The sequence below is a fragment of the Sander vitreus genome, chromosome 5 (assembly GCF_031162955.1).
Source record: "Sander vitreus isolate 19-12246 chromosome 5, sanVit1, whole genome shotgun sequence".
Lineage (NCBI taxonomy): Eukaryota > Metazoa > Chordata > Actinopteri > Perciformes > Percidae > Sander > Sander vitreus.
The window spans coordinates 26,336,112-26,451,177 of NC_135859.1; the positions used below are offsets into that span (position 1 = coordinate 26,336,112).

Sequence of the window (115,066 nt, forward strand, 5' to 3'; positions counted from 1 at the left end):
AGCATTTACAGCAGGTAACATTACACAGGTAGAGCACAAACCCAGCCCCCTGTATTTGCATCTCTATTCACATGCCGGGATTCTGTACGCTCCACACAGCTGAGCCGAGATGTGTGTGCGTTAAAACACGCAGTACCTGACTGGGAACGATACAAAGAGGATTAACAATGGCCGCTGGTGCAGATCAACTCACGCTAGTGAGTAAAAAGTCAATACTTATCAATGCACTCACCTGTATAGACTGGCATAAACGTGTAGAAAGCGATATTTCAATCTGCTCTGTCTGCTCAGTCCACTCTTGTCCACCACGCAGTTTTACGCGAACACAGCTCTACTCTGCAAATAGCGAATTTTTACGAACAGGCTAAAACAAAAGCTGTCTGTTTGTAGTCTAACTTATAAATCTTAGTTTGCTGGGAATTTTGAAATTTGGACAAATTCTTATAAATTTAACTGCTGGCTGAACGAGCCATACTCTCCGCTGGAGCGGTAAACCTATGGATGTATTATAAGACCAAAACAGATGCATGTGGCTACTTAATATGCACGTGAATGACGCGTTCGTTACGTTCGCGTTCTTCATTGTTGATGATGATGCTGGTTGTATTATTTTGCAACAGCATCGTTTCATAGCCTGCTTATCAGTCCATTCATCATTCACCATTACCTGATAACAGCCATTTCTTTCTGCAAGCATTTTCCACCAATCAGGATGCTGCATACTACAACCAATCACAATAATAATTCCCTAATCACAGACTTTAACCATCACTCCTCAGTGAACTGCCTCCTAGTCTGAGATCTTTTTCTAGTTAAAGAGCTAGTTATCATTATGGAGTTTCCATGTTTTTTAGGAGTTTGCTCACACTAATACATGTAAAAATAAATAAATATAGCATTAATTCAGTGAGAAAGTGAAAATTTCAAACAAGAATAGGCGTATTAGGTATAAATTCATTTTATTTTCTTTATTTGTAAGTCCGGCCCCCGGAGTGTCTGCTTAGAAACATTCTGGCCCGTAGTTGATGACCCCTGTAAATGTAGTTGATGACCCCTGATTTAGACCAACACGACAACCAGGTGGCACAACATTTCTATTCAGTCAGTTACTCCGCCTTTCTCTTCACCTTTCCCTTTCTGCCATGGCACCTCTGGAAGCAGAATGTGCAGGTCTTGATGAAGAGAAGTAAGATGAACAGAACGATGGCGAGGAGGAAGGCCAGGACATCCAAGCTGTGATACTGGTACCAGGTGAGCTCATGGGCCTGAACTCTCAGGTGCTTGGCCCCTTTGTTTCTCATGGTGTACTCAATCCAGAATACTGCCTCATCTCGAGCACTCATTGGTCTGTCGTGGTGGATACTGGACAGCTGCATTACATTTTCCTTGTACCTATGAATGTGGACATACAGGGGTGAACATGTAGTCTGGCTATAACCAGACCAAGCTCAATCTTTTAAGATTGAACATTGTGCTGCGTTCCAGGCAACCCATAACTCGTGTTTTCACAACCTTCTACCCGTGAAAGTGCCCTGGAATGGCAGTCAAACCCGTAACTTACTTACTACTACTACTTACTACTATCTGGTACTACTAGTACCAGATCGTTGTATTCCCAGTTACAGTTTTTGACGTCACACACATAAACAACAATGGCGACCCCTGTTATATTACCCCTGTTATGCTATACAGACACCAGTGATTAACAGTGAGAAATAGAAATGAATATACATAAATAGGCAACATAAAGTAATTCTACACATTGTAAAACAATACACATACGATTGTGTACTACTACAGGTTATGTTTATTAAATGAAGCCCAAAATATGTCGCAGACTAGAAATTGCTAGTATCAGCTAGCGCTTGCTAACGTAAACGTTAGGTAGCCGCTAGCTAATACATAGGTTAGTGGTGACTTTGCCTGGAACGCTACCAAGTCGTGAGTCGTGACTTGAAGTCGTAACTTACGGGCTAAAAATTGTGTCTGGAACGCTTAGTCTGGGGAGTCTGCGCTGTATTTTCTCTGCACAAGAGGCGTGATCAACAGGCATAGTTCAAATGACTCTGTACGCAATTGGATAGTCCTTCAACCAATCCAGACCAACGATCTGGGTGACGTAGCAGCGACAGCGGCATCAACGGGTTGCTGCCATGGAGTGCTCGGGAGTGCTGCACTTCGGTGGCCAGCTTGTTGAATGTTGTCACTGCCTGATGTGAGTCGAGTGCAGATGTGAGTCGCGCATGCTCATATTTAAACGGTTTACGGCATAACGTGTCATACTGAAATTTGTGAAATCCATAAACAAATAAACTTTTCTCTTTACATACAATAACAGAAGATGGAAATCATTTCAAAAACGTTTTTGCTATCTATGATTGTTTGATTGCTAACTTTAGCTCAAAACGCCATTCAAGTGACAGCCTTTGTTGTGTCTGATTGCTAACTTGTAGCCAGCATTGAACGAATCAGTCAGGCACAAGATCTGACCATAATTACACTTGTGCTTTCCATAAACTGTCGTTGCTTTGGCCTTTTATTTCAGTTGCAACCCTGGCAGTGGTAAGCAATCATGAGAGCAAATAAAAAATATAAAAACATAATTCAAACCGATGTGCGCATTGGCAACACACGGCTCAACAAGCCGACAAATAGCCTTTATGTAATTCCCTCCGCTGAAAATCTGTCTTTCATAAAGATACCCATCAGGGAATGTTAACGGGGTTGTCAGTCTCTAAATGTTTTAACTTTTCTGAGCGCACCTCTCTCTCTCTCTTTCCCTGTCTCTCCAATTATTAATTGGACTGACAAACTGCATTAGACCATGGCTCTTTTATGGCATGTCGTCAATCTTGCTTCTGTATTATTAATGTGAGCTCTCCAAAATGGTAAGAAAATTAATTTTCACCCATCTGTCCATCTATTTCCTGCTGTTTATCATGGTGTAGGGTCGCTACCCCGGGTGCAAAACCTCCAGGTTGCAGGAGGCATCCTGATCAGATGTTCCAAACCACCTCAACTGGCTTCTTTTGACACAGCAGCTCCAGTGTGAGCTCTATATCTCAAAGGGTGAACCCAGCCACCCTGTGGAGGAAACTAATTTTGGCTGCTTGTACCTATCTCACCATCTAAAGCTCATAACCAAAGGTGAGGGTTGGAATGTAAAATCAACTGGTAAATTGAAAGCTCAGCTCTCTTGACCATGATGGTCTGGTACAACGCCTCTCACTTGTGAACAATACCCCAAAACACTTGAACTCCTTCACTTGGGGCAATAACTCATTTCCAAGGGGAGCAATTCACTGTTTTCTGCCCTCAGACTTGGAGGTGCTGACTCTCTCTCACTCCTGACCGCTTTACACTCGGCTGGAAACTGCCTCAGTGTGCGCTATAGGTCACGGTCTGGTGGAGCCAACAGAACCATATCATCTGCAAAGAGCAGAGAAGAAATTCTGAGGCCCCCAAACCAGACACTCTCCTCCCCCCGGCTGTGCCCTAAGATTCTATCCATACAGATCATGAACAGAATCAGTGACGAGAGACAACCCTGTCAGACGCCAACATCACTGAAATTGTTTTTGACTCCCAACTGAGAATACAGACACAGCTTTAACTCCCAGGGGCACACAAACCCCTCCACTACAATAAGCTGACGATTCTTGAAGGGGAAATAATTTTTTAATACCCTAAAATGGACCAAATGCATATAAGTAAAATAACTTACGATTTCTCACTGATGACAGCATTGATTGCATCTCTAAGATTCTCAGTCTTCATGAAGTTGAAGTCCACCATAATTCCAGCTCCCTTAGCCTTAATATGGACCATGTTGTCTGGCTGGTCAGCAAACATGGGGATGCCCACCATGGGAACACCGTGGTAGATGGCCTCATAAATCCCATTTGTGCCACCATGGGTGATGAAAGCTCTGGTCTTGGGGTGACCTGTTTACCAAACAACATGAAACTTACATTATCATAATTTCACCAAATTAAGCAAGCTGTTCATCTGCACATCTTTTTACTACAGTATGATGTGACAATTATAAATGTAATGAAACTGAATATTGGCAAAAGGTTGTGTGTGGAAGCAGGCTAGTTCAGATCACCCAGAGTTTTTAGAAAACTACAGAAAGTGACAACACAAGCCCCTACCTCAAGGATTTGTGCTGAAATGCGATGAATGTCAAACTCATGGTGGCGCTAGAGGAAAGTCATTAGAATACTTTGTCTGGAAACCATGGATGTGAAATACCAGCTTGTAATCGGTGTTAATATTGTGTAATGGTTGAAGTGCATCTTTTAGCTAAAAAACTAACTTCATCAAATATTCTGTTTTCTCTTCTACTCTCTGTCCTTTAAGGATTGTGTACTGTCACACACAGTTGTGGTGGATACCCTATACCTTAAAAAGTCAAAGTAATGACGTTTTCTGTTCAAGGATTTTATGAAAGCTTAACTTGCCCAGTAGGTCATTCTGAGGGATCCAGTCGTATATTCTGGTGTTGGCACCCAGAGTTGCTGGTTTTTCGCCACTGTATCTCCACAGCACCTATAAACAGCAAAAACACTTTTAGACTTAGAAACAAAGTTTTACTTGTATGTCATAATTAGGGTTGCAAAATCCCGGGAATTTTCAAAGTTGGAAACATTCCATGGGAATTAACGGGAATATATGGGAATTAATGGGAATAAACGAGAATTAATGGGAATAAACTGGATATGTTTAATATTGCTTGTTATAATACTGTTAGTCTATAACAGGGAAGTTAAATATTGAAAAAAACATCTTGCAGCATAATCTTAGTTAAAACAACCAGATTTAATGCAACTTCAGTTGAGTGTCCTCCCTATATTTGTCAATGACATGCATGCACGCAGTAATCAGCATAGGCTACTACATACTTGCCAACATTTAGTTTTTAAAATACAGGATTTTTTTTTTCTTTCTTTGTTTTTTTTTGTTTGTTTTGGGGTGTTAATCGTATAGCCCACTTTTTCTTGATAGGCTGGAAACAATAGACAGCGCTGATGGTTAGCTTAGCATGCATATACGGTAACCATAACCATAGTAAATCAAAGGCAGCATGCTAGCTACCTTCATATGTTAAGCTAAAGGTCAATGGTTTGGGCTACTACTTAGCCTACTGCAGGGAGGCCACACCCACTGCACTATTAAAGTTCTGCTGACGAATAACTCAACATTTGTATTCACTGTATATGCCTGTCTGCTTATTACAGAACAAAATGTTTATATTTATGTTTGTATAAGATGGAGTTTGTATGAATTTCCCAACATTTCCCAATTATTCCCATAATTTCCATTAATTCCCATGAAAGTTTCCAAATTGGAATGTTTCCAAAGTTCCCCAGCTTAACTTTTCCATGGAACGTTTCCAGAAAATGTCCGCCCCTTTGCAACCCTAGTCATAATATACTGTATAGCAACTCTGTGTTGTTCCAATGAAAGTAGCTAGCGCTAGCTCCAAAAGACGCTAAGTCAGCAGATGACATCACACATAACTAGAAATAAACAATAAATACAAAACATATGTACAATATGACTGTTTAAACAACAAGAGAAAAAGGCTGAATGGTTGAGGGATGTGGAAAAGATCAGGATACACAGTATAGTTTGTGCAATGGTATATTGTCCAGTATGTACGATAATCGTCGGGGGGGGCGACTGCAGATGGGAAGAGTTTTTGTGACATGAGGTTTTGGTCCTGGTGGACCGCAGCCTCCTGCCAGAATGGAGTGTTTCAAAAAGTTTGTGTTCAGGGTGGGAGGATCGGCTACAATCTTCCCTGCCCGCTACAGAGTCCTGAGAACCCTGACTGTCTGAATAAGTCGCTAAATTTGTTGCTCGTTGCTTTTTAGATATAAAGCCATGTGACAACAATGCAACACTGACATTGAAATTGCATTTAGGGTTCATTCCAGGTCATTCCAGTTGGCACATAAAGATTGTGCTCTCACCTTTTGTGGGATCTGAGCGAGGGCTAAGGCTATCATGTTTCCCTTCTCTGTGGTGATATTCTTGATGAATGATCCCAAAGTAAAGACCACAATGCCAGCGTCTCCAGAAGTCTGCACAAACTCCTCCATATTCTGCAATAGGAGTGACATTATCTCAATGCAAACCAACCAGCATTTTCTTTTCTTTCCTCAGCATTTTAATTGCTTATTTTCTTCATTGTTTAGGTCAGGACTACTGTGAAGGTGGTGTAGTGAAATACTAACAGTCCTGTGATAGTGGAGACAGCCCTACCTCTGGTAAAGGTTTAGCAGGTCTGCAGTGGATCCCACCAACATATTTGAAGTTAGGGAGGAAAGGACGAGGGAATTCAAAATCCCAGTAGGTTCGTATCAACCAGATGTCTACTCTACCCATCATCTCACAGGCACTGGTGGGTGTTCCTGTCTCAATACAAAATTATAAATATTTATTATCTTATTTTCATTCTTAAAAATATGAAATTGTTGACTAGTGATTTGATATAAAAGCATTGCAATGAATCAAAAGCAATGAAATCATCATTGGACTCTATGTGTTGGTATCCTGTAGCTGGGTTGCTTACCTTTGACTTCGGAGTAATATTTATCTACTTCTTTCCAAATACCATCAACAATCACAATGTCCTGCAGTGCGTAGAAGAGAAAGTTCCACACTCTCTCTGAGAAGTCCATTTTGTCAGTCAGTTTGCTCATAGCGCCAGGGACAAAGGAAGGTGGAGCGGGTAGCTGACCACAGTGTCTCTCCCAGTTATTGGCTAGGGAAAAGCGCAGGGTGAAGACCAGGGGGATGCCCAAAATCTCTGCTAATAAGTCACTGCCAGGGTAGATTGGGTCAGCCAGGAGAAGGTCATATTTTCCCTCCTTCAGCTTCTTCATGATGGTTTCTGATTTTAGCACACCGTCCAAATACTTCAAAGAATACTGCAGGTTGACCTTCATCAGATCCATGTATCTTATGTATAACTGCAAGTAGCTCATATGATTCATTTCATACATGGAGAAGCGAATGAAGTCATTTAGGAAGTCCTCCATGTTCTCTTTTGTGACAGTGACATTGAAGGGTTCATAGCCAAAGCGAGAAGGCTCATTGGTATCCATGAAGAGCGATGTGCTTGGCACCAGAACTGTCCCCTGGTGTCCCCTGTCGATCAGCGTCTCCAGCACAGGCTTCATGTTAATCCAGTGGCTGCCTTCAGTGTACCAGACCAAAATGTTCCCTCCATTTGCTCCCCATGTCACGCAAAGTAGCTGCAGGACACAAACAGAGAGATGCTGCCCCAACTTCATGGTGTCCGTTTGTCAAGTTGAAAGCATGCTGTGGTCGGATCCTTTTTCAAAGGTGCTCTTAAAAAAAATCATTAACTAATGAAGCTGAACTCTGGCTCATAACTCCTCTTTGTGCCGCATGGAGCATTATGTAACGGACCCACCTAAAGCAAATGGTTGGAGGTAAAGGGCAATAGCTGTAAAGTTGACAGTCAGTATTTCAAAACATGAATGATCTGTAACCTGTACCACAAGCACCCAAACAAAAAGTAAAAACAGACATCAGATCCCAAGGTTCTAGTTGTTAGCAGTGAAGAGATGGAGTGAAATAACACAGATAACTATTTCAGCTAAATATGCATTGACACACTCACATAATCTAAGGAAGTTGCATGTTGGTGCCTGTGCAAGAATTTGGCTGTGTAGAAGTGCACCATCATTGTCTTTGGCAGATTTAATTTCTCCAGCTGCTGCAGGAAGTGCATCCTCTGTTGTGCTTTCTTGGTGAGGGAGGTGATGTTCAGCTCCCACTTGAGGTCTTGGGAGATGATAGTTCCCAGGAAGCGGAAAGACTCCACAATGTTAATTGTGGAGCCACAGAGGGTGATGGGGGCAGGTGGGGCTGAGTTCCTCCTGAAGTCCACAACCATCTCCACTGTCTTTAGAGCAGTGAGCTCTAGGTTGTTTTGATTGCACCAGGTCACCAGGTGGTCAGCCTCCCACCTGTAGGCGGACTCATCTGCATCAGAGATGAGTCCGTTGAGGGAGGTTGGGTCCGCAAACTTCAGAAGCTTGACAGACTGGTGACTGGAGGTGCAACTGTTGGTGTACAGGGAGAAGAGCAGAGGGGAAAGAACACAGCCCTGAGGGGATCCGGTGCTGATGGTCTGTGAGTCAGAGACGTGTTCCCCCAGCTTCACATGCTGCTTCCTGTCAGACAGGAAGTCAGTGATCCACCTACAGTGAGGTGTTGAAAATGTCTGTGAACACTGGAGACAGCTGATCAGCGCAGTGCTTTAAGCTGGATTGGGATACAGCATCCGGTCCAGCAGCTTTGCGGGGGTTCTGTCTCCTGAATAGTTTGTTGACGTCTCTCTCATTGATGGAAAAAGTCGTTTCAGAGGTGAGGGGGGGGGGGGGGTGGAGGTGGAGGGGTGGACCTTTAATGTGGGCATTGGTGGGGGGGCCCAGGCCCATGCTGAGGTGCGGGAGGTGGAGGTGATGCACAGTGGCTGTAGCTGTAGGGAGGTGTTGTGGGGGATGGTTTTAGGACTGTCTTTTTGTTTTTCAAAGCGACAGTAGAACTTATTCAGGTCGTTGGCTAGGCGTCAGTCGTTGAAGGAGAAGTGGGGGGCTTTGGGCTTGTAGCTGGTGATCTGTTTGAGCCCTCTCCAGACAGACACAGAGTAGTTAGTTGAGAACTGGTACTGGAGTTTCTCTGAGTACAGTAGTTTAGCCGCTCACACTGCCTTCCTCAACGTGTACTTCGCCTCTTTAAGTCTGTCTTTGTCCCCGCTCCTGAATGCCTCTTCTTTATCTAGCCTTAGCCTTCTGAATTTGGCTGTGAACCAGGGTTTGTCATTGTTGTAACTCACCCTGGTGCGTGATGGAGCACAAACTGGCTGGCAGTTTAAGTTTCTGCCTGTACACGGGGATCAGGTGGACCATGACGTGGTCAGAGAGTCCCAGTGCAGCATGGGGGACTGCGTGATAAGCATCCCTGACTGTGGTGTAACAGTGATCCAGAATGTTCTCCTCTGGTCGGGCATTTAATATGCTGTCTGTATTTAGGGAGTTCATGAGTGAGGTTTCCTTTATTAAAGTCACCAAGGACAATAACTAAGGAGTCCGGGTTGGTCCGCTCCACACACAGTATCTGGTCGGCGAGCATGCAGTTTATGATGAAATATTCCAGGTCAAGAGAACAGTGCTGCTGGGTCACTGTCACATCGTTGCACCATCCGCTGTTGATGTAGAAAAAGATTCCTCCACCTTTAGTTTTGCCGGAGAGATCCGTGTCTCTGTCTGCTCTGAAGAGCTGGAAGCCTGCCAGCTGCAGAGTCCGGTATTAATCCACAAAGCCACGTCTCCTTGAAGCACAAAACAGCAGATGAAGAAAAGTCCCTGTTTCTCACCAACAGCAGTTGTAATTCCTCCAGTTTGTTGGGCAGTGAACGCACGTTAGAGAGGAATATTCCCGGTAACGGTGTGCGTAATTCTCGCTGGCGGAGACGCACAAGCGCACGGGCCCGTTTCTTTCTCCTCCGGCGCCTCGCTGCGTGAGCAAAGGTGAGCACACCTTTGACCAGAATGTCCAAAATTTCCAGTGAAGGGAGAAGAAAAGTGACAATACAAGTGAAAATGTGCTATGTATGTTTTAATTTTATACTGTAGTTTTTTGCCTAATGCCAATATATGAGGAAAAGGCCATCCAGTACATGAGGCCATGGCTCCTTTAAGGCTTGTCATCAATTTTGCTGTATTATTAATGTGAGCTCTCCAAAAATCTTTTTTCAATACCTTTTTTATTACCCTAAAACAGACCAAGTGCAGATGTAAAGTAAAATAAAGTGAAGTAAAACGACTTACGATTGTTCATTGATAACAGCATTAACTGCATCTCTAAGATCCTCCGTCTTCATGAAGTTGAAGGCTACAGTAACTGCAGATCCCTTAGCCTTAATATGGACCATGTTTTGGGGTGACCAGATAGTTTACCAAAAATCATGAAACGTACATTATTTTATCCAATCAAAACATATTTTCACTTCTGTATGATGTGACTACATCTATATACTGAACATTGGCAAAGGCTTGTGAGTGAATTTTTGGAAAAACATATTTTTGACTTTGTGTCAGGGTACAATGTCGGACTCAAATGCACGACTTGGAGTAACAGGTAAGTTTGTTCATTTGTTCGATAAACAAATGCAGGCAACAGTACAAAATCGGCAGGCAGTAGACATGGTCAGGAGTACAAACAAAAGGTCTGGTAACACTGGAAACATACACTGGGAAATAACGCTGGAAAGTGAGACATAAGAGGTACTACAACAATCTGGCAGTGAAACAAGGGGGTATAAATAACGGGGGATGGGAATGACAGCTACACACAGTTGAATCATTAGGGCGGGGACAGGTAATCACAAACGGCGGGAAACAAACAAAGACGGGAAGACAAGTGACCAGGGGTCTGTTTCACAAAACCAGGATAAGGGATTAAGCTGGGATTTCCTCGTTATCCTGGATGAATTTAGCCTTGACTCGGTTTCACGAAAGTGGAGGCACATAAATCACCATGGAGATTTATTCTGTGCAGCTAGCCTGCTCCCGACCAGGCTAACAGCCAGGATTTATTTAATCCTGGAGCCTTTTCTGATCACCCAGCAGTGGTTTTACCCTATTGTTATCAGCATGGATTAATTAACATCAGGTGCATATTGCTGTTCATTTAAGTACTGTTATTATTTAAAGTTGTGACCATTATTTTTTTAAATAATTATTCATGTGACAGTCATTGTTAGTTATATTGCTGTATGAAGACTGCTGTTCATATTGTTGTTAGAAGTTTGATGAATATATTATGACAGTTGTTGAGATAAGTAGAAAAGGCTGATAAAATTTCAAATGTGTTTTAAATGAAGTCTGTTACTAAGGGCAATACATACAATGCTGTACATTTCTATAGTTGACCAATGCACCTTGAATTATTTTAGTTGATTCATTTTTTTTTTATTCTTTAACAATAAGGATCATGTTTGTTCAGCTTCCATGTGCATTGTATTTGGCATTCTTAGCACACAATTTGTGTTGTCCAGTAAACTGGGACTATAATTTGGGAGGACTGTACAATTTAAAGAACATATCCTAATTGTACAATCCTCTCAAATTATAGTCTTAGTTTACTGGACCAAACTATCTAGTGATGTAGGCTACTGTACATTCATGTAACAACAGGGAGAGGACACCTCAATGGTTTTTGACCTTATATTTTGCTGGGGGGGAAATAACTGATGAGCAAGAGAGCAAGGCATATAATATGTAGAGAAGGAAAGTCATCCTCTATAAAAGATAAAAAATAAAAGAAACGCGAGAAAAAGCGTGGCAGATAATAGGCTAGCGGATAGACTGAATGATAGTCTAAAAATATACATTTATGAACTACTGCTCTTAACTGAAACCATTCAATGAGTCACTTGTCATTTGCAAAAACTAACAGTTGTACACTTTGCATTAAAAGCGAGCAGTGGAAGTTAATATGACTTAGGACATTTATATGTTAGCCCATGAGAGAGAGGGAGGAACAGAGTGGGCCGTGTTTCTTTTCTTTTTATACAAATAATGTGTTTCCACGTCATCATGCTTCAACAAGAAGCTGCTGCTCACTCTGTATAAAGTATGTACAATGCGTATTCTCCATTTTGGCATCAGTAAATCTGTGATCGACCTCGCGGTCTTTTGAGGAAAGCCGTGGACGTGCATCTATCTGAATTACTTCAGCCTGGCTCGACCTAGTCGCTCCTCCTCAGCCTGGCTTGGCCTTCGTGAAATGCACCAAGCCAGGATGCACAGATTAGACTAGGTCAAGCCCAAGGGGGTAAGCTTTGCTTCAGAGCTCGAATCTCCTATGGCGCCATTTTGATGCTACAAAGCGATCACCCGACGTTAGCATAACATTGACTGCCATTCATTTTGACGTCACTTTGACAGCGAATAACTTTACATCTGAAGCGTTTAAAGACTTTATTTGTTCATTGTTTATTTCTAAAGAAACATGACAATGTATAAAAGGCTCCATTACCTTGTACCTCACGTTATGGTTCTGTAGTATACGTTTTTGTAAAAATAGGCTAACGATTGTGTCATAACCACGCGACTTACTAGTCGCATAGTAGAGGAATTACCGTATAGTACAGGAGAAGCTCACAGGCAGTTTGGACTTACATTAGCTGTTTAAGTTTAATTACTAATGTTAACTAGCATTTTAGTTAGCAATAATTAGCCTGTGTCCATGTTATCTCCTTACATATACCTACGCTCTCCGTCTCTGCAAGATTGGGAATGATTGAGATTTCTCTTGGCACAGCTACCAGAAGCAATCGCTAACATTTGGTCGTGACGTCGGCTTAGCATCGCTAACGTTTGCCTTAGCTAACTCCTTCACCACCAATGAGCTGGAAAATCAAACTTTTCCCAAACCCCTTGGGGAGGAGGGCCACAACATCACGGCCACCAACAAAACTCAGCAAAGATTGTTCTTGCTTGGGCTTTAACTTCTGGATATTCAGCAGCATTGCCACAACGGACGAATGGCTTTGCTCGCATCTTTCTCCGCCGCCATTACGGAACTACAACTCAAACTCATCATCGTTCTCAGCCATTCCCTCTGTTCGCTGATTGGACCGCCAAAGATTTGGTCGGAGAAAACCCAAGAATATACCGCAAACCCAGACGGTGTACTGAAGGAAAATGAAAATTGAGCGGAAGAGGGCGGAGCCAGGCTAGGGGTCATCTATCTCAGTAATAAATTCAGGAGTCTGTGAGTGAGTCAGCTAGCTTTTTGAATCCGGCTATGGTGACTTGCATGTGCAATGACGTCACACCCAGCACACTGCCAGATTTTTGAGCGCTGTTTAGCGTGACATTCAAGGTGACAAAGACGTTCACGTAATACAGTAGGCTAAATAAATCAAATTAGCCGTCAAAGCTAATGTGCGCTAACTACTGAAGCCGAGTGTAATAAAACAAAAACTAGGAGGCTCCTCAGGCTAATCTGAGCCAGCATGAACTAAGACAGCTAACACACCTTTATTAACTACCATAGTAACAATGGCAGCGCATAACGCTATAGCTTCATTTCTGCTGGGTCTACCCTTCACAATAAAAGCCCAACGCTAACGACATTACCACATACCACAGGTCTAGCAATCGAACAGGCATGTTTTTAATGGGAACGGGTAGAGATGCACCAATTACAATTTTCTAGGCCGATTCAGATTTTTTATTGAGTTTGACCTGCCGATACTGATTTTAGCCTTTTCCGATTTAATTTTTTCTAACCACTTTACAGCACGCACAAATATTTATTTTCTATCTTTTCTTTAATAGAACATTGTACATTTTGCATTTGACCCAAGCCCCCAGGGACAGCGCCATGTCTTAAAGCAACCATGGGCTTAGCGGCCAACGGTGGAACTGCACCCCTCTGGCACAGAAAGACTTTTCCCATAGACTTTGCATGGCGAAAGAAACTTCTATATTTCAGCGGATCATTTTTTTTGGGGTACATCAACTTACCAGCCTGAACACTTAAAGGGTCCTTGTTTAAAACGTCACATTTTTAACATTTTTAACTTTCACTAGTAGCCGAATCCTGAGTTATTAAACTAGGCATGATGAACGTGCATTATGAACGCGAGCAGACCCGCGGGACTGCGCCCGTGCACTCGACCATGTCGCCCTGCACTGCACATGCTCATATTACGGTTCTCCCGAGGTCCTGTAGCTGTAATAATGGATATAGCTAATGGTTGTAATACACCATGTGTTCTATTAATACATCCATGGTATTATCGTTATGATACATCCGAGGGATGTATGGATGTATGTATGCTGTAAAGCCTGTAACAACAGTTGTAACGACAGTTTGGGAAACGCTAATGACGTCGTCATTAGCGTGTCCCAAACTGCCGGGGCTATCGGCTAGTAGCTAACATCAGCGGTAGCTAGCATGCCTTGCCTTGCCTACAAGTGGCTTTTTTTCATATACCTCTCTCTCATTCCTCCCCCCCCCCCCCCCCTGTCCAGATGGATTCACATTCTATTTAGTCAGTTACTCCGCCTTTCTCTTCGCCTTTCCCTTTCTGCCACGGCACCTCTGGAAGCAGAATGTGCAGGTCTTGATGAAGAGAAGTAAGATGAACAGAACGATGGCGAGGAGGAAGGCCAGGACATCCAAGCTGTGATACTGGTACCAGGTGAGCTCATGGGCCTGAACTCTCAGGTGCTTGGCCCCTTTGTTTCTCATGGTGTACTCAATCCAGAATACTGCCTCATCTCGAGCACTCATTGGTCTGTCGTGGTGGATACTGGACAGCTGCATTACATTGTCCTTGTACCTATGAATGTGGACATACAGGGGTGAACATGGGAATTAATGCATTTAATTTATTTTTATTAATTATTAATTAATTATACTTCACTTTCTGAATGGGTTTAAAAGGAAAAAAGGGTTTAATATTTTCTTCAGAAGAGGTAATTATCTTCACTTGAGTTTCTGCGCGCGAAAGTTGCCAGTTTCTGAACATTGCCATACTGAGAAATACAGAGAGAGTTTTGTGAAGCCGATAGTCTTAATTAGCTTTGTATCAACTTATTTGGTAATGGCTTACGACTTCTCACTGATGACAGCATTGATTGCATCTCTAAGATCCTCAGTCTTCATGAAGTTGAAGTCCACTATAATTCCAGCTCCCTTAGCCTTAATATGGACCATGTTGTCTGGCTGGTCAGCAAACATGGGGATGCCCACCATGGGAACACCGTGGTAGATGGCCTCATAAATCCCATTTGTGCCACCATGGGTGATGAAAGCTCTGGTCTTGGGGTGACCTGTTTACCAAACAACATGAAACTTACATTATCATAATTTCTCCAAATTAAGCAAGCTGTTCATCTGCACATCTTTTTACTACAGTATGATGTGACAATTATAAATGTAATGAAACTGAATATTGGCAAAGGGTTGTGTGTGGAAGCAGGCTAGTTCAGATCACCCAGAGTTTTTAGAAAACTACAGAAAGTGACAACACAAGCCCCTACCTCAAGGATTTGTGCTGAAATGCGATGAATGTCAAACTCATGGTGGCGCTAGAGGAAAGTCATTAGAATACTTTGTCTGGAAACCATGGATGTGAAATACCAGCTTGTAATCGGTGTTAATATTGTGTAATGGTTGAAGTGCATCTTTTAGCTAAAAAACTAACTTCATCAAATATTCTGTTTTCTCTTCTACTCTCTGTCCTTTAAGGATTGTGTACTGTCACACACAAAACTAAATATTGTGGTGGATACCCTATACCTTAAAAAGTAAAAATAATGACGTTTACTGTTGAAGGCTTTTATGGAAGTTAAACTTGCCCAGTAGGTCATTCTGAGGGATCCAGTCGTATATTCTGGTGTTGGCACCCAGAGTTGCTGGTTTTTCTCCACTGTATCTCCACAGCACCTATAAACAGCAAAAACACTTTTAGACTTAGAAACACAGTTTTAATTGTATGTGGTAACATACTGTATAGCAACTCTGTGTTTTTCCAATGAAAGTAGCTAGCGCTAGCTCCAAAAGACGCTAAGTCAGCAGATGACATCACACATAACTAGAAATAAACAATAAATACAAAAACATATGTACAATATGACTGTTTAAACAATAAGAGAAAAAGGCTGAATGGTTGAGGGATGTGGAAAAGATCAAGATACACAGTATAGTTTGTGCAATGGTATATTGTCCAGTATGTACGATAATCGAAGGGGGGGGGGGCGACTGCAGATGGGAAGAGTTTTTGTGACATGAGGTTTTGGTCCTGATGGACCGCAGCCTCCTGCCAGAATGGAGTGTTTCAAAAAGTTTGTGTTCAGGGTGGGAGGATCGGCTACAATCTTCCCTGCCCGCTACAGAATCCTGAGAACCCTGACTGTCTGAATAAGTCGCTAAATTTGTTGCTCGTTGCTTTTTAGATATAAAGCCATGTGACAACAATGCAACACTGCCATTGAAATTGCATTTAGGGTTCATTCCAGGTCATTCCAGTTGGCACATAAAGATTGTGCTCTCACCTTTTGTGGGATCTGAGCGAGGGCTGAGGCTATCATGTTTCCCTTCTCTGTGGTGATATTCTTGATGAATGATCCCAAAGTAAAGACCACAATGCCAGCGTCTCCAGAAGTCTGCACAAACTCCTCCATATCCTGCAATAGGAGTGACATTATCTCAATGCAAACCAACCAGAATTTTCTTTTCTTTCCTCAGCATTTTAATTGCTTATTTTCTTCATTGTATAGGTCAGGACTACTGTGAAGGTGGTGTAGTGAAATACTAACAGTCCTGTGATAGTGGAGACAGCCCTACCTCTGGTAAAGGTTTAGCAGGTCTGCAGTGGATCCCACCAACATATTTGAAGTTAGGGAGGAAAGGACGAGGGAATTCAAAATCCCAGTAGGTTCGTATCAACCAGATGTCTGCTCTACCCATCATCTCACAGGCACTGGTGGGTGTTCCTGTCTCAATACAAAATTATAAATATTTATTATCTTATTTTCATTCTTAAAAATATGAAATTGTTGACTAGTGATTTGATATAAAAGCATTGCAATGAATCAAAAGCAATGAAATCATCATTGGACTCTATGTGTTGGTATCCTGTAGCTGGGTTGCTTACCTTTGACTTCGGAGTAATATTTATCTACTTCTTTCCAAATAACATCATCAATCACGATGTCCTGCAGTGCGTAGAAGAGAAAGTTCCACACTCTCTCTGAGAAGTCCATTTTGTCAGTCAGTTTGCTCATAGCGCCAGGGACAAAGGAAGGTGGAGCGGGTAGCTGACCACAGTGTCTCTCCCAGTTATTGGCTAGGGAAAAGCGCAGGGTGAAGACCAGGGGGATGCCCAAAATATCTGCTATTAAGTCACTGCCAGGGTAGATTGGGTCAGCCAGGAGAAGGTCATATTTTCCCTCCTTCAGCTTCTTCATGATGGTTTCTGATTTTAGCACACCGTCCAAATACTTCAAAGAATACTGCAGGTCGACCTTCATCAGATCCATGTATCTTATGTATAACTGCAAGTAGCTCATATGATTCATTTCATACATGGAGAAGCGAAGGTACTCCTCAAAAACCTCCTCTATTCTCTCTATTGTGACAGATACGTTGAAGGGTTCGTAGCCAAAGCGAGAAGGCTCACTGGTATCCATGAAGAGCGATGTGCTTGGCACCAGAACCGTCACCTGGTGTCCCCTGTCGATCAGCGTCTCCAGCACAGGCTTCATGTTAATCCAGTGGCTGCCTTCAGTGTACCAGACCAAAATGTTCCCTCCATTTGCTCCCCATGTCACGCAAAGTAGCTGTAGGACACAAACAGAGAGATGCTGCCTCAACTTCATGGTGCCTGTTTGTCAAGTCGAAAGCATGCTGTGGCCGGATCCTTTTTCAAAGGTGCTCTTAAAAAAATAATCATTAACTAATGAAGCTGAACTCTGGCTCATAACTCCTCTTTGTGCCGCATGGAGCATTATGTAATGGACCCACCTAAAGCAAATGGTTGGAGGTAAAGGGCAATAGCTGTAAAGTTGACAGTCAGTATTTCAAAACATGAATGATCTGTAACCTGTACCACAAGCACCCAAACAAAAAGTAAAAACAGACTTCAGAACCCCACGTTCTAGTTGTTAGCAGTGAAGAGATGGAGTGAAATAACAGACCGATAACTATTTCAGCTAAATATGCATTGACACACTCACATAATCTAAGGAAGTTGCATGTTGGTGCCTGTGCAAGAATTTGAAGGACTATATTTTGACTCATTAAAGGCTGGTTGAAAGCAACTACCCTTTCTACCTGCGGCCCTTTGCTGCATGTCATTTCCCCTTTCTCTCCCCTTTCATTTCTTCAGATGTCCTATATAAATAAAGGCCTAAAATGCCCAAAAAATAATCTTTAAAAAAATGTAAAAGACAATTTAATGCTAATCTCATATTATATCACTAGAGGGCACACTCAACCTGTGCTGTACTTGGAATCAGGATTTCTTTTCTCAGCACATTTCACTCTGATGATGTGCTTACTCTGTTTTGTTGGTTAAAGCCATCAGAAGGATCTGCTGTCGATGTAGAGCTACGCACGCTGTGAACCAAACAGGCAAACACATCCATACGGAGGAGTGTAATTACGTGCGAACTCCTTAATAAGACATGGGCTCCCCTGAAAACGTGATTTGTGACATTTTGGGGGAGGTCTCTAAAAATATTAACAGTACAATTTCAGTTTTGTGTAATGTGATCATCGTGGATTATTATGTGTACAATTGCAAAAATATTCATGCATGACGGCGATTTAATGTAATTCATTTCAATAAAGACAACTATACATGCTATTCTTGTCATGATCATCAAGGCGTGGCGGCGCAAATTCAACTCACGTTTAGTACATGTTAACTCAAAGATTCGTAGAAAAAATATAAACGTTGGAGGCCATTAATCGGCGCGCAGAGTCCTTGAAATCTATTCTGCAGTTAGCATCATGTAGCCATGGCAAAAAGAAAACAAGGCAGTTTAATTAGGCTAATTTTGGTTTTACTGCAATGAAGTTAATAGCATTGCAGAGTTTTGTTTGCAGAGTAAAATTGAAGTCCAAACGGAACCTGTTAGAGGCATGGTCACGAACTACTGTAAAACCTAAGTGTTACTCCTCCAAGAGGCCTCAGGCAAAACTGTAACTACAGTCTGCACACACTGTGGACACACAGCACTTTGTTCAAATGCTAACACGCTGGCAAACGGTTAAGGATGGAAGCTTGGGGTGCGTCGCTTAGGCCTAATTGAACGGAGGAATTATGGTATTCTTCGGTAGCCTGACTAACTTTAACCGTTGTTCATGTGAAATCTCAAAGACAGCCTGATGCTTTGTTTATAGACTATTTGTGGGTGGCTGTTTGCTGTTTGACCTATCCATTCCTGTCGATAAAGTATAATAGGGTAAATCCTGTATAGTGCATACACTTGTAGCTGTTACGTATCGTTATCTTAAGTCATTGTAAGTCGCACCCCACCGTGAAAAAAAAAGTGGGCTCCCCCAAAGGCCACGGTATAGTTCGAACACTGAATTACAGTATATGGAAGGAGAAAGGTGATACCCAAGTTTTATTTTTGTGTTAACTATACTGCTTACACCATCAGATCAGTGGACATTTTTCAACTGTGCCATGTGGACTGGAGACCCGCTTCAGTTGCTGCGAGGGAGTCATGGGAGCACCTGGATGTCAGGTGTTTAAGGTAGGAAAAGACAATGTGGTGGTGATCAGTTAAACGAAAAATCTTCTTCACGTAGAGCACCAAATCCCAACCAAACTCCAACTCATTTGTGGAAGAATCGTTTAATTAAAAACGTAAAATTAAAACTGGAGATATATGACCAGAGAAATTTTAAGTAGCACCGAAGTAAAAGTAACATGGATTTATTGAAGACAACGTAACTTTGTTTAATTGACAGGCGTGCGTACGTGTGTGTTGCCCAATTGTTAAGTTATTCAAGTTAGTGCACACCTGTCAGCAATTGACGTAATTACAGGTGCACACAAAGGAGCTAACAAAGAATGTTCACATATTGGAATGCCAATATATGACATATGTAGAGGTTAACAATGTTTTTTTCTTCAGTTTTTCAGGCTAGGCTCACTGAACCTAAGTTTATGGTGACAAAGCCAGTGAAACAAATAGTACAAAACATTACATTGTTTGGAGTTTCACAAGAATACTGGACACTGTAAAGTGATTTTTGTCCTAATTTGTTGTTCAAAGTAGTGACAATTACTGCTCCCAAGCCACAACTTCCAATCCAGGGCATTGTGGTTAGATTACATGATTTAGTCCAACAGGACAACCAGTGAACAACAAGGTTTTTTTTTTTTTCACCCATCCTTTTTGTGTCCAACTACATTTCTATTTGGTCAGTTACTCTGCCTTTCTCTTTGTCTTTCCCTTTCTGCCACAGCACATCCAGAAGCAGAATGTGCAGGTCTTGATGAAGAGAAGTAAGATGAACAGAACGATGGTGAGGAGGAAGGCCAGGACATCCAGGCTGTGATACTGGTACCAGGTGAGCTCATGGGCCTGAACCCTCAGGTGCTTGGCCCCTTTGTTTCTCATGGTGTACTCAATCCAGAATACTGCCTCATCTCGAGCACTCACTGGTCTGTCGTGGTGGATACTGGACAGCCGCATGGCATTCTCCTTGTACCTTTGAATGTGGACATACAGGTGAAAATGTGCTATGTATGTTTTATTTTTATACTGTATTTTTTTTGCGTTACCGAAAATGGGGATAAGAAATGTGGATTTTCTTAGTTTCATGTATAGTATTTTAAAACTTAAAATACATGAATGCCAATATATGAGAGGAAAAGGCCATCCAGTACATTAGGCCATGGCTCCTTTAAGGCATGTCGTCAATCTTGCTTCTGTATTATTAATGTGAGCTCTCCAAAAATCTTTTTTCAATACCTTTTTTATTACCCTAAAACAGTGCAGATAAGTAAAACGACTTACGATTTTTTGTTGATGACAGAATTAACTGCATCTCTAAGATCCTCCGTCTTCATGGAGTTGAAGGCTACAGTAACTGCAGATCCCTTAGCCTTAATATGGACCATGTTGTCTGGCTGGTCAGCAAACATGGGGATGCCCACCATGGGAACACCGTGGTAGATGGCCTCATAAATCCCATTTGTGCCACCATGGGTGATGAAAGCTCTGGTTTTGGGGTGACCTGATAGTTCAAAAATCATGAAACATACATTATTTTCCCAAATTAAAACATATTTTCACTTCTGTATGATGTGACTACTATACATCTATATACTGAACAAAGGCTTGTGAGTGAATCAGATTTTTTTTTTTTTTTTTTTAAACAGAAGGAAGTGAAAATAATACACACAAGCAAACAAAACAACCCTTGATTTTTAAGTGTGCTGTTGATGGACACTATTGTCCTGCAAAGTAAATGAAGAAAATGCCCACAGCCTAAAAACTAATTGGATGTAGGTGAAACGGGTCCAGGCATTCTTCAGAAAACTAAAAATAACAATTATATTTTTGGAAAAACATATTTTTGACTTTAAGTTGGCGTCGTTTATTTAGAAAGATTTGGTAAGTTGATTTTTCTTTTAGTGTATTAACTTCAAAAACACAATTCTACAAAGATAAATGCTGTACATAATGTATTGATTAGTATGTAGTATGGAATTGTGGCACAGCTTTATTGTGTGGACCGGCTTGCATAGTTAACTTTTCACTGGATAAATACCAGTTTACAATTATGCATATTATGAATGGTCGGAAAATCCATTGTCTCTGAATTGACTTTACCGAAACATTCTTACTGTGTTTTCTCACCTACTGTATGTCCCTTTTAAGATTTTGTACTGGCAAACGAAATGATGAAAAAAATGTGGGGGCCACTCTCTTTTCTTTAAGGTAAAAGTCATGAGGATTACTGTAAAAGGCTTGTATAAAAGCTTTACTTACCCAGTAGGTCATTCTGAGGGATCCAGTCGTATATTCTGGTGTTGGCACCCAGAGTCGCTGGCTTTTCTCCACTGTATTTCCACAGCACCTATAAACAATAAAATCACTGCTAAGTCTAGGTCATAATATACTGCATGGCAGTACATTTAATAATACATGCTAAAATAACAAGGAAAAGCAGTACTTTAGTACTTTTTAATTGGAAAATGATTGATCTTTGGTGATTTAACTTGTGGTTTTATCACCACATCACATTATCAATCCCATGTGATTTGGTACCATCATTTTATTTTTTGAAAAAAACCCTTCCACCCCTCCCATCCATATTGTTTAAACTTTTTATTGTGTCCTATCTGTATTCAACCAGACAAAAACCATGTCGCAAATATGCAATATATAACTTTATCATTTACTGCAAATCAAGAATTGCTTCTGACCTCCTACCTTATCATAAGCTTAATAACTTGTTTCATTAAATGTCAACGTGGATGTGGTATGTAAATCAATTCGAGACTTGCTTCAGATGGGTAATCGATCAGCGGGGTGATAAAACAAAAACTAGGAGGCTCCTCAGAGCCAGCGTGAATTAAGACAGCTAACACACCTTTATTAACTACCATGTTAACAATGGCAGCGCATAACACTATAGCTTCATTTCTGCTGGGTCTACCCTTCACAATAAAAGCCCAACTTAAATTTGCTTAGAGCAACTATTATGTAAGAGGAAACTTACTTAAATTAGCTTACACTGTGGCTGGGTTAGCTCAGTGGGTAGACCAGGCGCGCACATACTTGGAGGTTTATCCCTCGACGCAGAGGTCCAGGGTTCAAATCCGACCTGTGACCATTTCATTTGGCCCGTAAAGATTGTCCTCTGACCTTTTGTGGGATCTGAGCGAGGGCCGAGGCGATAATGTTTCCCTTCTCTGTGGTGATGTTCTTGAGCATTGATCCCAAAGTAAAGACCACAATGCCAGCGTCTCCAGAAGTCTGCACAAACTCCTCCATATTCTGCAAGAAGAGGAACATTATCTCAATGCAAACCAGCATTTTCTTTTCCCGCATTTAATGGATAATTCTCTTCAATGTTTAAGTTAGGAAAACTGTGGAGGTGTAATCAGAGACTAATAACCATGTGAAAGGGGAGACAGCCCTACCTCTGGTAAAGGTTTAGCAGGTCTACAGTGGATCCCACCAACAAATTTGAAGTTAGGTAGGAAAGGACGAGGGAATTCAAAATCCCAGTAGGATCGCATCAACCAGATGTCTGCTGTACCCATCATCTTGCAGGCACTGGTGGGTGTTCCTATCACAGTACAAAGTTTCACTAATCTTAATACACAGCTTAATACAGTAGCTTATTTTCCCATACCCAGTGATGTGCAGTGTTGAATTTGGTGCAATTCGGACATGCAAAACCTTCAATATTAATAAACTGTGAACTAGGCTGTGTGCAGCTATGGGGGCGGGGCTTCAGGGCTTAGTCAAGCATGTTGTCCGCAGCTGGCTACCAACAATTAGTTTATATGCCTATTTGAAAATGTTTACCTGTGATTAGTTCACATCTGTGTAATAAAAGCAGGACAGTTGAGTGTCTGTTATCTAAACTGCTAACATCAGTTGAACAGTGTTTTTCATGAGATAATAGATATCGGATAAAATCTTTGACTAAAATGACAATATTAATGGTTTTTGCGAGACTAGCTTAACTAAAATATTCACTATAATATAATGATTTGGTGGCCACAGGCAAACAGCGTCTTGCTTTGCATTTCACCCTCTCTCTAACTGGGAATGTTGGTATTGGCAATGGTAGAAGCAGTACTTAAAATGTTGTTTTTTCTAAAGTAAAACTAATCAACTATATTTACTGCACAGTACGTTCGACTGTCATTAGAAAAGGCACGTTTTGAGAATGCACTGCACTAGTTGCACTGCACTAGTTGCACTTCAAATATCAAAGTGTTGACAAGGGTGATTGGATATAAAAGCATTCCAATAAAGCCAATGTGTTCAACTCACCTTTGAATTCTGAGTAATATTTATTGAGTTTGGTCCAAAAGAAACATTCTTGCACGATGTCTTGCACTGCGTAGACGAGAAAGTTCCACACTCTCTGTGAGAAGTCCATTTTGTCAGTCAGCTTGCTTATTGCGCCAGGGACAAAGGAAGATGGCTGGGGTAGCTGACCACAGTGTCTCTCCCAGTTATTGGCTACGGAGTAGCGTAGGGTGAAGACCAGGGGGATGCCCAAAATCTCTGCTAATAAGTCACTGCCAGGGTAGATTGGGTCAGCCAGTAGAAGGTCATATTTTCCCTCATTCAGCTTTTTCATGATGGTTTCTGATTTCAGCACACCGTCCAAATACTTAAAAGCATACTGCACCTGGACCCTTAAAACATCTATGTATCTGATGTACATCTGCAAGTAGCTCATATGATCCATCTCATAAATGAAGAAGTGAATGAAGTCATTCAGGAAGTCCTGCAGGTTCTCTTTTGTGACAGTGACATTGAAAGGTTCATAGCCAAAGCGAGAAGGCTCACTGGTATCCATGAAGAGCGATGTGCTTGGCACCAGAACCGTCACCTGGTGTCCCCTGTCGATCAGCGTCTCCAGCACAGGCTTCATGTTAATCCAGTGGCTGCCTTCAGTGTACCAGACCAAAATGTTCCCTCCATTTGCTCCCCATGTCACGCAAAGTAGCTGTAGGACACAAACAGAGAGCTGCTGCCTCAACTTCATGGTGCCTGTTTGTCAAGTCGAAAGCATGCTGTGGACGGATCCTTTTTCAAAGGTGCTCTTAAAAAAATAATCATTAACTAATGAAGCTGAACTCTGGCTCATAACTCCTCCTTGTGCCGTGTGGAACATTATATTACAAACAGGATTGAACAGGTAGTAGCTGTAACGATAGCACTCAGTATTTAAAAAACAAATAAGTCTCTAACCTGTACCAGAAATCTACCAACAGAAAGTAACAACAGACTTCAGAATCCCACATTCTAGTTGTTAGCTGTGGAGAGATGGAGTGAAATAACACAGAGGAATAATAATTTTAGCTACGTGGGCTTGAACAGACTGCAGTCATTTGAGGATGCATGCGCAATAATTTTTCTGCATACCACTGAACTGTAGGAATGTTAAACAAGTGAGTTTCTTGAAAATGATTTGGTGTCAAATGAGTAGGGAACGCCTTAGGGTGATTGAATGCCCAATATTGTTGCAAAGTGAGTAACTGGGGGTGCAACTTAAAGTTGCAGTTGTGGTGGAAGCGCTAAAGCTCATGCCTTGGTTGGGTAAGTTTTGTTGTAGCTTTGGTCTCCGTTGTATTGTGCGCCTTGGAAAAACGTGGTTGGCTATTGAGCCTTTTTGTTTGGAGGGACCTTGTGGGTGCTACATTTGGTTGAGCACGTGTAATTCCAGATCAGTGTGCTTTGGGTGGCTGTAATTCTGAAAAGGCAAGGCATTTAAAAGGATTATGTTTTTATCTAGCTGCAGATCACTAGACATTTGATCACTGGTACTAATTGTGTTAAACATTAAGAGTTTTCTGGGTCAGGGGGTGTAATGCTGGGTGTACATACTGTACTGACCAAAAGCATCTTAGTAATACAGTAAAATAACTCACTGTTGCTTTCTTTGGCTTATCCTCCTCTTACTGTTTATTCTCCCTCTTAATTTGCTCCTAGGAGCCAAGGTTGCGGAGGTGATACTAGGTGACTGGTTGGAGTGGAGAGGTTGCTAAGGTTAAATGACATTTTGAAGAGCAAACGTTGGCAACATTTTAAAGTATGTTGGCTCAGGTAGTGTTCCTCTGGTCTATACCAAGGTTATAATCGTTAACGAAAACAAACGAAATAACGAAAACTAGGTGGGAAAAAACATTGTCGTTAACTGAAATAAAAATAAAAACGAGGCATTACAAAAAAAAGATAACTAAATCTGTAATGTCGGTTTGCAAAACTAACTAAAATAAAATTATAGAGTAAATGTCCTTAGTTTTCGTCTTTGTCAACGTCTTTCATAAAGCAAATAACGTTATATCTTTCAGAGTTGACATTTCCGACCATAGACCTGTTTTATACAGCCTGTGCTGTAGACATGTATAGTTTCCGACTGGAACCCCAGAAATTCTGACATTCCATGTCAAATTGAACACATCTAGTCCGTGCCCCTCGCCTGGCATCATGGCGGTACTGAAAGTCAGAAGAAAGCGGCAGAGACCTATTTGATTATGACTGTGTCAGATAAAAGCAAGTGCCTTGCAGTGGAAGGTGGTAAAATGTGGACCATTTATTACAGGGAAAAAATGCCACGAATTTGAAAGTACATTTGAGAAGCGCACACAAGGAGGCTAACCTAGCTTACCTTAACAAGGTAAAGGAGAAAGCAAAGCCCCCTTTCCCCGAAACAGAAGCTAACCCCCGGTGTGCCAGGTTAGCTGGTGATCATGTTAACTGGTGATATTTGCATAAAATCAGTGACTATTCAACAAGGCCCTGCCTACCTTGTAATAGCGTTCTGCTCTGCGTCTGCCCCTCTGGTGCCAGAGGTTCACATTTTCACGAAGTGTTTGCAAGTGAAACAAAATAATGGATATCGCTGAAAACATCACCAGTTTATGTGTAATACATGTCCATTTTAAGCATTATCCACACAAATACGACACATACTGTATGAACGGAAAAAAATAAAATGAAACGACGCGCTAGTTTGACTTTTCGGCCCAGGCGCTGCACTCGCAGCAGGCTTGCTGGGTGGCCCGCATCCCGCCAGTAGGTGGCGCCCGGGAGCAAACACTGAGGCAGGCGGGCGCTCTTCCTCGGTCCGTGATTTCACCGATTGTACTAAATCCACCACGTTTTTAGCATCATTTTGTACATTTTTCACATTTGCACACTTTTGCAGCCCCGGGGCCGCTCAAGAGGATTCGCGGCCGAGAGATCTAGCTGGGATTCGAACCTTGGATGTCATGGACGAAATAGTTGATGGACTAGCTTCTACATCATCTATACCACTACACTACACTGCAATGATGTGATTTCTATCTATATATTGGACTTTTATTGGACTTTTAGTCTAAGTTAACACAGGTTAACATATGAGAGAAATATACGCCCATGTTAACTGGTGATATCACAATTTAACATGGGCAAATGCAAGGCTTGAAACAGTAAAGGTTCATCTTTGCCTCACATAACAAAACCTAACTGATGTACAACAAACTGGCATGATCCCACTTAACACTTTATTCCGTTTTGGGGGTAAAAATTAAACACGTCAGTCATGCGAAAACGTGATCATTTATCGTTGTTATTGTGGGCCATCTCACACGAAGAATGTGTAGGCCTATCTCAGCACAAACAGTCTCTTTCAATCTGTGCCACAAGTCAACTGATTATAGTGTTATTATAGTATATTATAGTGTTATTGTTAATTTCATTAGACCCATATTGGGGTATGTCTGTGTCAACCCAGAATGGCAAATTTTTGTCTTATGGTAGCCTATACACTGTTGTGATGACCATATTGCCATTGAATGTTTTCTCTCGGGCGACTTAGTGTTCTCTTAATCTTGGTTAAGTTATGAATTGAGTTGCAGCAAAAGTCTAGTGATTTGAAGTGAAGAACATATGAAGCTTATTTTCTCAGTTTGACTTTTATTTATCCCAAGCATAATTTGCTGGCCTACTTTGACAACACAAAATGGTCATTATGGTAGGCTATATGATTACAAAACTTTACTGAGAGAGTTTGATAACGTTCAGATGTTGCTGTTTCTGCTGAAATTTGTATGGATAATGCTTAAACGGACATGTATTACACATAAACTGGTGATGTTTTCAGCGATATCCATTATTTTGTCTCACTTGCAAACACTTCGTGAAAATGTGAACCTCTTGCACCAGAGGGGCAGACGCAGAGCAGAACGCTATTAAAAAGTAGGCAGGGCCTTGTTGAATAGTCACTGATTTTATGCAAATATCACCAGTTAACATGATCACCAGCTAACCTGGCACACTTGTACTGGTACAGGGTGTGGATGTATGGGCACAGGGCCAGGCAGCATGACAGAGACAACAGCAGGACAGAGAACACTATAGGAGGGCTTTCACTGGCGACCCGATAGCTGCTGGTTAGGAAATACGCAGGATCACCAAAAGCGGGAGAAAGCGTGGGTTAATATGTGGATTGATACTGGGATGTCTACACAACTGTGTGACTCGATGGACTTCAAAAAGTTCGCTACTTTACTTGAACCAAAGTTCAAAACACCTGTTCATGTATGTCTTCTTTAGTCTGTTGGCTATTTATGTTTTTTCCTGGAACATGTCACTTACACATTTTGCACTTACTGTGGCATCTTGTGTAGACTGTTTACATATTTGTGCTCATCATATGTACATTGTATGTACTGGTGTTATTGTTGAATACATTGTGAATACATATTTCTAAAATTGTATGATGTTTTTGTTGAGTTATTATTACACAATACTTTTTCTGAACACTAAAACTAATAAAAACTAAGCATTTTAAAAAATAAACTAAACTAGCAAACCCACTTTAAAAACTAAACTGAATTTGAAAACAAAAAGTCAAAACAAAATAAAAATAAAAACTAATGAAAAATGCTAAACTATAATAACCTTGGTCTATACGGAGAACAACCCAAAAACGTTTTTTGAACTCTTTGCATGGCCCAAACCAGAGGTTGATGCCATGGATTGTTTTTGCCCATCAGGGCAGATACTTTTTCAAGAGCATATGGCTCTTAAATGTTGTGTTGTACCACTGTTTAATCTCTCTAGTCTTCTTTCTTGTTACTCTTAAATGCTTCTCAGGCGCTGGAGTTGCAGGATGGAAATAGGCTGGCTGGGGGGGAGACTCTCTTTAAACATCAGCATGTTAACAGTGTCATTGTAAACATGTTGGCATCCTGATTGCCAACAGAGTTATCACTGTGGCTACAGTAAGTACAGCTTCACAGCATGGCTGTAGAGATGTATTCAGCAGTAGAATGAGGCAGCTGATTTCAAAAACCAGCTGGGACCAGAGGGGTCAGTTCGGTGTGAATATTCGGGAGGCGGGGGTTGTTGACCATGCCTTTAGGAATCGGTGGCATTGAGGCTGTGTTGTTCTTGGGAAATGTCACCTCAGACTGTTTGGGCGTCTAAATCTTAACTCTGGGTACTTTGGTCCCCTCATTAACATTGTAGATTCCTTTTGACGCTGGATTCAGGAGCGTCTGGAAAAACAAAAAGCATTTGAATATTGAATTCAATGGCCTGTTGAGGGAGTCAGTGGCCATTCAGAGTGTGTAAGTGTATACTGTTTCTCCCTCAGACCTCCCCTGGTGGTACAGAGAGCGTGTGAGAGAAACGAATGATAGGTATACCAGGGTGTTGCATACAATTGCAAAATCATTGACCCAAAAATTTTGAATACAAGGGCAAAATGCACATTCTATGCCCTTCCTATGTACATTCCTACTGCTTCCTCCCGTCCTCCTTCCTCATTCTGTCTTTCCACCACAGGGTAAGGGTTACAGGGTATTGCTTTTTGAAGTAGATATTTGCATAATCAGATTAGGATGCGTGATTGTCAGTGGGCTCCCCCATCAGAGGGTGCTCCAGAGGAGAGAGTGTGCTGTCCAGCCCAACAATGGATGACACCCCTCCTCTCTTACCCTCCAACCAGCCTGCACCTGCATCCCACCCACCCATCAAGGCTGCAGGTTGGCCGTGGCGGCAGTCCACGCTTGGTGTTGCAGCCATGGAGGAGTGAGAGAGAGCGAGAGGAAAAGGGAGGAAGGAGGAGGGGGTTTGAGTGCATGACGGGAGTGGGAGGGCAGGGGTTGAGCTGAGATATTTAAACATGCAGAGTGTGAATTGGCTTTAAGGGGATAAAGAGCTCAGGGCCTATCGGTTGGCACCCAACTCCAGAAATTCTTTTTCATGGGCGCCTCAGCCGGGAGAGCGAGGGGCTGCCTGCACTGATCTGGCCCATTGTGATAACAGATTCAGACAGTGTGCTAGACGCTGATAAGGAAATGTGCTCTCAATAGACGATTACCCACATACTTGGGAGAGAATAGTCAATCAGGCAAATATACTTGGTGAAGGGAATGAGAAGCGTACAGATTTGTTATTATTTTCAATGCAGGGTTTCATAATCCTGCTAGAAAGTTGAGGTCAGAGTAATGCTCATACTGTGATTGGGCGATTTCTATAAATAAAGTGTATCAGCAAAATGCATTTCACAGCCTGACAGCATATGGGGAAAAGCTGTCACGTCTTCCTATCCAGTTTCAAATGATGACTGAATAATTGAACATTATGGAGTCTGAAATATACCAAAATATTCAACCTACAAAGAACTAAACATTTTTTTTAAATATTGCACCTTGTATAATTAAGATGTCTAGCTATTAATACCCACAGTAGTTTTATTTGGTGTTATTTCAGTTCACCATGAAATTGCTCAATTCTCTGTGAAATTGCAAAAGAGGTAAATACCTCCAAAATTTGTGCTGTGGGAGAGGCAGACTGTCGCTGTACAGTTGTTTTCCCTCACCCAGTACAATACGATTTATTTAGTATTTTTGCAGGATTACAAAGAATCACCTGTCAGTTCCCACAGGCCTCCAGTCAGTGTGTCCAGCTGCCCTCTGCTCCGTTTACACACCATTAGCCAGAGTTTAACAGCCAGAGTGGAAGCGCCCAAACCCAACTCAGTGTTTACTCTTCAGCTCAGTTAGTTACAGCCTTTTGCCTGAAAATGGGGCACATTTTCTACAGTCACAATAGGCGATTAGGCATGTAAATGTCTGACCTCGGTTTAAATGACATACAAGGAGACGGGTGCAAACAAAACTGCTGATATCGGAACTGGAGCTGAAACACGTCATCCATTAATCAGTTTGTCAAATGACAGAAAACTATTTTAATAATCAATTTGGCGCTTAAGTAATTAATAAGCAAAAATTACAAATGTTTTCTGCTAGCAGCTGCTTTTCTTTGTTTTATATCATTTTAAGCTGAATATCCAAGCCATTTGAAGACGTTACTTTGAAGTCTGGGAAATTATAATGGGGATTTTTCACTATTTTCTGAAATGTTATAGACGTACCAATTCATTGATTAATTAAAAAAACAAAAAAACGATAGACTTATCAATAATCAAAATAACTAAAGTTGCAGCCCTAATTTCATCTGTTATTTTTTTGATAGTTTGATGCTGTTTCCCATATAAACCATTCATTTGATTGCACAGTAAAAATTTTTACATTGATTTGTTGGGTATAGGAGTTTACATAGACAATTGGAATCTAACAGGAATGACTTGTTGGCTTCTGACATTTCTGCAGTCTCCTTTCAAGTAACTCCTATCTTTACACTTAATAGTTAGGACTTCAATGTTGTCAAATACCGCGTGTAGCAACAAAGTGGCCTTTTCCTTAAAACTCCATCTGCACGTTGGTCAACTGGACAGTGTTTGACTCCAGAATGACCTCCGACTCCTGGGGTCACAAGTTAAGCTGCCACTTTTAGCACTCCTCTCAGAGACCTCTGGTCAGTGGACAGAGAGCAGAGGTCAGCGTTGTGTCCACACGCTCATCACAGGACTTGTGGACAAATGTTTCTGGGCTTATTGAGCACCAACAAAGAGGCAGCAGCTTCACTCTTTAACTTCAGAACAGTTGTCTTACACAGTGTGAAATGATTTCATCAGAGGATTCTAACAGTGTGTCCTTATTCCACACTACATACTAATTGTATACAGTATATGCCAATTATCTGTATACTATGTATTTGCAGTTAGTATAGAAAAGAAATCAACATACTAAACCGTTTTATACTAACAGGAAATGGTACACTATTGGTACCTATGCAACAAGAATATTTTTCCAGGATTTAATGTTTGTTATTAGGTGTTATTTGTATTTCCCTCCAATTCCTTGTGCATTGCATTGTTGGACAATCATATCCTTCAACACTCAAAACTCAGGTGTTTTAGTATGCATACTGACTGTTTTCAGTCTAAAGACAATACCGTTTAAAAAAACAGAGGCTAAGATTTAGTTTATAGTTTGGAGTCTACTCAGAAATTCAGTGTTTGGTAGCCCTAAAATGTTTCCTGCTTTTAAAAAATACAAATGTTTATAGTGACCTCTTTAATTAAAAAGATCCAGAAAGTATTTTTTATTAACAAGTCATTAAATAAATAAATAGTTAAAATAAATAACATACTGTATATTCACAAGCACACCAAAATAACTTACAAAAGAGGTATCAGAAGATAAGTAGCACACTCTTCACAGTAGACAATCAATTCATAATCTTTGGCTATATGACATGCGTATTTTACAAAACCTCAAATGAAAACACATTTAAATGAGAAGATATTGTGTGGTCAAGCATGAAATTATTGAAAGAGGATTGCCAGTTTTGCTGAAATTCCTCAGTCCAATCCTAAGTTTGTAATCAACAAATACTGAACATTGTTGTGTGAAAGGGTGAGAAACAGCAAAAGTCTTTCACAGAACTGTTTCTTCTGAAGTCACGTAACCTTCGTAAATGAAAATTAAGGTCAGATTTAGTCTTCTCGAGGAAAAAAAACAGCATGTCGATTTAAAAAAGGAAAAAAAGTGCCCTTGGCTATTTTGAGACGATTGCAGGCTGGAGAATTGGCTGAGCCTTTATCTATTCAAATGCTGAATCTATTGCTTGAAATGAGAAATTCCTTAATCCCCTCCATTTTCCTCATCTGCAAAACACCCTGTCATTGCAAACTAAATTAGTTCCAGGTGGACTGGCAACAAGGAATATTAACATGAAGACATGAAGGGAATATTGTATTACACATCCATGCAGAATACAAATTAATTTGAACCCGCAAAGCATATTTCAACACTGATCAGCATGGAGGCTGTGACCACATTTTCAGCCACGGTTGGAGTCCACAAATATAACACAATATTGCATCTTCTGCATTAAAACAAGTGTCACACACGGGTGACAAATGCAGAGGCAAAAATGAGTGTCGAGGAAGGACAATATCAGTTTTTTTTTAAACCCAGGAAAAGTGTCCGAAGGTCCACTCAAGGGTTTCTTTTTTTTGTGGTTTCTACCAGGCCTCGGAGCTGTCGCAGCTGGATCCAGGTGAAGGGACTTCAGTGTCACTGGTCAGGGCCCAGGGATGTGGAGGGGAGTGCAGCTGCTCCATGTTTCCTCTGAGAAAGGTGAGCAGAGCGGTGGGGGAGTGGCTGGCCGGCTGACCGCTCTGGCTCTCCAGCAGCTGCACCAGGAAGTTGATGTAGCGCATGGCCAGACGCAGGATCTCATTCTTGCTCAGCTTCTTCTCCGGAGGATGGGTGGGGATGAGCTTGCGGAGCTCTGCGAAGGCGGTGTTGACGTTGTGCTGGCGCCAGCGCTCCCTCGTGTTGGTGAACACCTTCCTGGTCATGGTGCTGAGTAGAGCTGCAAAGATCCAACGATTTATTGATTAGTCGACTGACAGAAAATGAATCGGCAACTATTTAGATAATCAAAGTGTTTGTTTTTTTTTGCAAGCAAAAATACCAAACATGCCCAATTTCCAGTTTCTTAAATGTAAAATATTTTATGCTCGTCTTTGTCATACACGATAGTACCAAACTGAATGTCTTTGGGTTTTGGACCCTTGGTTGGACAAAACAAGACATTTGACAATTTCTCCTACATTTTTTTCATTCATTCATTTTTTTAATCTGCAGATTAATCATTAATGAAAATAATCCTAGTTCTGAGGTGACTGACTGGAAGCAAAAAGCAGAGTGAATGTATGTTAGGAGGGAAACTGGCCACCTTATACCGTAGTTCTTTGCACAAAAATTGCAGATATTGATAGAAATTTTTTAATAAAATCGTACAAGAATATTTATCCAAATCTATGTTGTTTCCTGCTTCTTTCTGCAAAATACAACCCTCGTATTTGAGCTCTTTTTGTTTAAAATTGGAATTCCTTCATATTCAAGAGGTTGTTTGGCTCGTATCAGGCGTTCACATTAAATTTAGATTTTAGAAACGCTTTAACCCCCCTACAGTATTATTATTATTATTATTATTATTATTATTATTATTATAAGCAGTATATAAACATTTAATGGATGGTTAGGTCCTCTTTAATGGGTGCCCACACCATAAATTGAGGCTGGTGTATAAACAGATAAAGGACGACAAGTTTAACATGTGTTTTCATATTAGATGTAACTGTGGACAAATGTACATTAATAAACACTTACAAATGTATGTTACAACTAAATTATAAAGCATATGCCTTTTATTATAATTTTTTTTATTTATTGTTTACATAGTGCTATTAAATGCTAAAAAGCGCTGCTATATTGTATTATATATTGAGACTTTATGGTTAAAATAAGGCTGTTCTACAACAAAAAAACTAACATCTGATCAACATTTGATCTTCAAATTACACATCATTTATTTACCATTACAGCTGCAAGCAAAGAGTACATCACATCTCCTTGTAATACACTCTTGGTGATTAATGACTTACTTTACCAAAGTGGAAACACGTGGCCTGAAGGGGAAATACATGCTTCAATATACCACAGATGTCTCACCTGTACGTGTGTAGAAATGTGCAGAAATCTCAGTTGCAGAGTCGTCCTCCACAGGTCATCAGTATCCAGGAGTCGGTAGGTATCGGAGAGCGTAAATGTCCTCTCAGTTGTGTCTTCTCATGCTTGCTGAGAGATCCTGATGGGCGAGAGGGAAGAAGAGAGTAAAGGCGAGAGGGAGTATGAGGGAGGGAGGGATGGGGTAAGACTGCTGCATGCTCGCATCCCACATTTTATAGCAGGGTGAACCCTATTGTGTGACGTGTGCTGTCGTGGAGCCTCTGTGGCATTGTGTGTGAGGTTGGTGTTAACTGAGCAGTGATTGTTAAAACACACGCCCCCTCCTCTTCTATCATTTAGAACCAATGGAGGTGGCTTCATGATTATATTGTCCACAAATCATCACTTTAAACAATTGTCATAGGTGTGTCTATGCAACATTTGAATGGATTCTGGGTGTTTTTTTTCTCTACAGCCTTTTAAGTGACTATTTGTGCTGCTTTTATGATTCGTTGCTCATTTAATCCTTGAAGGTTTGCACTAAAGGTGACAAATGCATTCCTATTGAAGTGAAACTGAGACGTTCATCTCTCTGATCCTTCTCTTACTGCTGTGGACACTTGTTCCTTTCTGTTTCTCTGACATTAGGCATGGACAACCCACCATCCCCTGCACCGTAAAAAAAGACCTTGATATCACTGCCTGCTCTGCTATTGAATTCAGCCTGATTGGGCCACAAAAGGTAAAAATACCATATCCAGATTGACAGTCGAACAATGTGGGTTTTGTTATGACTATGGTAATCTTGTTGAGCCATTCCAAGAGGCCACACATAAATTACAGCGTCCTGACTCACCTCTCTCCAACCACTCCTCTCTCCTCTCTCTCCCCCCTTCTCTGCCTCCCCCTTTCAACCTCCGTTCATATATAAAAAAAAAAAAAACACAACAGATCTAGTTTAACCAATTGTCTCTGTTCCTTTTACACCCTTCAAGTGTTGTTTCAAAGACGCAGCCTTCCATAAAAGTCTCTGTGTGGAGTAGGAATTTACATAATCCGATTAGGGGCTGGGATTATCCCCCGGCCTGGAGAACGGGCCCGATGGGGGCCGTTTTCTGAATCGGCCATTCATGGGCCCCGCTGCACGTCCAAGAGGCTGCACCTGCAGGCCAGGCGCCACCGCTCTCTGGCTCCATCCAGCCTCCACTGCAGGCTGAAGGTCTGCAGACACACTCACTGTAGGCTATTTGGGCCAGTCAGTTAACTTTCATCACACCTACATGGCCAGGTGAAGATTATACCTGATTTGTTGTAATGTATCTGTCATGCAGGTTGGGGAAGAAGCATGTCATGCTACGAAGCTGCTTTGGGAATTAATTAGGTTAAATTAAGTGTAGCGTTTTAATATGTAAGCACACTGAGAGACACAAAATGAGATGACTACTAAAGCCTACTACTAAATCTCATGAGGTCAGGTCTGGTAGAAAGGAGCTTGAATAACAGAGGTTATTGCTGTTTTTATTATTGCTCACAGCAATTAGACATGTATGTGTAGATGATTCTTGGACATAGAATTGGTGCTGCAGTAGTAGAGCTACAATAGTTAGTTGAATAATCGATTAGTCAGACGACAGCCATGTTATTCACCGCTGATTAAGCGTGACTGTTGGGAACTGGGTTTGCTTCCGAGTAGTGGATCAAAAGAGTACAAACATGTCTGGTTTTCCCTTCTATGTTGTTGCTTGAAAAAGGTCGAAGTTGGCACCCTGTTAAACAAATAAAATAAATATGGTTTTATTTTCAGAATAATGATCACTCAAAAGTTGCTCTCTCGCTTGCAAGTCAATTAACATACAATCTCACCAGCAGATTAAATTGTAAAGACATAGGTCAACAAACTTTGACTTCATATTAAAAAAAAGACGAATAAATACAATGAAGCTACCGTATGCAGTCCCAGTAATAACTGGAATGTTTATTTGAGCTAAAAATGGGTCTGACCATACTTTGTATGTAGGGAGGATAAACTGGACACTTTATTACCACGTATTGGGCCAAATTGATGGATTGATTGTCTCCAGTGATGACGCACAGTGCTTTGTTCTTCTTACCTCTTCTCATTATATTAACACGTTGCAGTGTTATTCTTTCTGTCAAAATACGTTGTGTTGCTTCTGCCGCTATTAATTTCCTTTTCAGGGATTTGTAATTTGTCCCCTCTTAAATCAGTCCAGGTTTAAGCAAACAGTTGTGCACCTAAGTCACAGGAAATCTCCTCCTCTGCTGGGGCTGTGGGTTTTATTTACAGACGAGAGGAAACACAGGTGACACAGTAAACTGCTGCCTGTGATTTAAAGATAACAGCTGTGTGACCTTTACAGCTGTAGTCAGAGTGGGATCCAAATCTAAAGGATGGCATTGGTTTAAACAGCCTGTTAATTCCCACAATATCTCCCCTGTCCCATTCAGTCCAGGGCTTTTAGTATAGTCGGGGGCAATTACAGCACCATTACTGCTGCTATTTACCGAGCCTTCGTACGGGGACTCCTTTGACCATCCTGCCCCCACAGCTTTTGTTCCTGTGCCATTTAACTCTTTGTTTGTCCACTGTTTGTTAGAAGGCAGAGGCCGGCAGAGACACAGAGAGAGAGAGATGTTTAAAAAAAATTAAAAACCTGGCGGTGGCTAGCCACTGCTGGATATGGCTGTCCAGAGGCAGAGAAGCTTGGAGTCGATGTCCCTCGGGGTTGTCTTTGTCTGGGGATCATTCCTGAGGGAGCTGGCTTCACTCTGCTGGCTCGTGAAGATAAGCACTCTCTCCACATGCTGAGAGACGATGATAAGGGGATTGCTTCACTAAATGAAAAAAAAAAGAAAAAGAAATGGCCCCACCATTGGAGCTGCTAAAATGAGACGCTTTATCAGTTTAGCTGGGAAAGACCCTCAATCCCACTCCTCCGACCATAAATCACAGTTTGTTTTTCACTACTGAGCATGCTCTGTATGGAGGAAAACAAAAGCAGAATGTGCATACAGTTGTAATCTTGATGTTCAATCTTATTGGTAACAACCCCTTATTACTTAGAAGCGGTATATAAACATAATAAATACTGCCCAATAATAAACATTTAAAGAGAACTTCTTACAACTACATTGTGTTATATAAACACATCATTATTACATACTAAACCTTTGAAAAGATATTTTATTAAATTACAACTGTTATATTGGCATTCATTATCTGTTCATACACCAGCATCCAATTATGAATGCCTAACAGCACAGGACATTAAATAATACGTACAATTATAAACAAGTGTTATAAGTTTGATTTTATAAATCACAAATACTGTTTGTGCTTGGAAATACAAGCGTAAATGTCTTAAAACAAGGCATAATAAATACTGTAACACTATAATATTTTACAAAAAATAAAAATATTTTTAAATATTAGCAAAACAATAAAATATCAGTATTTTATATTAAAACTATTTGACTGAAAATAATAATTTTTAATTCTTCCAAAAAGAAAAACGGGAACGGACAAGAGCACTGTTGCTTATTAAAAATGGAAGGTATGCCAAAGATAAAGACATTTTATCCAAACAATCAAACCAGGCAAAGTAAAACGTAATTTCACCTGAATGATGACTCAAACTATGCAATTAATAACTTGAATTTAACAAACGTTCTTGTCTTTAAAAACAGACAAGAGGAACGACGGGAACAAAGCATTCGTGACTAAAACAATTTCAGTCTCGTCTGGCCGTCCCTTCTGCCGGGCACCTTCTCATAGCTTAACCTCCCCCTTTTCAGTGGTGTCACCACTGCAAAACAAACACAAGGCAATCTGGTAAATAAAATGAAACTTTAAAAGAGAGAGTCAAAAACCGATAAAAGCCAGGTTTCCATCCAACTGTCGTGCAAACTGGAATCAATTTGGAAGAAAATGTGTTTCCATCCACTCTTGTTATTAGGGGTGTGCACAAAAATCCATTCAAGCTCTACCGATTCAAAATCAATTCATAGAATTCCAAAAATCGAAAAAACAGACATACAATTTAAAAAAATGTTTTGTGTCTACTGCAATCACATGGGAAAAGTAACTACATTTACATACTGTGAATCGTTTTTTGAACCGAGAATCGTTTTTGAATCGAAAATCGATGTCGAATCGTGAGCCTAGAAATCGATATCCAATCGTGACTTCTTCTGAATCGTGCACCCCTACTTGTTCTTGTTGCAAATATAGAGCAAAACGAGATGACGTCATTTAAAAAGAACTAGTTAAACCTCAAATGGTGGAAAGCCATGTGGACAGCGTGATGGAAATATGACATTTATGTTTGTTTCATGTATTGATTTTGATAAAGGTTGCAGTCTCATTTTTATTAAGTCTGTTTCCATTGACGCTTTTTGCTTTTACTGAAAAACCCTTGGATGGAAACGCACCGATAGCGACTATGACTCACCTGTTCCAACCAAACCTGCAGCCTCGCCCCTCCTCTTCCTCTCTTGTCCTATCCAGCATTTGGAGCCATAGTTGGTTGAAAAAGCCGTTGCCTCTCTACTATTTGTGAGACAGTTGAAGCTGCTTCGACTGTGACTCCACAGCGTGGCCGGTGTAGGAGGGCTCGGACCATAGGAAATGTGGGGGTTATCTGGACGCTGGGAGTCAGTGTAGACTGTAGAGTACGAGGACATCTGGCTGTTGACCGGCTGCTGCAGGACGGGGCTGTAACTGAACGCAGAGTCCAGCTTGAAAGGACTGTCCAGGTGGACTCCAGGAGTGTCTGCGTTGAGGATTGTCGGAGCCTTCTGTGCCCACTCATCGGTCACTCTTCCAACAACTCTCCCCACTGCCCCAGCTCTGCGTCTCCAGCCAGAAAACGCCACCTCCTCTCTGCCTCTGTCCTCCTCTTGCCAAGCATCCCTGCTGGTCCAGCTGCTCTGGAGGTGAACATCTGGGCTGCCGAAGGAAGAACTCAGGTCGAGTCTGAAATCTGTGTTACCCTCCTGCGCCACTGAGTCTGGGTCTGGTTCACAGAAGCCGCGATCCGCTCCGAACAGGAAGCTGGTGTTGTGGTCACTACAGAATAGTTCTGGGTGGGGGTTGATGGGGGGTTCTGGCTGTGGATCAGGGCTCATGTGCTCGGGGTGAGCAGTGGTGGTCCAGGAGCTGTTTGGTGGACTGCTCTGTTGGTTTGTCTCAGTGATGAATGTCTGAGACTCAGGCTGCTCTGCGGTCAGTGTGTACAGGGAGGTGGTGTCACTGAACAGCTAAAACCAGAAAGAGAAGAGGGGCTATTAAGTGCTAAAATGTCACTGAAAAGATAACATTTTCATTATTTCAAGTCACTTATGTTTATCGATTTAATGTGAATTACATTTGATGTATGGTCTGTCCTGTAGAAATGAATTTTATGGTAAAGGATAATGATTTCGATAACACTAATAGGACACTAACTGGGAACTGCAGTAATGCATTATTATTCTCAGTTGAGCTGCAATGATTAGTCAATCAATCAGTTAGATTAAAAATTAGTTAAATAATTGTCTATTTTGATAAACTGTTAATCGTTTCAGTCATTTTTCAAGCAAAGACTGCAAACAATTGCTGATTCTAGCTTCTCAGATGTGAGAATTGCTGCTTTTATTTGACATACAGTACATTATAGTCAATGAGTTTTCCACTGTTGGTTGGACAAATCGGGTTGTATTGGGTGTTTTTAACGACTTTTATAGACTAAACGGTTGCAGCCCTTATTCTTAGTGAAGTCACGAAAAAGATCACAAACAAATGGATCACAAACACCGTTTGATGTTGAATGTAATAATTTAATCCAAAAATGGACAAATAAAAATACTACGGCTGCCATGACTTTCATTGAACTAGAGTGGATGTTTCATGGCTTCATTTTTTTTGTATCTTATCCGGACAACCAAACAACACATTGTAAGTCAATGTGGTTCTTAGAGTACTCTCAGGCCAAAAGAAAATGTAAATGTCGCAGTAAAGTAACAGAAATCTGGTCTGATAATCAGACTGAAAGTATTCACTTGTTGGAAGATTAGTGGCATTTTTTTTTTTTTTTTTTTTTAAATGTATTAATCCCATCAACCTCTTTGCTTTCAGCCCCCGTATTAAGCTGCTGACATTACATATATTATTACAGAGGCAATAAAGCAACATACAGTATCCACGTAGTGTATTTAAGTTTAGGGATGTATGGCTGATCACCTTGAGAACTTTATGTGGCACCTCAGGGAGCAGCTCGATCAGCTGAGACATAGAAGCCCCCAGGAGCCACTGGATGGATGGAGCTCTCTTCAGCATTAGCTGACTAACCAGAGGGTTAATACATGGGAACTGCAACAGACACTTTTCCTCCTGGAGGGAACGAAAACAACAATAGTAGCACACAAACTCAGTTAGAAAAACTGTGGGGGGGGCGGGGGGTAAAAATGAAAGCCTTCTAGTGTTAAGTTGCATGGCATATTCAAGCAGTTGTACGTTTTGTATTCCCAACTTGTATATATTTTAAACATTTGTTCTTGTATTCTATCCTATTTCATGTATATTGTATGTATTATGTACAGTCATGTGAAAAAATTAGGACACCCATTACAGTGTTACAGCAGCAAAATATCAGTCACACAGCACAGAATATACATGAAATACTAGGATACAATATACATGAAATAGGATACAATATACAGTCATGTGAACAAATTAGGACACCCATGCTAAAGTTGAATAAAAAAAATCATCTTTAGGAAATTGATCTTAATGCCTTAATTGAGAAAATGAGGACAAATCCAATCTTCAAGGACACCAATTTTCTTTGTGAATGAATAATGTATCGTGGCATGGGGTACTTTCCATAAAATCATCTCTCAATGCAAATCAAACCAGCTATTAGGCTAACTGAAATAAAACCATACGTATGCCCCCTGTATTTTAAGGAAGAACATTTATTTATTTCCCATTAATTATATATAATTATAATACAATTTCCCATTTTTGGGATCCATCCATCCATCCATCCATCCTCTTTATGTGATATACAGTCCTTCCAGAAAAATGCGGAGTTTTTTTTGTGATTGTTGCAGGCAAAAATCCTTGATTATGCGGCACATTTTCTTAAAAAATGCAATAGAATATGCAGGATATTTATGCAATTTTATGCGATGAAATTGCAAGAACTTGCAAAAATTGTGGGAACTTGTAAAAACTGCGGTTTTATAATGGCGTCATCGCGGGGTTTGCAGCTTTTCGATGATGTTCACGTCGCATAATCACTTCATAACGTTCCCATGGCAACAAGGGAAAATGGCTGCTCTTGTGTGAAGTAAGTCTTTTTCAACTTTCTGCTAAGATATATGTGACTTTTTTGCAACGAAAATGCGGGGATTATGAAATCATGCAAGCCCCGCATATTTTGGGCGGAAGTCTGCAGTTTATGCGGCGAAAGTGCGGCGTATTTGAAAAAATGCGGCCCCCTCATAAATATGCGGACTTTGGCTGATTATGCATTGAATTATGTGATCGCATAATCGCGTTTTTATGGAAGACCTACAAATTGTATGAATAAAAAGTTCAAGTTGGAGCCACAGCAAATCTTCAGGCATTTTACCCTGCAAGTACCCTGTATGAGTTGGGTTGAAGTAGTAAGTAGTAGTAGTGAAAGAAAACCCTTTACAACTAAATACAAGACCAATCTATTAACTTTCTATGTAAGATGACCTCTGAGGGAATCACAGTCAGCCAGTCTCTGTCCAGGTAGTCCAGAGGGTCCTTCTTACTGGCCATCAGGCTCTGGAAGCAGATCTGGCTGATCCATTTGGCTATTTCAGTCACCTCAGACACAATCAGCACCTGACAAACACAGAAGAAGACCAAGACGTGGTTTATATTGTTATTTTGTCTACCATCTACACAAATTCACATTCATTTTATTTGTTGAGAGATCTAGTGGTTAGAGCGAGTCAAGTGTTTTTTTTTATATATATATATATATATATATATATATATATATATATATTATATATATAAACGTCACAACAACCCCTGCAAAATGACTCGTTTTACTATCAGAATTTGATCCATTTAGTCCAATAACATTTGAAAAGTCTAGAAGAGCTGCACCATTAAATAATTTATCGCTTCCAAAATTGCTTTTGTCTCAAATTGAAAATCAAGGCATTACTCCAGTTCCCGAATTTTCCTTCTGAATCCTGGTTTAGCCATGATTTAGAGCAAGTTCTCATCAAATGCAACGTATCACCTCAGCATTATTCAGGGCATTCCTTATGCAGGATAGGGGCTGCTACTACTGCCGCCAACCAACGTTTTTCATGTTCCTCTCTGCATCATCTGATCCTCATTCATATGATCCTCTGCCTACACATCCGATATTCGCCTTGATGTCCACAGCAAAACAAAGACCTCTGAAGCCCTAAATACCTGGCAAGTCATGCATATAACTGGTGGTGGTGGTCTCTCTTATGGTGACTGGTTTACGGCTTTATTTATATTATCTATTGGGTCATGGCTGACCTAGCATTATTCACATCTTTCTAACAGGGTAAAATGATTCAGATCATAGATTTATTCTGACCAATACTGGTCTCGTGCATTTATTTTGCCATTGCCGTCATTAGTTCCTATCAGTATGACCTCATCATTGCATAATGGTTTATCGCAAAGTCATCATGGTCAACGTGACCTCATCATTGCACTGCAGTCAGCGTGGCCTCAATTATGACATCTGCTCTTAAATTTAGCACAAATATTAGTTGTTCCTCTGGCATGCACTTCCACGTCTAATTTCCTGTCACTTAAGAGATCAGTTGCTGCCCAGTAAAGTAGGTATAGCGTATGTATACGTATACACATGCACGTATAATCACCAATTTCACTTTTATTACCTCTTCTTTTGGGGGGATATTTCTGTCTACCCATGGCCTCTCTACCCATTATACATTTAAGATAGAGATAGGGTCTAATTGCCAAAGATTCACATTTGAGAGATTGAGATGTATTTGACAGCAATGACGTATAGTTGACAAGAACAGTGGAGGGCAGAACAATAAATCATGTTTGTGTTCTACCTTGACCTCTAGATCCTCAAACTTCATGCTGAAGAGCACCAGAGACGAATAAACCAACACCAAGTTGCTAAAAGCCTCACTGGAAAATCTGCAATCACAAAAGAAAGACGGAAGCAGTGACGGTTCTTTGTGCAGAAGATGTTTGTGTGTGTGCGTGTGTGCTGCATTTACGTATGTATGTATGTATGTATGTATGTATGTATGTATGTATGTATGGACACTGACCCTCCTCCCTGGATGTCTCTGCAATGCAGGATGAGCCAACAGCAGTTGTACTGCAAAGAGAGAGCGGTAAGCCTCATCACTACTCCCTCACTGGCTCTCTCCTGACAAAGTTCATCCTCCTCCTACACACACACACACACACACACACACACACACACACACACACAGAGTTGCAGAAACTGAATAAGTATCAGCTATTGCTGTCAATGTTTAGATTTTGTTAAACATTTCCATGCAATACCCAAGGAGCTCACCAGAGGGAGATGACTCAAGAAACGTAGCATCATAATGGACTGTGGTGTGTGTATGTGTGTGCGTGCGTGAGTTTTGACAGATACAGCTGGTACTGTATCTCTGTTCATGTATAATCACCAATTTCACTTTTATTACCTCTTGTTTTGGGGGGGATATTTCTGTCTGCCCATGGCCTCTCTACCCCTTATACATTTAAGATAGAGATATGGTCTAATTGCCAAAGACTCATATTTGAGAGATTGAGATGTATTTGACAGCAATGTGTGCGTGTGTTTTGATGGATGCAGCAGGTACTGTATCTCTGTTCATGGTACCTGAATGACGATAGCGGTGCTTTCATCCACCGTGATCACAGCGTAGTGATGGGTTCCTCCAAGCATCTGCAGGGACGGACAGTGGCTCCTCTCAAGCACAGTTATATTAAACCTGTAACAACACACATGCAGACAACCTTCACCAGATGGTTTTAAATAATAGCTTATCATCACTGGCAAATATGGAAGAAACACTTAAAAGCCTGACTGTAGAAATTGTTGTGGGGAGATTTAATTCTTAACATGTCCTCCGAAGAAATCTTCTCTCTGGAGGTGAGGTGGAGGTTACAACATCTGAAAACAAATCTGAAACAATTACTTGAATATGATCTCCAGAAAATTAATCAGCAACACTTGATAACTGTTTTAATACTTACAATTTCAATGAATTAAAATTAAAAAGTTTAAAAATGATAATTATTATTTTGGTAAATTATGTATTATCTGGTTCAAGCCTCTCAAATGTGAGGATTCTAGGCTACATCCACACTAAAACGGAGACATTTGGAAATGCTGCTGATGCCGTTTTAAGTTTGAAAATGCGGTTGTGTTGTAGTCTGGACGGACAGAAACAGAGACCTTTGGAGAAAACTACGCAGACACCCATGTCAGTCGCATACCTTTCAGCAACAGTTCCACCTCGTCGTCAGTCCAAGCAAATAAATCCTTGGTTTTACTTAATTAGTTAATTACTTAATTAATATTGACAGAGATCATTTCTGATTTAGAGCCTAAATGCTTGCATGGACCGAGATTCTTTGCATGGTTGAATGGTGCAAGAAGATGGCTCGGCTCTGTGTTGCTTGGCTGTCTTTTGATGCTTGCATGGCTTCTTATACTAAATGGGGATACTGTTGATGTGTAACTGTGCTAATGTCTTGCTGCTTCCTGTAGCTCTGCGTGGCTTACTGAGAAAGCTTATTAGTTGCTCTAGCTGTCTGTATGGTGTCTGGTTGACTTCTGTCTGTATAGTTTAACCTGTACTAATGTCTTGCTGTTTCCTGTTGCTCTGGTCTAAAATCATCTGGCCAAAGGACTACAGTTAAAAATTTGCCGGCTGGCTAACACTGGCACATTTACAGAAATATTGATTGTGTATTGTCCTTAAATATATTTATATATATTAAATAAATAAGAATGTTTTTTGTTTGTTTTAAAGATTTTTTTTTGTGGCATTTTGGTCCTTTATTGGATAGGACAGCTTAGACATGAAAGGGGAGAGAGAGGGGAAATGACACGCAGCAAAGGGCCGCAGGTCGGAACCGAACCCATACAGAGGACTGAGCCTCTGTATATGGGCGCGCGCTTTACCAAGTGAGCGACCCAGGCGCCCAAGACGGAGATGGTTTTGTTTCAAAATGAAAACAAAGTGGTGTGGATGTAGCCTTAGGTAGTGTCCTCATTTAGGATCCTAGTGGCCTGAGGGTAGAAGCTCCTCCTGAGCCTCTCATTGCTCAATGTATTTACCTTCTTCACGAGCTCAACAGGGAGAAAAGACTGTTACCCGAGTGGTTTGGGTGTTTAATGATTCTCTTAGCCTTTTTCTTAACCACCGATAACTAAGCAGAAGTGGCTAAGACGAAACAAACAAAACGTTTATAACTGTAAGAAGTGATTGAGAAACTGTAAATGAATGTTGAACATTTTACGCTTTAAATATGTAGATTTAAAGCATGGCTTAATGAAAACAAAACAAACTTAAGTTCTCAGTGACCATCTAGACATGTACAGCAGAGCTGGATCATACAGTACACATACTAACCAACCCAATTTTTCAATGTCTGAAAGTTCTGTTAAATCTTGACCAATTTCCCCTTAAAGGATGAACACAGAGCAGTAGATTATATAAAATGCTGATTGTTTGTGGTTGAAATGGAGTCCTCTGATCTTAGTCAAAATATTTACGAACCATTTTATTTACTGTAAAATGATATTGATTCTTGGTAATATCGCCCTGTGAGGGTGTTGTCTAAATATGGCAATGTATTGGAAATGCAGGTATTTGTCATTCTTACCAGAGGGATATGATTTAATTAGACTTGACTTGGATGAATGTCGAATGGCCTTGGGCAAGACACTCCATCGGCGCCATCGGTGTGTGAATGGAGGTCGCTTTGGATGAAAGCGTCAGCTAAATGTAATGCAATTTAAAAAGTAAAGTAAATGAATGGGAACATTTACCCTGACTCGAGTGTCTGTAGCAGCAGTGGACAGTTAAGAAGCCCCTCTGTCACTGACAAAACATATGGCACATTGTCCTCCAGGCACCACGAGGCTTTTCCTTTTTCTTTTGGGGGATATATATATATATATATATATATATATATATATATATATATATATATATATATATATATATATATATATAAATAAAAAATTACAAATCACTGTACAATAGTGTCAGTAATATGTATGTGGTGGCAGCTGACCAGTGTCGGAGAGGATTGTGTTGAAGGCGAGGTGACTGATGCTCCTCTCTCTGCACACGGTCGCCCATGGCGACTGGCCTGGATGATCGTACTCCACCACCAGGGAGAAACAGCTCCAGGGGAAGTCGGGCCCTACGTGCTGCTCATACACCACCACGCACACACTGTCGCACATGCTGGTGGAACAGGATGGGAGTGAGAAAACTTTGAGAACTTTGTTCAACATAACATAGCAGCTTGAACTATGTCCTTCAACACAGTAAAACAATTGCCACTTTCCCCATTTTACACACCAAAGCACTCTTGTTACTTACTCATACAGTATGATGATACGAGGAATGATTTATTTTTACTTAATGTTCATAAAACTCAAACTAAATTACTTTTTTTTTTTTGCTGTATATATTTTATATATTAACCCACCACGAATTTTGATTGTGATTTATGTATTTATAAACAACTGTGCATTTTTACCTGCTGACCACACTGGCACCGTTCAGTTTTTTCTTGTCCTCCTCAGGACAAACTGCAGTTACAGCAGCACCTGAGACGACGACAAGCAAACATACTTACATCTAGTTTATTAGTAGTGCTGCTGTTGTAGCTGATAAGAGACCAAGGGTCACTCACCAGTGGTGTGGCTCAAACTGCTGACGATTGAAGATCTGATGTCGTCCGAGTCGACTGATATTATGACAAGAATCTGCAAAAAGACAAATCAACCAAGAGCATAGCAAGTGTTTCACAAATGAACACTGAAACAGGTCGGATGCTGGTCAAACTGACTTTCTCCACAGTGTTCTGTCCTGTCCTGCCGTGCAGCCATGCAGCCAGCAGCTGCTGCAGCTTCAGCAGTTTGAGGTTGCACTCCTGGTTTTTGTGACTGAGGTAGAGGAGGATCTGCAGCCTCTTCACCAGCTGCTCCAGACTCCGCTCAGCACACACCTCAGCTGCCTTGGTCAGGTACTCTTTAGTGCATAAGAAGAAGACCACAAACATCTCAATATGGTATTTACTATGTTATAGTCAGGGTTGGGAAACGGTTTGAACACACACACACACACACGAAAATCAAAGATGAAAATCCTCAAAAGTTAAGGCCCTGAAAACCCTATTCTCATTCAGCTTATCGTAGTGACTGATGGGGTCTTATTTGTTTAAAAGTGGATGTGACCACTTCAAAAATTAAATCTAAATCAAAACATAATGACAGTTGTTTGTTTTTGTTGTCAGCATTGTCAAGACAATCAAATCTAATAAACCCAGACCCACGCTGTCCTGTTGAAGCAAATTTTAAGTGTTAAACTCTTAAAACTAAGGATGTTTTTTTTCCTGTCTTTAGTAGTAAACATTCATATCTTAACTACAGTAATGGTTAAGATTTTAAACCAAGATTGAAGGGGGTTTAGAGTCCGTTTATACTGACCCAATGCAGTACTGAGGTCGCACTTCAGCAGCAGCTCCTTGAATGTCACCAGCACATGAATCAGAGCTGCCTGGTCGAAAAGCACTTCCTGATCTGTATGCAACACAAAGCCAGCAGAAGGGTTTTACATCTTTTCTAACCGATTTACTGAATTAATATCTCTGTACTACATATAGTTGCAAGCCAAATATAAGGTTGTACAAATGTGTTTCTGGAATATGGAATGATATTTTGTACCCCTGACCAGCTCTGCGCTCTGTGTCCTGCAGAGCGCCTTCTCCTGCTGTTTGAGAAGGAAGTGTGTTTGGTCTGGGGCCAGGCAGCTGAAGTCTCCCAATACTGGGAAGTGGAGCCCCAGCTGTCGTGCAGAGTTCAAACAAGGCTGAGCGAAGGCCTGCAGCTCACAGTGGGCACGCTGCTGGCTCTCTGTAAGGGAGCGGGAGCACAGGGGTTGGAATAACAAACTACAAACACTACCATCGTATCCATGCTTTCTCCCACAATGACAATTTCAGAAATGTTTTGCTATATTTAACGGAAGGTGGTGTGAAAGTGTTGTACCGGTAGCTTGGACTTGGACTACTGTGCTGTCCTGTCTGTCCTGAGGGATGGACTGACAGACAGGATGACTGATGAGGTGACCCGTCGACTGAAAGGCGGCTTTCTGCTTTCTGGTGGCAATTCCTGAGACAGCACCACTTATATACATCGGCCTCTGAGCTGACCTTTGCATCTGCTCTGGAGGGAGCTGATGAGGCTCGGGTGGAGGTGTTTGCTGGTGCCCGTTTGGTGCTGATAAAAAGAGGATGATAAATAATACAAATACTAATTACAGTTACTACTTGGAATAGTTTTATATGCATAAAAATCTGGTGACGCAATCTTGATATGACCACAAGATGGAGCCAAAGTTTAAAAACTAAATTAAATCCTACATAAAGTCAAACTTCAATAATGGTAATTTTAATATCAATATGTCCAGGTAAGGTTTCTGATGATCATGTTTTTAATATTCAACCTAGGCTACCTACCTACATGACATGCATACATACAAAACACATCTAGTTATCAGGAGAAAAAATGATAAAGGTACGGCTGCAAGAACATAAAGCAGGCGATGAAAATCATCTTGGGACTTTATAATAGGAACACTTAATAAATGCATTATCTATTTAGTTATGTCAACCGAATTAGCATCACAGTGTACCTGGAGTTGAGCTCTGAGGTGTTGCGGTAACCCGAGCCATCTGCTGAGATCTCAGGATCATGAAGGTGGACAGCGGGTCCAGGTCCTTCTCTGATGGCTGTCTCTTATCCAGCGGACCTCTGTGATCGTCTCTGGAGGACACGACGCTCCGCTCTGTCCTGCAGTCGTCTCTACTTGTGTCAACGTTGTTCTTACGAGCAGGAAACCTGGCTGCAACTTCCAAAAACCGCTGGTCTGAAACTTCGTCTTTGGCGTGTGTGATAGCAGCAGGTTTTGAAAATATTAAGGTTGCGGGTTTTACTTCCTTATTGAGTGTGTTGACAGTATGCATCAGGGAGGCGCTCTGAGACATATCAGCAACGGTTTCTTTTTGAAGAAAGGTGTTGTCCGCAGTAGCTTCAGCAGGAGAAGCAGCAGTTTCACATGTCTTCAGTTGAGGTAACGGAGTTATGTTTGCGGGATTCATCAGGACGGATCTGACTGCGACTGAGACCAAAGGAGATGAGATGATCCGTCAAATCTGCTTTAACTATCTGAAACTTTAAGTCTTAAATGTCAGAATATAGTGCACAGTGTCCATCATAATTGACCAAAGCCATATTATTGACATATTAAAGTTGTTTTGTTTTGTATGACCATCAGTTCAAACCCCAAACGTATTTAGTTTACTGTTCCGGAAAACAAAAACCCAGACAAATATTCACATTTGTGAAGCTGTAATTTGTATATATTTGACAAGCTTACTTAAAAAGGAATGACCTAAACAATTAATCAATTATCAAATGTGTCAATGAATGCTTTTATCCATCGACTTAGTAATCAATCAACCAACTGTTTTAGCTCAACTTACTATAATAACAAATATGCGTACATAGAATTCACCCTCTAATAAACTACCACATTCACTTCTATGTTCTGACATAGAACGCATTCAATAAAAATAAAATAAAACAGACTACTCACTCTCCACATGTTCAGGTGACAGTTTTTTGAAGTCTTCCATCTTTTCCCCCTCGGTGGAGGGAACGTCGGACCTCATGCTCTCTGTGAACTCGCTGCTGCTGCAGAAGTACACCTGCACGGCTCCCGTCTCCATCTGTGACTGCAGTTTATCACCAACACTGACGACGCTTTGTTTCTCTGACCGTATGACCTTCCAGGCTTCAGACAGCGGCTGGAAGTCAACAGCTGGTTCACACGTTTGAGGCTCTGTGAGAAAATGCAGCCGATTGGATTTGTAATAACATCTTATATAGATTGATTTGTAGTGAGGGTCTCTTAAACTGCCAGGGTACAATTCCAGTGAAATGTTATCTCATCCGCTCCTTAAACTTAACAATGATTCATCATGATTTATATAAACCATACCTTGTTAACTTTGCCGCACTCTCGCCTTGTAATTTTGACTTTAATGGTTCTTGTATGGTTAAAATTTGTTTTTCTGTTCATAATTTTATTTTATATACAGAACTTGTAATTATTTATTTTATGTATTTGTTTGCTGCACCACCTAAACAATAACTAAATGTTGTGATTTGAGATTGATGTTCATTAAAATATGATCACCTTAGTACTTGGTATCAGGTGGAAAATGTTATTTAACCACAAATCCAAACCTTTACCTGCCAACAGAAAGCCCACCACAAAGGTTGGATGCTTCTCCGCCTTCCAAAGGGCTGTCTCCATCTCTTCCTGAGCTCTCGCCGACACCAAAGACCTACATGACAATCATTAATGTTACAAGAGCTTCTCTACACAATCTTAACACTTACGTTACCACAAAAGGACTTCACTCTGTCAGTCACAGCCGCTCCTAATGCTGTACCAAATAATGTTTGATCCTCTGCATGTCTTAAAGGTGAATTTGACATTTCAATTTGGTGTGGTGACAGTGGTGTAGTCTACGTGATACGCAGGTATATGCAGTATACCCACTTTTCTTAGTGGGTATACTGCATATACCTGCATATACCTGCGTCTAGGATTTCCATATACCAAGTTAAAAATGCCCAATGACATGCAACAACATACTTTCCATTATATTTTTGATGTATTTTGACTCGTCATCTGTGTTTTTCTTCTTTACATAAGAAAGAATTTCTTCTAAATAAAGGTATTTACACCGTAAATTGGTGCATAAAACTGTATCCGAATACAGGAAATGAAGTCATTGATGCTCAAAACTTCCCTCAGGAGGACACCCAGACCCCCCACTATGATATCCCCCCAGGCAGATTCTGGCTAATATATATATATATATATATATATATATATATATATATATATATATATTAATACAGTACAGTATACCCAGTACAATACATTAGACTACACCACTGTGTAGTGAGCAATGTCCGAGCAAATTATTTTTTAATTATATGTTCAGTAACTAAAATGTATGAAAATAAAGTAAAACCTCATCAGGATAATTGCTGTATCGTCACTCACTGTCTGCTGAGCGCGGACAACTCTTCCTCTTGGAGTTCACATGTGGACAGACAGATTTGGGTTTGACTCTTCTTGGGACTCGGCGTCAAAATCACCTCCAGCTCCATTTCAGTCGGAAGCGTTGCACGGCCTTCGAGGAACATTAGGTTTGAGCACAGGACATCAAACTTTTTATTATGCTGGTTTTCCACATTACCATACCACTACTTTTTGCACTACTCTCATTCCCACTATAACCAAACGTTTCTATTTATCAGTAACAAACACATGTAGAAGCATTGAAAATGTTGTAATTGGTCAATGTGGAGCAAGTTAGTGCATAATGTCATGGAAACATATATGTTTTCTTTTTATGTAAAAAGTAACTGGTAACTCCTAAGTGTTAAATAAATGTAGTGGAGAAAAAGGTACAGCAGTTCCCTCTGAAATGTATTAGAAGTAGTAGAAGTACTGTATACAGTAGCATTAAATGAAAATACCATAGTACTTAAGTATGCACTTAGTTACATTCCACTCCTGCTTCTACTCCATTACATTTCAGAGGCAAATATTGTACTTTTTCTCTGTATGTACATTTATTTAACAGTACTAGTTACTTTTAGGATTTTACTTACAATGATGATAATGATCTAATAATATAACACTGACAGGGACCATTCTGTCTAATGAGTACTTTTATTTTTGAGTATTTTAATAATGTGGTATTGCTACTTTGATCATTTGAATACTTCTTCCACCACTGTATTCAAAAATCAAGTGGTTATATTTAGTAAACCAGCCGCTGTAAAAAAAGGATTTCTGTCCAAACATGATCAACTAACAAGTTACTTTTTGTGTTTTCTATCTGTAACGGTTACCTGCCAGCTCCATCAGACCTCCTTCCATCTTGCATTTCTTGCCGAGCCCCTCTGGTATTTCATACCGGGAAATATCCACCGATACTGATGCAGCTGAAAGGGAATCTGAGAGAAATGTGACTGCAGTATATCAGTTTACTTTGCTGTGTTACTGTGCATTTTTATTTATCTTATTTAACTTGATGTAGTGTTATTTACCTTTATGAAGCATATCCAGGGCTGGAAGCTGATCATCCAGCCGTTCAGGAGCAAAATCCATTTTACCGCAAATGCTTGAAAAGGCGGTGCAGGTTTCTTGGCTCAGATCCAGTGTGTCAACTACAACCGGCAGCAGCAGAGACTACACGGGAAAAAATATCCATTTTAAAGTACTTTCATACATAAGAAGCGAATCAGTTGGCATTTTCCTTTTTAGTTACCTCTTCGTTCATCAGTGACTCTTTACCAAACTCCTCGTGAATGTTTGCACACGTCTGAATGTCACTGGCGTACACATCAGGAGGTTTTTTATAAGACGCACTGTGCCTGAAAAGCAGTGGTGGAAAGTAACTAAGCAAATTTACTCAAGTACAGTTTTGAGGTAGTTGTACTTTGTAATTCACATTTTCTGCTACTTAATATATCTACTCCACTACATTACAGAAGCAAATATTGTACTTTTTACTCTACTACATTTTTTTGATAACTTAAGTTTGAAGTTACTTTGTAGATTTAGATTAATATTACAAAATATAACCAACAAATTAATTATAATGTATTAATATTAAGATAAGATTAGACTTTATGTATCCCCAGGGGTAAATTCACAAGCTGTCGGGCAGTATATAAAGTAACTAAAATTAGTCTCACTTTTACCGGCTGCAACAGGAAAGTGAGGAACAACAAACTCTTTTCTGCCATTCCTCATAAAGACTACTTTTACCTTTGGCACTTGAAGTGTATTTTGATGCTAATACTTTTGTACTTTTGAAGGATGAACACACACCTGAATATGGTGTCCTCAGAGATAGTATCTCCTGTCGAGCTCAGCAGAGGGTCGGCCACAGGAAGCATCCTCAGCCTGGACAGTTTGGCTTTCAGCGTGGGCAAATGTCTCTTAAAGTGTGTCAGGTAATCAACGACCATGAGCTCTTCTGGCAGAAGGAGATCTTTGACAGAAGTAAAAAATATTTTCAGTGAGAAAGACAACCAATGAAAACAGCCAATTCACTGTATGAGGGAATACTGAAATAAAGATAACTGACAGATGTTGAAATAACTACCTTTCTTGTCATTTTCATGTTTCATCTGGTCAGTTGTCCACTTGAGAAATGACTCCTGACATGGATCGTTGACCTGTGACTCTTTTAAAAGGCAAACATACTCATCCTGGTCAAGATCCTTCAGTGAGTCAGAATTAGAGCTGGGTATCATCTCCACATCCCCTTCCACCTCACTTAGAGTCACTTTAAATCTGGAATATAGAATGTGAAATTACGACTCCATCAATAAAAGATAATGAGAGTAAAATGATGTACGGGGAGACAGTTTTGAACCTTTCTGGTGAATGATCTGGTTGCTTTTTTCCTCCTAGGTCATCGAGCACAGAACCACTGACAAAGAGTTTGCAGGTGGAGATCACCTTTCCTATAACAAGTGGGGAAAAAAACGTTTGTGTTGGTCTCATTTAGTAGCCTGGGAAAACCCTGACGAACTTCTGACAAATTTGAGACTTGCTCTGCAAGTCAGTCTGGCCAAGAGCCCATTCAAGCCCATTTCAATTTTTCCAAATTGAGGCACCAATCACAACCGTTGAGGCAGGCTTTAAACGATGACGATAGCGCAGCGATAGCAAGCGGCTTTTTGTTTACATTCAACATGACGGCCACCGAAGCGCAGCAACCTGTTTATGCCGCTGCTACGTCACCCGGATCGTTGGTCTGATTGGTTGAAGGACTATCCAATTGCGCCCAGAGGCATTTGAGGGGCGTCCATTGGTGACGCCCCTTTGGAAATGGGCTGTGAATGAAGCTTGCCCAGACCCACTCTCAGTTACAACTGAGAAGGGTCTGGTGTCAACCAGGCTACTCATTTAGGGTAGTTTGACACGTTATATACAAGTATTCATGTACCACATTTTCTACTCTATTTCAGTTATACAGTTTGTTCAGTTAGACTGGAATAAATTCAGTTAAAGTGAAAAAACATTTTCAGCCTTACAGCAGTTCTTTACAGTACACTCAGACAGTTATGTCCTGGGTTTACTGCTTAATAAAACATAATAGATAGTGCTTGTATATGCAAAAATCGGAGCAGGACGAATTATTAGGAGAGTGCAAATGATGACTTTTACTTTTAATCAAATAGATTAGTTAAAGAAAGTGATGAATTTGTTTCGCCGAACTGTGATATCCCCCTTTAACATTCACAGAATACAAACTTAAATCATATTATGGCATTAATACCAAAATCACATACTGTATATCTTAAAAAGGGAGTTACAAGTTTATATAATTTTCTCACAAATGATGTAGTTTGTAGAAAATATAGACTGGGCTACAGTGCCTTGGGCTATATATTGTGTTGAAACTAAAGGTAAAACACCTTTACGTGACACATAAAACGTGCTGAAACAAGTCAACATAGTGGTTATAAGACATGAGTTAGGCCACTTGTATACCTCTGATCCACGGTGTCCTGTACGTGACTTCAGGCAGCTTTCCACTGTGCGGGTACAGGTCGCTGGTACTAGTACAGTAAGGTGCTGGCAGAGCCAGTTGGTTCATCATTACTTTCAGACTGGTGGTGGTCTGAAATAAAAGACAGGAGAGGGTTGCAGGACAACATAGCTTTGAGGTTTAATGATAATATTCTGAGGTAAAAATAACAAGACAAAAAACTCACCTCAAAGACATAGTCAAGAGCTTTAAAACTGTTAGCAGAGAAGGTTTGAGTAGGAAAAGAACTGTCGGTTTCAGACCTGTAAACATCATGAAAACAGTAACGTTAATTTAAACTAAATTAAACATGAAGTATTTTCAGGAAAACATTAATTTTATAACCACCACTATCTTAATGAAAACCTAAAACAGATCACCCAAAACAGGTAACATTAACTAAATTCCTAAAATTAGTGTGTATATCACAAAATAAATCGTATAATACAGTACCGCAACTTTAGCAGTGTTAGCTTTGGTTATGTTAGCTAGCTAGCTAGCTAAAGCGATATCTTCCAAGTAACGTTAACACTTACGCTAGGAGACTTCTAACTTGTTTTCTACGTCCTTCAACTAAATATTTGATAAAAATAAAACGTCAACAGTAAAAATCCCAAAAATAAAACATGATTAATCAGAATGTGTTGGTTAACATCAAACTTACATAATGACAATGAGAAGCTTTATTTGGGTGTTTTTTGAAAGGCGAAGTGTCAATGATCTTCATTGAAGATGAACTAGCTAGCTACAGAAGTGGTCTTTAACCGTCACGCATGCGCTTTGGGGCGGATTGTTTTATTAGCTAAAGCATCTCAGCTCGTTTTGGACTTCTTTTTTTGGACGCTAAAAACCTTAGAAAATTAAAAAGATAATAAATAATAACATGGAATACGTTTAGTAAGTAAACCACCTGAAGATATAATGAGTATTATATTGTATTCATATAAACAAGACAGCAGTAGGTAAAAAATCAACTAAATAAAAATCAACTTTATTAATAAATTATTTTTTACAAAAGTTCTTATTATAAGTAGAGTATAGACACCTTATTCTATGTATTAATTAATTATTTCATTATTATTTATATGAATGTATCTAGATGTAGGCTATTTACATATGTGTATATATATATATATATATATATATATATATATATATTTATGTGTGTGTGTGTGTGTGTGTGCATTTATTTATTTTATTTATTACCTATAGATTTATTTAAATGTTCCTTTTATTATTATAATTATCATTATTAAATGACTGTTTTCATGAATTACCACTGTTAGGTTTATTATTGGTAATATGTTATATATGTCATTATCACTATTTTACTTGTATAATTTTTCTACGAGTACAATTACGTGTATCACATGTGTATTTTCAAAGATTCTCTATAACTAACCGTCTCGGGTATTTTTCCTTTTCTTTTATTTTAAATGCATTTTTTTTTTTTTTATTTTACTTACAAATTGCAATTGCACTGTAAATTAAGATTTTTTTTTATAAAAACAATCTCTGTTGTAATACATTTTCTTTGTAGATTTCTTTTGCACATTTCATTTAGTAAATGTAGAATTTACCTGATATTATCAATGGATTGGTAATACATATTTAGTCAATACACAGAGATGGGTATTTACAATACAATAAATAAAACGTTAATATATATATATATATATATATATATATATATATATATATATATATATATATATATATATATATATATATATTTTAAAATCTTTTTGTCATGTCCATTTTAAAGTTCAGCCAGAAGGAGGCAGAGTAGGGGGATGAGTAAAAAAATGATTATCCATGTGACACAATCTGTTTTTAGATATTAGCTAATGTTAGAGTTTGCAGGGAAATGTCTTCAAATACATAGATAGACTCTTTTAAAATAATGTGGCATGTGGCAAATATTGTACTTTTACTCCACTACATGAGTTAATAGTTACTTTGCAGATTCAGATTATTAATACAACATATGAATCAACTAATAAATATGGATTAAGCTCCCCAGCAGTAAATTAAGTAGCAGTTAGGGTTAGCATGTTGTCGAAATTAGCCCCAGCTGCAACAGCTTACACACATTTGTATCACTAATCATAACGCAGTTTTCTGAAATGGGCCATTCTACATTTTACTTAGTAAGATTTTGAATCCAGGACTTATACTTTTAACATAGCATTTTTACACTGTAGTATTGATACTTTTAGTCAAGTAAAAGCTCTTAGTACTTCTTCCACTACTGCTGAATCCCCATGAAGGTATAACTTTTAGAAAACATTAACTGCTTTCCGTTTTTTTTTTCCTGCAGAGGCACTGTAAGCTTTTCAACACAGGGAGGCGCTGTTCACTGCACATCAGAAGACAGTTCAGTGCTGATACAGAGGAAATAAGTAGACACCATCACATGTCACCAAAACTTAAACTCAGGATAATATGATCAAATCAGGCAGTTACACAAACACTATGTCACTTAATCGATTCACGAGAGCTGATTCTACATCAGATTTGACAGAAAGTTTGGTTATTAGAGGAGAGGTTTTGCTGTCATGTTACTGAAAGCATTAAGGCGTGTCACAGTTCTTCTTTCTGGGTTTTACAAAACAACTGTTGTCTCCTCAGTGTGGCTGTAAATCCGTTGTATGACCTCATTTGACAATATATAAGTTAATAGACTCTTAAAAGTTGTGAGAAACATCTATATTTGGATTTTTACAAGTTTTTCCATCAAGGTGACAAAAATAATACCATTCACTGTTGATGATGACTAGGCTGCAGTTTAAGACTCTGGAAATGTGTGTGTTTTTTGTTACTGCATCATATTAAAACCTTTCACGCTGGAGTGACAAGCTACATAATATTCACACTGGCATGAAACTGCAGTAAGTGAGTGATAATGTAAGCTGCATTTTCTTTCTCTTTCAATGTAAGTAAGTAAACTTTATTTCTATACTACTCCTGACTTAAAAAAAAAAAAAAAAACAGTAATACAAGATTTTCAGGGGAAAGAAATACAAAAACGAATAAAAGAAAAAGAACGACATAAAACTGTAACACAGGTAGGTTTTAAAAAGTGGCAGATATTTAGCTTGCTTGAGCTAAAACAGTAAAAACGTCCTCCTTTAGCCTGGCCCGTGTACATTTTATCAACATTTGGTTGCCTGACCTGATGGGCCTTGGTACAAAATAAGGAGTTTAATAAGATAAGAAATAATGTCCAGAGCCAAACCATGGAGGTTCAAGGTTAAATTTAGCCTATTCATTCATAAAAACATGGAGAATAAATTAAAACAATTGGATTAAAACAAATGTTAAATGAAATTAAAATAACAGTTAATGTCTCCCTTACAATGAAGCCTTTTGTAAAAGTAATCAACTGAATCTTAAACACTGTATAAAGAATTGAGAGCCAAAGTAAACAAGCCAGGAGTGGAGAGAGATAGTCTCTGTTTCTAGTGTTTGTTAGAAGCCTGGCTGCTGCATTTCGCACCAACTGTAGACAGACACTGAAGCAAGTACATAGTGATGCTTCCCTGTAACCTCACCACATTAACACACAGCGGTGGAGAGTCAGAGCCCAAAGTGACACAACGGTTAATTCTCCAACCTCAAAATGATTGGACATACATGAAAATAGGGAGGAAAAAGCAGCAAACCCTCACATTTGAGAAACTGAAACCATCTTGACGAGTTTTATAATACATTTTCTGTCAATCAAGAATATGAATAATCGACCAATCGTTTCAGCTGTACTTGTAGCCTATATACTGTTGGGGTTTAATTTATGACAAAAACATCATATTTTATAAGCTTTTAAAATGTTTTGTACATAAACATGTGTAAAGTAACTGAAGCTGTCATACAACCTACAGTAATTCTTGTGGAGTAAAAATACAATATTTCCCTCTGAGATGTAGTTGAGTAGAAGTAGAAAGTGACATGAAAGAAAATACTCAAAGTACATTTAATACTTAAAGTACAAGTACCACAAATGTGCACTTAAGGAAAAGTACATGAGTAAATGTATTTACAGTCCACCACTGCAAACACAACCATCTGTGGAACTCAATTTTAAACTTTTATTGTTTAACTGTGGAATCAATCTCCATGTTGCCATGGAACCTGACTAACCTGACACAGTCACCCTCTGATATACATTCTCAGTATTCAGTGACTTTACGCTCCAACATTACTTTAATTCCTCTAAGCTGTATGTACATGTGCATACAAACTCACAGAGAAAAAACCCTGAAAAACAACACCGGTATACACAAAAGCCTGTTACTCGATACTAGGTCTGTTTTGCAGTTTCTGCCCTCTAGGTGCAGAATCATGTTTCTTTGTTTCTGCGTCCTATTTTTGTCCTTGAGTATCAGTCTAAGTTTCAGTTTAAGCTAATAATCTCTCTAAAAATGAACAGGGACACACATATTTTTAAACACTGTGTTTTATTGACACTATACAGATGCTTTGGTTGGTTTGTGTAAGTTTCTAAAATACAACTACAGCTCATTACATTACTCCCATAACTATTTCACAGTGAAACTATCACATAGATACAAGATATGCGCAAGATGAAGACATTTTCCAAAAGCTTCAGTAAGTGTTAAAGAAAAAGGTTGACATTTTTTTAAATACTTAAATTATTTGCTTTCATGCCAAGACTTAGATAACAAAGACTCTCATGTCTATGTACTAAATATGAAGCTAAAGCCAGCAGCTGGTTAGCTTAGCTTAGCAAAAAGACTTTTTTTCACTTTATTTTCTGTTTGAGTCAAACAAAGCAGATATAACATGTTAATTAGTGACCTTTGGAGATGCTGGTAGTGTTGGACAGAGCCGGGCTAGCTGTATCCCCATTTCCAGTCTTTATGCTAAGCTAAGATGAGCAACAAACTTCATATTTACTATACAGACATAAGAGTGGTATCAATCTTCTCATCTAACACTGCAAGAAAGTAAATGTATTTCCTAAAAATACAAAGTATTTCTTAAAATCCAAACAATTTTGAAAGTTCATTCTTGACGTTGAAAACAGCAGTTTGACTGAAAAAATACAGACCCACTAGCTTTTTCCAGATGTTTCACATTTTGATGACAACTGAAGCAAACTCCATCTGCTCGGGATGACTGTGAGGTGGTTAAAAGTCAGAGAAAAAGCTACAGTAGTTAGACCTTGAGTTGAGATTTAGTTTTGTTGGATCAAATGAGGTTAATGTTTTATTATCAAAGACCCAGCACAATCAACAGATACATCTTTGTAGATTTTATTATCACACAGATTATTTTTCTCATTACATCTCGATATTGAGTTTCTTCTTCCATTTCAGTGATATTATATGTACAGACAAATATCATGTTGCTGAAAATGACTATTATATTTCAGGTTGAAGTATTATTTCATTTCCATTTTAGTCTATTGTTTGGCAAGCTGAAGGCATTAAAACATGACATAAAATAAGAAAGATAACAAGAAGGTTGTGGTGAAATTTAAACCACAGCCGGCAGGCACTTTGAGTTTATGAAACATCACTGCTTCTTCTCTTCACACACTTTGGCTCATTTTTTGCGCTCCTCGATTTGCTCCACCTCACTGGACTCATCCACCACCTTGCCGTTGATCATGGTCTGGGTGACAACTTTTACAATCTTCCTGGTCCTTACATCGGGGTCTTCTGTGACACAGAATTAAACCAGAGTTTTTCAAAAAAACACTTTGATCTTTCTTGTCTAGACCAGCACTTAAAAATAACATAACGGTAATCTAATAACAATACAATGTCTGTAGTATTATTTTGCCATATTAAGGTTATGAGGCTGCACCGTAATGTAATATTTTAACAACTTTGGCCATCAATACCCTCAATTGTAACCTAATGTCAGTAAACTACTTTTGTTGACCGAGTTTATGCCAAAAAATACAAAAGGGATGAAAAAGAGAAGAGATCGAATGTCGGTGAATCCAACTTTCACTGTGCGAGTCATTATTTGCTTGGTGCTGTTTTTTGTTAACTCTTATCAGATCCTGTGTTGATATCGAGCAACCACGCCCAAGGACTGAATTTATGTGGGCAAAATAGAAGAGTCTGCAAAACTTAGGAAAGGATCGGATTCTCCTGCAGCATGTTGTTGACTGTAGAATTATGAGATAGGTACAATCCAAGAGTAGCGGAGACCAATATTAGGGCCTGTTACAGACAGAAAATACAATAGTAGGCCACTACAGTAGAAAACAGGTGCTGCAGGAGCATGCAGGAGCATCCAATCCTTTCCTAAGTTTTACAGAATCCCTTTTATGCACATGAATTCTGTCCTTGTTTGGTTTGGTTAATTGATACCCACACAGGATCTAATAAGAGTGAAAAATAGAAGTTATCAAAAACAATCTCTTCTCTTTTTCATCCTTTTTGTATTTCTAACAACAAGCCACTGCTAACCAACTCAAGTGGTTTTTCGACAAGTAACCTCCGACCAGATTTATAACACAACCATGTGAATAAGGGTGTAGAGAAGACTTTATACAAATAATCCTTGCAGTACACATTTGGTCCTTGATGGCATTCAGTAAATAAAATAATCTGAACTTACTTTTAGGAGGAGGTGTTTCTTTCACCCTGTAGGACAAAACGATATGACAACATTAAATCAATGTCAATCCAAAAGAGCAAGCATAGAGCTAACCATACATGTTCACTCAATATCTGATGCAAGTAGGACACTTTAAAGAAATACGCTTATTCTCTTTGTTGGCGAGAGTTAGATGAGAAGATTGAGCTCGGCTTAGCATAAAGACCTTACCGGACAGTCATGTAAGTGGTAATGATTGCTTTATCTAATTACTTAGTAAAACCCTGTATTCACCTGGTTTTGAAATCCATCAAGGTATAAAATAGCAGGCAGCACAGGAACAAAAACCCCCAACACATCACCGATAGTACAAAACGCATAATCCACTCTAGGTGGTTTCTGTGACATGAGAAATACTTTGAATGAGTATGTAGTTCCACTCACAGTTGAGTAGGCGGCCCTTAATGTGTACCAGGATGAATATGCATGCACAATGCTATAAGAATGTGGTCATATGTGGCCTAAACCATCTCTGAATGTGGTCGGTTCCCAATGCATCCTGGGTGCATTCACACCTGTACTTAGAGCTGTCCACTTGTGATTGGATCACTCAGGATGGATTTTAATACCAGGTGGAAACAGGGTAAGTAAGTGTATTCTACATCCCTAAATGACCAACTACTACATGTAGGGTGTACAATACATGCATAGTCAGGATAACGACAAACAACATGTACTCCTATGTAGCAAAAAGCAATACTAGTTAATACTCAAAGACTAATAATGCATAAATAACTACCAACAGGTATCAATAAGTGTAAAATACTATCTTTACAGTTCTCTTCTGGATTCTATGGTGGTATTTTGGCACTAGAAAAAAAACATGCAAACACATTTACACTGAAATTCTTGCTTGAAAAGATGAAAAGGTATTGGTTGTGGTTTCCCAGCTCTCACTTACATTTCCTCCCCCTCCAGCAGCCTCCTGTAGGTGGCAATCTCCATCTCCAGGTTCTGTTTGATGCGCAGCAGCTGTTCATAATCTGTCTTGTTGCGCTGCATGTCCAAACGCAGGTGAGACAGCTCATCCTCCAGCTGGGTCAGTGTGCTCTGAAGATTGTCCATCTCCACTGAGTACTTGTGCCCCGTTTCCCCCAGGTTTCCTTCCAACACACCTACCTGTTAACAGAGCATGCAGGTAACGTTCAGTGCTTATCACATTACACATAGTCATTGTTATTATAAAAGTATTCATGCAGCTTTAAAGCTATAGTGCGTAGTTTCTGTCTGTTTCATGAGGAATTCTAAGTAATGACAACAAAACTGTCGGCACATCCACGTGATACAAGCCTTCCGTGATCGCGCACAGCCCATACCCCTCCTCCACGCAGTTGCTAGTAGCCAAGGAGGACACGGAGGATTAAAAAAACATGATGGACTCTTCAGACGAGGTAATTATTTTCGCTTGATTTTCTGTGCGGGAAAGTTGCTGGACGACACAATTTTCGGAATGAAACGGGCGTTCCATAATATAAAAAAAGTTATGCACTAAAGCTTTAAATGGTAGAATAGTCTAAAGGTAAACACTGATGTGGCCTTAAGGTACCCTGTGGAGTTTTTACCACCCAGTATTGTTTTGTACTGTATGTTTACCTATTGAGCTCATCCATCATCCAGCCCCATCACCACTCAACCAGAGACACTAGAGACTGTCAGCGCCATAATATCTCTGCATTCAATACTGTGTGCTCATTATTTGGCAAACATCCATGAGCTATATTTTCGTCCACTGAACAGCTCCATATGCTGATGTTTGACCTGTGTTCACATGTAGCAGAGACACATTGGCTTGTTTGGCTCTACTCTACGTCTTATCACACTGATTGATTACTGGAGCAGAAGGAAATTGCAGTGTACATTGTTCCGCTAAAAGCTTTGTTGACAAGGAGAAAACAGCTGTAATCTATAGATAACATGTCTAACATGTGTGCAGAAGAGAAGAGGGAGGGGCTGAGCTCTTGATTTATCCCTGCAAGAAAAAGACTTTGCTGAGGCTATTTGGTATTTGACTGAGAGGTTAAGTATTATTCCTGAAGAAACATGTGAGTACATGTTCGGGCTACACCCCTGTAACATGTGTTTATGCAGTAATGTACCTGCTTCCGAAGACTGTTGAGTTCGACCTCCAGAGCCTGCAGGAAACGTCGTCGCTCGCTGAACTCACTTTGGGCACAACGCAAAGCCTCGTTGCTTTCTTTGACCTCCGACTGCACTGCTTCCAACTGGAGACACACACATCAAAATAATGCATAGTGTAATGTACAGTATGTAGTGTATAATACCACAAAAAGCATGTATTAATACAATGAAAAAATAAGAACAGATTTGTGCAGTGACGGACTTTCTTGAGGTACCAGGTCTCGGCCTCATCCTTGTTCTTGCGAGCAATGCCCTCATACTGGACCCTCAGCTCAGCCATGATGGCCCCCAGATCAGGACCCTGAGCTGCATCCACCTCCACAGTCACCTGCTCGTTGGCCAGACGAGACTTAATTGCATTCATCTCCTGTGATCATTTAAAGAGGGGGAAGGCAAAGCAGTGTTTAATGCTGCAACATCTTATAGTGTCCAACTCACACCCTGGACAACTCTCAGGCTGTCTGTTAACATCTGAATTTGGCGGTGTCTAACTTATCTACTACCCAGTGGTGGAAGAAGTATTCAGAGCCTTTACTTTTAGTAAAAGTAAAGGTAAATACTACACTATAACAATACTTCAGTACTTTCACTTACGTGGGATTTTGAATGCAGGACTTTAAGTATTATCAGAAAAATGTAGGCCTACTTAAAGTATCAAATTGAAAGTAGGCTACTCATTATACAAAAAAGAGGCTTATTTGATGGTGTTTGATTTATTATTATTATTATTATTATATATTATTATCAATATGATTAAGTCCTGCAAACCTCATTTTAATAAAACAAGTGAAAGATAGTAAGGATATTTAAAAATAGTCTAAGGTATTTCTGTAGCTTGAATCAAGAAAGAATATTACAGTTTGCTACAATAGAATTATGAAAATATATTGTTTTAGAAAATGCCTGAAACATTAGTTAATTGGCATTAAAAACAGGTTGGAATGCTCTTACAGCCCTACAGTCACAAAATAAGACATTAAAGTGCTCAGTTAAGGACTGAAGTTATTCAATAAGCATTGAAAAATGCATCATATTTATATATATATTTTTGTTTATATTTTTAAGTAAAATCTTAGTATGCAAGATAACTAGTAACTTTAAGTGTCAACAAGTGAAGACTAAAGAACAATATTTCTGTGTTTTAAGCATTTTTGTTTTTACAACCAGTTTGTAATGCAGCTTCAATCCTGCAACTTTAATTGTTCCTGATTAACTCCTTCTTTTTTCTTTTTACATGTTTTGATCGTCTCAGCGTGTACAAGATACGTATTCAACACAAAAAACTCCATTGTCTTTAGTCAAGTCTTCAGTCCACATCCTGGATACCACACCTTACAGTCTAAACACACATAATCCCAGTGGCTGGATGGGCTCAAATACTTGTGTGTGTTGTGTACATGGGTGTTGTCTTGCTATTTTGAAGCATTGTGTCTACAAGGAAAAAGGGTTTGAGCGTACACTTAACATTATCATATTTCAGATACTAAAACCTTCTACTACTATGTTGCTGATATGATATGCTTGAAACTGGTTTTTGTGCAGCTTTAGAGAACCCACTGTGCTTCAAATACATCTTATATTTAAACAAGACTACTCTTGACAACTTGTAAAATGATTATCTTGATGAGTCAACACTCATTGATCATATCTGACTTGACCTTCTTCTAGAGGGAATCTCACCTCATCGTGATTCTTCTTGAGGAAGTAGAGCTCCTCCTTCAGGCTGTCCAGGTCTCCTCGCAGAGTGGCGATGAGCTGGTCGTGGTCAGACTTTGCTCTCTTCAGAGCCTGACAGTCCCTCTCCACCGACTGGCACAAGGTGGCCTCTGCCTCCCATCTGCAGGAAAAACACAGTGGAGGATTCAAACAAGAAGAATGGACGCAACACTAGTCTCAGTTATTGCATCTCATGTATTTTCATTCCATGTCGGACATGGTTAACATAAATCTCTGCAGATTTTACAATACCCCAAAAGGTAATTCAATACAAAATGTAAGCATCCTTAAAAAATGTATGTATGTGTGGATGAAAAAAAAATTCCATCTACTGCAATATTTATAAGATTTGTAAGCCTTTTTGGAAACTGTAATTTGGAAAAAGTCATCTTGATTTAAGGATTACTTACTATCTTTCCCCACAATAGTTTCAATCACATCTTAAAGCCTTCAATCCTTTGAAAATGTTTTTGTCAAACAATGTTAATTCATGTTATTTTTACAATATATGGATATATGTCACTTCCTACTGCCATTTTTTGTTGGATTAGAAATAGACTCGTAAGTTATATGTGACTATATGAATATTCTTCGATCCAAATGTGCAAAAGAGTTTGTCAAGATATTGGAAATACCTTTATTAAAACAACAGAAACCCATCTGTTTTATCGGCGGTGGAAAAAGTTCTCAGATTGTTCACTTGAGATAAAAAAATGAATACCACACTGTAGAAATACTTCATTCATCAAAAGTGTAAAGTATTATCAGCAAAATATAGTATATTATAGTAAAAAAATATTATAATTTATTGTAGCTACTATACTATATTATTATAGCATAAAATGGAAATACTCAAGTAAAGTACAAGTAACTTGAAATTGTACTGTACTTAATAACTTTCCACCATTGATGATTATAGATTAGAGACATAAACTGGAGGTAGTGCAACTCGCGCAAACAAGCACAGGATTCATAAAAGCGCTCATGAAATAGTCACGGAATGGATGCACACGTGTGAAAAATAAAATGCAATGTCATGCAAAGATCTGCATGTGAGGTACACGTGCACTTTGCTACTAAAACCATAAATCACTGCCAATTGATGTATCACTCCTTCACATCAGGCCACAGAACATACCATCAACACACTGTGAAAAACATAAGCAGTGGGTGGGTGTTTTCTGACTCCACCATCTTTCCTTTACCAGCTCCACTTTGCCAACTCTGGACTTCAGTAACTGACGATGTCTCTCTGACCTGCGCAATCTATCACATCCTTTGCTCCCTGATGGCAATCTTTGTCTCCTGCGAGTGCCTGAGCACCGTGGGAATGGGCCTTCTATTTCGCAGCCTGACATAAAGGTCATTTATTCACATTGCTCTGCAGTCTGGCGCTCCCATGTGAACACTCACAGGCAAGTACAAGAAAGGAATCTCTGTGTGACACTCACTTGATTCTGAAGTCATCGGCTGCCAGCTTGGCATTATCAATCTCCAGCATGATACGGGCGTTCTCCAACGTCTTCTTTCTCACCTGAGTAGGGAACATGGTGGAAAGTTGATGAAGATCTAGCATCAAGTTTTACAGATTATATGCACTTTTTAGATTATTTTTTTTGGGGCTTTTCCACCTTTAATGGATAGGACAGCTAGGTGAGAAAGGGGAGAGAGAGGGGGAAGACATGCAGGAAATCGTCACAGGTCGGACTCGAACCCTGGACCTCTGCGTCGAGGCATAAACCTCTATGTATATGTGCAGTTGGTAGAGCAGGTGCATGCGCCTGCTCATTCAACTGAGCCAACCCGGCCATGATATGCACTTTTTATACTGTAAGTGTGCTGGTTTATTTACTGTAAAAACATACATGGTCTGACTAAAAAACCCAGAACATTCAAATCCATCTGGCTGCAGGAGCTTTGTGTTCCAGTTCTCATCACTGCCTTCAACTAAGTACCTTATTAAAAAGATGGACCCTTTTAAAGGCGCTCTAAGCGATGTTGGGTGACGTCACTTCTTGTTGACGTTTAGCTCGCTCCTCCCTCCACCTCATCCTGAACACTGTTTGTTTGTTATGTTATGTTTCGTGCTGCAGGTTGGCGCAGTTTGTTGTTGTTGCCGTTTGTGGAGCCTGGGCTGTCTACGGAGATCTCGTTTTTTTACAGTGTGTCCTGGGGACAGGCTGCTAGCGGATAGTGAGGAGATGTTTGCTGTATGTGACAAAAAATGTTGTAGCCTAAAAAACGCGTGACATCGCTTAGAGCACCTTTAAACAACTGCAAATTATCCCATGTGTCAATATGCAAAAATTGTCATTTCGCTGCCTTCAGCGGCTTTGCTGGTTAATGTCGAGAAAGTTACATTTCTGCTGTATCAAACAACCCTATACATATTTCTTGCATTTGACTCTTTAAGGTGCTTCAAGAAAGTGTATGGGCATCCCAATATGATATCAGGTGAGTAGGTAAAAAGGCGAACACAATCTGAAGAAAAAAAGGCACCTGCACACTGAAAAGATGCATTATGTAAAAGTACCATTACTGTACAATGTTTCAACATTACATTTTCATATTCAATATGTGACTAAGAAGATTTATATATAGACTTTACCTGATTTAACATAGGTGTTAATCTTAGGTCGAGCCCATCAACTACATCAACATGTACACATTAAAATCACTGGGGTGAAATCAAATGCTCCCTGAAAGATATTTGAGTTCTTAATTCTGTTCTACAAACACTGACCTCCTGCCCGATGGCATGTGCCTGGGCCATGAGCCCCTCGATGTCATGCCCTTTTGGAGCCTTCTCCAGCATGAGCTGCTTGATCTTCATCTCCAGTTCAGCGTTGGACCTCTCCAGCGAGCGCACCTTGTCCAGGTAGTTGGCCAGCCGGTCGTTCAGGCCCTGCATGGTCTCCTTCCCGCTGGCGGAGCCACTGAGGCCGTTGAAGGAGAGGCTGGAGCCCAGCATGTTGAGGCCATTGCCCATTGAGAGGGAGCGGGACAGAGACAGCGTGCCGATGGAGACGGGAGGCTTTGAGCGGATGCTGCGTCCGCTGTCCCTCACAGACATGCTGGAGAAGGAGGGCTGACGCACCGAGTAGCTGCGCACAGAGTGTGTGGAGGCCATGGTGTCCACTGCGGAAGATCAAGATGAAAGTTGAATCAGTGCTCTTATGAAGCTACATGTCTGCTAATCTACAAGTACAGATACAACTTTTGTTTCAATGTGCAGGACAAAATCAGAAACCTTGGCTTTAAGTATGCATTTGACTGATTATTGCAGCAGACAAGAATGAACAGAAAAGAAGTTCAAGAATTAACTTTTAATCAACTTTTAAATCAACATGGACAAAAAGTCCTCAAAGTGCTCAAAAAAGAGACAGCATTGCGGCATTGTTTTGTTTCTCTTTTTAGTCGTTTTGCATCTCTTCATGCTAGTTTTGTATCCGCAGTTTTGTGTCTCTCTGTCATGTTATGCATATTTGTGGCCACTTACCATCTCTGCAGTAATTTTGTGTCTCTTTGTGGTCTTTTTGTTTCTGTCTGTAGTGTGTCTCTTAGTAATTGTTTTGCATCTATCCTTTATTTTGCATCTGTAGTTATTTTGCATCTCTGTAGTTGTTTTGTGTCTTTTTGCAGGCATTTGATTGACTTTCAAACAAGAAATGTTTACAGTCACTTTAAACGTAGGTTCGTTCAGTAATCCATCTCTCAGGACAGCTACCAAATGGGCCTTGTGGTGAGTCAATTGACTGATGTTGGTTAAACTACAAGTGCTAAATATTAAGCATGATGTTTCTGTTCTTGTTATTTAAACAGTACATAGAACAATATAGAGGATCTAATAGATTTCAAGAATAGCGTCAGAATAGCTGTGAAATTTAAATCTGCTTGAAATTTGAAAACCTTGTCGCTCATTCTGTGACATAAAGTCATTGATTTGATGAGTAAAATCAAAGGAGAAAGGACAGCATAGTACTTACATCAAGCTCAGTTCTTCAATAGGTCTTCTGTTGTGCTGCTCGGTCGGGTTTCAATCCTGATGGTGCGAGTGACCGTTGTTTGTTGCTGGACCAGATTTTCACAGGTGAGTTTGGATGGACTTTTGGATGGGTGGAGCCACTGTTGGTATGTCCAACCCATAGATTGTAGCAACAAGGAGGAGGATGCAACTTGACACCTTGATGATGAGTGGAAAAAAGAACTGTGGTGCACATAAACTAAACAAGTCGGCATCAACTTTTTAAATGCAGTTTATTGTCTGCAGCATTGCAAGTTTGCAAACAGCAGCTGTACGTTGGGACACTTGATTCATTTCCTGTAACAGAAAAACACACACTGACTTTTAGAGCTACAGTATATTGGCCTCATACGTCCAAACAGTGACATCAACTTCCTCAGGTCTTCGTCTGATCTGTAAGGTGAAACTGGGAGGACAAACTGGTGTAACTGGCTAGCAGGGCTGGAAACAGGCACCCTGCTGTCTTTACCGTGATCCCATTGAGTGTGGATACAATGCACTCTGAGCGATGTGAGAATCTGGCTTCACCTGAGGACAGCCCGGCGGGAGGAAGCAGGAACAATGGAGGGACAGAATGAAAAGAAAGTGAAGACCCCTGAGAAATGCAAGGCGTAGGCCCGGCTGAACTAGAAACCCGGTTTACACACACAGACAGAAACACGCCATTTTGTAAAGGTCAACTACGTATCTCTTAGTCCTCTCTTACTGTTATAGAGTATGGGGTCTCCTGTTGCTGTATTGTAACATTCCTCTGGTGAACATTATTCTCTCTGTATAGGATCAGATCACACAGTGACACACACACACACACACACACACACACACACACACACACACACACACACACACACACACACACACACACACACACACACACACACTAAAACAACACTGAAAAAGGACGACAATGATCTCCAAGGTGTTGAGATCATTCACATGATCAAACCCAGACTTTAACAGCAAATAAAGGAGGAGAAAATGTTATTTCAGGGTTGAAAGCTGGTTAATTAGATTATTGGACTGTTTAGTGTGAACAGTTGCTTTGTGCAGATTGTAATCTGAATACAGAAGTGTTCACCTGTACGGTTTCTGACACAATAAACATAATAATAACATGAATGTCATAAGGTTGAATAAAGTCCAACAAAGTTCTAACAAAAAGTCCTGTTACTGTAATTGCTGGACTATTGTGCTGGATTGCATAACATTGTATAGGTGTTTGTAGCAATGCAAACAGCTCTAAAACATTATTATCAAATACATACTGCAGAAAAACATGTTATTACATACTAAAAACATACATCCTTTTTCAAATGAAATATATAGGGGTTATGATTATTACCATATATAGCCATGGTTTTCAACTAAGCCACCATATTAGGATTCAGCATGGATGTACTGCCATCTTGTGGGTACAAAAAGAGCTGCAGAATTGAATGATTACTATGGGCTCATTACTAAGGAACCTCTTTTCACTTACTTTAACAGTTCCTTTGATTCAACATTAAAATAAAACCATTGTTACTGCAGCTTGTAGCATATCTTTGGTTCAATTGTACTGCTACTGTCAGGATATAGCAGTTTCAGCAATGATAAAGTATTTTTTTTTATAAAAGTCATTGAGCCTTTAATGCATAAATAATTATAAGTCAACAATATAATAGGATTGTGAAATTGAGTATATGCATAATAAGCATTTTTACTTTTTGTACTTTAAATATATTTTCAAACTAAAATTAAAATTAAGAATGCAGGATTTTTACTAACAGTAACTGTGGTATTGTCACTTTTACTTAAAGTACTCATATTATGAGGCTTTTTCCCTTTCCTTTATTGTGTTATATATCCTTTTGTGCATGTATTAGGTTTACAAAGTGAAAAGCCCACAGTCCACCCCAAAGGGACTTACCATCTTCCAGAGAAAACCCTGTTCACCAACTGCTCCAAACAGCTCTATTGTAGTCCAGCCTTTACTACCGTGACAAACACTAGTCACTTTGTAACACATATTATAATGCTGCGTTATTATGGAACCCATGCAAATTCTAGGAGGGACCCGCCCTTCAATAGCATTCACATGCTACTATTGGCCAGGCATCGATGCTTACACAAGGTAACGGATTTGTTCAGGTCCTATCCTCTGACCAATTGGTTAATCTAACCTTAACCACTTGAGGTCAATGCCTAACCCCAACCAATCGGGGTGTGGCACGCCCTCATATGCTGCAACTACAACTGACTGGCTAGTAGTGACCTGACCTAGTTACTGTGCATGTGCGACTCCGAACAAAGATGGAACAGAAGTGTGATGCCTCACTCAGTAGCTAAAACAGTGAGCTCAACACATAATGTGCAGTACAACAAAAAATATAGTGTTTTTTGAAAATTAAATCACATAAACCTATTCTGGTACACCCTCTAAATAAAATGAGCATAATATGAGCACTTTAAGTAAAATATCTGAGTACTTCTTCCACCACTGTTCATATTTGTTCTTGTTAAGATAAATATTGAATGAAATATCTATTCCTGCACTTTGACCATCTGAGAATATGTACACTATGGAAACCTGATCTTTCAGCGTGTTGTAGTGCCACCATTTGTTCCTAACATGCAGCAAAACAGGCATTTCTACCTCCAACATGCCTCAGGAGAGTGATTTATATCCTGCTACAGCTTCATATGAATCAAACTAAAGTGCTGTGATATTTCAAAAAATGTTGTCATCTCCCCCAAAATAAACACATTCTGGGAACCTGCTGTGGAGTCCTGTGTTTATTTTTGCATAGCGCTTGGTTGGCCATCAGCCTGGGTAAAGTGAATCATATGTTTCAGCTATTTCCTTGCTTTTCGTCAGCCTTCTTTCTGCTCTCGTGTGCTACTGTAAATGTCATAGTTTATACATTAAAAAAAGTTTCTTTGTTTATTTCTCTGAATTTCTATAGCATACTATGTACTGACTGACCCATAGTCCAAAGTCGATTACATTCATTTTGCTTTATATTGGCTTTGTTTGGAAACTTGATACTGAATCCAGTTGTGTGGAGCTTTTATAGCCAGGGTTAAATGGTAGGCCTGTGCAATATCCACATTTAAGCAAAACACCCTGAGCCACAAAGTAAATTCATTGTGGTCCAGTTTGCCTGAAAAAAGGACATTTTGCCTAAAAATGTTCACTCATGTAGTGTTAACCCTACCACTGTTGTTTGTTGGCGTGGTCCTGCTCTGAAGCCTCAGATAGTCTAGTTCTGAACAACAAATTTAGTCAGGCTTTAGTCTGAAAGGAGTTCAATTGCTGGTTTTCTCTCCTGTGTCAACAAACAGCTGATGGATGGTGTTACATTTAGAGATGATGCTTCCAGAAATAAGTAGCTGTTGTCGGAGGAAAACAACAAAACTATGCATTTTGAAGCTGGATGAAGTTTACAAGTAATTAAAAACTAAACTAACCATTGACCTAAATGAGTTTAGAGTTCATTCTTCAAAATTCAGAGCAATATTTGAAACAAGAGGTCCTTGATTCGGACAGGACGTGGACAAAAACCCTCTTCGCATTCTAGCCTAGTCGTTTTATTGGCTGCATATTGATGGTTGATTTTATCAGTTGTAGCTAGCATATTCTGTGTCAAATGGCAAGGTAATAAACCTTTAAAAGGGCCTTGTCTATAACAAAGTGAAACGTAAGGCTTAGCCCCACTCTAATAATTTTGTACAGTCCCTAAAATGTTTATTTTATCAGGAGATAGTGAAATGCAAAGTTGTGTATTGTCTGCATAGATATGATAACTGATAACTTGTGTTTCCTGAAGATTATTTCACTCCTAAAATAGTCATATGCAGTACATGAAGATAGCCTTTCTGTAATTATATTTAGCACTACACACTCAGTTTGGTGGTACAATAAGATTTTTTCTTAATCTCATGAGATATTCTTAAAATGTATTATCCAAGTTATTTTATTTAGGAGTTGAAACTGAGACATGCTCATCAGCCATTTAGATACTTTGCATGTCGTAAGCTCAGTCAAATAATATCCTCAAGTGTAGCAGAGGGAAAAAAATTGGAAGACCCTGCCAGCATATGGCAGCGTCTGAAATGAACTTGAGGAGGAGGAGGAGGGTGCTGATGAAGATGGCTCACGTTGCAATCTTCCACAGAGGTCTTGTTGACTGTTCTGCAGGGGAGAGCTCATCAGCATGAAGGAGAAAAATGTGAATACGCAGAGACGAGGGGCACTGCAGTGTATCTGCTCATTAGGTGGGCGACGCTGTAATTCAGAGAGCGAGCAGCTCTGCAATCAGGGGCCTATTCATTAGCATAGGGGGCCTGCTTTCATCTGTAACCACTTGAAGCTGCCAATCACCGAGGTGGACGCATTACACAATGACAAACCGGGGCGGCTTAAACGCTCTGGGATGCTTGTGCATAGAGAGAAGACATGCCTAAACGCTGCCTCGAGCTCTCGTATCTGAGAGGGACTTTAATGGGGAAGAAATGTGCGTTTTTACAGTGTAGTGCTGGCAGGTGGCCCAAACTGTGTCAGCCTGATAATCATCTCTCTGCTCAGCATATAGACAGCTTTTCTTCTAAGATTTCATAAAAAGGAGCTTCATTTTCCTGAACAGGTGCCCTCCAGGATTGAAATGATGAAAGTGATTGATTGAAAAGTTAAGTTCAAAGGTAAAGTTTAAGAAAGAATAATAGTAGCCTACTCCATCAGTCTTGTTTTTTATCCTCTGATATAGCCTACGTGGTGGAATTTCCAGAAACACCAAGTTGTGGTATGATGAGACAAAGGGAAAGCTTAGACAACATCAGGTCATTCATAGGTCACAGGTCAGTGGACAAGAATATTTGGCCAGTCTCTAATAACCAAACCTCTTCATGTATAAAATATGTATGTGTCTCTACAGATTCAGGGAATCTAGGCAGCTGCATGATAAGGGAATGTTTTGACTGAATGACGGATGGTGAAAACTAGGCTTTAGTTAAGCCATCTGTGTTTACGGCGCCCGCAATATCTTTGTTTTCATTGAAGGCCTGCCAAGGCCCCCATATAACACCTGCAGCATGAGATTAAATACACCTTCAGGAAGACAGGAACTTCAGAGAGTTGGGGATGGCACGACACGATAACAACTGTAGTCCATTAACTGCTTCTGTGTAATTCATCATGGTCTCCCGAATCTTCTTCACATATACAGTATATATATATATATATATATATATATATGTGAAATGAGTTGTGCTGCTCCTGAGTCTACAGTCTGCACTCCCACAGAAAAAGACACACATACATGTACCCAAATATCTAACAATGATGCAGACCCTCCTGGTCCATTCAAAGTTTGGGCATCTTTAATTAAATCTCTGAGCGGTATAAGGGAGCCTTTGTGTGTATGTTTTTATCTGCTGTAGTTCTACTGTCTGCGTAAAGGCACTGATGTCGTGTTTCTGACATTCCTGCTCCTACACAAGGAACAGGAGAAACACTCTTGTCACTTAAAACTGTATTAATGCAGATGTGATTGCACTGTTTCTGTATTTTCTATAATTCTCTCAGAAAGATGTTTGGAAATCTGAAAGGTTGGGCAGAAGTACAAAAATGCTCTTGGTAATGACTCTAAAAACACTTATTCACTTTCTTTAGAGACCCAGGATCAATATCACTCTCACCTCTGTACGCTAAAGATGAAGCTGGAGCTAGAAGCCTGTTAGCTTAGCTTAGCTTAGCTTAGAATGACAACTGGAAACAGGGGAAAACAGTTACCCTGGCTCTGTTCAAGAAAAGTAAAAACAACAATTAGGGGTAAAATCACTGGGGATGCAGCTCTATTTCTTGGCCGGGAGCAGTTGCAACAAACAAAGGGCTAGCTTTTTTATCCCCCTGTTTTCAGTGTTTTTGCTAAGATAAGCCAAGTGGCTGCTAGTCTATTAATAGAGTGGCAACTTTTCCCCTTTTAATGGATGACCATGGGACCTGATTTAGGAAGAAAATATGAACTGTAGTGAATGGCGAGAAACAAATAATAGTTTGATCCGGTTTGAATCGAGCCACTGGAAGGGGAAGGACTCCGTCTCTCTATCGATCTTAATTAACTAACTCTTTGCAAGCAAGCAAATAAATGTATTTCCCAAAAATGCTGAGCTATTGCTTTAAAAACAAAACTAATTTAAGGGATCCTTTGTGTATGTTATGTGTTTATGTAAAAAATATATACCGGCCGATAAATCATTAGATTTCCTTAAACTCTAAAATATCAATATCTCGTCCAGCTTTAAACATCCTGTATCAATGCCAGGCTGATGGTTGCTCTGGGGCTTGTGAAACCAGAAATGCATGGATGTGGCACACTCATGAATTTAATTTAGGGGTAAAAAAATGGCACATTGATCCAGTTTGGAAAATCCAGATCTAATGATATCCTTTAACTCAAAGTATCCCATTTGTTCTTCACATTTCAGCCCCTTAAGTGCTGTCAATCAATGTAACAACTGTGGATAATCTGTGTTAAAAGTCCTCATAAAAGCCAACAAGCTGCCGGATCAATAGCCACGCTCATAGTATTGATTACATTTCCTGTTAAGTACAGCATGTAAATTGGAGATGATGTGCAGGTTTGTCACAGAATATTGCTCTCAATAATAGGTTCCTGCAGGTACTTAACCTCTGATAGGCGACCTTTTGATTTTTGTAGCACTTAGTATAAAAATAGTATATACATATAATATAATGTGGAGATGCATTCACATTTCTGTCTTTGAAAATGTGTGTTCATCCAGACATTGTCAGCCACACACACCCACGCATGCACGCGCACATGCACGCACGCAAAAACACAATCTTGCTCTCTCTGCATGAGTTAATTAAACCTGATCCCCAATTATTCATTTTTATAACAGCTCTGATACATTTTTATTAAAACGTAGCAGTATTTATAATGTACAATCACTGACTTATTCCATTTCAAGACACATTTAAAAGTGCTTTTTTTAAAAGTGAAGTTTTGTTCTAAATAAATAAGAGTTTTCTGACAACAATACAACAACAAACAACAGTAAGCTGCAAATGTGCTCATCACCAATACAAAACAAATGCTGAGGTTTAACTGTAATACTGCTACAACACTCCCTTTTTTCATATTGTAGCAATATGATTAAAATACCTTGTATGAGTGGGTAAACAAAAGGAAAACAATCCTGACCTGATTCAATGTTTTGTGTTCCACCAAAAAGAGGAAAAACAAAATAAAAGTGGTCTTCTTCTCTTCTCCATGTTAGCATCAAGACAGGACATTTCTCCACAATCTGCTGTCTTTAAAAGACAAGTTCAGCTCAGCAGTCTCACAGCAAAGAAGAATCCAACTGATTGAAAAGAAATCACAAAGGTCTTGCATGCCCCGGGTGATTAGACTCCCAAACAGAGCAGATTACTGACAGTACGTCCCAAAGGATTTTTTTTCACAACATCAGAGTGGTGACGACGCAAAAAAGGAGACGCAGGAGGTCAGCGGCTGATGGGAAGCTGTGGTAAAGGGATGGACGGGTGGGCCAAGTGGCCCGGGGCGGCGAGGACGGAGAAGGGATGAGCTGCACGAAGAAGACAAGAGGGACAACATGAGTTTGTGTATAGCAATGTAAGCATGTTAATGTACTTTAGTTAGAGAAAATGCTGCTAATGAGGGATAACAACTCCTGAATGATGATCGAAGCCAGAGAGGAACTTTTTGTCCAATGTAAGGAAAGAGATTCAGGCTATTCAGACTGCATATTCTCAAAACTACACAGTGTTTCAAACTTTGGGTTTAAACACATTATCGGATTATGTCCTTTGTAAATCCTTTCAATGAAGTAATTTTTATTTATATAGTCCAAAATCACAAATCAAACATTTGCCTCAAAAGGGCTTTACAGTCTGTAGGCTACAACATACGATACCCTCTATCCAGTGACCCTCAATTTGGATGATGAAAAACTCCCCCAAAAAACCCTTTACGGAGGAAGAAAAAAAGGAAGAAACATCAAGAAGAGCAACAGAGGAGGGATCCCTCTTCCAAAATTCTTTGCATTGCCCGTTGCATTTGCATATTTCTACTCAAGCGTAAATGAAATGGTTTTGTACATTTTGTCTTACAGCTGTGACAAACTGAATGTGTATTTTACTTTTTAGTACTGAAAAAATACCTAGCCCTTCAACATGTACACACCAGACCCAAATATACTTTATACTGAACTTTGGTCCTTTATATTTCTTTTTCTAATCCTTATTTATATTCGTATCATAATTATTATTCTTTATTGGGTACTGTATCTGTGATTTTTGTAGTAGCATATTACAGGGTAGTTTAAATTATAACAGTGCATCATATTTTATATACTGATCATGTTTTTATGTTAAATTATAATCTGCCTGATAACTAGTAACTACAGCTGTCAGATACATGTAGTGGACTTAAAAAGTACAATATTTTACATGTGAAGTGAATAGAAGTATAAAGCGGCATGTACAAGTACCTCAAATTACTAAGAACAGCTGATTATGGAGTTAAAATGTTGGGAAATAGAATATAATCAACGCATTTAAAGCAGTGAATGTCTTTCTGCTTTTTATAACATATACTTCTCTTCTTTTGTGCAACAATAACACAAACTCAACCGAGTGGAACTGACATAAAGACCCTTAAACTCACTGTCCAGGTATCCATGCAGGGCGAATAGATGTGGTCGGTCCGGGCTGCTGAACGGTGAATAGTGGATATCGTCTGGCAGCGATGGAGGCATCCTGGACATCGGGGTGCTCTGAGAGTAGCCACACTGAGGGGGCTGCTTTTTGTGTCGTGCTCGGCAGTTCTGAAACCAAACCTGGTGAAATAATATGGATAATGTGAACAAGCAGCAAGCAGGGGGGAGATACATTGACACAGGAAATCAGGAGCTGTTGTTCCTCTCACCACATCCCATTTATTTATTTATATATCAGTGTGGTGTGGGAGGATTTTACCCATCAGAATAATGGTCTTAGATTGTAAAACCTAAAATGAAACTTACTCTGAAGTATGACACTGCTAACCTTCATCGGTCATTGGTCATTAGAGAGTTTAAGTGTTGAAAATGGTCTGAAGTCTGGTTGATAACCCGGAGGATGCCATCTCTCACTCGACCATCCCACGGAGTCTTTTTTTTTTTTAGCAGTTTTGTCTCAAGTATGTAGCTAAGGGATGTATACATCTAGTCCTACAGAACAGATATTAATCAATAGTTTCCACCCAAATCTGAGGGCTCACAAGTTGATAAAATTGGGATACAAATGAAAACAATTTAAACTTTCTAAACATTTTGCCCTCCTTTTTTTTTTTTTAAATACTGAGTCCTTTACCTCATCTGGTCTCTAAAAATACTTTGAATCAGGCAGTTTCAGAAGGAAAACCACGTCATAGGTAGACAAGATTTCATTTTAAGGGGTGACAAGCAACAACATTCAATAAGCTAAATGAGTTTTCATAGATCATTCCACCCCGACATGATGAACTCTGGGGGAAATTCACTGGATTTAGGTGGTGATCTGTCTAAAACAGGGGTATTCAATTAAAATTCAAAGAGGTCCAGTTAGAGAAAAATTTCTCAAGCAAAGGTCCAGAACATCATAATGTGTAACATGCCTTATTCAGCCATATATTTTGAAGCAGCCTAGAAGTTGTATCAACATCTGTATGTAGTCAACAACTGACTGTCAAATAAAATAAAGCGAGTACAATTCAATAGTATTTCAACAATGTTTATTACTAATTTCCATATTGAACTGCACTCTTTAATCATACAATAATAATAAATGTTTTTTTCTTTTTTCAGGTAAACTAAGGTTTGCATTTAAAAATTAAATAAAGATAATTTGAAAAGTCGTCTTAAAATAAAGTGCTTAATTTTAGAAAAAAAAAAAAACTCAACTGCATTTCAAATATAAACAGTCAACAAATATTAACAACTAAACAGCTTTAACACTTTCTTTGCTCTTTGTTCACCTCTTTCCCCACCACTTTCTCTTGCTCAGTGAGAGAAGCAAGCTCTACCTTGTGCTGTCAAGATTTTAAATCTAGGCTGGAATTGTGTCAGGGCCATTCTCATGCACATGTGTAAATGGTCATCTGTAATCTTGGAGCGATATTTGGTTTTAATAATGTTCATGGTAGAGAACGCTGCCTCACAGGTGTACGTGGAGCTGAACATGGTCAAGATGTACAGGGCCACTTTCCTCACATCTGGGAAAATGGTCTCTGAGACAATTTGGAACCAGAAAGTGGCAGGGTCAGCTCGTCCAAACTGCTCTTTCAGGGCCACATCTGCTTGGAAATCAATCAGTTGCATCTGGAGAGGCACAGTCTCTCTGCAGGTCTAACTTGAAGACCTCAAGTTTCTAGCCTGACAAGCCAGACCCACATCAACATGTTGGGTCTGGGAACTCCCATTGGCAGGGCTCAATCCGAGGGGCGGGATAAACGGTTGTCTTTCAAATTCCCTCTGCACACAATAGGATAGCGCTACAACCAACCAGAGCAATGAAGAAGGTAGCAGAGCTAGTTGATAGATTAAACTTTTGCCGTATCTGGTCAGCAAAACTCCAAACACATTTTTTAAGAATGACTTCAGTACCGTTCTTTGTTCTTTTCTCAAAGAAACGCTTAACTCCAAGTCTCCAGAGTCGCGGCCAAAGCCGATTCGAAAGGCTGCTGTTCGCCAGCAGCAGCAACCATCTTCTTTGTTTTAAAGTAGCAGGGAATTCACGCGGAACCGTCGCAACTCTGCCGTCATTGGCAGTGGGGTGCGTCTAGATTTCTAGGCTATCAAGTTTCCTCTGGAAGGAGCGGACAGTTGTCATCAGGTCACAAACTGAATTGTCCCTGCCCTTTAGCTTTAAATGTAGTTCATTCAGGTGTGGTATCAACCAAAAAAGCCACACTATCCATCTTCTTCTCATCTTCCAAAAATTTAGAAAATTGTGTTGCCTTCTGGCTCTTCAGCTGTGCCAAGAAAGCTGCAATTTCCTTTCTGATGGACCAAAAGCGCTCCAACACTTTGCCTTTGCTGAGCCATCGGACATTGTTGTGCAGCAACAGGTCATCAGCATTTGCATCCATCTCTCTGAGGAATTCCCTGAGCATGTGATGCTGATGGGAAGAGGATGCCCTGAGGAAGTTTATCATTCTCATCATTGTGTTCATCACCTCAGCATACTCGTCTGACAGGGTGGCGCACAGGACTGTTTGGTGAATTATGCAATGGTAAGAGATGAGCTCAGGATTGTCCTCTTTCATTCTTGCCACAGCTCCTCTCTCTCTCCCAACCATAGCAGGGGCTCCATCTGTGGTTATTGAAACCACTTTTTTTGGTTATATTCCCCTCTCTGCTAACATCTTCTTTAAGGCCAGACAGATGCCCTCTCCTCTTGTACTGGTATCAAGGGATGTAACACCCAACAGGTCTTCACAGAACTCTTTCTTCTCACTGTTGAAAAATCTCACATAAACTAACAGCTGAGCATTGTCAGACACTGATCATCTAAAGCTTACACAAAGTTTCCTTGCGAATTACTTGATCCAGCTGTTCTAGCACATCCTTGGTTAATATTTCTGTTTTTCTTGTGTCTCATGGCGATTTGATTGATCTTTTCACACAACTCTTGTTTTTGTTTTCCCTCCAGTAAGGTCTCAGCCACTGCACTAATGCACTCCTTGACGATTCCTGAGTCTGTGAAAGGTTTTTTATGTTGTCCCAAAATCCAGGCAACTTTAAGGGGACATTCATTGGCACGTTGTTGGGCGGTGAATGATGGTGTCAGGACTCTGGTGGATGGATCATATTGGGCTCTTAGATCATGTATTTTGTGCCCTCAGTTTGGATTTGAGTGGGTATGATTGTTCAAAAGATTTGTGCTTTGTCTCGTAGTGGCGTTTCACATCTCAGAGCATATGAGGCAAACTGGTTTTGAACTCCCAGTTGGAAGCATGAACATATAAGAGTTGGTCCATTCCGGATTAAAAACTCATTTTTTTCTCATTTTTGAGCAAGCCATGTCCCACTTCCCTCACTCACTTGACTCTTTTGTCTCTGCCTCTTCTACTCGACTCTTTTTGAATTTTGAGTTTTTAGACTCCAAAAACTCAAATAAAATTCAAAAATGTAAAGATATCAAAAAAAAATACTGGCATCTTCATGAGCCTTCAAAAAGTATTATGTGAGTATTAGATACTGCGTATTCTAGAGCTAATGTAGCATAATGTATAGTTCAAAGCGGTCTGTGATCTGCTCAATCAAAGATTGCTTTCCCCTTTTTAAATAGTTTAATTGGAACAATTTTCAGAGGCCTGAAGAGGTAAACAAAAGTTTACAAACTTTTAAAATTGCATCATAGAGTGTTTTATTATTTCTTACCTGTATGACTCGTCTGCTCAGTCCCGTCATTTCTGCCAGTTTCTGTAGAGTCTGAGCGTCAGGGTTGTTGTCCTGAGCAAACTGAGACTGCATCACCTGTACGGACACACAGTCATGAACGTCATGATTCCACCCACACCCCACACCCCACACCCCACACCCCACACACACACACACACACACACACACACACACACACACACACACACGCGGTATATGTACCACTGCACTGCACCCACACACCTGCAGTTGCTCAGCAGTAAACGATGTCCGCGCCCTCTTAGCTGGTTTTGGCTGGCAGTCCTGATCAGAAGGCAATGCTCCTTCCAGAGTCAGTCCTGTGCCTTTAAGAGAGCACAATAACAACAGGTCTCATACTGTCACTTCACCCGAAAACTACATTTCAGTCATTATATTGTTAAGTTACACAAAATAACGTAGTTATAAGTTTTACAGGGCAATTTTCTTGCGGCTCAGCTTTGTCCAAACAACCCGTGTAACAAAATGTTTTCTTGCCAACAACCGCACAGTCCAAAGTTTTTATACTGTTACGGCCTACGTTTTCCTCACTGAAAGCACAGCAGAGAGCAGACTCACACCAGAGCAGTGATCATTGCTGTAAACAATATAAAAAATAACAAGGTTGGTATGTATTTTAGGATCCATATGGAACATCACAGACTTTTGCTTTTTTTTTAGATATGTAACATGATGAACTGAGGATGAATTATTCCTCTCTGTTGTCTTCTAACTGTGATTATTTTTCTTAGACTTCCTCAAAACTACCCTCTTTTCCGAGTTCAGTTACCTGTCCTAAACCATTTCATCTCATGTTTCAGAAATAACCTCTGTTCAAACCTTCAGATCTGTACAGTATCTTGAATTTAATAAGTTAACAAAGATCAAATATTGGTATTTCGTGTTGAAAACATTGTTGATATATTGATGCATTCATAATGAAACAAGGTTCCTTGAATTTTAATATTTCCCTCGATATAGCTGGATTGAGATCAAAGAGAATATATCCGTGATGTTGTCAGCCAGTGTGGAAAATAACTTCTTTTTGCTGGTAATCCAAACGGAGACCCTCAGAGACGTAGGCTATGTTTACTCTGATTGTTACCGTTTTCTGCAGCCCTGCGGAGGTTGTCGAGCATGATGTTGTAGTGGCTGCGGCAGAGCACCCTGCCCTCCACCAGGCCGAACTCCTCCCCGGTGGACAGCTGCCTCTTGCAGGAGAAGCAGGCGAAACAGGCCAGGTGGTACACGCTGCCCCGTGCCCGCCGAACCCAGTCACTGGCGTACACCTGCCGGCCACACTGGGCGCACTTAGTGCCGAACCTACTGTGAGGAAGAAGGAACCAGGCAGATGATGGTCGGCTGTAGGTTACAGAGCTCAGTTAAAAATACGGATGACCTGATCCTTTTCAGATTATTTAGATATCGAGTATCTGCTAACCAAACCCTATCCAATATTTGTTCTTTTTTTCTTCTTCTTCATATTACAGCTACACATCACCAGTCCATGCAGGTGTCCTGTACAAATGTTTCTGTCCTTATGTACTGTAAGTTGTGTTTAATGTTTTATGGTTTCTGCAGAACAGGAACCTGCTGGAAAGTCAGGCCTGTTTATATTGCAACTTAATGTTACTTTTAACTTTCCTGTATAATAAATGAAAGAAAGAAAGAAAGAAAGAAAGAAAGAAAGAAAGAAAGAAAGAAAGAAAGAAAGAAAGAAAGACAGAAAGCACACTGAGGCTATTTACATTCCATCAGTAAAACTATAATTCTTTGATGGTCTGCCATAATATTTTAGCATAGTTTGCTGTCTTTTGTATAACATATATACAGAGGAGTGGTATTGTTGATCTGTTGTGGCAGGAAGCTTTGGGCAAGAGTTAGGCGGCCTCTCTTCATCTCCAGAGTAAACTAAATTCTAAAGTTCAGATGCAGTTTTTCAACCAACAGCATCTCTGTGTATCTTTCAGTCTCGGTGTCTTGTAGGAGGAGTGGTGAGGTGGCTTTTTTTTACTGTGCCCAGGGGTCAATTGTCTGTTTATCTGTCCATACTACTTCTTAAAAAGGTGTCTGTGTGCAGTGGTGGAAGAAGTATTCAGATCCTTTACTTATGTAAAAGTACTAATACCACACTGTAAAAATACTCTGTTACAAGTAAAGGTCCTGCATTGAAAATGTTACTTACGTAAAAGTATGTAAGTATCATCAGGAAAATGTACTTAAAGTATAAAAGTAAAAGTACTCAATGGAGGAAAATCCTCACAATTTAGAATCTGGAAACGATCAAAACAGTTCCGTCGATGAACTAAGTGTTAAATCAGCTAATCATGTCAGCTGTACTTGTAGGCCTGTATATTGTTGTTTAGTTTAATTTATAATTAAACATCGTATTTTACAAACTACATGTGTTCGGTGTGCAAACATTTTAATTTGTAAAGTAACTAGTAACTAAAGCTGTCAGATTAATGTAGTGGGGGGGTCCACTTAGCTCTGTCAGTAATCCACCTCTTTTCATTTGAAGGTTGTGTTCACTGTCATTTTACAGTCTGAGAATTTGTTTCAAAAACATGGTTTAGTTAGTGGTTTGCTGTGATATATTATATAAGGCCTTGTAGACCAAAAGCCCATCATGGTCCATGCAGAACATATTTTTCACTGAGAAAATCGTGTTGAGTCCAAAAGTTGATCTTGGAGAGCAAAAATTTGCTGTAAAACCCCCCTGAACAATAAACCACATTATGTCCAATAATTTATCACCTGAATAAAATAATATTGTAACACCTGTTACTGGATATGTATTATTTCCATTTAAAGGTGAAGTGCCATCAAATAGCTCTTAAAAGCTCTTAAAAAGCAGTCTGAAATATTTTGTAAAAACACGTTTTTATCGGGATCGAGGTAGAAAAGAATTAATCTATCATGCTGCATGTCAAGAAACAATTACGGTTTAAAAAAACATATTTATGATGTTAATATGCATATTTGGTCTGTCTGAATGCCTTTTTATCAATATAAAAAAAAACAACAGTAAGGATGCTCTTCAAGTCTCTATTTAAAGCATTTGTTTATTAGGGATCTTTTGCAAGAATTTGGGGATTTAATTGGAGATTTACAATAGATAAAAAAATATCAGTATCAGAATTTTGGGTGGCGCAGACACAGCTTTAACCTTTCGCTCAGAATTTTCATTTAACAGACAAATGACAAATGTTTTGTATTTTCGCCGTGGAGGCTGTTCTTCGTTGTTTTCTTTGTTTTTCCAATAGCCTACTCAACAAATGCGATTGACATCTGCAGTTAAATGAATTTGCCTCGAAACTACAATGGTGAACCATAGTTTTAGTACAGTCTTGCACAGGCATTTTGCAATTTATTTTTCGGAATAAACTACGTCGACGTCGGCGGTCGAAATAAAATAATCTTTTAAAATAAATAAAAATGTAAAAGTAAACGTTTGAATAACCACAATGCAATTTAGATAATCGACACATTTGAATTCAACGCCATTCGAAATATGTTAATTCATTATTAATTAGAAAAATACACACACACACACACACACACACACACACACACACACACACACACACACACACACACACACACAAAGATTGTAAGATTATAACTTCTAGAAAATGCTCGCGTCTTAAAAATAATCAGTAAAGAGAAGAAAAGCTGAGAACAAAAGAGATGTAATACCTGAAATAATCAAGTTTGCAGTAGATTTCTTTGTTTTTAACGTAGCAGCTGTTGTGTTGGCGCAGAGACGCTCTGCAGACGGAACACTCCAAACATCCCAAGTGCCAATTCAGGTTGTTGACCTGTGGAGATTCAAAACAATCCGATCACACTTATAGCCTACAGACACGTGCACTGAGCGTGTGACCGATAATCACTGCATTGAGACTTTCGTCGAGATGTTAAACAACGTGCCATAGCCTACATCTTATTGTTTAATTCAAACCTCAACTAACAAGTGGTGCAGCTTTGGTTTTTTTTTTTTTTTTTTTTTTTTTTTTTACAAACGGAAGGAAGAAAGAAGCCTCACGAGAAAAAAACGAATTGTAGGATATTACTTAAAATGATCACCACATCTACTTTGTTCCTATTTATGCTCATATTTTGTTGAGACCGATCTCAGCTAGTAGTAGCCTAGTAAAGACACAAATAAAGAAATTAATTAAATGAAAAGCTACAAACCAAATTAAGAGAAGGAGTTGGATCTTAAATCGTTTGGAGCTTTGCGGATAGGCCATTATCCGCTATTTATTCTTTCTGAGAGTGTAAATATAGATCATTTTGCCTCGTTATTCTCACCTTCAGCAGGTATCGGTCATGGATCTCCATGCCGCAGCTGGCGCACTGGTTCTTGGCCGCCGGAGGAGAGCGGTGGCAGGCGGCCTCCGACGGACTGGACTCACCGGACTCCTTCTTCACCTCCGATTTAGACTGCGTCAAAAAAAACAACACGGTTTTGTATCAAAGAGAAGACAGCTTCATCGACTTTGCTGATCCCCCCTTGTTTATTTAAGGGGGGGATCTATTACGAGTAGATTCATTACAATAAAAGACTCCGTGAAATAGTTCAGACATGGTAACATGAAGATCTAATCCTGGAAAAACACATAGCCTATCTAACATATTTTTTCTATATTTAATTTACTTCCAAAAAGGCCTTATTTTTATCCAGTGTCTATTCTTTATATTTAGCCTATAGCCTACATTAATTAACTTACATGTAGCCTATACATCCGCGCAACAAGTAGGCCTAATTTCAACATTTTATATTTCATTTTGGCTACATTTTACAACACCAAGATTAAGCCTAAAAATGTTGCATTTTTTAAAACTCTAATCCGCAAATTAAACGTGAATAAATAGCGTTTTGATGACTTTACTCTCCTCACCCCCTGATCATAGAAATATACAGCCTTTAGTTACTGTCTAGCTGATTCATCTTAAACCTCTGCCAAATCCAGAGTCCTGCGGAGGTTATCATGCATGTAAAAAGTTCAGGAAGAAGAGGAATCAAAGAACCTTACACAGATTGAAAGACAAAGAAATCAAAAGGCTGCAAAGCAAACTCGTCCAGATGTTTGTGACTCACCATTTTCGGGTCTTGAACGCTGCCTATTTGGAGAGAAGATGGAGCTTGCTCTGCGCATTACGCATCTCTGCCCCAACCCACACTATATCCGGTACAAAACAACGAATAACAGTTTCTCGTGCATTTAAACCCTGGCAACAAAAGACATTTTGATGCAATTAGAAGGGGGGAAAAAAAAAAAAACTTATATGTGATCGATCATTCTCTCTTGTGCGCAATAGGAGGCTGTATTCCCATGCAATCAAACGCAGTGAAAAGAAAGGATGGCACTATCTGCAATTAGCGGTGGATTGAAATGCTTCGCTTGATAAGTGGCAACCCGAGTGTCAATTTCATCTGGCAATCAAGAAAAGGCAACCGAGCCACCAAGCTCAGAGAGAGAGAGAGAGAGAGAAAAAGCGGCGCATTCTAATTTCAATAGCTGTATAATCGAAAATCGAAAAATCTCCAAAGTGAAGAGGCTCAATTGGAGATCGGTCTATTCATAACAGACAATGTGCAGAAACTGCAGCTGATCTCAAGGCATAAAGGAGCTTGATTGTCTCGTTCTCATGATGGACCCATTTAAGTACTTGAGGCTCCCCTGGGTGATTACAGCTGCATTCATAAACTGCCAAAAAATCTGCGTTTGGGTGGCAATCCGAAGTCCGTGTTGTCCTTCATTTTGTTAGAATTAACAGGAATGCAAGATCATGTTAATTGCAGCTACGGTATAAATATTGGAGACAGTGAAATAAAAAGAGATGGCCTATATGGGAATAGATAAACATATACTTCATACATGGAAAGCCTCCCAAAAGCAGCGAAAACATCGTCCAATAAGTTTCTCCAGAACATCACAAGCTAAATATCCAAATAATTCCGTGAGACATTGTTCTTTAAAATCGACTCTAGGCTATACTCTCTTTCTTTGTCTTCAACACAAAAATAAATAAATAATCCAACTTCGTGAACTTTGTTGCGATCAAACCAGTGGCACCAGTATGCGCCGTGCCTCCCTGACAGACTGTCCGCTGTGGTTCCTTCTTTTCGCTTCGACTCGAAGTTTACACCCTGTTCACTCAGACAGGATGTGATGCCGCCCATTGGACCAGCATGACCCGCGGGTTTACCCTCCTTTTCTGTAGGCTCACAAGAATATTTAGGGGTATGATTTCATTAAAAAACTAAGATAATGGTGATAATCTGGCTGAAATCACCCACTACGGATCTTAAATTTCTCTCTTATTTTCTGAAACTGATGGTTGCAGACTGGAGGCCAGAATTAGTTTATGGAAATTTTAGAGGGGATTACATGCACTTTGAAATGGTTATTGGAAGGGAAGTTCCTATATAAAAAAAATATCCTTTGCGACCGATTCTGTTACTTGAACTTGTGTATCGGCTGATACTGTTCAATACCAGTGCAAAAAAAAACGAAAATATAAAAAATGAAATATATATATATATATATATATATATATATATATATATATATATATACTGTATATATATATATATATATATATACACACACTGTATATATATAAATATATACTGTATATATATATATATAAATATATAGAGCCAATATATTTTATGTTAACAGCTGTATAACCCTGTATGGATATGAGATTTGTGAAACATGAACAAATACAGACTGAATGCATGAATGAATGCCATAAAACTTTTTTTTTTTGTCATAACAAAAAAGAACACCAATAAATTAGTTTTAGGTACATTTATTTCAGGGTTTCAAATGACTTGGTATTGGATTGGTGCAGAGTTTCGCATACTCGCCGATACCGATACAAGCATTTTAGGCAGTATCGGAGGCATTTCTAAACGACATTATAGGTTGATTTCCAAAGATTCCCCACTGCTGCGCCACGGTGGTTTAATCAAATCAATGTAACCATAATCACTGGTCTATTTATCAATCAATTTTATTTGTCACATGAAACCGTATGAGGTACAAGTCCAGTGAAATGTTATCCTATCAGCTTCTTAAACTTGTGCATGATTCATCATGAAGTAGAATGTGTCCGTCAGATCAGCAGATTCGGCACACAGACAAAAGAGTCAGTCAGTTGAATAAATACAGATGGAGATGGACGGAGAGATAGTCTTGCTTGTTCACATAGTCGGGGTCATAGCCATAGGTCATACAGTAGCTGAAAGCCATCTTCACTTTTTTCTCTTTATACTCTGATGTTTACAATTGAAAACCCAGACCGGCCAGGCTAGCAGAGTCAGCAGGAGACTGGTGAGTTGATTTCTCTATCCTGATGAGCGACTCGTAGTCATGAGATGGCTGCAGAGATGGTCTTGCTGGCTTGAGCTCATCTTCTCTACCTTTCCTCTGTTCACTCTGATGTTTAAATTGGAAAACTTGACCGGCCAGCTGGCTGCCTAGCCTGGGCCAAGGAAGTAAGAATCTATCAGCAGAGTCGGCAAGCGTCTCAAAAGTTGATGTTCCCCACTGAAACTGTGGTTTTGTGTCCATGTGTCCATGCACAGCACATTAAACAACATACTGTACCAAACTAACTAAATAGCAGGATATCTTCCTACTTGTTTAGGATTTCTTTTGGTGTTAAAGTGAACTGAAGAGATCAAGGCAATCTGTGTTCTTTATAAGTTGACATTTTAGAGATTTCACAGTGACGGCATGACGACTCTTTTGCTTTGTGTTGAAAGTCTTCCACTAAAGCTACACCTTTACATTTATTTCACGATAATCATTAAACTCCCTGCACCTACAGAGTAAGAATAAAGAGACTAAAAGTAAAGGTTTCTATGAAATCAATGACACTTTAATTCTAATTGATCACTTAAAAAGCATCTCAGCAGAACAGCAGAATGACATTGTCTCAGACTCTTTGTATTGTCAGTGTAACACACTTCAGCAGCGCTGTGCATTACCTGTAATTACCAGATGGAGCAGGGTCAACCGGTGGGCTTGCCAAGATGAAGGAGGACTTAAAGAAGGAGGGAAGAGTGTTATTTCACCTCCATTATTGTCGCTCTTTAGTGATGATGTGCAAGATTGAAGGTTTTTGATCTTTGACCTTTTCAGAGACAAGTGGCCGAAATGGGTTTCCTCAGGAGGGTGGCTGGTGTCTCCCTTAGAGATAGCACAGTCATCCGTGAGGAGCTCGGAGTAGAGCCGCTGCTCTTTTGCGTCGAAAGGAGCCAGTTGAGGTGGTTCAGGCATCTGGTAAGGATGGCCCCTGGGCGCCTCCCTAGGGAGGTATTCCAGGCACGTCCAGCTGGGAGGAGGTCTCGGTGAAGACCCAGGACTAGGTGGAGGGATTATATCTCCAACCTGGCCTGGGAATGCCTCGGGATCCCCCAGTCGGAGCTGGTTAATGTGGCTCGGGAAAGGGAAGTTTGGGGTCCCCTGCTGGAGCTGCTCCCCCCGCGACCCGACACCGGATAAGCGGATGAAGATGAACCTTTTCAGAGACAGTGATTTTTGTTGGACCATTTTCATCTTGACAAATGACAAGTAGCAAATACATTTTCAGCTTCTAAAGCATTTTACCTCAAAGGCGTTGTTCTGAAAGCCTCTAAAACTACATTTACATCATCATTTACTCCGGTTTCCTCCCACCATAAAGAACTATATGCTGCCATTGTCCTTGACGTAGGTCCTGGCAACTGGAGTTGGGTCGGACTATGGCCAGAGCCGCAGCTTGTCAACAGGCAAGCCAGGCAACTGCTTGGGGCCCCAGGCCCGAGGGCTGACAAACTTTACTCTACAGCAATGTCTCAAATGCAGCCCCACTCCCCCTTAAACAAACAAATTACTTTTTGCAATAACATCTGAAGGCGTCATTTCCGTCGAAGCATGAAAGAATTTGTTTAGTAAAATGAAGAGGAGTTGTTCTTCTGGGAGTGAAAAAAAGAGAAAAAATAAGGATGAGAAGAAAAGAACGCAAGACAGTGGTAAGTAGAGCAGATAATGAAGATTAAGTTGTGTAACAGTAACTGTCTGAAGTCATTTAACCTTAACAATGGGGGAGACATCTAAATAACTTTAGCTAGCTAGTACTAATGTTAGACTAATGGTGTTTATTCTTTCACGATTTTTGTGAGTTAACCTAGTAAAACAGGAGACTCCAGCCTGGAGTGTGGGTCTGTCTAGCTCCTGTCCCAGGAGAGACTTTCAGGACTGTGTCTCATTTCAATAGAGTAAAATGTGCGAAGATCTTGAGATCTGGAGGAAACAGTGGCAACATTTGCTGTAGCCAAGGTCCAAAAGCAGCATTTGTAGAGTTTAGAACAGAATGGTGACAAACTCTGGTTTTGAGGGGCCCCCTAGGAATTCTTGCCTATAAGGCCACAACAGACCCTAGAATCGCCACTGACAATGGCTGCCCACTGCTCCTAATTAGTTAGGATGGGTTCAATGCAATGGATGTGTTTAAATACGTAGGCTACTTGTCAAATAAAAGATATGTTATTTCCTTAAAGATCTGGCAACATTAAATGCACAGCGACCTCCTGACAATGGTAATATGCGAGGATGGGTCACCTGTTGCATCCTGTACAGCTCTGTGCATGTGTAAATATCACGTATATGTGTGTGTGTGTGTGTGTGTCTGCTCTGTCCAGCAGCCCCTGCCCTTCCTTCATGCACAGCTGTTAGCGACACAAACAATAAGCGACCAGCACACTTAAACAAACAGTACCGCATGCTAAAGCTATTAGACTCATCAACTAGGCCCCAGTGGACAGCTTGATGGCTGGTATGTCAACAATGTATGACGTGCGTGGTCTGCACGCTGTGGAGGTGCAGAGGGGTTCGCACAAGGGCAAAATCTTATTCTTTGTACTTTCGAACGTTGACAAAACAACCAGCAATAAGGTGGGGCCTTCTGTCATAACTGAATAACAATGCTTGTATAACACACTGGCCTTCACTCAGAGTTGAATTCTTTGTAACAATACAGTGTAATATAAGCTACTGCTGTAATTTTCAGTGGATTGATTTATTATCCAAATTCAGTGGCTAAAAGATGTCATCTGACAGCTAAATAATCTGAGATTTGCATTGCCAGAAGCAACCATTTTCTATTGTCAAATGTTATTATTTTTCATAGGCAGTATAATCTGTGCAAGATCAACTTCTTTATACTGTATATATATATATTTTATAAATATATATATATATATTTTATATATATATAAATCAATGAAAAACTGTTAACCTCACTCAAAAAATGAGTCTTGATGCACGTATTGTAATGGTTGATCTTAGGTTGTGCACAAGTACTCAAAATGTTGTCAGCTGGGTTTGTCGGTAAATCATCATTATAATGCTGCAGGATTATGTAGAAGTATAACAGCCAAGAGATGCCATGGTGGCAAATGCTAATTTTACTCTTTTCTCTTGAAATCACAAAATTATTATCTAGAAATATCAGATTCTGTTGTCTCATGATTAAAGGCTAAAACCTTCAACCGGATGATGCAGATTAGCAGCTGAGTTTGAGTGTTAAACTCTTAATAAATAATACCTAATAATAATGCTCTTATATGTCTATGCATACATCTGGACACATGTCTTCACACACTCTTTTATCTGTTTTGTTGATTTTATCCATGTGATTGTTAAGTTGTTTAGACCCAATTTTGAAAGCTTAAAGAGGGAAAGAGGCTGCAAATTAACTTAAGCTTCATGCCCTATGTAACATCCACTGAATTCCTTTTTTTTGTTTTTTTCGTATCTGTTCAATAAGCCTACATTTGTAATAAGATTATATGGTTAAACATGAACAAGAGATTGTAGAGATTGATGCCTGCAGTTCATGGTTTTCTCCAACTCTGTTTTCTGTAATTCTTTTGGGCGCGGTGCAAACAAAATGCAATGTGCATGATTCATACCTCTTTCTTTCAATGGTGGCATGTTAAGGAGAACCGGCACAAAGCCACGTAACAGGGATGACTGATGCTCTGCTTGGCATGTTGGCTTATAGAAAATGTTTGGAGAAGGGTGGAGCAAGCCCTATATGCAACACCAAGGTCTTATCTTGTTTCTATAAGCTTCCGCCACTGTGAATTTTGTTAGATGTTTGAGATAAGAGTTGGTTCTGAGGCCAATCTGTGTGAGAACAAGGCTTCAAAATATTCATTGTGGTGGTTTACCTGCTTTGTATGCCTGCATTTATTTCCAAACTGATTTCCTACCAGGGGGTATAGGCTGCTTCTGCAGTTGCCAGGAGGTATGTGAAAATACCACAACTAAAATTATATATCACAAAATTCTCAAAGAAACAGTTAAAATAATCATCTAAAAATAACAGATAAACAGTTGAAATAGTTACGTAAAAAATGAATGGATAAACAGTTGAAATAGCTAAAAGCAACAAATAAACAGTTGAAATAGCCAGCTCAAAAGTATACTTAGCTAAAAGTATACTTAAGTTAAGTATAACATAAGTATAACAGTTGAAATAGTCAGCTGAAAGTATAGTTAGCTAAAAGTATCAAACTGTTTGAAAAGTTAAAGTATAAACACTTGAAATTGCTTAAAGTGATGAAACGAAGGTGGTAGTAGTAGAATGCAAACATGACCGAGGCAACAAACACTAACAATTTCATTGTAACAAAAAATGATTGTGACAAGAAACACTTTTTTAGCCTATAATTAGGTGGTAAATAAAATCTGGTTTATTTGACAAAGTGGGTATGGCACTCACCACTCCCTTGTGCTTGTGTACATTTGTCCCCATTTATTTTACACATTGCTGTAGTTTTTTTCATATGGCATTCATTTCACACACAACCACTGTTTAGTTTCAGTTAAATTTATTAAGTTGCAGGTTTGAATAGTTAATTGTTTGTTTCTTCATAGTCACTTTTTCTTTACTCCTTTGTTTGGTCCACCATGCAGGAATGTTTGGGGAGGAGCAGCCCAGCATTTCTGGTGTATTGGCGCGTTCATGCCACCTCGGAACAACAGGGACCGCCCCCGTGATTACGTTATTTTTCCGACTACCAGCGTTCACATGGTTAGGATGGTCGGGATGCGTGTTCTTCTTCTTCTGTTATATTGGCGTTTGGTATAACAACTTGTTGCATGACTGCCACCAACTGTTGGCCGTAGCCTAGAGCATCAGGTGTGTGAAAACATGGAGGCCACAATCATTTGCTGCTGTTTTCTTATGCGAGCATACAAACAGCACATCGTCAGGTGTATCCGCAGGACAACGAACGGGAAAGGACACGGATATGGTGTTGTTTTTTTATACATAGGCCTATTTATGAATATCTTGAAACATGTTATGTCTGTGTATGTTTCTCAGCAGAGGCGTTTGTCCACAATAAATAAGTTTATTGTCATTGAAATATGTTCAGTCACCTACATCAAACGTCAGTTGTCAACAACGCGTCACCAACTGGGAAACTCGGTTAGCAAAATCTGGCCCGAGTTTCCCACCTCTGATTCCCACAGGAAGGGACGTGAATGATGACGTTTTCACTCGGAAAAACGTTTTTCCGATGTACATGAACGCACGGTATTTATGGCATTGATGATGTCATCATTGACATCATGAGGCAGAACCAAGTGATGGGGGTTTCTTGTGTGTACTGATTTTTCATTTGTTTGGTTGATGCATTTGTGGGGTAATTGGAGGGAGTTACGTACCTCATAAAGTTTTCTTTATTTGTGTAGATGAGTATAAACTGTGTCTAGCTTTGTCCAGATTTTGATAATGTTAGTAATGTTTTGTAGACCGTTGGAAGATAGTGGTGCAGTGCAGGGCTTATTGAGAGCCCTATAAAGGCAGTGACATGTTGCTGCTTAGGGGGAAAAGAAGAGCCGTACTGGATACAAAGAAGTCATTGATTAATTGTACAGAGAGAAGGTAACAGCCGTGCTGATACAAACACGTGCTTTATTGACTATTTGCCTATTTTTTTCTCTTTTATGCCCTGTAAATTAATCTGCGCTGATTGGAATACAAGAACTCTGCCCTCCTATCTTTTGACATTCTGGCTATACCACACGCCAGTTTATAATCCATAATAAGGACACATTTGGAACATGATGGATGGTACAGATGAAGGGGTATTTGAGCTCATGTGACAGGGCTGTGGGGGTAGGTCACACAAAAAATGTTGGGAAGAAACACTGCTGCAAGGCACTTTGGATAACTGTGTCCAGCAAATGTTTAAATCCTTTTTCGAAATGTGTGCTTGAAAACTTAAAAATGTTCAGAGGGAGTACCTGCTGAGGATGTGAAGAAGCACATGAATAATACAACAAACTGAGACAGCCAGTTAATGTTTGCCTGTGGAAGCTTGTTGCAGAATCAATTGACTTTTGAAGACTCCCCGTACAGCAGCAGCCAACATTCAACAGGCTGCATGAACTCAAACCCATCTAGATTACAGTCTTGCAGCCAGGCTTTTAGCAAACAAAGGAAATGGCACATTACACCATCCCTCTCTCTGAAAAGTTGCATTGGAGAGAAAAAAAAACAAACTCTCCAGTTATTTAACAAATACAAGTTTATTTGAAGTACAGACAAGGAAAAATGAAGGGCTTTTTTCAGGGCTTGCACTCCATATGACAGCAATTTGGGGGTATTGTGTATTTTGGCCCAAGCGTGTGGTCTATGATAGATGACAGGAGAGAAAATCACAAGCCGCTGGCTTGAGCACAGAGACGCAAATTGCTTTCAGCTGATTGCCTTATTCTGCTTGATATTTATCAAGTGGATTACAGTATTCTCTTTTTATTTACAGCCAGGAAGCAGCTGATCAATTCTACTACCGAAGGGAAGAAAGAGAGCTGATGTTTTTCCTCTGCTGGGTGAAAGTACAAACCCCTCAAGTGGTCAGTGAGCACTGTGAAATTAAATGTATGCTCTATTGCATCTTGTTTTACCACACCAAAAGAAACAACATCCAGAAATACAGATGATATGGGTTTGTGCTAAAAAACGAATTTACAAACACATCTTACAGTAGTAGAAGACGCTTACAAGTGATAAGTGAGCCTACACACATCATTTAAACCTGCAACAACAGATTTTCTGGCCACTTGGTGGCAGCGGAAACAAGTGTGAACACAACACTGACATATCACTTTTGAAGTTGATTTGGCGAACTGAAAGCAAACACTATCTTATTTACACATCAAGCTGTTACGGGGCAACAATATCATTCACTTGGAGTCAGTGTTAGATATCTCGTCTGCTGATTTGATTTTGATCCTTCTTTTTTCAATCTGTTTCTCCCAACCCCCCTCCAACTTTATAGAAGTGCAATACTGATTTGTTGCAATACCCTTGTAGGCAAAAACAGTTTGATTATCCTTCAGCAAGATGCTGAACCTCTTCCAGCTTCAGGATCTTTCATCAGTGGCTGAATCTAACCTCTAACCTTTTTTTTATTTATTTTTTTATTTTTTTTACAGCTAAAGCGAATTTGACGTCTCAGCCTCCCAGAGGATAATTTCTTTGACGAGCAATTAGTTGTAAAACTAAATAAGTGATAGCCAGTATGTAAGTATAATATTAGTCTATATCCTTCCATAATTGCTCGGTGTTGTATTAAATTCTGCCGGATGCATGTATTTTCTGTTTCCTTCTGCTTTCTCTGTCAGAATTTTAAATTTGGTGGATTTATGAGGACTACGGTTGACTGCTCCTCAGATCTCTGCACGGTAAATTGAGACAGCTAGCTAGACTATCTGTCCAATCTGAGTTTTCTCTCGCACAACTATTTTGCAACGGCTCTGTGCGGAGTTTAGCACCGCCCATGCAATTCTGATTGGTTTAAAGAAATGCCATTAAACCAGAGCACTTTTCCCCCCCATCCCCGAATGCTATGTGGAGTAGCCTGACTCTCCTTCAGCGTGCTTTAGAGGAGGGTCTGGCAAAGTGAGACTAGTATAATATAGTTCAAGCTATAGTGCCTAGTTCTGTCTCCCCCATGAGGAATTCTAAGTAATGACAACAAAACTGTCGAAGCATCCACATGATCCAAGCCTTCTATGATCGCGCACCTCCTCCACTCCTCCACACGACACCGGTTTCTAGTGAGAAAAACGGAGAGTTGTGTGGAGCTGATAGGCTTAATTAGCTTTGTAGCAACTCATTTGGCAATGGCTTGAATGTAACGAACGTTCATTAATATAAAAAAGTTATGCACTAAAGCTTTTAGTCAGGTTCCCGTGGGCACAATAATTCCACAGCACTACGTACGTAACAGCAAAATGACAAGGTTCAATTTCATAAGCACATCTTGTAGCTCTTTTTTGTTTTAAGATCATTTTTTGGGCATTTTAGGTTTTTATTTTTATTTTTTTATTTAGGACAGCTGAAGACATGAAAGGCAAGAGAGAGAGAGGGGGAAGGACATTTAGCAAAGGGCTGGAGAGCGGAGTTGAACCTGCGGCCGCAGCGTTGGGGAGTAAACCTCTATAGATGGGTGCCTGCTCTACCAGGTGAGCTACCCAGGCGCCCCAACTTGTAGCTCTGTGTGATTTTAATTGAGCCCCGCTCTTGCCTCTGATCAGGCTCTAGCTCTTTCCCTCAGATATGTCTGAGGACTCAGGTCAATGTCAAAGATCAGCTACTTACCCAATCAGGTAACCAACTCCAGAAGGAAAATTACCTCCTTCCGACCAATCGCACTCACCTGCAGTGACCCGGAGCAATCAAAGGTGAACCAGGCTCCTAATCACAGAAAACCCTTTAGGTCAGTAGATGCATACCCCACACACGGTACCACCCAACCTCCTCCAACACCCCCCCCACCCCACCCCACCGACAGGCCAGCTCTGAGTTCAAGTGTTTAAACTGTCACATCAATTAGGCTCAAACGTGGAGATTACTTGCGCAGGACGCATTGTGTGTTTAGTTTGATGCCGACTGCAATATCCTGACACTCTGTTGATCCTAGAAACTCCGGGTGTAGAGCAGCAGAGTCGAGCTGTGTCAAGTAGAGGTGGCTGGTGCCGGGCACGCTTGCACTCTTAACGGCCGGGGGAAGTGTGGAAGGTGGGACAGGAAACAGAGGGCTGTTTTAGCAAAAAAGTGCTGGAAAGGATCTATAACCTGGAGCATAACCAGGACTCCCTCACTGTTTGTTTTGATAAGAGTAACCGTGGTTGTTCAGCAGGAGTGTGTGTGATAAAGCAGAGAATGCACATAGTGGCACATTATGAATTTATTAATTTTAAGACCATTGGTAGCTTCTGGTCAAGTGCCACGTGGATGGATACATAGCTATGATTGTTTGCGTTTCATGCACACTTATCGAGGGCCGGACCCTACGGGCTTGAAACCATGAACACTTAAGATGTGGTGTGTGTGCACATTGACTACATTACAGTGAGGGGACTCTGTGTTTTTCTATGGTGAACTGTGCCAGCTCTCTGACAGCTGATGAATGAGTCAGAGTCTCGCTCCTCCCACAGATCTCAGATCACTTGCAGCATGTTGTGTAAAAGGTCTGAGGACTGTGGACACCTGAACTCAGCTCACAGTAGGCTACAATATGTGGACCCAGTGACTGATAATAAACTGTAGACTATATGAGCAAATTAAAGTCAGCCAACATCAAAACTCTGGTGGGATATAACTGAGTACATAAAGTGTATACTACTAATCCACTACATTTCAGACGAAAATACTGCTTTTCACTCCACTACATTTTATTTCGACAGCTTTAGTTACAAGCTACTTTCCTATAATCCAAAAATGTGTTTATGATGTATTTTTATGGATTAAGACCCCCGGCAGTACATCAAGTAGTTCAAAGTAACCCCACCTTTACCAGATGAAACATTAGTGATGCTTAGACATTAATGCATCAATAATTATGATCCAATAATATAATATGCATTATTATAAAATGGGCAATTCTGCATAATGAGTACTTTGACTACTTTTGGCACTTTTAAGTATATTTTAACACTATATTATCAGTCAGATGATAATTCTCTGTCGGTTTTTCACTATGAGAGACACCGTACACATTGCACATGTGTCATTTAATGCATTGGTTAGATATAAAATATTGACTAGTGCAGCTTTAAGTACTGTACAGTTGAGTAAATGTTACTTTCCACCACTGCCTATAAGTGGACCACCAGCTGACTCCAGAGGAGGTCTGTCCTCCTTTACAATTTTCTAACAGGTTTAACAAATGATACCTGCTTGGCTGTTTAAGGACCCACCGCTGTGTGGCTCTGTCAGAAACCCCATCTAAGAAAACCCATGATGCCCTCACCAGTACGCCTATTGCCTCTCCCCTCGTCAATTGGGTCGCCCTGTTCCACAACTGGACAGGAAGTCTGCTAATCTGTAACCCAATCCGGGGGGGAAGGAAGAAGTCAGGAACCAGCCTTCAGTGCTTTCACCAATCGTATTCATCACCAGAGCCGGACCGAGGCTCATTTAGAGCGGGAGCATGGCTTAACTAAACATCTTCTCCATAAAATAAATGCTTCCAGGTTACTCCCAGTCCAGGTTCCACTCAAAGGAACATCTGATCTCAATTACCAGGAGTGCTGTAGGAAGCAGCGAGCCTTGCTCTGCAGCTTGAGCCAACAGCACCATGGCAACTAGCAGCAAGTCTACGAGCCCTGCGCAGATACGAGTACTTTTCAGGCACTTGTAATGCGGGAAATGATGATTTGATAATTAGTTCCTGATGCCTCTCATTCTTTTTCATATCAATCATGTCTAGGAAACAAAATGTAATTCAAATACAGTTTAAAGCTGCAGAGGTTGGCTGGTATAGCCTACTGAACGTCCGTTGGATGGATGTCCTTCAGTCCACTAGGTTTCCCACTGTGAAACTGTGAAGACTGAACACTATAAAAACACAAAGCACTGAAAAAAATGAAAAATCACCAAGGACTGATAGTCATGAGCATGTTTCAAAATGTATTCAGAGTGAAAATATCACAATAGTGATGAGTTTTATACATTTCTCAATTACATTACAGAGGTTATACAAGTAAAACATGTTCATCAGAGGTACTTCTGAGTATCAAAAAGAAGTCCTCTGGAGAAAAAAAATGCAACACGTCCTCCAAACCACACAAGGATATAGGTCGTTTAATCCTATCCTCTAATACAACACAGGAGCATTTCATAAATTAGCGCCCCTAGCGGGGACAGGAAATATGACCCACAGGAGCGGTTTCTGAAAAACTTATTTGAAGTTTGGTTACAAAACCACTTTTAAATTTAGAAAAAGATTGTGGTTTGGGTTATAATCACTCCTTCACTTCTGGTTACACACGTGATGTAATTCTGTTAGTTCCGTTAGTTCCCAAAAGTAAAATAAAAAACACATCACAATTTACTTTCATTTTCAATGGGACACAAACCCTGATGTCCTGGGTGAAAGTCCTGTGTTTGTTTGACTCATTCAACATCCCAACCTGCCTCCTTTTCAGAATTGTCTTTGTGCCTTGCTCCCATCATAATTACTACGAACACTAGAAGGCGCCACAACCTAACAATAAAACGTAATATAGGTCGTAATTGCTGATTGTACAAATGACTTATGAAGTCATTTTTCAGAAGAGGACAGTCTAAAAAAAATGCTGTATGAGTCTTTTCTAGATATGCACATTTGCACTTCATTTACAATGAGTTTACAAACTCCCACTGTACTCACACGCATCTTGCCCTACATCACCATATCTACCTTCTCATACATCCATGATTTCTACACCCCAACACTCACTTAGACACTGTAAAAACATTTTCTTTAATTTACAAAAATGATCTGTCAAAAAATACATAGATACATATTTTCAAACACATTAAACATTTTTTAACTTTAAAAACAAAATTCTGTTGAGTCTTTTGGAGGAAGATTTTAAGATGTGCAGTAGGCCTACAGTTTTGGGAGCATAACACATGCTGACCGAACTTGGCAGATAATACAACGTGACCTCAGGGTGACAAGAAGCTGAGCTCTTAGTTTGTATGTGAACCACGACAGATACTGTACACTCCTTGAAGATGACAGGACGTGGAAAAGAAACCTTTTCACTGCTGTTCACTGGTTTTTGTTACGGCAAGACGGATCAGCTTCTGATGTCTAATCAGGCATGACAACATTATATTTTTTATTAGAGCTTAAGAAGATTTTTTGGGGGAAATTTTGGAAAGCCAGTGTGAACTCGTTTTTGTTGGAAACAAACCGCGTCTTCACAGAGAGCTAAGGTGAGGTCTGTCAAGTTTAAAAGAATTGGCTGAACATGTTTTGGTCAAGATTTGAATTATCTTCATGTAGACAAGCTAGTCCTAAAATTGCTACAGTATGCAGGAAATTACTTCAACAGGCAAAAATCATCAGTTTGGCTCAGATAATGTCTCCGTGGAAAGGAGATCAGAACCTGGCAACTCAACTGCATTGTTTGGTTCTTTTGTATTTAAAAAAAAAAAAGAAGACAGCCTCTTTGTTCCTGTGTCCCTCCCCCCCCTTATTCCCTTAAAAACACAAATCATATTTACTAGGAACAATTTCCAATCAGTGTCAGTGTCTCTGTACTATTTACGGGTTCTGGGGATATTTAGTACACATATGTATATGGGGAAATTTTGTAAAACTAAAATTAAATGGGTTTTTTTCTAACAAGTTAAGCCTGGGATGTTATATAAATTTGCCAGCAGGTGGAGATAAAGCACTTTGAAATCTTCATTTAGCATCCTTTCATGTTTCCTTTCACTGAATGAAACATAAAAACCAATAAATTTCATTATTTGAAGTTGTCGAAATTTGTACACACATGGGTCTCATCGTTATCCTGAGAACAATTTGCCCACCGGTTCTGGTTAAAAATGATCAAATCCAAATGATTTAGTGCCAGTTGCAGCAGGCTTTCTTTAAAATCTTCAGACTAAATGGAGGAAGTAGAGGAAACTGTCGCCACCCATTCGTGTTATAGATATTAGTAGCAGGCCTATGGGTTGTTGTGCAGAAAGTAGCCAACCCATGTGTCTGAAATTACTTTCGAGAAACAGATTAACACTGCAAACCAAAACTTTTTTAACAACTCTGTTATTTTGATGTGGAAATCATGAAAGGTGAGTCCTCACATTATTTAATTAAACACCTGCTGACAGAATTTGATGTTTTTACACCCAGATAATATTCAACTGTTTTAACTTTCATAGAGTTTAGGATCTTCTCCATCTGGTTTTTCAACCTGTTGCTGCTGAAGAGCTCATCATGTACTGGTAAGCAGGTTTTCTTTTCCCCATCACAGCACATCTTTATGGTTTAGACTGATCATTTGAGAATTTGGTTTGAGGTGGTAGTTGGCTAATTATACAAACAAAAAAAAATTCAAGTGGTCGGTGGTTCTATTATCGTTTTTCAGTTTTAAAACGGGGTGATGCTGCATATTTTTGTTACATTTCCAGGCCCAGTAGGGGCAGAATTTCTGATGGCCTGAATTGTGACCTTCGTTTTAAAAAATCCATCCATGCTGTTTTGAATGAGATACAGTTTCTGAATGTGTCCTGCCTTCAGACTCCGGGTGAGCTGTTCAAAATCGGCACGGCCAAGCCAGCACAAGTCGAAACGAGCTGGCTAACCACAACCATTAGCTCGTAGCGTTAGCGTTAGCATGCTTCCCATGCGTGGGAAGAAGAAGAAAGGAGGTCTCACTCTGTAGCTAAAACAGAGACCAGGTGAAAAGAGGATCTGCAGCAGTGAGAGAGAGCTGTGCAGTACAACAAAAATATGGTGTTTTTTGAAAATTAAACCACGTAAACCTATTCTGGTACAACCTTAAAATACAATTATGAACCTGAAAATTAGCATAATATGGGTGCTTTAATGTACTTCTGTTGACTCCTGATGTATTTTTTTGGTGTTATTCAATCACAAAAATCACAAAGGTATCAGGTGAATCCAGGCCGACATGAAAACCTTTTATATGGTCTACGGTGAAAACACATACGCTTACAGGCAGGTAGAGGTACATTTCCCACATGTCAGGGTTAAGAGAAAGCAAGGAATGAAGCAACATTGACAATCTGGCAGGGAATGAGTGAAAGTGGGGCCGGTTATATCTTGCAAGGCTGATGAGGGAAAGTGGAAACAGGTGAGCAGGTGGATGTGAGACACTGGGACAGGTGGGAGAGTCTGAGGGTATCTGGTGGATGAATGGAAAATGGCAGTTCCATGGCCTGGGAGAAGTGAGAAGCTGTATGTAATAAATAGGGAAATAAATAACTGGATTTTACACATATTTTTGTGATTTTGTGATGACAAATTTGATGTATTAAATTTTATTTCATGTACTGCCTTGTGACAAGTCCAGGGTATTTCCCTTTAACCTGTTTGTTTTCCTGTGCATGGCTCTATCCCTGAATGGATGTATGGATAAAAACACTTGTATTTCAATTTAAGCCACCATTTATGTAGACTTTGGTGCAGTGCAGCTTAAAGAGTGTAATTCAGATCATACCATAGGTAAACAGTTTGAAAAACTGGGACTGTGAAGTAGTCAGCCTGTATATGTTAGATTTACACAATGATTAAGTTCAGAAGTAGACTAATTTTGCATATATTACTCTATAAGTAACTCAATCTAAATGTTATCTGCATCCTTGCCTCCCCTGGTAGAGTTAACCCTACACTAATTTAAACAATGCATGCATTCTTACACTTTCTCCTTTTGGAAACCTAAATCAGAATCAGAATTGGCTTTAATGGCCAAGTAAGTGTGAACACATACATGGAATTTGACACATGCTTTTTGCTGTACTCAAAGTACATACACAGAAATAGACATACGGATCAGAGAGTGCCAGCTGAAAGCTGAACAAATGAACAAAGACAAAAAAAGTACTAGAGAGCACAACCCTGAGGCCGCTGTCCTCGGCGCCATATTGATCATCTCCTCTACTTGTTGTTCATGTAGGGTGAGCATGCATATCTATCCTCTCATTCACAGCTAAATGAGGAAGAAAAAGCTGCAGTGTCTGATTATCTTATTGAAATTCTGCAAGTATGAAGGGAGGACAGGAAGCCACAATACGGCAGAGTGTTATAGATATGGGGGAGGGGGTTGCATTGGGGCAGCAGCAACTTGTTACCCAGAAGCAGAGGAGTCCTAATCTATTTAACACTTCCTGTTAAGAGACTTTTTCGGTGAAAGTGGCGTTAATGAGGGAGGGTGAAGCATCGCTGGTTATATCTTTGGGGTAGTGGTAATGTGAGTTAATAAAAGTTTCAGGTTGGTTTTAGCTTTAAATTGTAAGATTTATGGGACATGTATGAATGTATGAATTGTGTTTCAGTATTGTGCTGAGTCATTACACCATCCGTCATTTAGTTCACCTGGAGCTACATTATACCAATTATTCATTCAGAAAAAGTAAAATGATCTTTTTCCTCGTTTGCAGTGAATCCCTGTTGTTACTACCCTTGTCAGAACTCAGGAGTGTGTGTGAGATTTGGTGCAGACCGCTACGAATGTGACTGCACTCGCACAGGCTTCTATGGAGACAACTGTACTGTTCGTAAGTACAGCAAAATTGAGCATTTTCAACATAACTCTGTGTGTCGGCATCTGGGTGTGGGTTCATTCAAAAGCTCCAAGTAACCCTGTTAGCTCAAGTACTACTTTAATGTAACATTGGGGCAAATTAACCCTAAAGTTACCCTACGCTAACCATGATCTTGTGCACTCTAATGCTCCTCCTATTTTGTTTAAAAAAAACTGATAATTAACATGAATAAAGCGTTTTAACAATAATAAATCAAGTATGAAAATATAAGTTGTAAATATGTAGACATTGTTAATAAATACATTGTGCTTCCAGAAGGTCAGAGGTCAAACAGTCAATTGGATCTATCCTTATCCTAATCCTCCACCACTTTACAAACTAAAGAGCTAAAAACATAAAGCAAGTGTCATTATGGAGGAGCATAAACACCAGCCAACATGGCAACACAAACAATTTTCTCATTAATGGCTTATAAGTGATCTTTAAAGCATTCATACATTATGTATTTACATTAGTCACAATTTATAAACCCTTGCTTTATTAGAAGTGGTACAATGAATATTATTCTTGATCTTTGTGTGTAGCGGAGTTCTGGACCAGAGCTCGTCTCATGCTGAAGCCGAGCCCTGTGACGGTTCACTTTATCCTCACCCACTTCCAGTGGTTCTGGGACGTCGTCAACAGCTCTTTCCTGCGAGACACATTCATGAGATTAGTGCTGACGGGTAGGTGAAAAGGTTTAAGGTAAAAAAAACTACAACCCTCAAACAAGTCACTCAATCAGCAGAATCCAACAGACCACAGATCGCAGCAGATAAACCAACACGACTTGCTTGCAGCTAATATTTTCCCATTTGTTTTAGTTCTTTTCTGTTATTTATGGTCACAATATGTATTTGGAAACACGATTTTGGCTGGAGTTCTGGTTTTATCAGCCTTGATGCATTTAAAGGCAGAGATACATTTTGATAAGTAAATTGCTGAGGTCAAGGCTGTTTTAGGTAAGGGTAGTCTTACTCTATGTGAGAAGCAAGGAAGAGGGGTCAGAATAGACCTATAGAAGGTATCTATAGACAAAAAGCTGTTTGAATATAGACGTGTGTGTATAGACAAAAAACTATTGAGGCAATACAAAAGAAAGTTGATCAGTAATTCATCTGGAAATCTAGTTTTTAAATGCATCAGAAGTTGTTTTTTTTTATCTTGATGACGTTTTGAGAGCATGCAAGATTTGTGACTGCAACTAAAAGTGTATTTAATCCCACAAAAAAGGAACTGGGTTACTAGAATTAAATGAGCATTAAGGTTTCTTTTGCTAAACATTTTCAAAGTTGCATGCTCTCACTTTGTGCTGTTGTATTCCTTGCAAGCAAACGCAAACTCAGAGCAGAGTAAAGATGAAGTCCGGCGTTATTCCATACTTTAATTATTGTCAACAAATTACATGAAAAGAAAAGATTTGTCAGTCCGTCTCAGTTTGGGAATACACATTAGGTGGGCTAGTGGGTATTTTCAGCTACAGGCGTGGGCTGAATAGAATTTCACTACAGTTTCTGGTTCATTGTAATGCAAAAATGTGGCTAGATATGTCTGTAATAGATTTTGGACACCAATGGAGCCCAGTGGAACAGAAGAATAAGCTATATCAGGCTTTGTAGCTCGTAGCATGTGAGTAGGATCAATTCCTTCTTTTCATGGGCTTTGTTGACAATAACATACATATAGTATATCACCAGCCTTATCCATGTACTTATATAGCGCCTTTCATGAAACCCAAGAACACTTTACAGAATTACAGTGGCTTTACTAAGGGAGGGTGTAGGCTGTGGCACTTGGTACTTGTAGGCTGGGTACTTACACATGGATTAATTGAGTGTCCAAACATGCTGGTTCATTCATTCCACTGAACCAGCAAACATGGAAAATATACAAAAAAGACAGTTGTTGTAAACTACACATTGTCACTTCCTCCTAAAGTCAGAAGCGACCTTATTCCAAGCCCTCCAACCTACAATTCTAAATATGGATACCTCAACTGGGAGTCCTACAACAACATCTCCTACTACACCCGTCTCCTCCCTCCTGTACCTGAAGACTGCCCTTTGCCGATGGGAACTAAAGGTGAGACCTGCATAACTGTATACACAGACGATTGTGCTACTGAGGACATCTTTAAATGTTTCTTTCTTTACAGGTAAACCTGATCTTCCTGATCCCAAAGTGTTGGCCGAGAGTTTTTTTAAGAGAAAGAAATTCAGGCCAGATCCTCAGGGAACCAACTTGATGTTTGCCTTCATGGCCCAACACTTCACCCACCAGTTTTTCAAGACAAACAAGGAAGTTCAAGGTGGCTTCACTAAGGCTTTAGGCCATGGGGTGAGATGCATACTGTCTTTTTCATAATTAGTTTTTTGTGTATGTGTTTGACTTTTGAATGTTTTGCCAAATGTAAGTATTTTTCTCTCACCAGGTAGATGCGAGCAATATCTATGGAGACGACCTGATGCGACAGCTTCAACTCCGGCTTCATGAAGATGGAAAGCTAAAATATCAGGTAATAAAGAAGTTTGTCATTTTGGGGAATAAGTTTATTTAATTTTTTGCAGAGAGTTATATGAGGAGATCGATATCACTTTCATGTCTGTACTGAGGAGAGGTGTCAATCTTCTCATCTAACTCTCGACAAGAAGGAAAATGATCAGTTATTTCAGTCATGTGAAATTTCTAAATGTATAGAATAGCCTAACTCTGCATGATATTACACAATCTTAAAGGCTTTGTATTGTGGTATTTCATAAACCACCAGCTGTTTCTTGCATATCTAAAGGGTGTCAGTCTTGATCAACCTTTACTTCCTCTGTCACACTGACTTCTGAGAATGCTAAGGTTTATTTTCCAGTCAGCAGTGATAGTGATAAAGTGGTTAAAGAGAGACAATCCTAACACTCTCTTTGACAGCACATTATTGTGCCTTTAACATATTTGTGATGAAGTTACAATTTCAAGTTTATTGTCATTCGTCTCCTTACAGGTTATGCAAAAATCTGAAATGTAATATTTAGAAAACAGTAAAAACAAAACGATAAAAACAAGCATATGACAATAGGAGCAATAAAACTTGAAAGCTACATTTAAAATTAAAGTGTAGAAAGATCAGCGTGTCCGAGTGCTGGAGATCAATGTTTGAGAGGGAACTTCCTCAAACTATCTTCATCTTAAAGCTTGAGGATGTTGTCTCATAAATAAGACAAGTTTGTTACTTTTACAACTAGCATGGCATTCACAAGTCTGCCATGACCTGTGCACAACAAAGCCAACTATGGCAAGAATGTACGTGTATGAAGAAATAGTAGAGAAAACAGGGTATTTAAAAGTCTAAATAGCTCAGAATCAAACCTTAAAAATACTTCTCTGAAATGTGGATTATTATTTTGTTTGCTTACAGTTATTAAATGGTGAGATGTACCCTCCTACTTTATCTGAGATCCCTGTGCACATGAATTATCATGAAAGAATAAAAAGGTTTAAAAAACTTTGCTTACACATGTTTTTGTTTGTTGACAGTTGATACATGGTGAGATGTACCCCCCTACTGTATCTGAGGTCCCTGTGCACATGGTGTATCCTGAGCACTTCCCCCCAGAGAAGCGTCTGGTCACTGGTCATGAGGTATTTGGCCTCCTGCCGGGCCTCACTATGTACGCCACCATATGGCTGAGGGAGCATAACAGAGTCTGTGACATCCTGAAGGCAGAACATCCCACCTGGGACGATGAGCAGCTCTTCCAGACCACCAGACTCATCATCATTGGTGAGAACCTCAGGAAGATATGTTTACAGTTTAAGTCCAAAGATGGTGTCAGGATCTGCAAATCTTCTTTCTCTGTGACAGATTGGAGCATTTCAACCTACAGTATATCGACCACTTTTAACAGGTTTTTGAGCAATAATAGGTTTGTAATCTTTCTTCAGTGCAGAACTGGCAGTTTTATTTTTATTTTTTTACAGATCTCTTTTTTGTCAGTACAGTCCACATAGTAAGTTAAATTGTTTTTAGACTTACAATTGTTTTCATTATTGATTAATCTGCAGATTATTTTCTCGATCAATCAATTAATTGTTTGGTGTATAAAACATTCGAAAACTGTGAAAAATGCCCAAAGTGACTTCATCATATGTCTTGTTTTGTCTGACCAACAGTCCAAATCCCAATAATATTCCATTTACTGTAATTTAAGACCAAGAAAAGCAGTTTATTCTACCATTTGAGACCTTGGAACGATCACACATTTGGCATTTTGGTTTAAAATAGTTGACTATTAACTTTAGTCCCTGTTGCAGCTCTAATTGTATGCACAAATTAACAGTTCAAATTTCCATCTTCAAGCTTCTTTAAATGTTTTTTATTTCGATGTGACATGAAGTGATTTGTTTTTGTTCCCCAGGAGAGATCCTCAACATTATAATCGAAGAGTACGTGCAGCATCTGAGTGGTTACCTGCTGAAGCTGAAGTTTGATCCCACCCTGCTCTTCAACGTCCGTTTCCAGTACAATAACCGCATCGCTCTGGAGTTCTGCCACCTCTACCACTGGCATCCACTGATGCCTGACAACTTCCTCATCGACGGAGATGAAATCCCGTACTCACAGTTTATTTACAACACCTCCCTCATCATGCACTATGGGGTGGAGAAACTAGTGGATGCCTTCTCCCAACAACCTGCAGGACAGGTAGATAAGTACCATCTTCTGATTATATACTATAATCCAGTGTTAGAGTAACAAATGCAGTTTTGTTAGTATTCTTGCTTTTATAGATGTAAAGTTTACAGTTGTCAAGTACTGTACTTAAGTACACTTTGAGGTACTTGTACTTTACTTGAGTATTTACATGTTACTTTATACTTCTACGTCACCACATTTTAGAGGCAAATATTGTACTTTTCACTCCACTACATTTATGTTTCAGCTATAGTTAGCCCACTAGGTACTTTTCAAATTAAGATTTTACATAAAACATATACAATGAACTTATAAAATGCATCGTTTATTGATCAGATGTTTCCAACCTTTTTGGCTTTTGAACCCTGACAAAAGAGGAAGTTGAGGCCCCGTGTTATGCTTCAGATATTTATCTTAACTTCTCATATGGTTTCATTTAAATAACTGTTCAAGTCCCAAAGAGGTGAAATTATCCAACATTTACAAAAGAAGGTTAGAGAAAAGTCCAAAGAAGTAAAGTACATATTTGTGTAATCAAGCTTATTTTTTGTCTTCTTTCCTGCCCATTTAATAATCTAACGTTCCCTCAGATTTGTCACGTGACATTTTGAAGCGACCCGTCCCCTAGTTTGAGAACCACTGGACAAAACAATCCAGGTGTATATAAAGTATTTAAACCTAGCTCCACCTCGACCAGCTACATCAATAAAATGCTACTTATCCATTTAGGCATCAGTATTAAAAGATAAGATAATGTGGCCGGGTTAGCTCAGAGAGGTTTACTCGTTGACGCGGCGGCCGTGGGTTCGACTTACTGCATGTCATCCCCCCTCTCTTCCTGTCCTGTGGAAATAAAGGCCTAAAATGCCCAAAAAAATAAGATAATGTAATTCATAATAATATGTCAAGCAAGGTTCATTCTGCTGCATCTACTTTCTTTTCAAATCTACAGATGTACTTTTGATACTTTAAGTACATTTTACTGATGATGCTTTTGTACTTCTACTTATGTTAACAGGATTTTGAATAGCAATTTTACTTGTAAACTGCACCGACAGTGTTGTTGTCATTACTTAGAATTCCACATGGGGAAGACAGAAACTACGTACCATAGCTTTAAGTGTTGTTGCCTGCCAGGCAACACGTTTGTTTGTCATCTGGCTGATGGTATTATCATTAACAGTTCATTAAAATAACATTGCAGTAACTTTTTTGTCTGTTTTTCAGATAGGTGGAGGTCGCAACTCTCATGCAGTAGTGCTCAAAGTGGCAGAAATGGTCATCAGAGAGTCTCGAGTAACACGTGTGCAGCCCTTTAATGAATACAGGAAGAAGTTTAACCTAAAGCCATACACATCTTTTTATGAATTTACTGGTAAGCAGGAATAATATTGTAACTAAAACTTGGTTCTGAAAATGTTTTGTATTCCCCCTTGCAAAAATCTGTTGCACGTGTATATTTGTTAATACAGCAATTTTGACTTCAATCTTATTTAAATGGATTAAAATAATAGTTGTATTTATATACACTTTTTAAGCTTTAGCACAAAGTGCTTTCCAGATTAAAAGATTCACAGAATACTACATACTAGCGTGGATCAAAACATAAAACAGTAAACATACTTTAAATAAGTGAAAATTGTTTAGCAAACTGTTTTTGAAGTGGGTAAAGGAAACCCGCATTTACACATTCCACATTGTAACATAATAAGATGATAGTAAGGGTATGAATAACAACCTCTGAGTTAATTAACAGCTGTTTTCTCTTTTCCAAACAGATGACATAGAGATGGCCAGAGGTTTAGAGGAGCTCTATGGTGACATAGATGCTCTGGAGCTCTACCCCGGCATCCTGCTGGAGAAAACACGTCCTAACAGCCTATTTGGTGAGAGTATGGTGGAGATGGGTGCTCCATTTTCCCTGAAAGGCCTGCTGGGAAACCCCATCTGCTCCCCTGAGTACTGGAAGCCCAGCACCTTTGGGGGAGAGACGGGCTTCAATATCATCAAAACTTCCACTCTGAAGAAACTGGTGTGCCTCAACACCAAGTGGTGTCCATACGTGGACTTTCACGTTCCACGAAAAGAGGACACAAAACCAAGAAAATCATCCACTGAACTTTAATGAGTATTTCATTAATCGCAATCAGTTCATTACTATGTTGACTGTGGGAGACATATTTGTTGTCAATGTGTTGTAAATTCTTGTCATATTCTCATTCAGACCAGATGTATTGCTGTTGGGGAGAAAGGGTGACTTTTATACCACATGTGCTAATGCAATGGTTTTATTCCTGCCTTCAGTGAATGACATATTCTGCATTTAAGCAGGTCTACCTCCAGAAAATACAGCTGACAAATTCCATAGTTTCCTGAGCAAGAAAATTCTTCTGGACCTCGGAGTAGTATTTTCATTTGCTAATGCTAGAACTCAGTTTTTTCTCTTTAGAGTGTGGTCTAGACCTACTCTATCTGTAAAGGGTCTTGAGATAACTCTTGTTATGATTTGATACTATAAATAATATTGCATTTAATTGAATGCTGACTTAATGAGTTAAGTTGGTTGAAATGGCCAAAACAGACAAACCACTGCTGGGAATTGAACATAGTTCTCTGCAGCGGTGGGTTACCATACAACTCCAGGGCTTGTGTGTGTGTCTGTGTCTGTGTGTTCTTGTTTTTTTTCATGATCAAATGTTTTGTATTCCCCCTTGCAAAAATCTATTGTATGTGTATATTTGTTAATACAGCAATTTTGACTTCAATCTTATTTAAATTGGATTAAAAATCATTTTTGTATCATATAACACTTTTCAAGCTTTAGCACAAAGTGGAACACATTCAGTACATGTAGCCATGCAAGCAAGCAACAAAACTCAGCCAGCAACACTGATTATAGCTGTTTTCTTGAAACATGCAAACCTGCAGAGCAGTAAAAGGAATGAGACATAAAAATAAAATACAATCCAGGGACCCAGGGAAACATGAATTAAACATTTGACCTATAGGAAAAACATTGCTGAAAAAATAAAACCATTTGAAAGGTCTTCTTAAAGGTCCAATGTGTAACGTTTTTAGTTGTTCATTATCAAAATCTGTGTTGCCCGTTCACAAACTTGTCCTTTTTCATGAATATTTACCACCACCATCAATTCATCAGTATTCCTATTGGCTTGAAATTTTACATTTGCATTTGTATGAACTGGGGTAGACGCTCCATATTCATGCACCATCTTGAAATACGTTAGCCGGTAAGGGACATACAGGACATACTGCTCCGCCTTTCGCGTTTTCGCTGTCACAAAAAAGAGTGAACACTGGAGCTGCCTTCCAAAGATGGAAAGACCTGATGAAGGAAAAGGGGATCTAAATAGACGCAGAACGGCTATGGTAGCTGTAATATATGGTAGCTGTAATATATAGTAGCGATATATGATCTAGAACCTAGATGGGAGAAATTCCCACACATTGGACCTTTAATGTGTTAGGATATTGATATTGAGCTAGGGACCATATGACCTTGGGAACGCTCCACAGCAGCACATGGCTGCACACTGTCTAGTTACATTTTTTTAAGTGTTAAATAAGTTTTAACACAATTTGAATTAAGAAAAACCTATAATTACAATACAAAATGGCTAAATGTGATGTGTGTGTTTGAGTTTTAACACTAACTGACTGAGAGGATGCAGATGTTAGTGTTTCACCTTGTAGTGTGTGTGAGAAAAGGGATCATACACCACTGTGGTTTTGCTGTGATGTCCCAAGAAGATAGACATGGCTGCATGTGTACATTTTGTGTTTACACCTTGTTGTTAATGTGCACTGGGTGGATGTGCACTGAACACACTGTACTGTACACTATGTACATGTGATACAGTAAGGCAGGGGTCTTCAACATTTTTTAGGCGAAGGACCTCTCAGCTGAAAAAGAGAGCAGGGACCCCTTATAAATTATAAAAAACTGAATTGCATATCAAACTAGGCCTACAATAACATGTGGGGCTGCCTATAGCCTTTACACATACCTGTGTAATGGTGCATACAATACTAAGCTATTTAATTCATAATTGTTGACATATTCATATATTTATTCATTATATTTTCATGTTAAAATGTGGAATCCTTAAGTTTAACTGCATCTGTGGATGGCTACCTTACCTATAGGCCAGTAAGCCTATCATCAATGTTTGTGTGTAAATTAAAAAAAAAGTTTTATCTTTACAAATAATATTTTGGATTCATGTCAATGTATTTTTTTTAATTGTATGGCCCCCCTGCAGCAACTCTGAGGACGCCCTAGGGGTCCGTGACCCCCTGTTAAACATCTCTGCAGTAAGGAACAACAGATACAACTTAAATGAATGTGTAGATTGCATCAGTAACCATTCATGTAACTCTGGTGTTTAAAGTGAATTAATTATTAGTATTCAAACAAAAGGATGCAAAAATAACTAAATAATGAGTTTAGAATTTACTACTGTCCCTACATTTTTTTGCATGTGTAACTGAAATAGTAATATCAGAAAAGTATGGTTATACTGACCTCTGTGGGTTAAATTTTTTAAGATTGTTACATGACTAGTTTGTCAACAGGTGAACATTTCAGCTGCTATAGCAACAAAAACAATATTTCCAGCCTGTGTTTCTTGGCCTAATGAAGACATTTTGACATGTCACAGTAAGAAAATCACAGGTTAAAATAATAAAATGAATGATGGCTAAATTCCATACAGCTGCTTCAGTCTTAGGCTCTATACTATGACAAGTCAAAATGTCTGCTGTGAAAAAGGTTGTTTACTCTACAAAGAGTGATTCAAAACAATTAACTAAATTATATATAGGATGTTATATTTACTAAACGTAAAATAACATCCTATGTAGAATCAATGTTACCTTTTACACATTTTAAACTAGATTAAAACATTTCTACCCGGTGCAAAAGAAGACAAAAAAGCCAAATAAATTGCAGTTTTACCAGGTGTGCAAGTCCCTGTATTACATTTTTATTACACAATTTTAAATTATAAAGCAACTGAAAACACTCCAAAAGCAGAAATGATCCAAAACAAAAAGTATAATAAGTTGGTACATGGTAAAGAAGAAAAAAACGCAAATTGAAAGCCCTCTTAAATCTCTGATTTAAATCTATCTTGTTAATTTCATGTGTGAATTCAGCTACTTATTTACCAAAACTTGGCAACGTGTTATTCCATTGACCTTTTAAAGCTATAGTGCGTAGTTTCTTAACGTGTTGGGATCTGCAAAAAGTAACATAGTAAATATACATAATGTGTGTATAGTAAAAAAAATATTCAAAAACACACACATCTGTTCATGATTATTATCTCACAATTGTGTTAATTGTGTACAGCTGCACAAGCATTAAGCAAGTAAATTAAACCTGTTGTTAAAATGTTAGTGCATAATCATTTAGTTTCTAAACACATTGTTCAAGAGAGAACATCTTAATTAAAAAGACTGCACATGTACTACAATGTTTTTTTTTAAATTTGTTTAATGTTTTACAGATGGAGGAATCTGAGAGATCTGAGAGATCGGCTGGTCTTCACAAAGCTCTAGAAAATGAGAAAAGAGCCAAAGCTGCTC

The 115,066-nt window shown here is 39.6% G+C and overlaps 8 protein-coding genes across 11 annotated transcripts; 1 reads left to right on the forward strand and 7 right to left on the reverse strand.

The window, feature by feature from the left end:
* Positions 1-1,106: 1,106 nt before the first annotated feature.
* On the reverse strand, positions 1,107-7,304 carry LOC144517671 (UDP-glucuronosyltransferase 2A1-like). 2 transcript variants are annotated; one of them, XM_078249798.1, is made up of 6 exons: positions 6,581-7,304; positions 6,271-6,419; positions 5,979-6,110; positions 4,464-4,551; positions 3,725-3,944; positions 1,107-1,392 (listed from the first exon to the last, which is right to left on the reverse strand). In XM_078249798.1, the coding sequence occupies exons 1-6, from the start codon at positions 7,302-7,304 to the stop codon at positions 1,107-1,109; spliced, it is 1,599 nt and encodes a 532-aa protein (XP_078105924.1). The 2 variants fall into 2 exon arrangements, with proteins under 2 accessions (XP_078105924.1, XP_078105925.1); XM_078249799.1 differs by having other exon boundaries at positions 6,833-6,908.
* A 6,811-nt stretch (positions 7,305-14,115) lies between these two features.
* On the reverse strand, positions 14,116-17,444 carry LOC144518535 (UDP-glucuronosyltransferase 2A1-like). Of its 2 annotated transcripts, none has more exons than XM_078251282.1 (6): positions 16,721-17,444; positions 16,411-16,559; positions 16,119-16,250; positions 15,423-15,510; positions 14,675-14,894; positions 14,116-14,401 (listed from the first exon to the last, which is right to left on the reverse strand). In XM_078251282.1, the coding sequence occupies exons 1-6, from the start codon at positions 17,442-17,444 to the stop codon at positions 14,116-14,118; spliced, it is 1,599 nt and encodes a 532-aa protein (XP_078107408.1). The 2 variants fall into 2 exon arrangements, with proteins under 2 accessions (XP_078107408.1, XP_078107409.1); XM_078251283.1 differs by having other exon boundaries at positions 16,973-17,048.
* A 2,565-nt stretch (positions 17,445-20,009) lies between these two features.
* LOC144518536 (UDP-glucuronosyltransferase 2A1-like) lies at positions 20,010-24,327 on the reverse strand. Its single transcript, XM_078251284.1, has 6 exons — positions 23,604-24,327; positions 22,739-22,887; positions 22,461-22,592; positions 21,582-21,669; positions 20,604-20,823; positions 20,010-20,295 (listed from the first exon to the last, which is right to left on the reverse strand). Exons 1-6 carry the CDS (start codon positions 24,325-24,327, stop codon positions 20,010-20,012), a joined length of 1,599 nt encoding a protein of 532 aa, XP_078107410.1.
* Positions 24,328-32,712: 8,385 nt separating this feature from the next.
* tal2 (T-cell acute lymphocytic leukemia 2) lies at positions 32,713-33,051 on the reverse strand. The gene has a single exon (XM_078249800.1). It carries the CDS (start codon positions 33,049-33,051, stop codon positions 32,713-32,715), a length of 339 nt encoding a protein of 112 aa, XP_078105926.1.
* A 4,897-nt stretch (positions 33,052-37,948) lies between these two features.
* On the reverse strand, positions 37,949-58,869 carry shoc1 (shortage in chiasmata 1). Its single transcript, XM_078249870.1, has 28 exons — positions 58,850-58,869; positions 55,366-55,441; positions 55,142-55,271; positions 54,018-54,108; positions 53,745-53,935; positions 53,468-53,630; positions 52,902-53,007; positions 52,681-52,822; positions 52,483-52,587; positions 51,626-51,755; positions 50,800-50,894; positions 50,141-50,386; positions 49,178-49,663; positions 48,532-48,762; positions 48,208-48,396; positions 47,971-48,063; positions 47,331-47,512; positions 47,175-47,247; positions 47,019-47,088; positions 46,545-46,720; positions 46,297-46,402; positions 44,116-44,227; positions 43,547-43,668; positions 43,322-43,409; positions 41,955-42,086; positions 40,449-40,598; positions 38,680-39,487; positions 37,949-38,034 (listed from the first exon to the last, which is right to left on the reverse strand). Exons 1-28 carry the CDS (start codon positions 58,867-58,869, stop codon positions 37,949-37,951), a joined length of 4,599 nt encoding a protein of 1,532 aa, XP_078105996.1.
* A 769-nt stretch (positions 58,870-59,638) lies between these two features.
* On the reverse strand, positions 59,639-69,758 carry krt1-c5 (keratin, type 1, gene c5). The gene is made up of 9 exons (XM_078251286.1): positions 69,656-69,758; positions 68,413-68,807; positions 67,121-67,203; positions 65,634-65,790; positions 64,156-64,320; positions 63,911-64,036; positions 62,716-62,933; positions 61,776-61,801; positions 59,639-60,862 (listed from the first exon to the last, which is right to left on the reverse strand). Exons 2-9 carry the CDS (start codon positions 68,797-68,799, stop codon positions 60,747-60,749), a joined length of 1,278 nt encoding a protein of 425 aa, XP_078107412.1. The 5' UTR covers positions 68,800-68,807; positions 69,656-69,758; the 3' UTR covers positions 59,639-60,746.
* A 6,838-nt stretch (positions 69,759-76,596) lies between these two features.
* lhx6b (LIM homeobox 6b) lies at positions 76,597-88,265 on the reverse strand. 2 transcript variants are annotated; one of them, XM_078251287.1, is made up of 9 exons: positions 88,026-88,265; positions 87,245-87,375; positions 86,455-86,586; positions 85,837-85,958; positions 83,243-83,463; positions 82,363-82,463; positions 82,120-82,215; positions 78,384-78,555; positions 76,597-77,283 (listed from the first exon to the last, which is right to left on the reverse strand). In XM_078251287.1, the coding sequence occupies exons 2-9, from the start codon at positions 87,245-87,247 to the stop codon at positions 77,201-77,203; spliced, it is 930 nt and encodes a 309-aa protein (XP_078107413.1). In that variant the 5' UTR covers positions 87,248-87,375; positions 88,026-88,265; the 3' UTR covers positions 76,597-77,200. The 2 variants fall into 2 exon arrangements, with proteins under 2 accessions (XP_078107413.1, XP_078107414.1); XM_078251288.1 differs by having other exon boundaries at positions 83,243-83,460; positions 87,245-88,265.
* A 13,762-nt stretch (positions 88,266-102,027) lies between these two features.
* ptgs1 (prostaglandin-endoperoxide synthase 1) lies at positions 102,028-112,226 on the forward strand. Its single transcript, XM_078251289.1, has 11 exons — positions 102,028-102,297; positions 102,388-102,450; positions 104,629-104,745; positions 105,318-105,458; positions 106,711-106,854; positions 106,928-107,109; positions 107,204-107,287; positions 108,298-108,544; positions 109,179-109,465; positions 110,684-110,831; positions 111,235-112,226. The coding sequence occupies exons 1-11, from the start codon at positions 102,291-102,293 to the stop codon at positions 111,579-111,581; spliced, it is 1,767 nt and encodes a 588-aa protein (XP_078107415.1). The 5' UTR covers positions 102,028-102,290; the 3' UTR covers positions 111,582-112,226.
* Positions 112,227-115,066: the final 2,840 nt, after the last annotated feature.

What these genes read in the sequence shown, in the direction of transcription:
- krt1-c5 (XM_078251286.1), bottom strand. Translation starts at nt 68,799, where the DNA reads ATGGCCTCCACACACTCTGTGCGCAGCTACTCGGTGCGTCAGCCCTCC. An exon ending in GCCGATGACTTCAGAATCAA is followed by an intron (nt 65,791 to 67,120) that starts GTGAGTGTCACA and finishes TTTTTCCTGCAG; the next exon opens with ATGGGAGGCAGAGGCCACCT. An exon ending in AGAAACACCTCCTCCTAAAA is followed by an intron (nt 60,863 to 61,775) that starts GTAAGTTCAGAT and finishes TCTGTGTCACAG; the next exon opens with AAGACCCCGATGTAAGGACC.
- LOC144518536 (XM_078251284.1), bottom strand. Translation starts at nt 24,327, where the DNA reads ATGAAGTTGAGGCAGCAGCTCTCTGTTTGTGTCCTACAGCTACTTTGC. An exon ending in CCCTCAGAATGACCTACTGG is followed by an intron (nt 20,824 to 21,581) that starts GTAAGTAAAGCT and finishes TTGAACTATCAG; the next exon opens with GTCACCCCAAAACCAGAGCT. An exon ending in TCTGTCATCAACAAAAAATC is followed by an intron (nt 20,296 to 20,603) that starts GTAAGTCGTTTT and finishes CCACATTCAAAG; the next exon opens with GTACAAGGAGAATGCCATGC.
- tal2 (XM_078249800.1), bottom strand. Translation starts at nt 33,051, where the DNA reads ATGACCAGGAAGGTGTTCACCAACACGAGGGAGCGCTGGCGCCAGCAC.
- LOC144517671 (XM_078249798.1), bottom strand. Translation starts at nt 7,304, where the DNA reads ATGAAGTTGGGGCAGCATCTCTCTGTTTGTGTCCTGCAGCTACTTTGC. An exon ending in CTGCTAAACCTTTACCAGAG is followed by an intron (nt 6,111 to 6,270) that starts GTAGGGCTGTCT and finishes CTCCTATTGCAG; the next exon opens with AATATGGAGGAGTTTGTGCA. An exon ending in GCTGTCATCAGTGAGAAATC is followed by an intron (nt 1,393 to 3,724) that starts GTAAGTTATTTT and finishes CCACATTCATAG; the next exon opens with GTACAAGGAAAATGTAATGC.
- LOC144518535 (XM_078251282.1), bottom strand. Translation starts at nt 17,444, where the DNA reads ATGAAGTTGAGGCAGCATCTCTCTGTTTGTGTCCTACAGCTACTTTGC. An exon ending in ATATTACTCCGAAGTCAAAG is followed by an intron (nt 16,560 to 16,720) that starts GTAAGCAACCCA and finishes GTATTGAGACAG; the next exon opens with GAACACCCACCAGTGCCTGT. An exon ending in TCGCTCAGATCCCACAAAAG is followed by an intron (nt 15,511 to 16,118) that starts GTGAGAGCACAA and finishes TGCTGTTTATAG; the next exon opens with GTGCTGTGGAGATACAGTGG.
- lhx6b (XM_078251287.1), bottom strand. An exon ending in TGCAAACTTGATTATTTCAG is followed by an intron (nt 83,464 to 85,836) that starts GTATTACATCTC and finishes TCTTCCTCACAG; the next exon opens with TAGGTTCGGCACTAAGTGCG. An exon ending in CCTGCATGGATACCTGGACA is followed by an intron (nt 77,284 to 78,383) that starts GTGAGTTTAAGG and finishes TTCTTCGTGCAG; the next exon opens with CTCATCCCTTCTCCGTCCTC.
- shoc1 (XM_078249870.1), bottom strand. Translation starts at nt 58,869, where the DNA reads ATGGTTTCAGTTTCTCAAAT. An exon ending in AGTCACTGATGAACGAAGAG is followed by an intron (nt 52,823 to 52,901) that starts GTAACTAAAAAG and finishes TTTCCCGTGTAG; the next exon opens with TCTCTGCTGCTGCCGGTTGT. An exon ending in CGACCTCAGTACTGCATTGG is followed by an intron (nt 47,513 to 47,970) that starts GTCAGTATAAAC and finishes TATGCACTAAAG; the next exon opens with AGTACCTGACCAAGGCAGCT.
- ptgs1 (XM_078251289.1), top strand. An exon ending in TTTGCCGATGGGAACTAAAG is followed by an intron (nt 106,855 to 106,927) that starts GTGAGACCTGCA and finishes CTTTCTTTACAG; the next exon opens with GTAAACCTGATCTTCCTGAT. An exon ending in CCCAACAACCTGCAGGACAG is followed by an intron (nt 109,466 to 110,683) that starts GTAGATAAGTAC and finishes TCTGTTTTTCAG; the next exon opens with ATAGGTGGAGGTCGCAACTC.